This window comes from Cyprinodon tularosa, unplaced genomic scaffold, assembly GCF_016077235.1.
Source record: "Cyprinodon tularosa strain WSP-4 unplaced genomic scaffold, ASM1607723v1 ctg712, whole genome shotgun sequence".
Classification (NCBI taxonomy): domain Eukaryota; kingdom Metazoa; phylum Chordata; class Actinopteri; order Cyprinodontiformes; family Cyprinodontidae; genus Cyprinodon; species Cyprinodon tularosa.
This window is the reverse complement of record NW_024039466.1, coordinates 12,405-156,583: the sequence shown is the minus strand read 5'-3', so window position 1 is coordinate 156,583 and position 144,179 is coordinate 12,405. Positions and strand designations below refer to the sequence as shown.

At 38.4% G+C, this 144,179-nt stretch overlaps 1 protein-coding gene across 3 annotated transcripts; it reads left to right on the top strand.

Annotated features, from left to right (window-relative positions):
- Positions 1–32,020: 32,020 nt before the first annotated feature.
- Positions 32,021–133,511, top strand: LOC119772523 (tumor protein p53-inducible protein 11-like). 3 transcript variants are annotated; one of them, XM_038268970.1, is made up of 7 exons: positions 32,021–32,117; positions 106,430–106,567; positions 119,746–119,804; positions 119,885–119,933; positions 121,612–121,708; positions 126,675–126,776; positions 131,773–133,511. In XM_038268970.1, the coding sequence occupies exons 2-7, from the start codon at positions 106,439–106,441 to the stop codon at positions 131,904–131,906; spliced, it is 570 nt and encodes a 189-aa protein (XP_038124898.1). In that variant the 5' UTR covers positions 32,021–32,117; positions 106,430–106,438; the 3' UTR covers positions 131,907–133,511. The 3 variants fall into 3 exon arrangements, with proteins under 3 accessions (XP_038124898.1, XP_038124899.1, XP_038124900.1); XM_038268971.1 differs by lacking the exon at positions 32,021–32,117 and adding an exon at positions 32,227–32,343; XM_038268972.1 differs by lacking the exon at positions 32,021–32,117 and adding an exon at positions 106,215–106,342.
- Positions 133,512–144,179: the final 10,668 nt, after the last annotated feature.

Genomic DNA, 144,179 nt, shown 5'->3' with positions numbered 1-144,179 from the left:
CAAAGAAAAAAAAGAAAAGACTCTTTTCACAAGACACTTCATGCATGTGAAGTGATGTGAGTGAGAGAGTATAAGACGGTAGGAGAGGGAATTAAATGGGCATGAAATGATCACATCTGTCCAACGCAATCAGGCCTTTTTTGGTGCAGAAGCACTGGGTGTTCGATAAAATCACCCGGCAGTTTGCATTTCCTCCCAGTATTATTTCCAGCACTTTGAATAGTTTTCCTTTTCTGATGGAGGTTGGGGAGGGATTGCTATTTTGGAGGTAATTGTTGTGTTGCTGTATGCGCCTTGAGAGACAGAATTGCTCTGTACGCATCAACGTTGTTTATTCGTTGTTTAAATGAGGGCCAATATAAACAGCCTTGGATGTTTCAGTGGAGAGGCTCAGAGGTGTCATTTTTTAATGACTTGTCCCCCGTCTCTTTGTTGAGTAGGACATGATCTGTGGCGTTAGCAATAAAACAAAATCTTCAATATGTCTGAGCTATTTTTTTTTCTCCCCCCCCGCCCGCCTCCTAGCAGAAGCTTCCTTATGTAAATGAAATTCTTGACCTCCTAACAGTTTCTTTCTCCACTACGGAAGAGGATTAGGGCCACTGGAAAAAAAAATGTTAACTGATTTTTAGTATGGTAAAAAAGTCACAATTCTGACTTTTTTCTCAGAATTCTGACTTTAATCTCAGAATTCTGACTTTTTTATCAGAATTCTGACTTTTTTTATTGTCAGAATTCAGTCAGAATTCTGAGATTAAAGTCAGAATTCTGAGAAAAAAGTCAGAATTCTGAGATTAAAGTCAGAATTCTGAGAAAAAAAGTCAGAATTCTGACTTTAATCTCCCATGTTAAACTGAAATAAAATTAAAAAATCAGTTAACTTTTTTTTTTTTTTTTGTGGCCCTAATCCTCTTCCGTACTCCGCCCTGTGCTTGAACTTTGTTTTCTTTTTGCCCCTAATAAATTCTCTCAATCTATCCTCCGACTCTCCCTCTCACACTCTGCCATTTATCTCCTCGGAGCTTTTGCTGACTTGGGTGATTTATTCACATCTCAAATTTAGTTGGGTGGTGAAATGTGACTGGTGTCTAAGACCCTGGGGCGGCTGACTGGTTGCAGCTGAATACATTTTGAGCCCACGTTCCTCCATCCCAGCCTTTCATTTCAGACTGAATGAGAGCGGCCTCAGTGGATGCTTCACAACATCAACACTTCAGGGTGTGTTACAATTTAAACTAATTATGTTAGTCAATGTTTACAATTTACTAAAGTTTATTTTTTCTTTTGTCTAATAAAAAATGACAATCTTAAGTACCCAACAATAAAAGCTAAAAGAGTAAAAATAAATGTGTTGATTGTCATGCATGTTTGGATTTTAGGAAATCACACAGCACTTAGAAAGGAAACCCCACCTGTCAAATGTTCTGATGCCAGGCAGCCGATGTGCCTCCGGTACGTTAGCACTGTCTCAACCCAAGCTTGTGTTGTTGGTGTCCATAGCAACCAGTGGTTATCTTAGCCTGATGGTTCTACAGGTTGTTCCTGTCGATACCAGAGGGGCAGCTTATGCAGCAGGTTCACTGTAATAAGGATGAAAGGATGTTTGATAGATAGATAGATAGATAGATAGATAGATAGATAGATAGATAGATAGATAGATAGATAGATAGATAGATAGATAGATACATAGATACATACATACATACATACATACATACATACATACATACATACATACATACATACATACATACATACATACATACATACATACATACATACATACATACATACATACATACATACATACATACATACATACATACATACATACATACATACACTGGAAAAAATCTAAATCTAGTTAAGTAATTATTTCTTGAAATAAGTGCTTTTGTTCTTGGATTTATGAGTTCAAGAGACATTTTGCCAATGGATCCAGACAATTTACACTTAACCTCCTACACCCTCAGGGGGTATAAATAAATTTATGCCTTACAAAAACACACAAAAGTAAATCACTTATAGCCTCACAGCTATTAGATTTAAGAAGAAACTTTTGGTACGTCTGTAAAGGTAAGATGTCATAGAATGGTTTTCTGGTGTCAGCACCATTGTAGCTTTGACCCTGCCTGAAATATTAGGGACAAAATACAAAATATTTTGCATTTTTTGAACCTCGCCAAAATTTTCTTTGAAATAAACATTGCAAAACACTACCAAAATATTATTTATAGCACAAAAAAGTAGTACAGACTTTTAAATCTAAATGTTGTGTAAAAATATACCAAATTTGGACTCAATCAGATGAATCATATTTATTTTAGAATGGTATTAGTGAGACATTTCTTAGGCGGAGAGGCCATTTTGGCACATTTATCCAAAAATGTCACCAAACTGTGCCAAATGTGTTTTTTACATCAATACTGGGGGTTTGTTAAAATTACAAGGTCACGTAGCAGCTGGACCCGCCGATGGGTCCGTAGGGTTCTAGGGGTTAAAATAAGAAAACACAATTGCATTGTCTTATTTCAAGTGCATCGCTTCTAATTATCTTTTTTATAGAGTAAAAAAACTCATCCCTTTGGCAAACTATATCTTTTACCTACTCTAATTAAGGGTAAATACACTTAATTTAGGAGATTTTTACTTATTTGTAGATCGTTTTTCCAGTGTAGATCGATAGATAGATAGATAGATAGATAGATAGACGGACGGACGGACGGACGGACGGACAGACAGACAGACAGACAGACAGACAGACAGATAGATAGAAAGATGAGTCACCGAGGCACAATCTCAAATGATTTATTTTAAAAGTTAAATCTTTTAAAGTTAAAAACCTTCAAACTTCTTTTGACGACAATAGTCAGTCATAAGCTCCTTAGATTTTTCAAAAGAAAATAAACATTTGACTAATTGTTCGCAATTTTATCAAGGTTTTTCTTGCCTTTTGTTGCAAAACACTAATTAGATTTTGTTGCAATCTTCAGTATAGAGCAGCAATAGCTACAAAATTGAAATAAATTCATTCAAATGTTTTCCTTTTCAGCTTTTTATTTTCTGAGACTTGAGGTCCAGCAAACCTCCCTGGGTGACCTGATGGAAACTTGAAATACAAAACTACTAAAACTGTTGTTTTGTGACAAACTGGTTTTTATCTTTTGGAAAATTATTTCCTCTTATTATTTTGGAAACTGGAAACTAAAATATAATACAAACATTGAAGAATTGCTCATCCTGAAAGCTTCACAGGAGAGGTCTGACCTACAGATGGAGAACTGGACAGAGAAGAGGGAGGTGAGTTAAAATAGAAGTTGTCTGTCCTGTTCTATCCTTGGGAGCTGCTTGGGTTTTATATCACTTGCTGTCAAAGGATTGGTGGAGTGAGGCACAGTACTCCTAGTCCTCCCTGTCCTCATCAATATAGAGACTGAACTTTACAGCAGGCTGCAGGACAAATCAATGTGTGTCTTTGCTTGAAAACATCTTTGATAAAAAAGGACTGAAAAACATGAATCATTTAGAGGAGATGGCCTAAAAACACCTTTTTCATTCATCGCTTTTATTAACTGGGCAATTTGTTCATAGAAAGGTGCAAAAGGACAGATTTACTAGCAATAAAACTGAACGGAGTGTTTGTTTTAGAGAGCTGCAATAAAACAATGCTGCTCCATCTGCAGACACTGTGCTATAACTCTTCAAACCTGTTATTTTTCATCCCAGTCCAGGAGTTAATCTACACTCTGCTGCACACTTCCACGTCCTCCAGGTAGAACTTACTCAATAATACTATGGTAGTTTTTATTTACGCTATTTCTGGGAGAAATAAACTTGGACAAGTAGCATTATCTGCTTTCTTTCCTGTACAAAATAGATTTATTATTAAATGTAAAAATAAAAATACATTTAACAGATTTATTAGACATTATTAGACATTTTTGACATTTTAGGATTTTAATAAATATAATACAAAGGCAGCCAAGGAGAGAAAAGAAAAAAATTAAGAGAAATCTAAAGTGGCAGCTGGTTTGAAGACTTAACAAACCGGCATCCATGAATGGATTTATGAGCGCTCTGTAAAAGTCCTGGTCTGCTTGTATCTCACCATAGGGGTAGATGATCACTAGTGACAAAATTAAAGTAATTAGAAAAAATAAAAGCTATTCTGGCAGTATGTGAGGATGCCCTTTTATATCAACTTAGATGTAAGCAGTCAACCATGTCACCACAAGAGCAAATGACTCAACCACTGTAGTAGTTTTATCTAAAGCTCGGACCCACATGCAGAGAAACCAATTCAGAGAGACCAGGGGGAAAGGTTTAACAGGTTTTATTGAACGGTGCAGCATTGCTCTGAACTCTGCTCAGGCGGGACTGGAAGGTGAGGGAAAGACACAGCGATTAGTTCAGGCTCAGTGGGAAATTTCATTCGTGGATTTGGAGAAGAGGATCTGGTTGTTGACTCACGTTTCCAGAAAATTTGTAGACTCTTTGACTCCAATCTGTGTGCTGTATTCCAGCGTTAGTCTGATTCGGTGGAGGGCGGAACAGCGTTTACCCAGAACACGGTCGGTTGTAGGTGAACAGAGAAACTGACTGCCTCTCAGATTTCCTGCGGTACTTGAACGGGTCGTAGTGGAGATGATTCCCTTGCTCAGTGTGTAAACTCAACGTCCTCTCTGGGAGACTGGATTCAAACTTCCAGTTTGAATCCCCAGCTCAGTTTGAGGCTCAGTTGAACCCTCCAGGGAGAGAAGGTCCGAAAGATCCAGTTTTCAGGATGACTTCCTGCCGAGAGGCAAAGACAAAAAACAAAGTTTAAACTCAGGTTGACAAGAACTCAGTCTTACTCAGCAAAAACTCAGCTGGGCTAGAGCACCCAAAACTGGCAAACACTCTGGCGTCGAGGTAAAGGCAATCAGCAGCTTAAGAACACTCCGTTAATGAGGTAACCATCAGCAGGTGAGTGAGGAGGCGGACCAGAACCAGGCGCCTCCTGGTGGAGGAAGGGAGACAAACATAAAAAACAAACAGACAGACTGGAGCCCTGACAGTCACACTGTGATTGCTCAGCTATCGCTTTCCTCCGGGTTTTTAAATCGGTGTTTAAAAAGCTAAAACTTGACTTCAAAGTCTAAACTATCATTTGTATTTGGAGTGCATTACCAGTTATAGAATATTACAATTTTATCTCAATTTTGACTTTAATATTAGAAGAATTTGCTATGGACCTGAATTTCAGATGTCAAGTTTAGAAGCAAACTATTTCCCTGAATCAAACTGAAAGTCAACAGTTTTCCAAAGGAAAGAAAAAGCAAATAAGCTCTAGCTGCCCTTTTTGTATTGGCTGGAAAGAGTCTGAATTTGCACATTAGATGTGGAAGTTTTCATATTATAAAATCATATGATATTATCGTTGTTGCCTGTTGCATATAACTCTGATTCTTGGTATTAATGTAAAGTTAAAACTAACCTTTTAAAAATGAATGTGTGCATTTATATATGTGGAAACACGAGTGTACATGGATATGTATACATTTGTTTCCCTGTTTTTTGTGTCATGATCGGTTTAATGAATCTGACCCACATGCAGAGAAACCACTCAGAGAGCACGGAAAACGTTTAACAGGTTTATTAAGGGGGTTAAACAGGAGTTGGATCTGGAACTCAGTGAGCTGGTAACCTGGAACTGGAAGCGAGAAGGGAAGTTCAGTGAAGAATGGGACTCACGTAGAGGGGGGCCTTGTTAGTCCTTGAATCCAGACTGTGTGGTAAATCCAGAGAAAGGTGCACACGTTAGAGGGCGGACAGGTTGACTAGCGTTGGACCCGGAGGAGTAATGGAGCGGACTCTCATTCGGATTTCTGATGGGAACTTGAACAGAACATGTAGAGGTTTTCCCCTGCTTAGTGTAACTCGGTTTTTCCTTCCAGGGGAGAGAAGGTCCAGGAATCCAGTAACAGAAAAGTTTCCTGCCGAGCAGCAAAGACTTTTTAGACTCAGCTAAACTCAGCTTGGTTAGAGTACCCAAAACTGGCAAACACTCTGGCGTCGAGGTAGTGACAGCCCACTGCTCAAATACTCCTCCAGTTAATGATCCAATGAGCTGCAGGTGTGCAGAGATGGACAGCAAAGACGGGGCACCACCTGGTGGTGGAGAGAGAAAAACACACAAACTAGATTCCTAACATTTTGTTTTTGATTTGTTTGTTTCTTTGTATGGGTTTTTGTTTGATTGCTGGTTTGTTTATATTTTTTATTAGTTTAAGAATGGTGGGAGAATTGCAGAAGGGAAACTCGTAACAGTTGAGATTCAATATTAAGTTTATATGGCATTGTTATGAAAAACAAATAATGTTAAAAATATATTTTAAAAAAGTGGTAGTAGAACTAATAAAAGACTAACAGGTGGTAGTGTTGCAGTAGGACCTAACAAGAAATTAATTAGGTGTAAATACAATAAATACTGAACAGAGAAGAGATAAGGCTTATAAAGAAAACACAAACTGACACATGAATATTTTAAAGCAGCAGCAAAAAAAAAAAAAACAACAACCAAAAACTGCAGATTTAGAGAATCATCAAAGCCAGAAAGAAACTGTATATTTCTATAGAAATCAATTTTCTGGACCCTCAGCACTTACTAGTTTTTTCTTTAATAATTCAACCTGCTGGTGGTAGCAGAGGGATTTCCATCTTTGAAGAACCATAGCTGTATATTTGATAATATTGCAGAATAGCGTGATGGTTGGTTTTTGCTTCTTAGCAAGAAAAGTTCCTGGTCTGAATCCCACATGACTTAACCTTCAAGTTTTCCTGCCTGTGTTTTGGAGCCCATATTTTGATAATTTCTTCAACTTTAATCTTCTGGGATTTGACCTTAAATGCCCAAATACCCGAAATAACAACATATTATATTCAGAAATGTATTAATCCTCCTTTATTAGTATTTCCACAGACTCTTAACCCTTTAAAGCCCGATCCAAGAATAAAACAAATCAGAAAATTACTTTTTTTTGGGTCTGAAATCCTTATTTGGCCTTTTAACAAAATATGTAAAAAGAAAAAACAAAAATAAATTTTTAATATTAATAATTTATTACTATGCGATAAGTCAAAATTATTTTTTGTGTAGTCTTCTGCCCTCTGTTATCAGATATATCTGATTGTGTACTATAGGATTTTGAGCAAAGTTTTTACCATTAAATTATGCAAAAGGTGTCAGACGCAAAACATTTCAGAAACCGTATGTATCAAATATGATACATTTGGCATTATAGGGTTAAATGGTTTTAGGACAGACTAGGACAGACTGGTGACCTGTTCAGCACACATGTCATCTCAAGGCACTTTACAGTTCACCAGATTATCCAGTCAAATTGATTCAAAGTGTTCTTTTCAAGGAAAACCAGCTGATTGAATTGACTCATTGACTCTTTAGCAATCCCCTCACACTAAGCATGCTTGTAGCGACAGTGGAGAGGAAAAACTCCCTTTTAACAGGAAGAAACCTCCAGCAGAACCAGGCTTGGTGTGAGCGGCCATCTGCTGAGGCCGACTGGGGTTCAAGGAGACAGAAGCAAACACACAAAGCAAACCTGACGGGAATGTGGTAGAAGATGATGGATGGACTGTCCTTTAACTGCATCATGATTAAATAATATTATACAGTGATTTAAATAACCCATTGCAGCTCTCTCAGTGTATGCACTGTTGGGTCAGTTTTTTTCCACGGTGAGGCCAAACATTCACCCTAACCTTGAGTATTTTTCAGCCTCAGCAGGTTTCCTTCTAAAACTGCCTTTCCTTGCTTTGCTCCCATCTTCTCATCAAGCCTGACCTCTCCATCCAGAACAGGATTCCTACAGGATCATGCCACAACCAGAATGTTTCACGGGGGAAATGATGCATGGAGGCCAAAAATTCAGTGCCGTTCTCATCTGGCCAGAACACTTTTCTGCGTCCTTGACATGGCTTGGGGAAAGCAATAAATAAATCTTTATGTGGTATTCTTTGCCAAGGTTTTTTAACTCTGAATTCTTTTAAAAAGTGAGATTTGTGGAGATTCTATCAGATTTTCCTACTGTACCTCCTGGTTTAACTGGCTGAATGAAAAGAAATGCATTTAACTTTTGTTTTTCAATGTGACTAAATAATAAAGATTCAAATTTTGATGAATACCTTTTTGTTTAGTTTTTCCTGCAAACTGCTGTTTGTTTGTTCTCATTTCCTTTGTACAGGAGGGGGTTAAAAAAAAAGCCTACACATTATTCTAGCTTTCAATTTTTTTCTGTATTATTGATTAAATATAAAAGGAACATTGCAAGAAACCAAGGGGGAAAAGAGCATACATTTATTTTAGAGCATGGGAAGAGACTTGATCACTGTGAGAAATCCCTCCCTGCCCAAGGCAGATATTTCTGTGGTGCAAAACAAATAAACATTTGTGCTCCAGGAGTCGCTTTGATCAATTACTTTTACATTTTTTTGGCTTTCAAGCTTAAAGCAGCACTTTTTCCTCTTAATTTGTACATCTCAGTTGATGCACAGTTATGAACTATTATAGTTTGTTTTACAGTTAAAATAAAGAGGAGTGGATTTACCACTAGGCAAAACTAGGCAGTTGCCTAGGGCCCCAAGTTCCTGGAGGCCCCATAAAATTCCCTTTACATGTTTAGGTAATACAGCTATTACTTATTTGTGGACATTAATTATGTTTTTAATTAAAATTCTTTCGTTGAAAAAACAATCAGAATGCCTATAATATTGAGTGTGTCTCAGCCCCCCCTTCAGTGTCCACCATATTGGATCAGTTCATTTGCGGCACATGTTCAGAAAGGTCCAAACAGACAGCAGCAGAGCAGTTTTGCCAACTTAGCGCTTTAGTAGCTATATTTAGCTACTTTTCAGACCCCTCTAGGACTTTGATTTCAAAGAAGCGCCTTTTTCTGCTACTGGGGACTTTGGCAACATCATGCATTCTATTTACTGCACATGTAATTTCACATGTGAGTAATTTCACCGATTTAGCGATTTAGTCGCTATATTTAGCAACTTTTCAGACCCCTCTAGCACTTTGATTTCTAAAAAGCTCCTAGCGTCAAATCTAGCGACTTTTTTCTGCTACTGGAGACTTTGGAGACAACATCTAAAAGCAGCGAACTCTGCTCTCCAGAGCGAGTAGATTGGTAACCCCGCCTCCTGCTCTCCTCTATCTTGTCTGCTGTCATGATTCATGCAGCTATTATTTCATCCAAATGAAAAATGGAGAACAGATAAGCAGATCATGGCTTGTCTACAGTGAAAAGAAGGACTGGGTTATTTACTTTGGCCTTTTTGGAAACACAGGAAGGAGCAATCAGCTAAGTGAGCTTAGTGCTTGGAAAAAATCTTTCATTCCTTTAGAGACAGCATTGTAAGGCAGCTGTGCATATTGCCAATATGAAAAGAAAAAGGGAAAAAAAAAGAAAACATAGAGAGGAAAACAGCAAGAATTGGGATAAGAAGAGAGGGAATAAAGGAAGAACAAATAATGGATTTCTATTCTATAAAAAATTCTGTATCTGTATAATGGGTCTGTTTAATGTGTTGTCTTCTCAGTTCAAAGGGCCCAGTGCCAATCCTTGCCTAGGGCCCCAATTTAACTAAATCCGCCCCTGAAAACCAATGCAATGTAGTTATTGTACTTTAAAACTGGAATCAATTATATATATATATATTTTTTTTTTTTTTTTTTACTGTTTTAATTGCATCATTAACAGCAATTTTCCATCTTAGATCTGTTAGAACCTCAGAAAAAACAGATTTTTTTTCTCACTCAATCCCCCAGGGGGTATTTTTCAGGTTTTAAACCCATTATTTTACATACTTCATAAAAATATTACCCAATCTTCATTTCAACCTGCAATTAAACTAGAGGTTATGAGGTGAAAATCTTCAAGTCTCCAAGTTAGCTAAGATGTGTATCTATTTTTATCACTTCTACAGAAAATCTAGCATCCCAGTAGTTTTAAGCATAGCATTTAGGGAATGTAGTTTAATTTAAAAGTGGTGAGGGTATTGCTTCCATGAGTTTATGTGTTACATACAGTGGGGCAAAAAAGTATTTAGTCAGCCACCAATAGTGCAAGTTCTCCCACTTAAAAAGATGAGAGAGGCCGGTAATTTTCACCATAGATATACCTCAACTATGAGAGACAAAATGAGAAAAAAAATTTCCGAAAATCACATTGTCTGATTTTTAAAGAATTTATTTGCAAAATATGGCGGAAAATAAGTATTTGGTCAGTTACAAACAAGCAAGATTTCTGGCTCTCACAGACCTGTAACTTCTTCTGTAAGAGGCTCCTCTGTCCTCCACTCGTTACCTTCATTAATGGCACCTGTTTGAACCCGTTATCAGTATAAAAGACACCTGTCCACAACCTCAAACAGTCACACTCTAAACTCCACCATGGCCAAAACTAGAGAGCTGTCAAAGGACACCGGAAAACAAAATTATAGACCTGCACCGGGCTGGGAAGTCTGAATCTGCAATAGGTAAACAGCTTGGTGTGAAGAAATCAACTGTGGGATCAATTATTAGAAAATGGAAAACATACAAAACCACTGATAATCTTCCTCGATCTGGGGCTCCACGCAAGATCTCACCCCGTGGGGTCAAAATGATCACAAGAACGGTGAGTAAAAATCCCAGAATCACACGGGGGGACCTAGTGAATGACCTGCAGAGAGCTGGGACCAAAGTAACAAAGGCTACCATCAGTAACACACTACGCCGCCAGGGACTCAAATCCTGCAGTGCCAGACGTGTCCCCCTGCTTAAGCCAGTACATGTCAAGGCCCGTCTCAAGTTTGCTAGAGAGCATTTGGATGATCCAGACGATGACTGGGAGAATATCATATGGTCAGATGAAACCAAAATAGAACTTTTTGGTAAAAACTCTACTCGTCGTGTTTGGAGGAGAGAGAATGCTGAGTTGCATCCAAAGAACACCATACCTACAGTGAAGCATGGGGGTGGAAACATCATGCTTTGGGGCTGTTTTTCTGCTAAGGGACCAGGACGACTGATCCGTGTGAAGGAAAGAATGAATGGGGCCATGTATCGTCACATTTTGAGTGAAAACCTCCTTCCATCAGCAAGGGCATTGAAGATGAAACGTGGCTGGGTCTTTCAGCATGACAATGATCCCAAACACACCGCCCGGGTAACGAAGGAGTGGCTTCGTAACAAGCATTTCAAGGTCCTGGAGTGGCCTAGCCAGTCTCCAGATCTCAACCCCACAGAAAATCTTTGGAGGGAGTTGAAAGTCCGTGTTGCCCAGCGACAGCCCCAGAACATCACTGCTCTAGAGGAGATCTGCATGGAGGAATGGGCCAAAATACCAGCAACAGTGTGTGAAAACCTTGTGAAGACTTACAGAAAACGTTTGATCTCTGTCATTGCCAACAAAGGGTATATAACAAAGTATTGAGATGAACTTTTGTTATTGACCAAATACTTATTTTCCACCATATTTTGCAAATAAATTCTTTAAAAATCAGACAATGTGATTTTCTGGATTTTTTTTTCTCATTTTGTCTCTCATAGTTGAGGTATATCTATGATGAAAATTACCGGCCTCTCTCATCTTTTTAAGTGGGAGATCTTGCACTATGGTGGCTGACTAAATACTTTTTTGCCCCACTGTATGTAGCTGGATTCTTCATTCCCCTCTGCTTGAGCATCCTGTATTAGCATGGGCGGTTCTAGCCAGGGGCCAACGGAGGCCAGTGGCCCTGTAGGTCATGTCTTTGCCCCTGCTATGGCCCCTGTACTGAAGATACAACACTCAAAGAAATTCTAATGATTATCTGCCCTGGAACATACATGGTTACTGATTGGTCCTTTGGACCTTTTCCATTTTTTTCTTTACAATTTTTTTTTTATTAATTATTTAAAAACAATAAGGTGATAGCTTCAGTGGTTCTGAGATGGGATCCCAGTTTTAATCTGCTAAATGTTTTTTTTTTTTCAAAACAAAAAAAATATTCTGAATAATAATATAATATAAATAATACAGCTCAATTTATAAATTTTTCTTGAGTTCTAATTCAGATTTTATAGAAAAAGGAAATTTTAACTTAAATTAAGTTAAAAAAATATGTTAAATTCATAAATTATGAATGTATTTTATCCTAATAAGACATAGAATTTTAATTAAACCTAATTGATTATAAATCTCACGTCATACAGCTCTCTTAATATGTTAGAATGCCCTGGATTTTATTTCATGCTTTTCTGTGCCCCCATGGAAAAACACTGGCCCCCTCCTGGCCCCCTGGTACATGTTGTCTAGAACCGCCACTGCCTATTCGGTTATGCAAGGTTTTTACAATTATTAAAACAACTGATCTATTTTTAAGTAATTTACAAAAATATATTTAATCATCTGAAATACTATAAAATTATTTATTTTACAGATCACCTAAAAGAAAATATTGAATATTAATAAGGTTAAAGTTACTATTACTGGCCATGCTAATCTCTCAGTGGAAGTCAGGTCACTGAGGGAACACATGGACAAAGCAGAGGAGGAGAAATGAGGCCACGATCAGATCAGCCTTTGACTAATATCTGAACTTTGCCTTTTGAGCAACTGTTGAGCCTCATGGCAGATCGCCACTGGTAAACAGACGAACAAGAGGCACTGCTGATTGCTGTTTGTTGTGCACTCTCCAGCCCCCACTTTTCTCCTCGCCAACCCCCATGTTTGTGTTTACATTTGCCGGGAGCTGAGTTCACCAGGGCGGCTGTTCTTCCAACACAGTAAGCTACATGAATAACACCAAAATATTGTGACAAGATCTCCATACATCTTGAACTTTCTCTGACCTTTTCATGTTACAACTACAGACATCAGTGTAACTGGTAAAAATCTTAAGCTTTCAACTGACCATGGAATGGTGTGGCACATGGTAGTGGTAGCATTATGATATGGGATTTTTTTTTTTTTGGATATGGAAGCTGGTTTGAGTTACTTGAAACACATAACAACCTTGGCTGTAAAGAGGTCTTTGTAAAAATGGCTTCAGAGGCTATAAAACCTTCAGTTTGGTGAGAAGGTTCATCAGCAGGGCAACTGAAATCCTCAAGGACCATCCTGATCTCGCGAGCTTTCAAGGTTTCAATCGCAGATCAGTCTGGAGACTCTCCGTTAAAGAAAATTTGGAGCTGTTCACCAAACGAACGTCCAATCAGTGTTGGCTTTGAGGCGGGTTGAGGTGTGACGCAACGAGAAGCGCGACAGTTCAGTCTAAAGAACATAGCGGCTTCAGCCGATGAAACTAGCGTTAGCGTGGCTATCGAGCAAGTTTTATCGGAATTACAGAGTATTTCTTCACTGAAAGAAGAGCAAAACACTGCTCTGGAGGCATTTCTCAGAGGAAAAGATGTTTTTGCTCTTCTCCCGACTGGTTTCGGCAAGAGTAGCCTGGCTTGTGGTTGTGTTTTCGTCGTCGCTCTGTTAGTACGTCATATGCTTCGTTGATCTGATTGGTTTATTTGGCCCGTCTATCACCAACATAGGCCAATCAGCTAACCAGTATTTTCGCCCCTTCCCAAAATTACTTCAACGGAAGGTTTCCAGATGGATATGCGGAGCAAATCCATCTGGCGGAGTCAGGTTAGTATTCCTGCTCCAGTGTGCCTGAATCAACCTGCTAATCAACACTTTCGTTTATAAGTTTCTTGAAGAAGCAGAGACATCTACTAGTTGCAGGACACCAGAACCCTGACATATTAGAGTTAAAGGAGAAGTTGGGTCAGCAAGGAATATTCAATGGGTCATTATTTATACCTAAAACTAATATGTTTACAAGCAAAATCAATGGGAACTACTAGACACATCTGCAATCAACAACAATTATTGAAGATTTCCAGACGACTTCACCACTGAAATTCACCAGAGCTATAGTGAAACTGACATGCCATGGATGTTGGAATACAGTTAATAGTTATTTCATGGTTCCGATTCCTGATCCTGTCATGTCTTGGTTGTGGTTTAGAGGACCCAAATGCAGAGGCAGAGAGGCTGAGGTGATTTCTTGTAGTTTTAACGATAAAAACAGTTAACAAAGGCAGGAATCCAAGTATCCAACTAAAAATGTAACACAGACCAGAACCATGGAGACATCAAGGGAAAACACGTACAAGGAGCCAGGGAGAGACGAGGTGAGAAGACAACAGCAACGACAGGACCAGCAACAACAAGGAACCAACAAGGAGTGACTGCAGAGGGAGAGCATATATAGCTGACAGAGACAAAGGGAGGGCTAACGAGCTGAAAAGGAGCAGGTGTGAGAGGAGAAACGAGGGAGGCAAGAGGAAAGGAACACACACAAGAGGGCAACAGAGGAAAACAACAGAAAAACCTGAGAACTAACATAAATCTAGAAACTACAACAAAATAGGAATTAAACCAATAAAACTAGGAAACAAACAAACAAATTCTGGCCAGAGAAAAAACCCGTAATATGTAGCCAACATTTGGAAGAAGAATGTTTTCAAGATGACTTGGATAATAGCGCGTTGTGACAAACACCAGATACAGCACTGGGACTTGATCAACAGCCGATACCGCACCGTGACGTCACAAACCAGTAGGTGGCAGTAGTGTTCTTTGACAAACATGGATGCCTCCAGTAAAGCACATTCAAATGAAAATTACACTGAATTAAAAACACTTATTTATTGAACATTATGGAATAATTTCAAATTTAAAGTACTTTTAGAAGTTAGAATTAATAGTATGACCGGACTTTTCATTTAAACTCATTCATGGGTTTCAATGACCTAGTTAAAAACTGATGGTCTCAAAGTTTGCCACCCACTCCCATTAAACCTTAAAAAAATGGTATAAAATTCAGTCTTTAAACATATAAAAGCTGCTAGAACAATACACCACAACTTAACTTTAAATGCAGCTAAAAACGTCTTGGATAAACATTAATGCTGCATATTCTGCCACTGTTGAGGCAAATTAAATCCTAAGATCACTTTATATTTGAAGTTTTATCAAAGAAAATATATTTAAAAAAAGTTTATTGAGTAGGAATACATTTATGAGGCAATTGAGGTTACCTAGAAATGGAAAATATGGGTTAAAGACTTAAGGTTATTTCACCAGGGCTTATTAGCTCTGGTGAGTATTGGCTGATTATTGCTTTTTTCCAGAACATCCTTGTTGTTATTGATTTTCTTCCAGCTCTGCTGTTAGGATGTCTTCCCTCAAATTGAAATAAATCTCACATTTATTTCTGCTTTATCCCCCTGTGTTGCTGCAAATAAAGAGGGATATATTCAGCTTATAGATTTTAAGGGCTTTTTAAGCATTAGCTCATATTTTTAAAGAGATTAAAAATAAGGAATAAAAATAAAAACAGAAGAATTGAAAGCTGCTTGCTATGATTAGCTAAGGAGGTGGAATGTCTGGAGCTGATAACTGAGACCTTGGGCTTCAGAGGTGTTTAGTTAGAAAACTACTGACCCCAGATGCTCCTAAAGGCTCTGCTTGCCTTTCTTGTTTGTTCAGTTCTGTGCGTAACAAACAGCAAAGGACCGCCCTGCAGAGGCAGCATCTTGTTTTCAGATTAAATCGACTGCTAAGTGCCTCGATTCTCCTGACGTAAATGCTTTCAATATGGAAAAGATAAGTGATAACAAGCGCTTTTAAGGAAAGTAGACATCGTGCATTTTCTATTTGTGCTCTTCTTCTTGACTTACATAAGAAGAGAATTGCAAACCACAAAATGGGATTTGAAGCTTCCTGTCTTCAATCAAAGTGGAGACGTACCTTGTTCCAGACAGCCCCAATAGGATGGGAGGATGGCAGAAATTGGGTTTTGCAATACTTGCACCTGATTGGCTGCACCGTGATGGGGGTGGAAGAAGACTGTCGTCTGTTTGACACACTGAGAGTGGGTGAAAACAAAGCACACATGCCTCCCCCATACATTTGAGCCCCTCTCTTGGAGCCAATATCTATTTATTCTTTGCACAAATTTTACAAGGGATGTGCTAACAATGATATTCGGGTGAAACACAGAAAGAAAAACTGCAGTGCCTAAAAACATTACGTTATTTCCTTTCCTCTATAAACCTTTATCTTTTGTCATCTCAGGCAAGTTACTTATCCCCTGAAAGACCCCCATTATGTTGCAACATTGCCTACTTCCATCATAGCTTCAACTCAAATGTCACAATTTCCCATGAGCGGCCTGCAACTGGCAAACATCCGAGAGATGAATGTCATAATAATGCATGTGAGGAAACATGGTCTGTGTTAATGTTCGGCAGCCTCAATATTAACACAGAAAATTATAGATTAGCAGGAGGAATTTTGGGTGAAGTCAAAGTAGACGCTCAAAGACATTTTCAGCGTTTTCTTGAGGAATAACGATGTGGTTATCAGCAAACTCAGATTGTTTTCATTACTTCTCCAAATGCAGTGTGTTTCCGTTGTTTTAACTCAAATGTGGCTCAACTCAACAAAAAAAACAACACATCTAAAGTTTTAATAAGCAGTGCCTTGCAGAATTATTCAAACACCTTGAGCTTTCCCATTCTATTTATTTTATCGGGGGTTTAGGATATATTTTAATTTAAATTTGAGCATTTTTGTACAGTATAACAAAACTTTTACTGCAACTTAAGCACATGTAAAATTGTTTTAACATTTTTGTAATTAAGCTCTCAAAGCAGAAATTTTGATAAGAGGCGAGAAAGTCTGTCAAGTTGATTACCGTATTTTCACGACCATAAGGCGCACCGTACTAAAAGGCGCAGTCTCAGTTATGTGTGGCATTACTGTATTTAACACACACATAAGGCGCACCGGATTATAGGGCGCGGGTTTTATATACCGGTACATGTCCTCTACTACGTTTAAATACCTCTACTGCGTATTTAAAAATAGAGCAGGAGCAAAACTGAGTATGTTTGTGCTTTATTCATGTATTTATTAATCAAACCTGGGAGCTGGCCGTGAAAGACACATCGCTGATGATACAGAGCGCTGTGATCACTCCTCTGAAAGTTTATTGACGCATAAATTAAATTAAAAAGGAAAAATGCCGGCAGAATATGTTCGATTATAATAGATTATTTAGATGAAAAACACCAATCAGCTGCCGCGGTGAACCGCGAGGAGGCGACCCGGCCAGAGGCTGCTGTTGAAGGGGATTCCTACTGACAGTGCACCGCTGGTATGTGGGGGTTTGAGCGGCTCCGACAGAAATAATATTGGAAGGCAGGATGGTAATCTGGATGAAGTGACTGCAATGATTAAGTTTTCAGGTGGACTTTCTCACTTAAAAATGAATTAAAACTACTTTATTCCCACTGATCACAGCATATATAGCTGCAAGGCAGAGAGAGGATAGAGTAGCTCCGCCCAACGCGCGTCAGACCCACTTTTTCACTGCGCAGCCAGAGCAGCAAAGCTGCTTCAGCCGCGCGTCAGAACTAACTGCTACAAGCAGCAAAAATTAAGCCGCAGACGCGATTTTGCTGCCCTTGCTGCGTCCGGTGTGAACGTAGCATTACTTTGAACGGCCGGTTCACACCGATGTCGAGCGGTTGAAGTTTCTTTGTCAGACATCCCAGAATAACAGGAAGCACAGCGTTCATTTGTTTCACAATGTTTTTCACATCGGCTGTGAGATGGGCACGCATGGAGTCACAGATTAACAGCCATGGTGATGTGTGGAAAAAACCACCTGGTCTCCTTACATTCACCTCCATCAGCCACGCTTTCATCATCTCCTCAATGAGGAGATGATGAAAGCGTGGCTGATGCACATACCTGTGCTTTTATACACAATCCACGCCCACACTTCCCCCTTTAACGTTCTCATGGTGGTCTCAAACGTCCGCAGTAACAACACACATAGGGCACACCGCACTATAGGGCGCGCCTCATATTTTGAGGGAAAAAAAAGACCTTTATATGCGCCTTATAGTCGCGAAAATAAATAGTATTTCAATTTAGTTACTAAATGCAAAAACACTGGCACATTCTGACCACTAGATGGTGGCAAAGTGCCTCCAATATCATCCTTGGTGTGTTTGGAATATGCTCCAATAGGCGCTTTAAAGTCACCCAGAACAGAGAAATTAGATTTCTGACAAGAGTCTAAACCTGTGCTCCAATCCAAAATGGGGAACATGTCTTTCTCTTCAGGCCCCTTTACTTTGATACCCCTAAATCAGGCAAAACTCTACTTTCACAAAAATATCTCTCCCAAAATTTAAAATGCATGTAATTTTATTACATAAAAATTCCTATTTTACTGTTCTAGATGATTTTAACATAAACCTATTAAATAAACCTTACATGACACATATCATCTTTTATAATGATAATGATAATGATATAATTTTAAAGTAACTAAATAAAGTAAAACTGGTAACCCTGATTATCATGCAATTCAAATGGTAAACCTTATGAATTAAAAATAAATTTGCTCACCAGTGGTCATTTTTATCAAGTATACTTTATATATTTTAAATACATAAACCTGTAAATTATGTATTTTATATTGATAAAATATTTAAATAATGAATATCCGTAATATAAGATTTATTTAATAGATTTGTGTTAAAATTATCTAGAAAGTTAAATAGGAAGATGTTATGTAATAAAATCTTAATATTTTTGTGGGTGCAGAAATCACCCTTTCATGCCAGAATATAATAATATAATATAATGTATTGTAATGTAATACCATATCATATAATAATAGAATAGAATATTTGTGGAAAATATCAGGAAAACCAAGGAAAAGAACATAATGATAATGATGTATAGAAGTATACAACAGAGTTAAATTATAAGAAATTAATCCTTGAAACTGCCAAGAGGCCCAATGTAACTATGGATTAGCTGCTTAGATGAACAACATCAGTATGAGAATCTGTTGAGGGGAAAACTGATGCGGCGTTCACACGGAGCGCTTTCTGGGCCTCACAGCGTCTGATTTACATGCAGAGTCCATGGGGGACAGTGTTGAGAGGTCCAGAGGTGCGTCTAAGCGTCGGGAGCGGCGCATTGCAAGGTTCTGACATCAGAGTTAGGACTCCAGTCTGTGTGTTTGTGTGTTTGTCTTCCTTCCTCCACCAGGCGGCGCCTGGTTGTCATTCTCCTCCTCACACACCTGCAAGGGGTTACCTCGTTAACGGAGTGCTCTTAAGCTGCTGACTGCCACTACCTCGACGCCAGAGTGTTTGCCAGTTTTGGGTACTCTAGCCAAGCTGAGTTTTGCTGAGTCAAACTGAGTTTTTGTCAACCTGAGTCTTAATATTGTTTTTTGTCTTTGCCTCTCGGCAGGAAATCATCCTGCAAACTGGATTTTTCTGACCTTCTCTCCCTGGAAGGATCAACTGAGCTTCAAACTGAGCTGAGGAAACAAAGTGTTTGGATCCACTTTTCCCCGAGGAAACGTTTGAGCTTCACACTGAGCAAGGGATTCATCTGCACAGCAGTCCGTTCAAGTACCGCCGGAAATCTGAGTGGCAGTCAGTCTTTCTCTTTCTTGTTCATCTACAAGCAACCGCATTCTGGGTAACCCTGTCCGCCCTCCACCGTATTAGACAAACACCGGAACACATCCTCACCTACTGGAGTCTAAGAGTCAACCTAATCTCTGGAAACATGAGTCTGCCAACCTTTTCTCCTCCTCAAGTTCGAGAATCAATTCTCCCACTGAACCTGAACTAACCGCAGTGTCTTCCCCTCACCTTTCAGTTCCAGTTGAGCAGTGTTCAGAGCAACACTGGAATCTCCACCAAATTTCTCAATAAACCTGTTAAACTTTTTCCCTTGTCTCTCTTGACTGGTTTATCTGCATGTGGGTCTGAGCTCTTGATAAAATCATGACACCAGAGTGTCTAAGAGTTTAAGGCTGGAGTTCAGTAAATTGAACTTTTGCCGCTGGACGCCAGAGCGTCAACCAATCAAAAAAGCTGATCCAGGAGGGGAGACAGACGCTACCTGCAAGCTGCCATCGCTTCTGCAGACATTCTGCATATGAAATGAATAAATACCAATACAGTTAAACTCCAAAGGTTTAAAAAAAACTGAAGAAAAGACTGTTATGTAGAAGGAACAGAGAGCGAGCTCTGATCATTATTGCTGCAGAAAAAAAAATATATGAACTATGGTTAAACAGTTTATAAATACCGAAATTAACTACAAATGTTAAAAACTGCCAATGAAAAATATTGGATTGTATAATCTGGTACTTGCAGTTTTTACCACAAGCATCCCCCACAGGCTGGCTGCTGCAGAGAGCTTTCAGCGGGGATTTCCAGCGCTGCCTTCCGGCGGTATGCTGGAGGTCTGGCGCTCCGAACAAGAACCGCATATTCAAGTGCGATCATAATACTGATGAACTGATGAACAGAGGATGCTTGGAGGTGGAATTTCTCCATACAAAATCTGTTCCAACTCTACAAAATAAAAAAAGCCAAGCTGCTCTCTAGCGTGAAGCTACAGAACAAAGCAGATAAACAACCAGAGTGCATCCAGAGCATGGAAGTGTCAAAGAAAAGGGACCACAGTCTGATCCAGCGTCTGACCCAGCGTCCACATTTCTATTTGCGCCTTTGTGACGCTCATAACACCTTTGGAGTGGACGTAGCATTACAGCCACACACTTTCCTTTACAGGGAAACAGCAAAAGAGAGCTGTTTTTGAAAAAACGTTAAACTAAATGCTTTGCACCTACAAGCAAGAGAGGGAAACACCAAATATCACTTTGAACACATGATCCCCACAGGGGGACAAGGTAGAGGCAGCATCATGCTCTGGGGACCTTAATATTAAGTATGCTCATGTTGGCCGGAGCTGAAAGTATGATGGATGGAGCTAATATGAGGGCAATCCTTTTGGATATAACAGCAATATAATGCAGTTCAGCATGTTATTTGTTAGAGATTAAACTTAGAATTTGATACAAAACATGAACAATTCAGTTCAGTTTATTTATATAGCGCCAATTCATAACACAAGTCATCTTAAGGCACTTTACAGTTCAAGCAGATCATACAATCAAATTGATTCAAAGTTTTCTGTCTAAGGAAAACCAGTTGATTGCATCGACTCATTGACTCTTCAGCAATCCCTCACACTAAGCATTCTTGTAGCGACAGTGGAGAGGAAAAACTCCCTTCTAACAGGAAGAAACCTCCAGCAGAACCAGGCTCAGTGTGAGCGGCCATCTGCTGAGGCCGACTGGGGTTCAAGGAGGCAGAAGCAGAGATAGAAAAAGCAACTGTAAAAGGCGGCCCTGTCCAGGAAACACACAGCCAGGCAGCCGAGCTCCGAGCCATCTCCCATGTCAGAGGATGAAGAGAGCACATCCAGTTAGTCACAGTCAGAGAAACAGGACTACACTGGAAAACAGGCCAAGCTCCAACATCTAGAAACAAGGGTAACACTACACTGGAAAAATGATCTAGAAATAAGTAAAAATCTCCTAAATAAGTGTATTTACCCTTAATTTGAGCAGGTAAATGAGATAGTTTGCCAATGGAATTAGTATTTTTACTCTTAACATAAGATAATTAGATAATTTGCACTTGAAATAAGACAATCCAATTGTGTTTTCTTATTTTAAATGTCAATTATCTTGTTTCATTGGCAAAATGTCTCTTTTACCTCCTCAATCCAAGAACAAATGCACTTGCTTTAAGAAAAAAATGACTTATCTAGATTTTGATTTTTTCCAGTGATGTTCAAAACACTTCGCATACTATCCTGAGCTGCAGGAAGCTGGAATATGTTCAGATCTGAAGAGTCGACAAAATGTAGATGTTCTAAATGTGCAAAGCTCCTGGGGTTATACGACAGAAGCTGCAACAGTTTTAAAGAAAAAAAAATACACACCCTTTTTTTTCTGCGTTTTACTGTGGCTTTTTGGATAAATAGACACCATGGATCCCTTTCCTAGTGCTTTACAGTTGAGCGTATCGCACAAAATCCCAATAAAATACATAAAGTCTGACGTTATGGTGTGAAGAAATGTGATGAAGTTCAAAGAGCATGATTACTTCTGCACAGCGCTGTTAAATATTAACCAACAAAAATCAGTCCATTGAAGCTACTGTATCTTTTCACTGTAAAACAGCCAACTCAGGGTATTTTTAAATTCTTACCCTTTGCCCTCCTCAAATTTGGCTTCCTTCATCCTAAAATACATCGATATAACAGCTGAAACGTGTATTATTCTTCTGTACTTTTAGTTTTTCCCTGCATTATTCTAAAATGAACCATCTCCCTCTCTTTCTTGTACTGAAAGCCTTTGTTAAAAATATTGCCCAAATGGTTTTTTTGATAAATTAACATTCAGGCTCAGCCCACTCAGACACAACTAAGAAAAATTATTCTGCTTCTTCCTCTGAGGACCAACTTCCTTCATCATTACCAATGAAAAAAGGCTGAATGGAATCATGTCATGTCATGGCATAAATAAAACAAAAAAATGTCTGAAAATATATATATGCGCAAAAAATAAATAAAAAATTGCTTCCCACCTCCACCTGCAATTAAAAATATACAGAGATGTTAGAGCTGTTGCACCCAGAGAAATCTGTTTATGTTGCCATAGAGCTGTTCCATTTAATGTGAGCTGCTTTATCTTGCTGCCAACATCCAGCAAATCCTCAGTGGTATTTTCTCTAACAGTAAACCAGCACCTCTATGCAAAGCTGAGAAGCTTGTTTTATTTGCACCTGGATAAGGACTCTTGATGCTGTTACAAGCTCAGGAGATTACAGACAAATCGGCCTTCGTGTTTCCTTTCAAAACAGCTTTTCTTTGCTGCTTCAGTGCGTTCTGATATTCATAACCTTTAAACTTTAAAACATTTTGTCAGGTTAAAATCAAAAATGTAAATGACTTTCATCAACATTTTAAGTAATGGCTGAACTTAACCGGGATATTATCAAATGTTCTTTTTAATTGATTGATTGATTGATTGGTTGATCAGCTCAAATAGTCAAAGGAGAAAAAGGTGCATGGGATATATACAGTTTAAACAGAGCATCCACATATGACAGCTTTTTTTTTGTAGTATAATACATGGTAATTGCACTGGGTGTTTACATGTGTATTTATATAAATGGATATTTATATTTATATGTATATCGGTATTGCACTGGACGTCAAATGTATTTATATTTTTGACAGATATAAATATTAGGTGTGTTTGAAATGCTTGAAAAACCTTCTATGTTAAAGTTAAACATGGAACAGGTTTAATTAAGATTCAGGTAAGAGGATAACAAAACTAAATGCAACCAAAAATAACCATTAATCATCATGGATGATGTGTGTGAGAATGTACTATTCTTATTTATTAGTTGTTTTGTATCAGTTATTGTTATTTATTTCTTATATTGTGTGTAAATGTCCGGACGGTGATTTTTGATTTTGTTTTTAAGCATATGCACTGATCGATGGCACTTTTTAAAATTTCGTTGTTCTTGTGATAATGACAATAAAGATAAAGATAGAAGAAGATCTTTTATTCACTTTTTTAAAAGCTGCAAAAATCCCCTTTAAATAGATATTTTGATCAGCTGGAGGATTTTTAACATGTTTCATCTTGTTTAAAAAAAATAAAAAAATCTCTACGTGGACACAGCTTCTTCCTGGTCAGCATACGCAAAGTTTGTCAGACATTATGGCAGGTAAATATACTGAGAATTTCTTCTATATTTGCGAATATCAACGTTTTTGCTCTGTCTCTTTTCATCAACGTTCTCTGTTTGGTTAATTTTTGGCTCTTCTAAACAACGTTTATACAGTTGATGATAAAATAACAAAAAAATAACAATTAATAAGGAAAGTTACCTCTTTTTGTTCGCTTGCATACCCCTTACAAATGGAGTCCCTCCGTTCCTCAGTGAGGTCTAGAAGCACAAGATCTATATCCAGCCATTCAGCAAAGATCCTGCCACATCTTATTTTGGAATTTGACCAATTAGATGAGCCCTTGAATGATATATTACCTACTCTAAATTAAGTTGAGACAAAAAAAAGTTAAGTCAAGAAAAAAAGGTAAAAAGCTAATTGAAAAGTTAAAACTAAAGTTAAAAAGTTTTTAAGCCTAGTTAACAATGATATTTAGGGTTATAAACTAAAAAAATGTCAGTATCATCATTAATGCCTCTAAGGTTATGTTGGACCAAAAAATAAAAAATAATTTGTTTCTTTCACTCTTAATTTCTTAAAGAATCACTTTTGTTATTTTTCTTGATATATTTGGCCAAGTTGGCTTTTCTTGTTATTAAATTGATATTAGTTTTTGCCATTAAAATATCCATATTTTTTATGTCTTTCTTGAAATCCAATGACACTATTGACTTGACATTTTGACTTTTTGAGTATTTCACTGAGTTCACTACAAAAGGTTAATATGACTTCGGTTACAGTTTGTTTTCTGCTCATCTGTTAATGGAAAACCAGAGTAATGCATTGTAACATGACTGAAGATTCATAAGCCTTACAGTGCTATAGAGAGCTCAGAATGATGGTTTTCTGGTGCAAATGCTAATTAGCCTTAATGTTTCATAAGGCGTATACAATGTCCGAACTTCAAAACACATCAATTATTATTATTATTATTTTTTTTTACAGTGAGTTGCTAGTGGCCTTGCAGCAAGAAAGTTCTATACTGAAACGCCTGCATTGGGTGGCTCTTTCTATGCATGCATGCTCCTGCTTTCTTTCACAGTCCAGAAACATCACTCAGTCTGTTGATTACTCTAAATTGCTTCCATTAGGTATGAGCAAACAGGGGCGAATTTAGAGGGTGGTGGTGAGGAGGGTGAAGATGCAATCATTGGCCACAGGGGAGACCAGTGATTGGCTACCCCTACCAGGTGATTTGCTGTTCCCATGTGGATCAAATTCACTGCCTTTGGAGCAAGCAGTTCTCTTCTAAACCAGAGGGTGGCAGCAGTGATACCAACATGATGAATGTCCTACTCTGACACTTTCATTTCAGTATATTAAAGGAATAGTACACCCAAAACATGATTAGCCTTCATTTTCTACTCACCCCCATGCTGAACAACACTCTGGAGTACTTTTTTGATATCTCAGATGCATCTGGAGATCTGGGAGGCTTCTTGCTGTCTGCTGACATTCAAATAATGGAGGTCTATGGTGCCCGAGACAGAAAGGTCCATAAAAGTCCACAAAAAACGTGTCAATATTCCTCCATACTGCTCGTCCAATGTATTCCAAGTGTCCTGAGTGGGTAGCATCCAGAATTTACTCGAAACGAAGTCATTTAGAATGTTTTTAGAGCATAAACAGTAGTGTATAGGATTTCCTGAAAGCGCGCGCCCGCACGTTCACGACGCTACGGAAGCCGGCAGACCAAACCAGATGAAAGTGCACATTCAGCGTCTGCTCTGCCGATAATGCAAGCGTAGAAGAAGAAATGTGCTGTTTACCTGTGCAAAGAAAGAAACAACGAAAGAAAAATGTCTGAGGACTTTAGTGTTGAGGAAGAGCATGAGTTCTTTGCCGAGCTGAATGCGCACTTTCATCTGGTTTGGTCTGCCGCGGTTTCCGTAGCGTCGTGAGCTCGCAGGCGCGCGCTTTCAGGAAATCCTATACACTACTGTTTATGCTCTAAAAACCTTCTAAATTACTTCGTTTCGAGTAAATTATGGATGCTACCCACTCAGGACACTTGGAATACATTGGACGAGCAGTATGGAGGAATATTGACACGTTTTTTGTGGACTTTTATGGACCTTTCTGTCTCGGGCGCCATAGGCCTCCATTATTTGAATGTCAGCAGACAGCAAGAAGCCTCCCAGATCTCCAGATGCATTTGAGATATCAAAAAAGTACTCCAGAGTGTTGTTCAGCATGGGGGTGAGTAGAAAATGAAGGCTAATCATGTTTTGGGTGTACTATTCCTTTAAACAACATTGATTAAAAAAGTATATATTTTCAACAACATACTACAAATAAAGAGAACTAATACTGAACTCTATCTTTTACGAAATACTTTTTAGGTTTTTAAAGAATAACCACTCAACCCATTTAATGTATACATCATTTAGAACCATAAATTAATTGAAATAGCACCAATGTAAAAATATGTGTGTAGTTTTATTAGCAAGGCCCTTGGGAAAATCTAGTCCTTCAGGGATTTATGTGGAAAATATTTTGTGCGCATTGATTTCCTGTTGTGATCAGTATATATGGACCTTAAAATATTTTTTCCCCTTGCTAGTTTTCGGCCAGCCCTTATTGCACACTGGTCCTCGCTTGGCCACCCTTACAGTAGAAGCCATTCTAAATTTCCCAACTTTCCTTGACTGGTTCCCTACAATTCCTTTTTAAACATCAATCTTTGTACTAAAATATTCTTTCTGTCATGATTTGTGGACATTAAGATCTAAAGAGAAGCTTCATCTCCTGGTCAGACCTTGAAATTTAGTGAATAGTTGGAGTCAGATTAAAAAAATATGGCCGCCCAGGAGAAGGCCAGTGGCTGGAAGTTGGATGCCCTTCGGCTGGCATTTGACTTGGAAATGGCCATTTTGAACGGCTGCTACTGTATGAAGGTATATCTAGATCCCCGGCTGTCTGTATGATCTCTGACTTTCCCAGTGTTGGACGCACAAAATATGAAAATAATTTTCCATCCTTCTGTTTGGGAAATTTGGGAGTTAATTTACGATTGTCGCAATTTGTTTCACTACTTACCGTAGTTTTTTCATAACATCACAGTAAAAATGTGTGAAACAAATGCTCATCAACAGTGGCAAGTTCTAGATCAAATTTACCAGTGTTGTTTTTTTTTTTTGTGGGGGCACAAAAAAAACGGGTCAAAAGTTCATTGCCACATTTGCCACAGTAAGTTAACCAAAGAGCTATTTGCAACCCTGGAAACCTCACACCAGGTAAATGAAAACTGCCATCCTCTCTACATACGACTGAAGCTAAAGAACAACTTAATTTAAAACAAATATAAAAATATATAAATACAAAGCAATAAATTGGTCCAAATTACCTATTAACTGTGGTTTCTGTTCAAGCACATATCACTATCTATTTATCATACATTTATTTTTCATTATGTCTTTGGTACAGGGGCCATAAAAGGGGACAGAACTAGTTCTTCAGGCCTGTCAGGTCTAAGCACCTAAAACATCATACATACATACAGGGAAAGAAAGAAGGCACACAGACAATTAATTTAGTTACTCGCAAGGAGAGTAGGAAGAGACTGCAGAGTTTACAATCTCCACCCCACTCTGCAGTCTTCAGCTTTCTCCTCGCTATTTATTGAAGAAAAGGGGAAGTCCCTAATTACACCAGCTGAGGTTTAACTAAGGGGAAGGGAAACAAAAGGATCTTACTTTAAACCTCAGAACATATGTTAAAACCAAGCATGTTGTTGTTTTACAATTGAATTGTTTCAAGAACACATGTTTAGAAGAAACATGTGATAGAGGCTGTTCAGGCCTCTTTTACAACCCAGCATGTGATAGAGGCTGTTCAGGCCTCTTTCACAACCCGTCCGTTGCATTACCTTTATGTGGAACGATCTTAAGCAAGAGTTAATAAAAGATGAATCACACATTATACATCATAATAGTTCATTAGAACACAACCCATTAAACATAAACAAAGTAGGAGTATAAATAAAATATTTCTAACAAGGCCCCTGTTGGCCCCTGTCTAGAACCGCCCATGCCACAATTCATTTCCGGAATTCAGAAAATTATATATAAGAAAATCCACAAAATTAAGACAACAGTTATTCCATGTCACAATTAAAAAGGAATCCATACATTAGGTAGTGGTGATTGTGGGGTCAAGTGTCTATACGCAGGCAAAAAGTAGGTTTAATATCCAGTCTTGATGATGGTTCTGGATGGTTTATTTTCTATTTTTGCCAACAATTACAGAGTTTTTCTTTTGTCCTATAAAAACCATAGGCCCCAAACCCAATATGCCTGCTTGGTCCTTTCCCAGACCCCTACACTTATACAAAATGAACTGATCCACATCACTTCCTGTCATACCTCAGAACAAAAATAAATAAAATAGATAAGAAAAATAATAAAACAAATAAATAGAATCAACAATTATTAACCTGCAAATAAACTCTATAAATAATACAAAAGATATAAATTTAGGAATTAACACATTTCAGATGGATAAAGAAATAAAGAATACATATTTTCAACACATTAAACAGAATATAGTTGAAAAATGTATGTGTACACTTTTTCTTTTTCTTTTCTTTTATTTATTTATTTTAATTAGGACAATGCACATTCATCAACATGTCAGCATAAAGCATCAATGTAAATATGCCAGAATTAGCACAACAGCTAATTTGCGTCCGCTGTCCTAAGGCAGGTAAAAACAGGGAACATTAAACAAGACGCTACAGGAGAGAACAGAGTCAACACAAACAGATAAGATGCCAATAACATAAAATCACAATAAAATTAGGTTAACAATAAAATGAGGTTAACTGGTCCATGGAAACAGATCAATTTAACTGTGAACACATGTCTGGTTAGTTTTCAACCAATGTTTCAAAGAGAATTTCAAACGTATGTAGGTTACGCAGCCCCTAAAATGAGCTGGCAGTGTGTTCCATAACTGTGCTCCTCTGATGGATGCAACCATTTGGCCAAATTTGGTCCTACGCCGCTGAACATTACAGTCTCTTCTGGTTAAAGCTCTAGTGTTTATTCTAGTAATGTTTTTTTTTTTTTTTTTTTTTTGCTTATAAAATCTGTTAGAGGAGGAGGAGCAAGTCCATTTAAAACTTTAAAAACAAGGCATGCATCCAGGAACATCTGCTGACGTTCAAAGTCTAAAATGTTGTACTTACTTAAAATGTTACAATTATGATAATGTACAGGTTTTTTTTATCAAGAACTTTCAGAGTTGTCTGAAAGAGAGACTGTAGGGGTTTCAGAATGGCCTTTGAAGTGTGAGACCATGTGGTATGGCAGCAGTTTATATGGCTAAATATCATGGCATGAGTATAGGTTTTTGCTGATTCAAAAGTCAGAGAGGGTCTTAGATATGGAGGATAAAAAGTGCCAAAATTAAATAAATAAATACAGCATTAAATAAATAATTAAATGTGTCAATAATTAATTAAATAAATAAATGTGTCATTCATTAATTAAAACCACGTCACTAATATAAAGTGCCACAATTAAATAAATAAATACTGCGATAAACAATTAATTAGATGTGTGATTCATTAAATAAATAAGGAATTAAATATATAAATGTGTCATTAATTTAATAAAATACATCTTCATTTTATTAAAAAAATATATATAAGTATTTCATGGTCCTGTGTCGCAGTGCATCGAAACCATTAAAAGAATCTGTCAAACTCGCCCATCAAAGTTAGGGGGCGGTTATCTAACACCTGATTGGTCACCCTGCACATTAAGGCGAAGCAAATCGATTACAGAGACTCGATTCGCGTTAAACCCCGCCCCCTAACTTTGATGGGTGAGTTTGACAGATTCTTTTAATGGTTTCGATGCACTGCGACACAGGACCATGAAATAATTAAATGCACACTGAAATAATTATATATATTTTTTTAATAAAATGAAGACTTATTTTATTAAATTAATGACACATTTATATTTTTAATTCCTTATTTATTTAATGAATTACACATTTAATTAATTGTTTATCGCTGTATTTATTTATTTAATTGTGGCACTTTATATTAGTGACGTGGTTTTAATTAATGAATGACACATTTATTAATTTAATTCCACATTTAATTAATTATTGACACATTTAATTATTTATTTAATGCTGTATTTATTTATTTAATTTTGGCACTTTTTATCCTCCATAACTCTTGGCAGCTTGTGTCCTATAGTAGTTCCCAGGGGTGGACAGTAATGAATTACATTTACTCAAGTTACTGTAATTGAGTACTTTTTATGAGTAATTTGTAATTTTCTGTTTAGTTTTTGAAATGTGTAATTTTTACTTTTACCCTAGTCAATTTTAACCTAAGTAGTTTTACTTTGCTACATTTAAAATCCCCTCACGTTACTTAGTAAAAAAATAAATACTGATGGTGAAAAAATTAAATGTGGCCCTGCCTTGCATTTACCCTTTGTATCGTCTCATAATCCAGTGCTGCGCTTCGGAAGATGGCAGTTCATTAACTACTTTAATGAACACATTCATTTATTTAATTCCACATTTAATTAATTATTGACACTTTTAATTATTTATTTAATGCTGTATTTATTTATTTAATTTTGCCACTTTTTATCCTCCATACTTATATGTTTAAAGTTTGAAAGATAAAACCTAATTATGTTTGAGATTTTTTTTATTTTTTTAGACTGTTGTGCGTACTTGTCCTGATATTACGGGAGTAACGGGCAGGCGTCCCTCCTCGCGCTCCCTGCTACTGTGTATTACGGTAATGTATTGTTTGCTGCCTCTGGCTCGGTGAGGCACAGAGCGGCTCGAGGATTGCATGTGGATGGTCGTTTGGTGCATGGCGCGTGTTTTGAAGCTGCTTATGGAGAAATGTCTTGGGCCGTGAGTAGTGAGGAAACAGGAAGCGATTCTTGTGGGACGGAAGAGGGAAATAGTGACAATGAAGGTTGGAAGATAGCAACATCAAAAAATGAGAAAAAGCGGAAAAAACAGAGATCAGTTCAAGGGGAATCTAGTTCAGAACAATCCAGTGATGATCATTCCATACATTCCACAGCACAACAAAATGAATTCAAAGTCATATTCAAAGTCGTTAATCAGGCAGACTCTTTTACAAATTGGAATCCGGTTCACTTAACAAAAACCATCAATAAACTTGTCGGAGAAGTCAGAGGTGCCAGAATTCTGTACAGTGGAGACCTGCTAATTAACTGCAGAGACAGCGCCCAGCAAGGCAAAGCAATACGGATCAACAAAATTGACGGGATAAGAGTTCAGTGCAGCCTAATGGAGAACAAAAAGATCAGCAGGGGAGTCATTGGAGGAGTTCCTCTAAAAATTTCTGAAAAAGAGATTCTGGAAAACATAAGCGGTGCAAAAGTAAAAGAAGTAAAACGGTTAAAAACAACAAGAAACGGAGAAAGATCTGACAGTTTATCAGTGCTAATTAAATTTGAGGAAGAGCAATTACCAAGCAAAGTATTCATCGGTTACATAAGCTATAATGTCAAAATCTACAATCCTCCACCATTGAGATGTTTCAAATGCCAAAAATTCGGTCACATTGCAGCAGTTTGTAAAGGGAAACAGAGGTGTGGAAGGTGTGCAGGAGAACATGAGTACGGAAAATGTGGAAAAGAAGCTATAATAAAATGCTGTAATTGTGGTGGAGAACATACTGCTGCCTATCGCGGCTGTGAAGCAAGCAAAAGGTCTGAGGAAATTAAAAAAATGAAATTTGAGCTCGGAATAACCTACGCTGAAGCTGCAAAAAGGATCCCATCTCAGTCAGAAAAACCCAAACCTACAGTTCAACACACGGCAAATTCCAAACCTCTAGAGAATCAAAAAATTGATGAAGACTCACTTATTGTTAAAAAGACAAATTTTGTTCTTTTCATGGTAGAAGTAATTAATTGTACTGCACAGACAACAAAAAAAACGGAAAAAAATCAAAATAATAGTGAAGGCTGCAGAAAAATACCTGGACATTAAAGATTTGAACTGGGAGATGGTTGGAAGTATGATGGGAGGACCGATGGGACCATCAGAAACTGGCAGAGTTAAGATGACCTAGAGTAAATTAAAATTATATGGGCAAATGTGATTTAGTATTATGTTGGTTTAAGTTACACAGGTTTTTTTTTTTTTTTTTTGGGTGAATCGTTTTCTGTTTTCTTGCTTTACTCCATATCAGTTGGTGGCGGTAATGCACAATTCACAAGCCTGCCAACCGCCATAAAACCCCATAAGAAGAAGAAGAAGAAGAGGCACAGAGCGGCTCCGCGAGCTTCCCACTAACCGCTCACCGCGCTGCCAGTGAGCACAGCCTGCGCTCCCCTCAAGCAAACTCTGCTCCCCGCTGTAAGTTACCTTTAAAACCGCTTTCTTTCTTTAAAACTTATTTATCACTCTCTTTTACACCAAAGCGCACTTTTAATTTGCGATGCTTCACGCTTTGTTTTCGCGTCCGTCTTTCTGGGGTTAAATATTAAACTGGAAGCTTAAAATGTAACTAATATCGGATCTTCGTTGGTTGGAAACTCGCCTAAAGGAGGTTTTATGTGTATCGAGTGAAGAAGTTGTTCAGGTTGGTTTATTTATTTATTTATTTTATGGGGTTCCTAAACATTTAGTTGTGGAAAGTATCCCCCGGTATGACAGCAGGGTGATGGAACTCAGCCTCGGTTTGATTCCCTGAATATCCTGCATGCAGCAGATTACCGGTTTGGACAGCGAAAAACAACACGCACCGTGTTTCTCTCTGCGCTTCTAGTTTTACAGCTTTGCTCTGAATAAACGCCCCCCCACCCAACAAGTGTGAAGTTATAACGCAGCCCAGGCAAAAATGTTAGTTTATTTTTTATTTTTTATCCTTTCCTTTAATTACATCAACCAAATTTGCTTTAAAAAATCTGGAAAACACATTGCCTGTTTTAAAAAGTATGTTATTTTATGTTTAAAAATAACAAATTATTCAATATTTTAACCATTTATCTGCTTCATGGTGACCAATTAGCGCAGCTGCATCTGAAGCTCTTTAAAAGGAGGAGGAGGAGCAGGAGGAGGAGGAGGAGGGGAGCTGTTCTTATCTATGTGCTGCAGTGTTTATGTTAAAATGTTATGATCCGTGTGTTCCTGTCACTCTGAATGCTCATCTCCCTCTTAAACTTTGCTAAAGACCCTCCTTAAAACATCCAGGCTGATAGAAATGCTGCTATGGGAGTTTGGGAGATCAGGTTGTGTTTTTGTTTTTTTAATAGTTTCCTGTAAAGCTTTTGGTGTGTCAGGACATGTTCACTGGTGTCATCAGGGAAGATCTCAGATCTGTTTCTCTCAGGGCTTTTTCTCAGTCGATGCTTGAACTTCAGGTTTCTCCTCTCCCAGCTCCTGAATTTGTTGGATGTTAATTGTTTTGCGTTTCTCTTTCTCAACACCCCGTTAAACACGTGTGCTTTGACATGTTCATGCTTAAATACATAGAAAATAAATAATTGATCTCACATTGGAGAAATTTACCTCTGCATTTAACCCAGTTGGCTGCCATTGCGTGGCACCTGGTGAGCAGTGTGGGGTTGAGGGTCTTGCTCAGGGACCCAGAGTGGAAGCTGTGGGGACCGAACTGGGTGCTTGCAACTTTCTCAGAGCAAAAGCACATGGCCAGGGGGGGTTCTAGACAGGAGCCAACGGGGGCCAGTGCCCCTGTAGATCATGCCCTGGCCCCTGTTATGTACGGTGGCCCTGAAGTGCAAACTGCAACTACAAATCTAAAAGCGCAACTACATTAAGGAAATCGCAACTACATAAAGTAAAGCGCAACTACATTAAAGGAATAGTACACCCAAAACATGATTAGCCTTCATTTTCTACTCACCCCCATGCTGAACAACACTCTGGAGTACTTTTTTGATATCTCAAACGCATCTGGAGATCTGGGAGACTTCTTGCTGTCTGCTGACATTCAAATAATGGAGGTCTATGGCGCCCGAGGCAGAAAGGTCCATAAAAGTCTGAGCGGCTCCGACAGAAATAATATTGGAAGGTGGGATGGTAATCTGGAAGAACTGACTGCATTGATTACGTTTTCAGGTGGATTTTTCTCACTTAAAAACATATTAAAACTACTTTATTCCCACTGACCACAGCAAATATAGCTGCAAGGCAGAGAAAGGATAGAGTAGCTCCGCCCAACGAGCTTCAAAGCAAAGCTGCTTCAGCCGCGCGTCAGAACTAACTGGTACAAGCAGCAAAAATGAAGCAGCAGACGCAATTTTGCTGCTCTTGCTGCGTCCGGTGTGAACGTAGCATAATTCGTCTTATCAAAGCAGCTGCTGTAATGTCTCTTGTCTCATAGTCCAAAGGGTATACAAAGGCAGTCATCAGGTCGGACCTATGCGAAAAGCATAGATCAGGATTGGCCAGGAAAGGTTTGATTGGTGCACCTTTAGTAACACGCTTTACATGATCGCTGATAGTGCATGAAGTGAGCAAACCAGCTTTATTTTATGACTTGTGCTTAACTGAATTAGGGTTCTGCAACCTAAATGTCCCCTTCTTTGGGTTCCAGAGCTCACCCACCAGTTTATGCAGTTATTAGTAACGCACCTTTGATCATGTTTACTGCTTAGAGGTGGAAGTAATGGTTTTCTTACCTCTCGCTCTTCCTGGATGAAGAAGAGGAACAAAAATTACGTCACATCTTCACCTTTTCTGTCTGATTGTGTTTCCTTCATTTCATAACTTATGTCTTGTCCTCATGGTAGCAGCAACTCTTTGTTCCTCCAATGAGAAATCAGTGATCCAGGCTTTGCGGGCGGGCAGGGGTTTCTAATTGGCAGAAGAAACAGCAGCAAGGAAACGGGGGCTACCATCCCCGTCTTTCCGTTTGCAAAATCCTAGCTCTGAGCTTTGTAAAACCACCAACAAGTCGTCGTAGAGCAAACTGCAGAGGGTGTCTGCTCCTGTTACGGTTGCTGTGTTGATGTAGCCATGTCTCTGGCTGGGATATTTCAAAAGCTTCTCTGTCCTTCTAACCATTTTGAGTTTACACTGCGCACAAAGTGGTGCTCTATTTTGTGAATGGGAGCAGTAAAAGGTCTGGTATTGGTATTAGATAGGACTTAGTGAGGACATTTTTGACTTATTTTCTCTCCTGGGACGGCTTATTAAAGGTACATTTTGTCACCTTCAGAAACCCTTCATAGAACCTCTCAGCTTTGATCCCAAGTTTCCCCCTAATGTGGAACAAGCCAGCGCTACCCAGGAGGGCTAGACAAATGGAAATATATCATGACCTCACATTTGCTGCACAAAATATTGCAGCGGGCATTGAACCACTCTGGATTGAGGGCTGTGAGGCAGAAGTAGTCATCAGAGAGTTACAGCAGCCCGGATAGATGCTTATGTGTCTCTGTTTAGTTTAGTCAGAAGCCACTGAGGCGGCATTTAGGGGCAGAATGCAGCCTCTGGGGGTCCCAGGGGTCTTTCACACACACTGTTTGCTATGTGCTGGATGACTAAAGCAGTCTGTAACCTTATTTTAAATATAACACCTTTTGAATTAACAGAATCCACTGGTGACTCAACAAACTACTATAGTACAATTTTAATTCACACCCTAAAATTCAGCATATATGCATTTGCAGCCATTGTATATAAAGTATTTTTTTAATTTTTTTTCACATGCTGACTATTGTTCTCAGACCTAATGTGCAACTCAGTCAAGTCATGATCGGCATAATTTTTTATATGTTAATTTATGACTTTTTCATGCATTTCTATTTAAATAATGAAAAAAAATGAGTGCTATAATGAGTTTTCTGTTCCCCACAGATTCAACATTAGGCTCAAATACAAACAGTCTCAGCTGTATGGTAGGAAAACTGATACTTTTTAAGGCCTCTGTTAAAATCCTGGCAATCCATACACAGCTCGTACTCCTGTGGGTGTGAGCGGCTGAGACGATAAAAAAAAAAAAAAAAAAAAAAAGTTGGTTGTGTTATCAGACTGGTTTTCACTGGTTCCCGACACATTTTCCAGATGACTGTGGTTTGTTTTTGGTCCGACTTGCCATGACCGAAATACTGCCAGACTGCCGAACTACAAAAACCCTTCTTTGAAACAATTTCCTCCGCCTCTCCTTGCTGCACAGCTTCATGCGCTCTGTGTTGTGGTTTGAGAGGGCGGCGCTTGGTGACGGCGTGCCTGGGTCCGCGATTGTGTTTGTTTGGGAGGAAGTAGTGACTAGCATAAACCTACATGCTAGGCTACAATGAGAAGGAAAACTACGTTTCTTTTTTATCGAACTTTTATCGACACTCTTTTTTTCTATTGCGCCACACGTCTATCGATCGATATATATCGTTATTGAATTATCACCCAGCCCTACTCTCCGTTAAAGAAAATTTGGAGCCGTTCACCAAACGAACGTCCAATTAGCGTTGGCTTTGAGGCGGGTTGAGGTGTGACGCAACGAGAAGCGCAACAGTTCAGTCTAAAGAACATGGTGGCTTCAGCCGATGAAACTAGCGTTAGCGTGGCTATCCAGCAAGTTTTATCGGAATTACAGAGTATTTCTTCACTGAAAGAAGAGCAAAACACTGCTCTGGAGGCATTTCTCAGAGGAAAAGATGTTTTTGCTCTTCTCCCGACTGGTTTCGGCAAGAGTAGCCTGGCTTGTGGTTTGTACTTTCATCGTCGCTCTGTTAGTACGTCATATGCTTCGTTGATCTGATTGGTTTATTTGGCCCGTCTATCACCAACATAGGCCAATCAGCTAACCAGTATTTTCGCCCCTTCCCAAAATTACTTCAACGGAAGGTTTCCAGATGGATATGCGCAGCAAATCCATCTGGCGGAGTCAGGTTACTTTCTCGGTAGACTTGGCTACGACGGTAAAGATGCCATCCAAAGATATATTTCTTTGTTGTCCAGTTGAATCACCCTTCTGTGTGTTTAGGGTTTAACCACCTGAACCAAAGTGTTACCGTCCAATAGACGGACGGCTTTCAACCCTGAGCCTGGTAACAGTTGTCAGACATGCTAGTGGCATCATGGTATGCATCTCTTTTGCTGGTAGTGGGATTGGTGAATTGCATGAAGTGGGAGAATAAATACAAATACTGAAAAATCAAAATCTAATTTTCTGGAAAAAAGTGTATTTTATCTTGAAAATTCACTTATTCCAGAATTTCTTCTTGATTTAAACTGTTATGTTTGTCAGTCACCATCCTGCAGAATAATAGCAGCTGTGCTGCTGCCATCAACACCTGTGTTTATAGATGTTGGAGATCAGCCTGTTTTTCAGTGTAGTCCTGTTTCTCTGACTGTGACTAAGTGGATGTGCTTTCTTCATCCTCTGATATGGGAGCTGGCTCAGAGCTCGTCTGCCTGCACTGGAAAAAAATCAAAATTTAGATAAGTTTTTTCTTAAAATAAGTGCATTTGTTCTTGGATTGAGGAGGTAAAGGAGACATTTTGCCAATGGAAAAAGACAATTTGCACTTAAAATTAGAAAACACAATTGCATTGTCTTGTTTCAAGTGCATATTATCCAATTATCTTATTTTAAGAGTAAAATTGCATATTGCGTTGGCAAACCATCTCATTTACCTGCCCAAATTAAGGGTAAATACACTTAATTTAAGACTTTTTTTTACAAATTTTTAGATAGCTTTTGAAGTGTGGCTGTGTGTTTCCTTGACGGGGCCGACTATTACAGTTGCTTTTTTTATCTCTGCTTCTGTCTCCTTGAACCCCAGTCGGCCTCAACAGATGGCCGCTCACACTGAGCCTGGTTCTCCTGGAGGTTTCTTCCTGTTAAAAGGGAGTTTTTCCTCTCCACTGTCGTTACAAACTTGCTTAATCGGAAGGATTTCCTTTGAGTCAATGAATCAACGCAATCAGCTGATTTTTCCTTAGAAAACAGTTTGACTGGATGGCATGTGTTGTAATTTGGCGCCATAGAAATAAACTGAATTGAAATGAACTGACTTCGACAACATAGTCCTAGAGCTAATATAACATATAGCTCTAGGATGGGTAATCTTATTGTAAGTGCATGATATAAAATTGTCTTATTTTAGGGTAAAAATACTAATTCAAATAGCAGATTATTTTATTAACCTGCTCAAATTAAGGACAAATGCACTGATTTTCATAAGTTTTTACTGTTTTTGAACTCTCTCCAAAAATATCTTTATTTTCACTGCAAACTAATCAACAATTAAATGGTTGAAACATGGAGCTAGTTGGTTGTTTTGTTTGGATAATGATGCCCAAACTGCCTTTGGAAGGATTTTTTTGACAGTTTAAAAGTCAGGTCTGTATCCTGTGACAGGAAGAGTGGTCAGAAATGAGTCGGCACTTTGTTCCAATATGACACTAAAAGCCAAAATCAACATAGCCTTCAAATCCTTGAATAGTCATGAGTCGCCGTTTGCCTTCTCCTCTTTTTCTCTTCCTCATTTATTATTTTTTTTTAACTGCAGCTTTCAGTAGGAATCAGATTCCATTTTTTTGCTTTAAATTTCTCCTCTGCCTGTTTTGATGGATTTTTATAGCTTCAAATAGGAGGCATTTCCGTACCTTGGGTTACCTCTGCATGTCTGCACTGCAAGGAGCAGGAAATCATTTAAACTTCTGTTAAAAAAAAAGACTTTATCTTGTTAGACATCAAGTCTTTTGAATTTTACTTTAATTGTTTTTCAGTAATTGTTAATGTAGTTCTGAGGCACCTTATTTTTCTTTTTAAAAAATGTAATCTAAATTAATTTGAGATATGCTAAAGGTAGAGTGTTATATTTCATTTTCTGCATAAACACTGACTTCTAGTCTTTGTCTGCTGTGCAGCAGTAATGTTCTCCTTTTTCTCTCCTTGCTCCCCAGCTATGCTGCATGCTCCTTATAAAGGAGAGGGTTTTTTTCTCTGCAGGAGAGAAAGAACGATGACTAATTTATGCTTACATTTTGCAGATAATTTATCTCAGTCAGCGCAGCTGTCTTTTAAAACTATTAAAATCTCATTTTGGATTCATTGTGTTTCTTCACATTCAATCATAATATTCAAAGCATGCAGCTTTTTTAATTTTGTTTGGCTCTCATCCTCTTTTTAGAGCTATCTACGATTTATTTAGTAATTACTAATTTTATTGTGTTTCAGTGTAGAAAGAAATTATTTAAAGAAAGGGGTTTTAAAAGTCATTTTAAAACGAGTTGTATGCAGGCAGAGTAGGGAGGCTCTGTTTTGCAGACCGCTGGGGCTGTTATGACTCTGTTTTCATACTTGCAGTGAGTTATTGTTATTGTTTTGACTGCTCTTGTGTTTGACCCTGACAGACCCTGGGTCTTTGTTGGTATTCATTTAACTGCCTTGAAGGATACTTTTTTTTTTTTAGTTCTTAAGAATGGAGAAAAAATTGTGTATGTATAAATATTTGTGTAATGAATATATCCAGTCATATTCAGAATACAAACTTCTGAAAGTACTTATTAGTAGGAAATTATGACTTAATATTCAATAAATAAGTGTTTTTAATTCAGAGTAATTTTAATGTGAATGTGCTTTACTGGAGGCATCCATGTTTGTCAAAGAACACTACTGCCACCTACTGGTTTGTGACGTCACGGTGCGGTATCGACTGTTGATCAAGTCCCAGTGCTGTATCTGCTGTTTGTCACAATGCGCTATTATCCAAGTCATCTTGAAAACATTCTTCTTCCAAATGTTGGCTACATATTACGGCTTTTTAGATTATTAGAAGTTCGATGGCAAATCCTCCCTCTTCAAGTTGGCGATCCAACGACCAACCCGTCCGTGGAGGATCAGGAATCAGAAAGGTGGAATAACTCTTTTTTTTTTTTTTTTTTCCCCCCACTTTTACCCGATGTATTCCAGCATCCAGCTGCCATGCACGTGGGCATTGTCACTAGGGCTGTGGGAAATAATCGTTTTAGCGATATATTGTGATATTCGGCTGCCCAATATAATATCAATTTTTCACTTCTTAGTATCGAAAAAAAAAAAAAAAGGTTACATAAAACATTGATGGGAAAATGGGCTACCTCTGCACGAAAACTCTGGCAGAAAGCGCTGTGGAGCCCTTTAACTGTGCGTGCAGCACCAAATCTGTATTTGAGGCAGTCACAGTGGAAGAAAACCCCAAACAACATGGATAATAATACCTAATCAATATTTTCTGATGAAAATATACAGCACTTGCTGTTTTATCTCAACATTTGATTTTGATAGCTGGGGAAAATATGGCAATATATAGTGATACTGCAATATCGTGATAATATCGTATCGTGACCCAAGTATCGCAACATGTATCGAATCGCAACACTTATGCTCACCTCTAATTGTCAGTTTCACTATAGCTCTGGTGAATTTCAATGGTGAAGTCCTCTGGAAATCTTCAATAATTGTTGTTGATTGCAGATGTGTCTAGTAGTTCCCATTGATTTAGCTTGTAAAGCGGGGAGAATGGCGCTAGGCTTACCGCACCGTGACGTCACTGATGGAAGATGGCAGGAGGGAGGGGTTACTATATTTGGGCAAAAATGGCCGCTCCCAGACTCTGTGATCGTGAACAATTTTTTTTTACTGATTAACGCTAAATTCATTAAATCACTGTGTACATTTTAGTTTTAGTTGAAGATGATGAACAAGTGATCATTTGTTGCTGGCTGGACTTTTCCTTTAAGCAAAGTTAAACTTAATTAATACAATTTACATGGAAATCTAATTTTAAGCCTGCTGAAGTCATACAACTTTTTCTTCCTTGCTCTTAAAATGGGAGAATTCTCCTATAGTTGATGTTTTCTTCTCTTGGTCTTTTAGATTGTGTTTTTTTTTTCTGAAGGCTGGACCCCCCCTCCCCTGTGACTCTGGGGTCTAATGCATCACTTCAGCCAGCGTTTTGAAGTCAGGGAACATTCCTCCCAGGATAGAAGTTATCAAGAGTCTGATTGGGAGGGAAACCCCCCCCCCCCCGACTTCTGAAATGACTTTCCTCAGCAGGAGGAAATCAGATTGTATGCGCTCCCTTAGCACTGAGGGTGGGGTAGTGATCACAGTCCTACCGGTTGGAACAAATTTAAGATCTTCTGCTGGCATCAAATAATGAGAGGCATCAAAAATGATATGAAGGTTGGTGAAAATGCACTTTCCCTGATTCTGCATGTTGCAAATATTTCATCACACTTGCAACAAAGTCTGTAGATTCAGTTGAAAAACCTGAACTTCTACCTTAAGGAAACCTTGAAACTCTGAAAATATTACTAATTTAATAAGAATCTAAAGATTTATTAGTTAATTATTTTTATTTATTCGTAAAACCCTTTGCAATCAGTTTACCCTCAAAAGCTGCTGAAACACACCAAAGAGTTTAAAGACAGAGAAGTTTAAAAAAGGGTTTTAATCTAACATTCTGAGCTTCATGTGTTTCAAAAAGCAGCATTTACTTCATTATCAATAACTAAAGGAGTGCCCCAAGGGTCCGTTTCGGGGTCTCTACTATTTACACTGCAAAAACGATCTAGAAATAAGTAAAACTTTCTTAAATTAAGTGTATTCACCCTTAATTAGAGTAGGTAAATGAGAGAGTTTGTCAATGGAATGAGTAATTTTACTCTTAAAATAAAATAATTAGACAATATGTACTTGAAATAAGACAATTTAATTGTGTTTTCTTATTTTAAGTGTAAATTGTCTTGTTCCATTGGCAAAATGTCTCTTTTATCTCCTCAATTCAAGAACAAATGCACTTTTAAGAAAAAATGACTTATCTAGATTTAGATATTTTCCAATGTACTATCTACACTGCAAAAATCATCTAGAAATAAGTGCAACATTTCCTAAAATAAGTGTATTTACCCTTAATTTTAGTAGGTATTTGCCAATGGAATCAGTATTTCTACTCCTAAAATAAGACAATTAGATAACATTCACTTGAAATAATACAAAGCAATTGTTTTTTTTCTTATTTTAAATATAAATTGTCTTGTTCTATTGGCAAGGTGTCTCACTTATCTCCTCAATTTAAGACAAAATTCACTCAATTTAAGCAAATATAACTCATACAGATTTCCATTTTTTGCAGTGTATGTGAACAATGTTGGCCAGGATCTTAAAGACACTAACTACCATTTTTATGCTGATGACATGTTTTTTTACAGTTTTGGAAAAAACCCTATTGCTTTTAATTCGGTTCAGTACAGGCTTTTAAAACTAGATCTTTCTTTAAATCCAAATAAAACTAAAATGATGTTATTTTTAAAAACAAAGACAAAATTGCAAAATAGCTATCCTTTTGCCGCTGTCTTGGCCAGGACTCCCTTGAAAAAGAGATTGTTAATCTGAATGGGACTTTTTTCTGGTTAAATGAAGGAATAAATAGGGCTGGGTATTGTTAAAAAAATTTCGGTTCCGGTACCAATACCGATACCTTCACTTCGATACCGGTTCCTGAACGATACTTTTTTCGATACCAGTTTTATAATATCAATTCGAAAAAAAAGAAAATTACACAACATAAAAAAGTACAAATCTTGAGTTTTATTTTAAGCTCTGTTTTTCCATTTACATTTTTCCTCTTACATAAAAAAATAAATAATTCAGTGTCTAATATTCACTGTTACATTGTGAGGACCTTTTTACTTAGCAGTTTTCCTTTAGAAAAATTACCATGTCTGACAAACAAGCCCGTTGAATGGGATCCTACTGACAGCGCACCGCTGGTATGGGGGGGGTCTGAGCGGCTCCGACAGAAATATTGAAGGCAGGATGAACTGACTGCACTGATTACGTTTTCAGGTGGATTTTCCCACTTAAAAACATAATAAAACTACTTTATTCCCACTGATCACAGCAAATATAGCTGCAAGGCAAATAAAGGATAGAGTAGCTCCGCCCAACGCGCGTCTGACCCACTTTGCGACCGCGCAGCCAGAGCAGCAAAGCTTCTTCAGCAGCGCGTCAGAAGCTGGTACAAGCAGCAAAAATGAAGCAGCAGACGAGATTTTGCTGCTCTTGCTGCGTCCAGTTTGAAAGCAGCATGATTCACTCCGCTCTGGCTTTGCTCTGCCCACGGGCTGCTGAGAGGAGGATGGTCGCGCTGGCTGTGGTCCGCTCTTCTTGCAGTCAAACACAGAGCGACTTTCTGCTCTTAAATTATTTCCGTGCACGATGTATTGCATTGTGCACTATTAGCATCAGTCTTAATAAAGTGAAGCCGCACTTTTGACCTGGGGGGCATTTTAAAGGGGTTCCGCGACGCTGCAACCAGTTCACAAAAGATACACATGAACCCTGGCTGTAGGCGTGACCACCTGTGTATTTTTCCTGGATGACGCAATCACCTTAAGTGTTCCAGCCAATCACCGAAACTTGGTACCGAAAGACGAGGCATGTTTCGATACTCTGTAGAACCGAAGCATTTCGGTCGGTACTAGGGGTGTAAATCACATCCATCATGGCGATTCGATTCAGTATCGATTTCCTGATCCAACGATTCGATTATTTTCGATACTTAAGAATACACCTCGATTCGATTCGATTAATCGATTAATCGGTTAATTTTTTTTTTATTATTTATTTTTATTTTTTTTTACACCTTACAGGCTAAACAAAGTTTCAAGTTTGAAATAAATCAATGAAAGCTGTAATATCATTATGCATTTTCTTTAGAAACAACAGCAAATAACAGAAGTAGAAAAGTTGCATCAAAAATACTGCAAAAATACTGCACAATATCAGTGTAATGAGTTCAATGCAATACCTCGGCTCCAGAGAAACTGTCCAACATATTTTTTTAGAATGTAATAAATATATTCAGGAAAGAGAGATATTGTGTAGAGAGTTAGACAGGAATAAAAATAAACTACATATAAGGGAATTGTTTCAAAGGTCATCTGGGGATGTAGTTTTTGGGGGTATTTTTAATTTTCTAAGAAGAACGGGTATTTTAGGGAGAATATAATAGTTTGTCTGGTCCATACTCCATTCTGGAAGGTGGCGGTAATGCAGCTATAAGTTGTTTGCCAACCGCCATTAAAAAAAAGAAGAAGAAGAAGGCTCCAGAGTGTTGACGTCACCGCCCCTTGAGAGACGCTCCGCTGCACCTCTCCCAGATTGTAGCTCACCGCAAACAGTGCACCAGACAGGAGGCCGGCTAGTTTTGTTTTTATGACCGAAATTGCGGAAAACAACTCGTGAAGTTTGACCCGCTAGAAGAGAGAGGTGCGCGAGAACGCTGGGAGCCTTTTTCCAGCTGAATCTCCGCTCTTTTTGCCCCATTGTCCCTCCGTCGTCGGACTAAACTCGCCCCCACTTCCTCATCGCCTCGGCCGTATCTAGACCCACAGCGTGTAGCCCAGACCACGCTTCAATACTGAGCATAATTTAAAAATGTCTGTGTGAAGCTTGCTGCAACAAACTGCTGTAAGAGTATAACCAGGAAGCGCGGTAGGAGGGGAAAATAGGTTTAGCGCCACCGCAGCAGGAGGAAGAATTACGCCCAGGAGCAAATGGATAAAAATAGACCGGAGGGAAAAAAAAAAACATTAATCGATTATCTTGCGGACGTGTCGATGCATCGGATCGTCGGCTTTTGGATCGATGCATCGATACAAAACGATTATTATTTACACCCCTAGTCGGTACCATAAAAGTACCGAAGTTCGGTACCCAGCCCTAGGAATAAATAATAAAATGATCAGACAGTAGAAAGAGGATGACGCCACAGCCGACCTACCAAGGCATGGCAGTTCACCTCAAGTATCTCTGGAGGTCAAAGGAACTACAGATATCCATTAATCAGTCCCTTTTTTGAGACTTGCAATCATGTGGAAAACACCCGGAGAATTTCCCCCCCTCCAGGTCGGACGTTGGAGACCACATCCAGCTGTTAGGATTAGGCTTGGAGTCGCATAAAATTCTTACAGTATGATAACCTGAGGGAAAAATGGGGTAGTGTTATAATTACAGCTCTATTTCTTAAATGTCTGAACTAAAATATCAAAGAATAAAAAGCCTGTAGGTGATCTTCAGCATATTCGCTACAGTCAAAGTTAAATTGTCGGTGGAAACTCTTTTTAGATCAGCTTTTTTTTCAAAGGTTTCACCTATTTTTTATCCTTCTGTGATCCCTTCACTACCCTTGCATAAACTACAGCTTTCTAGACATTTACTTATACGCTTTATTAGCTGACTTCTGGGTTTAGCTAAGGCTTTCCGACAAATGCACCAAAAGAAACCATTTTGTCAAATTATTGAAATTATCATCAACTAATTTAGTAATCGATTATTGGTTAACTGGTGTATAGACACTGTAAAACAAGCCTTTAACTGACAGTGACCCACTTAGAGCAAGAATTATATCAAAATTGTAAAAACAAATATGTAAATATTTTGCATTTAAGATAAAAAAAAATCTTTCTCGTCTGTCAAATTGCTCTATCCAGAACTCCTCAGGTGGAAAAGTTTTAGTTTCTCCTGATTCAATTTTGTAAAAAGTCTTCTTTAACGAACCTTTTGCTCTCTTATTACTGATTGCTTAAATAAAAAAAAATAATCAACAGATTCATCAATTTGCAAAATAATCCTTAGATGCAGCCCTAAATTTCAGAGAGCTGGTTTCTCTTTTAGGGAGAGCTTCTCCATGAGTTCAGGGACATGTAGCTGAAATTTTTGTGTTTTTTCACAAATGTAGTTTTTGAAAAGATAGATGTTCCTGCTTTCAGTGCTTTTGTTTAAACATTTCGTTAGCATTGAACACACAACTTTACGTGCTTGATCACCTAAAATCTGTTTTTAATTTAATGTTTCTCTTAATTTGTTTCCCTCTAATTGAGCTTCAGTGCTACAGATCTAAGTTGGAAAGTAATAAAAGCCTCTGGTGTGTTCAATATGTGAGCCTGATCTAATCTGCCCTTGCTCTACACAAACTTTAGATGTTCTAGATTTTTTTTGGATGAGGTTTTTCCCTAAAGTCAAGAGTGAGGGAGGTCTTACTTTTTTAATCCAGATTACATCCAACTGCCAACTGTAGCAGCAACAACCAAACCCCTTAAAACCAGGGTTCCCGCCGGTCCTTAAAAAGTCTTAAAAGGCATTGAATTGTTCAAAATTCAAAAGGCCTTAATTGGTATTAAAATGTCTTAAATCAGTCTTTCGTAGGTCTTAATTTATTTAAAAAAAATAACAGCTCGCCATTATTGGTTCCGTCCCAATAGCGGAACCAATAAAAGCGTTGTTGCGGCCGGGACATTTGGGAGATGCACCATTAACTTTTTGTCTGGAAAATATGAGCAAGTGTAAATGTAACCAAAATTGTCTCCAGCCAAGAGTTTTCTCCATGGCTAAAACCAGGGAACATACATGAGGCTCAGTGGATTTAGTGCAAGAAGTCATTCAAGCTCAGAACGATGGGAATTAAGGCAGTGGAGTCGCACATGCGAAGCGCGAAACACAAAGCGTCAAATTGGAGTTACAGAGAAACAGCCGGTATTTCGCAGTTTAGTTCCACCCTTGTCTCTGCAACGCCTCCACTTATCACCAAATCAAACATACTAAGAAAACCATACAAAGAAAAATAGCTGCAAAAAAGACTTAGCACTGGTTATGTTGTGGCTTTAAAACTGATTTGTTTTGTTCCCTGCTAAAACAAAGTTTGTGAATTCAGTTAAATAATTGTTAAAATATATCTGTCATTTGTGTGTTTTTAGCTTTCTTCCTGTATGGGAAGCTTTTCAAAATTTGAAACATTAGTGCAGTGGTTTATGTTAAAGCTACAGTGTGTAATAATTACAGGCATATAAATTCAGAAATTTAATATATTATACATAACTATGTTATTTATCATCACCTATGAGCTCAGCCTTTTAACCATAACATTTGCGTTGCCTTAGAATTCGTTATTTATAATTACATAGGAGCGGGTCTCGCAGCCATGGAGGCTGACATCTTTGCGCTACGGCAGCGCAGAGGCAACAAACTAGCGATTGCGAGATCTCCCATGACGCTCGAAAATAACTACGGCAAGTTGAGAGAGATGAACTGAGACGGTACTGAACAGTAGATGGCAGTATTATGCCTGAGAAGCGTTTAGTCTGCCTGAAACCAAAGAAGAAGAAGAAGCAGGTATACTGCGCCTCGGTAACAAGAAAGGTAAACAAGGCGGCAGGCGTGAGTGACTTTGCAAACTGTTTGGCACTGTGTGGCCAAACATCAGACGAATGGAGGATCATGCCTACTCTGTATCACAACGAAAAGCGGCGGACACCGAACCCCCGTCATCTAAGAAGCGGAAACACGACGAGAATAAACGCAAGAGTGACAAGAAACGACAAAAAACACGGATCAACATTGGCACGGCATTTACACGATGGAAGTCACTGATGGAGGAAAAAGGTTTTCAAAGTGACGCTCAAGTTGCCAGTTTTCTCTTGGACAGGTAATTAATCCTATACACACAATTGTCTAATATCACTGCAGTTTTTGGAGTACAGGATGCTCAGACCTGTCTAAAACAATAACATGCTGCGTGATGATGCTGTTACTCTCCAGTATACTTATTCAGCAACGTCCCTGACGTTTCACAGGTAATGATTCAGTAATTTTCTGTAAAATAATTTTCTGGATATATACCTCGGTTACTTCTCTCCGGCTCCTTTGGAGATCTTCAAGCCTTTCCTCCTCTGCTCTCACCCCGCTGGCTCCCCTCTCTCGCCTGGCCCCAGCTGCACGCTCACCCCGGCCTCTCTGCCCTCTTCCTTTCCCTCTTCCTTGCCTTGTAACCCCCGTGCCACAAACAAGACTTGGACTCTGTAAACGGGGAATATATATTCTTCCAGCGAACACAATCTCGCTGTTAAACTAATGACTACAATTACTTCGTCTGTTTATATCACCATGCAAAGCAGCTCACCAAAACGTCACAACGACGTAGAAAAAATAACGGGTATATTTATTATCTTAAGTCTACATGAAATCTATACCCTACACAGACTAATGAAATACTATCTGTAAAATTATCTATGTAAACAAACCTCATCACTTGAGAAGGTAGGTGATGCGGACGTCGTGGAAGACATTTTGTCCCGTAACGCTCGCCGTACTGTTGGGGGGGAGAAGCTGTGGGGGGGAGACGTTCATGTTGCTGCAGTCTGCAGTCTGACCGCTAGATGTCGCTGAAAATTACACACTGTAGCTTTAAAATGAACCTTTGGGTTAAGTTGTCACAAGCAGGTTTTTCTTGTGTTTCTTGTGAATTTAGTCATAAATTTTTATTTCAAGTGGCATTAAAAAGTCTTAAAAAGTCTTGAATTTAACTTGCCTTATGCTGTAGGAACCCTGAAAAACTGTAAATTAGCGAACTAACTGTGAGAGTCAGATTAGTAATAGAAATAAGCAAGGCCCAAATTATAACAAAACAATTAGATTACTGGATTGTAATTCATCAAACTGACACAATTATGCAATTAAAAGATAGTTGGGCTAATGCTATTTGTGTAAAGATGAAAAACGTGGCAAAGCTTGTTTTCTTACATGAGATTATTTTTACCTTTGAAAAATTGTGCTGGTGAAGATTCTCAGTCATCCAGGTCATAGTCATTCCTACAAAGTTAAAAACCAATCCACTGGACTTAGAAAACATGCAATTGTTGTACATGTACAATTTGCATGTTTTCATGCGGCTTTGTTGGGCTGCTGTATAAAACCTGGAACTCAACGCGGTTTCTGACAGTTTGAATTGAAAACTTCCTGGAAATCAAAGTCCAGTAAATTGTTTTCTTTTTTCTTTTTTGGAATTTGAAAAAATGAGAGCGACAAAGTCTAAATAACTTTGTGTGCTGGTTCAACTTTTATGTTCCAGAATAATGCATGAGCACTGTCTCTACTCTCAGCACAAAGTGGAGCTTGTTCCTCCTCTGGGTAGATTTCAACCAGCGCTGCTTTTTGTCGTAGACGGTTTGTGGTTTATTTGGACAGGATCTTAAGGCCACAAGCGTGTTCATCAAAGCGGAGTAACAAAGAAAATCAGATCTTACCTGCCTTGGATCTAAGGTAAAAGTCAGCTTGGCAAATCTGAGAATGACCCTTAATTACAGCTGAAGGCTGGTTCACATGCAAATTGCTAAGTGATATGCCACACATGGCAATAAACAACAAAACATCAGTGATAAAACAGTTTTGGTCGTACATTATGTTCTCTTCAGCCACATGACAAGCGAACTACATCACACTGGAGCCGATTTAACTCAGAACGTTTAGCTGTAGGATGGGAAATCTTTCCAAACCTCTAAAGATGAATTTAATGATGAATATATATTCATATATTGATAAGTTTACACTATTTTAGCAACTAAAGTGTCTGTGTACAGATTAGAGTCCTGCACTATGTCTAGTATGGCAGAAAGGTTAAACTTTTAAAATAAAAAATATTTTACAGGCATAAAAAAAAAGCAGCAAAGAGTTATGGTATGAATGAAGGTTATTTTATATATTTTTTCTAAATATTTAGCGTGAGTACATTCTAGTATAAATGGATAATGGCTATTCCTTTAAGCATGGAACAAGGGAGCCTACACTGAATTGAAGACACCAAAGGAGATGTTTGGATGTTTTCCTCTGACAAAAATTATTTATAAATGTTCCCAGATGTGGCACAAAATGTGGCTGCCAGCCCGGCATCAACCACATCCACTAAAAGAGACTTTTCATCTGCTTAGTTTGTGATTCAGGGGGAAAAAAGGAGAGTTGAGCTTCACACGGTCATTGATTTTTAACAATATTCGTTATCTGCACAGCAGAGTGAGTAAAAACATTGTGTTTGATCAAATAAACAGTGATATTGGAAAAAGTTAAGTTGAGCTCTTAGATACAACATTTTTAAGTGTATTTTTATGCTATTTTTGCCAAAAAACGGCATAAGAATCAGGACCTGACGGAATGCTATGATAACCCTCCCCTTAAGCTTTTATTGAGTGTTCAGATCTGTACGCCGTATCGGCGAGTACTAAAATATCAGTACTTGTATTTAGGTTGGAAAAATATGGAATGTGTGATAGAGAAGAAGATTTATTGGCGTCTTTAACATGTTTGTCTGGTCTGTCCTGTTGATTTATCGTTCCATCTGCATTCCATCCCTCAGTGATGATCATGAGATATAGATCCTGCCTAAGAGTGGCTAAGATGAGCTTCATCTGTAAGATGGTCTGGGTCAACCTTGGAGAGAAAGTGGGAGGTTAGGTCTTCCAGTAAAACATTAGAGCAGAGCTGCCACTATTGCTGGTTTTTCAGTAGCCTCCCATTGAGGCACAGCCAATGGTTTCTAGAGAAACTACATCTTCTTTCTAACACCCAGTTATGCAACAGATTGATGGATAGGATGCAGAAACAAACTGCTGGTGATGTCACCTCAGCAGCTGGATTTCAAATGAGCTGTAGATGATGGTTGAGCTTCCAAAAAGGTTATGTTGTTAAAGTCGTAGGGGAAATCATATTTAATTTTCAAATAATTCTGGCTTTAAACATGTATATAAATGTTCTCTTTATCACTCTATATTGTCCCAAAAGTCAGAAAATGTCTGTTTAAAAAAAATTTCTGTCTTAAAATCTGTTTTTTTTCCTGTTATCCTCTGCAGGCCGGTTAGGTCTACGTCAGCCTGAACACCTAAATTCAGCCAATCATATATCAACGGTCATCTGTCAATCAATTTTTTTCAGTCATAGCATCTTGATTCATATGTCGCAGCTAATATACACAACGGTTGAAATCAGAATCATTTCCTTTCCCATTGAGTTCCGTCCCAGTGTTCACGGGGATGGACGTCTGTGTCTTCGGCAGGCGTAGAGCTAACAGAACTGGCAGCGTTGCGAGGCAAGGGCTCAAACATGTACGGCTGGAAGCCTTCTACACCAAACCAAGCTTCTGCCGCCCTGGCGTCCTCTTCCACAACATCTTCGTCCCCGCTTTCCTCCTCTAAATAAAAAATGGATGACGGAAGAGACTCATCCACGACCTCCGACACTAAACTCTCCTCGTCTTGCATGTTTCCTCTGTCCATAGCGTTCCTTGACAGTGTCGTTTCGAAGTCACCAATTTAGTGCTACTTGGTCCCAATGGAATTTCCCATTGGGAACCTACTAGCACTAAGTTGCTAACTGGTTAGCAAGATGTTTTCGAGAAACTGGCCATAATCAAACTGCGTACCTTCCGCTACAAAAATCCCGCCCCCTTGATAATCGACCAATCACATTCACTTTTTTCACTCGTGTAAAGTTGGGCACCACTCGGGAGAATTCGGAAATTCACGACATTTTCTACTGATTACATCACATAAAAGTTATTGCAGTATTTACAGGAGTAATACTCTAATGTTTTTGATGAAAAAGAAGTAAAAAGATAGACATGTGAAGAACTAAATGTATATTTCAATATGGAACACACCATCTTTCTGGGTTTTTATCCAGTCTTTTGTTTACCAGCTTCACATGCATGAACACCCATGTGAATAGCAGGGTTACCCCCCTTGTCCAGAAAAAGCAGAGTAGTTTGGAGTAAAATGGTCAAGGCACATCCAATGGATGTAAACATTCAACTGAAGATGATCGTTTTCCGAGAATTTCTGTGTTTCTTTCAAAATTGTAAAGTTAGGAGTTGTTTACTTCCTCATTTGACATGTTCCTTTGATAGGTGATGTTTTTTTGCTGTATATTGAACCTTTTAAATGTATAACTATGAGGTGATGGTTGAGAAGAAGGGCGTCATGGTATGTGGAGTAAGGCCCCGTCCACACGAAGAGGCACAAATTTTTCACCAAACCAGCCTCTCATCCACACGAAGCCGGCGTTTCGGGGGTCTGTAAACGATCTTTTTTTAATTCAGCCTTCAGAGTGGGAAGATTCTGAAACGCAGTTTTCGCGCTTCCATCTTTACGCTCTAACCGCATATTTTTTTTTACACGCATGCGTCATAGCGTCGCCTCTAAACACGCATGCGCGACCAGTATCACAACAACATGGCGCCGTTGCTGCTAATGCTACTCACCCTGCTGCCGGGCTTACAACAGAATCTTCTTCTTCTGGAATATCTCCAGGAAGAACAGAGCAATATCGACGACATAGTTTAGCACCTGAATTTGACTTAACCACGAAAATGGACCCGCAGGGCAACCATGTATAAATATTAGTGCGCATGCCCAACATTTCGTCGCTTATTTTTGCTTTGGCACCACAGCGCCACTTACAGGCCTGGCATACATTTTGCAGCGTTTTCATGCATTCGTGTGGACGATCACATTTATTTTACGTCTCCGTCTTTACGGCAAACGTTTTGGAAAATATCAGCGTTTCGTGTTCGTTTTGACTTCGTGTGGACGGGGCCTAAAGGTAGAGATAGGCGTCACTTGTCACACATCTTGTTTTGGTCTACAGGCAGTGCTAAACAGCCCACCTTTGCAGTGAAATGTTGCTTATTACTTCTTTAAGTATTAAGCCATTTAAATGTTTTACTTTTGTTAATATAAGAGTCTGTTACTGAGGTTTTGTTATCTTTTTTTAAAACAAACATTTGACAAAATACTTCTTAAGCAGTTGTTTTTCTTTTTGTATGTAGGAGCAGAATATTTGTGATCTACAATTAGTTTTTCTCTTCCTGAGCCTTGCATTATTTTAACTGTTTGCAGAACGTAACCTGTGACTTGCATTTCTTTAATGTAAAAGGGTCAGGGTTTTTTATGTGCTGTATATTTTAGAATATGAAGGTTCTGACTGTCTTCATATAAGCTGCACCGTAAAGCAGAAAAATACAGACGAATAAATACAGCAATCTTGAAAATGTCAAAAACGGAAATATTTGAGGAGAAAACCAAGGAAATTCACAAGTAGCACATTAGGGATGGAACGGTTTATGAAAACCGTCCGAACCGTTCGGTTCGACTGTCTCGGTTCAGTTCGCGTGTTTCGTTCGGTTCATGCGCTGCTCCTTTTTCTCATAGGCGAAGCGTTTACACTCCAGAGCAGAAGGTGGCGGTACTGCGACCAAAGCCAACCACCAGTAGTAAACAAGAAGAAGAAGAAGCAAAGCAGCGTAGCCGGGTGTAGCAGAAAAAAATCAGTTGTTGTGGAGAATTGTGTGGGTATGGCGAGTGGGAAAGAACAGGAGTTGGAAGACGCGCCAGCAGCACTTTATAGGTCTGCTGTATGGGACCACTTTGCATTTAGAGTGACCTACGATGACGGCAGAAAGAAAGCTGTGGATAAAAGTGCAACAGTGTGCAAGCATTGTGCAACACGTTTTGTTTATGCTAACAGCGACATGACCAACATGTCGGGCTAACCCCGAAATCCCACATACTCCGTCAGCGCTCCGCCCCGCTGCGCTCCAGACCGGCTGCACAAAGCAAAGCCTACAGCCTCCACTGTGGCTCCCTTGGAGATCGTGGAGGGCATGCGCCAGATGATTAAATTCAAAGCAGAAATGATCCAGGGTTTCCGCGGATCATTAAAAATAATTACAACTCATTAATTTTTTGGGGATTTTTTCATTAATTTATTATGGGATTTCTTATTAACAATCAACATATCCAGAACCGAACTGAACCGAACCGTTGATTTTGTAAACCGTTCTACCCCTATTGCACATAGTTCATTATCCAGCAAAATCATGTTAATTTATAATGATTCGGAACTAAATTAAAATATTTTATAGCTGGAGTTGGAGCTGTCTATTGATCAGTGCTGATTGCATATTTTTTTTGTGTATTTTGATGTAGTGATGGACTGCCATAGTCTTTTTTTTTATCATTTCATTACTGCAATTGTTCTCTCTTAAAGCCATTGTTTCTATGTTTCTCCTTGTCTGGCTGTAACTGTCAATCCAGGATGGATTATATTACTATCCTGTCGGGTATGTAAGAGCCTAAATTCAGTTTAAGTTAAGATAAAAGGAATCATTAATAAGTTACAGTGTGTATGTACTGTATATATATATATACATACATAAGAAAGGCAAAGGTTCTCATATGTTCATATTCATCCATCCTTCCATTTTTCTTTTCCCTTATTCATGCTGGGGTGGCAAGGGGTGCTGGTTCCATCGCAGAGCAACACAAAGACAAACAACCATTCACACACACACTCACCTAAGGAGAATTTAGAGAAGCCAATTAACCTAACAGTCATGTTTTTGGACTGTGGGAGGAAGCTGGAGTACCTGGAGAGAACCCACGCATGCTCAGGGAGAACATGCAAACTCCATGCAGAAAGACCCCGGGCCGGGAATTGAACCTGATAGCTTCTTGCTTTAAGGCAGCAGCTGAGCAGCCCTTTAAGGATAATCCATATTTCTAATTGTACTGAGGTTCTTTAGCAAATGTGCTCGGTTTGTTTGTGGATGTCTGGGGAGTGACCTCTGCTTCGGCGTTAGTCAGGTAATTGGAGTGAAGCCACACAGTTTTATTATCTCATTTACATTCCTCCTTATCTTCTTTTATTTTATTTTTTATGGAAATGTAATACATGTATTGCTTTTATTTCTGAAGTAAACTGTTGAACCTAACAGAGAGGATCCCATTTGTTTTGTTGAGGGAAGAAGAGCGTCATTACTTAGGAAACTACAGGGTATAAATGTTTACATGAACCCCATAGATTCATTAAATTTAAGCACAGTTAGGGAATGAGCAGATTGACTTTCTTATCAATATACAGACAGATTGTAGGTAATATTTACAGTCATGCAACATTTTCTCTTTATAAACGAGCGTCTAACCAGATAAAAGATAATTTTGTGAAAATAACTCTAATAGCAACACATAGCAACTTGACTCCTGTGTTGCGTGCTGGTGTTTAATGGATTATATTTTAAGGGATTCACAAAGAAACGGTGGGAATCCGATTCCAAACTTGCATTTGCCTGCAGTGCTTTGATCCATCAACACGCCCGCCCAGATTTGCTATTGATCGAATCGAAAGCTACTTTTTGATTGCATCTTTTCACCAGAAAAGTCGTTTCGTTCTCTCTTTTAGTTTTACCAGCATTAAGCTGTTTTTTTATTCAATTTCTAATATGATATTTCTTTATTATTGTATTAGCTTTTCTTGTTCTTTTTACAGGGGACAGTATCTACTAAATGTTACGTTTTTTGTTGTCGTCTACTTTTCATATTATTGGTGTAATGTTGTAGACCAAATATACCAGGGGGCCAGGAGGGGGCCTAGCATTGATTTCATGGGGGCACAGAAAAGCATAAAAAAAAACAGGGAAAGGGATTCAAATATATTAATATAGCTGCATGAAGTGAAATCTATTAGGTTTAATTAAAATTCTATGTCTTAGGTCATTAATAATTTAGGAATTTTACATATTTTTAACTTAAGTTAAAATGACAGTTTCCTATAGTCTGAACTCAAGAAAAACTGATAAATTCACCTGTAAAAATTACAGTATTTTTTTTTTTATTATTTTGAAAAAAACATTTACCAGATGAAAACTTGGATCCTATCTCAATACCACTGAAAATATCATCTTATTGGTTTTAAATAGTAAAACAGAAGTTATAAGAAAACAAATGAAGTAGATCCAAAGAACCAGTGCGTAGCATCAGTAGAATTTAGTTTTAGGGATGCACGATATAATCGGCCCCCTATCGGTATCGGCCTTAAAACTGAATATCAGCCACCCCACTAATATCCAATATTTAACCCGTTATTTGATCAGCTTCTGAGTTTCTAAAGTCTAAAAAAAAAAAAATACTACTTCTTCTTCTTCCTCAAAAACTTCTTTTTTACAGACTTAAAAACTTCTAAAGACGAGGGAAAAAATATTGATACATTAAAATATCCCAATATCTTCATATGCTGATATATTGCCATTTAAAAACACCATATCAATCTCTTTTACTAATGAAATATTGCTATATGTCATCGTTATGCTACGAAATCCCCCGAAAATTCGCCATATTTTTATATGTTGATATATTGATGCGGTATCGATCTATTTTACTAACAAAATCGCACAAGAATTTGCAAAATATCACGAGATTTTGAAAGTAAAATAGATCGATACCGCGTCTTTAAAAATCAATTTGATATCAGCATATGAAAATATATTTGAGTATATTATTTTCAAAGTGTCAGAAATGGATAACAAAACTGCTATTTTCAATGACTACTTATTTTTGTCCAGCTTTAACATCGGTATCAATATCGGTTATCGGCTACATGAGTTTTAAAATATCGGCATATCGGATATCGGCCAAAATTCCAATATCGTGCATCCCTAATTATTTTTATTAGGTCTTCATTACAGGGGCCAGGACATGATCTAGAGGGGCACTGGCCCCCGTTGGCCCCTGTCTAGAACCGCCCATGGTCCCCTGTTAAAGCAAGATTCCTAATATTTACCTAATATTTACCTTGGAAATGTTGGAGGATCTTTAAAGGAGACTTTGTGGCAGCCCAGTATCCAAGCAGTTGTGTGCACAAATAATCATGTGATCACATGAGTTTGTTTAGACCAGCGTGATTCTCCCGCTGTGCATGAATGTCTGCTAGAAGTTCATCACAGGATCCTTTGGTACAATTTCCCACCCCAAAGGCAGTCTGTGTGTTACGGCTTTAGGCTGATGATGAGCTACATCTGTGGTTTTTATGGTCGTTATGATGTTATTATGATATGTTGTGGGAGAATGCTGTCATTATTAGTTTAGTACACGGTTCCTAAGCGTGAATTTACTTTTTCTCCAGCATTCAAATAGTAAATATGCAGGATATTCTTTTTCTCCAACTAGAGCTAATCAGACAATAATATAAGTTCTACATGCTTTCTTGTAACTTGCTATTTTATGGTGATGAAGAAGATCAAGCATTGTGTTGCTTTTAAGAGTCTGACGCCTAAAGGGAATAAATGAGCAGGAAAAATGCATTTAGGAGAGCCAAGAAATGAGGATGCAACCTTTTTCCTGATTAACTATAAACTACGTGGGGCTTCAGCTCCAGCCAACCTGTTCAGGCATTGATTTGCCACTGGCTAAGGTAGATTGCCTCATTTGTTTCTGTGTAAACTCTGCATGGCGTTTGTGCTTCTTGGTAAAAACCTGATTAGCAAGCTCTCGTCTAGCAAGAAGTTTCCCAGGAATGTCTGAAGGTACGTTTGCTGAATCATTTGTGATCAGAGACGTGGTAAAGCGCTGAAGGCGTTGTTTTTTTTAATCCCATTAGGAGCACAGGGACAATATGATCTGCATTATTCCTACCAGTACAGAACCGCGTTACTTTGACTGCAATGACCCACATAAGAAAAACAACCAACCACAGCGGCTTGGCCTTCACATGTCGCTCAGAGCCTTGCAGTAATACAGTAGAGCAGACGGAGATCTGCACACATATCAGGAGGTGGGCTGTCGGGTCAAGCCTTTGGTTTGACTGAAAAGCAAAAAAAGAAGAAACTAAAGGGGCCAATCCTTTTTCACAACCATGTTTATGTTGAATGTTTAAAGAATCGTAGTAAAGAATAGTATAAGCGGCCCTTTATGTCATAATATTATTTTATTCCATAAGTTTATAAAGCCTTGCTCTTTTAACCAGTCGGCTCAAACTGAGCCTGGTTCTGATGGAGGTTTCTTCCTGTTGAAAGGAAGTTTTTCCTCTCCACTGTCGCTACAAGCATGCTTAGTTAGTTAGTTATTTGCTTTTCCATTTGGGTATGCAAAAAAGGCGAGAATTTCCCAAAATAAGGTGGATGTTGAGAGGTTAAAAACTGCTTGGAATTAATGTTGGAAATGGTGTCATATGAGCAAACGCTGGCGAGGCTAAATAATGACATAGAACATTTTGAGAAATCCTGGAATAATTTCCTCTCCTGCAATGTTGGGATAAAGTAATGCCTTTGATGAAATGCTGGTTTGGAAAGTATGGATGAGTGATTATTTCTGTCTTTTGTGGTTGTTTTTGCTAAGTTCTAGGATATTTATATATGCTAATTATTTGTCATCCTTTTATTGTTGTTTTTTTCCTGGTTTTGTGTGTATTTTTTTTTTGTTCTGTGGGAGGATAAGGAAGGTTGTACACAAATATGTTATAAAGATAATGAAAACTTTCTTAACAAAAACAAAAAAACGTAGTTTTCCCCTTGTTGAAGCCATTCAATTAGCCTCGGTCTTGACTGCCTGTCTGGGTCATAGGCTACTGAGCAGAAGTCTCAGCACAATTACACTAAGTGGCTGTTCTTTTCTGACACCTTATTAAGGCTTGAATGCACTGGGACATTCTTGCATTAAAGGCGTCACACATGCACAAACTTCAGAGAAAGACTTCTAGGAGAGCTGTTGAGGTTTGGATGTCTGGGTGGGTCTTTTGCTGCAAGTTATATGCAGCTCAAGGACCCTTTGACCAACAAAGCATTCATTTATGCTTGAAAACCCACCAGAAAAGGGGCCTTTGTCTCTCACCCCTGGAAAGCTGTAGACTGTGTTCATGTAGACATACGGGAGCAACAGAAATGAATGCGGCGCTGCTACAAATGGGGGTTGCTAACACCAAGTTCATACTAGGTTGACATGGCGTTTAACTGTGCTGCCATGCACATGTTAGGGGAAAAAGACTTAATTGTGTTTTTTCTACAGAAGCGGGCAGAAAGAGTTCAGCAGATTATAACATGTATGGTTCAGAGTATTGATTTTCTGTCACATAGAATCATTTTTATCTGCTCTCTGTCAGTTGTGCAGATCGGTGGAGGACAAAGCACTCGATTTAAATAGCAGTTAGCGGGAGCATGCTGACATGGATGGAGCTGCTGTGTTTGGATTATGCAGTTCATGGAAAGCTCATTGAAAATGTATTGTTATTGGATCCGGATTGCTGTTCTAAGAAAGCTTTTTTTTTCATGTAGTAGATTATTAAATAAAGCTCAAAGTCACATCCATCATGGAAACAGTTTAAATCCAGCATGAGTAGTTCAGGGTCAAGTATCTCCACATGCAGTCTGTGACTCAGTAAAAATACAAAAGCCCTTGACATTTTTGAGATGATGTTCGATGTATGTGGTAAGATTATTTTTAATGGAAAGACACTGAAAAAGCATTTAAATTCTAAGGAAAAAGCAATAATTTGGGGCATATTGACTAGTATTTTAATTTCTTTCCACAAAGGCTAAAGCAATTATTGGGATTGATCATAACTTAACGACAATATCAATGAATCAGTTAAGCATTAACTGGAGTTTACAATTTAAATCATGTGATTTGCTGAAGACCTAGAAGTTCAGAGCAGGAATTTAGTACAAAATGCACAAAATATGTAAATATTTGGTATTTTAGATGGTTAGTAAATTTCCTCTAACCTTATCTCCTGAATTGGCAAATATTTAGTTCCAATTGATTCAAATTATGCAAGAAGTCCTCTATAAGCACCTTTTGCTTTATGATTATTAAATGAAAGTTTATTTGACGAAATTGTACAGCAATGCTTTTTCAATAAACTAATGCCTTCTCCATTAGCTTTAGACTGTGAGGAGACGGGTAGCCTGGCTGGATCAGAGCCTAGCAGCTCCCGTTCCGTGCCTTCTGTTTTCGCCGAGGTAGGCAGAAATGGAATGTCCCAGGCGAAGGTAGATGAATGTCACCGTGCACTTACCAAGTTCACTGCTTCACAGAATCGATAAGGGAATCGATAAGGAATCGAATCATTTCACAGGATCGATAAGGGAATCGATAAGAAATCGAATCGTTTCACAGAATCGATAAGGGAATCGATAAGGAATCGAATCATTTCACAGAATCGATAAGGGAATCGATAAGAAATCGAATCGTTTCACAGAATCGATAAGGAATCGAATTGTTCACAGAATTGCTAAGAGAATCGATAAGGAATCAAATCGTTTTAGAGAATCGAATCGTTTCACAGAATCGATTAGAGAATCGATAAGGAATCGAATCATTTCACAGAATCGATAAGGGAATCGATAAGGAATCGAATCATTTCACAGAATCGATAAGGGAATCGATAAGAAATCGAATCGTTTCACAGAATCGATAAGGAATTGAATTGTTCACAGAATTGCTAAGAGAATCGATAAGGAATCAAATCGTTTTTGGAGAATCGAATCGTTTCACAGAATCGATAAGGGAATCAATAAGGAATCGAATCGTTTCACAGAATCGATAAGGGAATCGAAATCCTGAAAATCTTATCAATTCCCAACCCTATTTATGGCAACTAGACCAGCCCAGTTCTGATCTTTTCTCCCAAAAAATACAAATGGTGCCTCTTTCATACGTTGGACTAAATTATAATGTTGGCTGCCATTGCAGAGAAGCAGACATCCTTTAGTTCCGTAAACACTGGGCAGCTGTGTGACGTCTACACTGTCCTTCTCTGCATGTGGGTGCGATGGCTCCGTAGACCGTTCACACTGGAGTGTGATGGTGGCCATGATTCAGTTGTTGTCTGAACAACCATGCAAAAAAACTGATTTTGGATCCAGACCTGCAGTGTGAACGTAGCCTAAGAGGAAACTCTTCTGCCAAACCAGCTGGAATGTGTGACAGCCTTTGCTCAAAAAAAAAAAATCCACAATCAACTTTTGCTTTCATCTAGTTTCTTACTTTAAGACTGAGACGGACACAGACATGCCTCTTTTCCCCTTTTCATCCGTTAAGCATCTGCTGCATCTGAGCGAAGTACTAATTCGCTCAGATTTTATTGGCTCTGCTCTGCGAGATCCGCAGAAGCACTGGGCATGCATTCAATCAAATCTCATTCAAATCAAATCAAATGAGGAGTCAATGCACTGTGCACTCAGGCTGAGTAAGGACATCGGACGAGCTGAGTAAGGACATCGGACGAGCATTAGAACTGCAAATGACTGTAGTAAAACCAATCGCTGCCATAAGCAGTAAAATCCTTTGTAGGAAGCTACATCCTTTTTACAGAACTGAAGTAGCGATGTGTTAAATATGCATGGATAAAGAATGGGTTAGCTAAGGTTTCATGTTATTATTAACATTTAACTGATGCATCAATTATAGTATTAAATTAAGCTGTATAACTACCCCAAACTAAAAATACCACAAGTTTTTTTTAATGCTCATTTTGAATTTAAGAGTTTAAAATGTTTTTTTTATTTCAATTTAGGCGAATGAGAACTGAAACTTAGTGTTACCAGTAATTATAATTCTATTTTCCAATAGCCCTTACGGTAAGCTTAAGTCATGGTGGAAAGATTTTATTCAGTTAGAGATGCTTATAAATTAGATCAAGACTTCAAGCACTGGAAGCTGCGTCTGAAGGTGCAAATTTGATTCAAAAAGGTCTTTATAAGAATAATATTGTCAAGTCAGTATGTCAGTATGATTGTTTGGATTTCCTTTTCGTAATCACATCCATAGACTGCAGAAAGTAGACAGAAACGAAGCTCACAGGTTCACACTAGATTAAATATGAACAATAATTGAATTTGTATGACTTTGCATTTAGCATAGTCAGGGTTTTTCTCCATTGTCCATCGAAGTAGTAGACATGAACTAGACATTTCTGTGCAATATGCTGACTGTGCAATATATGTGAATAGAATAGTCATACCGCTACCACACCGTTGCTCCTCACCTACTACACTTTAATGTAAAAGTCAATCCACCTGAATATAAGCCATCCTGATTGTACATATGACACCTCAAATCTCTGCTACTCCCTTGTATTTTTTATTTTTTTTTATTTCTTATTTTTATTTTGTTTTTCATTGTGTGTGATACATGTACACTTGTACCTTAATCCTTATTTTTCTTGATATACTGTTTATATATATATATATATATATATATATATATATATATATATATATATATATATATATATATATATATATATATATATATTGTTTATTCTTCTTAATGCACCTTTTTCCTCCTTGTTTGCACCTTCTTTGACTTCTATGCCAATATGTGACGAGTGAATTTCTCCGCTGTGAGATCAATAAAGCTCATCTAATCTACAGGTGCTGGTCATAAAATTAGAATATCATGAAAAAGTAGATTGATTTCAGTAATTCCATTTAAAAAGTGAAACTTGTATATTATATTCATACATTACATACAAACTCATATATTTCAGATGTTTATTTTGTTTAATTTTGATGATTACAAATGACAACAAATGAAAATCTCAAATTCATCATATCAGAAAATTAGAATATTGTGAAAAGGTTCAAAATTGATGGCCCCTGGTGCCACACTCTAATCAGCTAATTAACTCAAACCACCTGCAAAAGCCTTTAAATGGTCTTTCAGTCTAGTTCTATAGGCTACACAATCATGGGGAAGACTGCTGACTTGACAGTTGTCCAAAAGACGACCATCGACACCTTGCACAAGGAGGGCAAGACACAAAAGGTCATCGCTAAAGAGGCTGGCTGTTCACAGAGCTCAGTGTCCAAGCACATTAATAGAGAGGCGAAGGGAAGGAAAAGATGTGGTCGAAAAAAGTGTACAAGCAAGAGAGATAACCGCACCCTGGAGAGGATTGTGAAACAAAACCCCTTCAAAAATGTGGGGGAGATTCACAAAGAGTGGACTGCAGCTGGAGTGAGTGCTTCAAGAACCACCACACACAGACATATGAAAGACATGGGTTTCTGCTGTCGCATTCCTTGTGTCAAGCCACTCTTGAACCACAGACAGCGTCAGAAGCGTCTTGCCTGGGCTAAAGAGAAACAGGACTGGAATGCTGGTGAGTGGTCCAAAGTCATGTTCTCTGATGAAAGTAAATTTTGCATTTCCTTTGGAAATCAAGGTCCCAGAGTCTGGAGGAAAAGAAGAGAGGCACTTCATCCACGTTGCTTGAAGTCCAGTGTAAAGTTTCCACAGTCAGTGATGGTTTGGGGTGCCATGTCATCTGCTGGTGTTGGTCCATTGTGTTTTCTGAGGTCCAGGGTCAACGCAGCCACATACCAGGAAGTTTTAGAGCACTTCATGCTTCCTGCAGCTGACCAACTTTTTGGAGATGCAGATTTCATTTTCCAACAGGACTTGGCACCTGCACACAGTGCCAAAGCTACCAGTACCTGGTTGAAGGACCATGGTATCCCTGTTCTTAATTGGCCAGCAAACTCTCCTGACCTTAACCCCATAGAAAATCTATGGGGTATTGTGAAGAAGAAGATGCAATACACCAGACCCAACAATTCAGAAGAGCTAAAAGCCACTATTAGAGCAACCTGGGCTATCATAACACCTGAGCAGTGCCACAGACTGATCGACTCCATGCCACGCCGCATTGCTGCAGTAATACAGGCCAAAGGAGGCCCAACTAAATACTGAGTGCTGTACATGCTCATACTTTTCATGTTCATACTTTTCAGTTGGCCAACATTTCTATAAATCCTTTGTTTTTATTGGTCTTCAGTAATATTCTAATTTTCTGATATGATGAATTTGAGATTTTCATTTGTTGTCATTTGTAATCATCAAAATTAAACAAAATAAACATCTGAAATATATGAGTTTGTATGTAATGTATGAATATAATATACAAGTTTCACTTTTTAAATGGAATTACTGAAATCAATCTACTTTTTCATGATATTCTAATTTTATGACCAGCACCTGTAATCTAATCTAATCTAATCTAATCTAGAACTGCCTGTTAAGGGTTATTGTTCATAAATATAACTGATCCGCTGTAATCAACTAAATAGTATTGTTGTTTTGCTTTATACCAGAGGTCACAGGTGAGTCCGGACCGGGGTCCCGATCCGGACTCACCTGCTGGCTAATCCGGACCCAACCTGATTTAAAACTAGGGTTGTCACGATACTAAACTTTTCAACTCGATACCGATACTAAGTAAAATATTCGATACTCGATTCCCTTTTCGATACCACAAGAATAAAAACAAAGACTCTAAAATTCAACAGAAATATTTTCATTACTAAAAAAATACAAGAAATAAATAAAAAAAATTATAAGAATAATATTTTGAGGTTGTATGCTGTGCACAATATTAAGCAAGCTTGATAAAAAACTTACAAAATTAAAATTAAGTGTTCCTTCCTTGGCTATGCTTTGCAGACATAACAATGACACTAGCCAAACCAGTTAAACAAAAATAATTCTCAGCAGCTGCACCTGTTACAAAAAATAGGAGGATTCTCCACCATGAACAGAATCAAAAATAAATCTGGATCCAGGCTCAAAATGAGCACTTTGATATGTGCTTGAGAATGGCTTAGTCTCCATTTAAACCCAGGTTTAAAGCCTTGCAGGGCAGCCTAAAGCCCACTGCCAACATTAAGACAGAAAAAAGTGAGACAGGAAGTTGTCTATATAGCAATCTGGGAGATTGTTGCTCTCTACTTCAAAAACAATTTCGATTTAAAAATTGAAAAACTTTCCAATTTTTAATATTTTTTTATTTAAAAATTCAATGTATAATATGGATGCGTAAATGCCAGCATTTTATTTCAGTGTTAAATGCTGATTAAAGTAACAGATTATGATTGAAAGTGTCTCCGGACCTTTACAGGTTGATGATTTTCTTTACCCTTTTCTTTTCTTTCACCGCTGTAAAACAATAAAAGGCAAATTTTTTAAATGTTTTTTCTTTTAAAGCAGAGAAACAACCAAAAATCAAACGGTTTGCACATTTACTGAATCCACATTGCTTTAATTTCCTTTCTTTTTTTGCATGCCATGTATGAAAAGGAATCTTGGCTGATTTACTTTTGATCAGAGAACATCAAGGTGTTAAATATCTGATCTTTCCTCAGTTTTTTCCCCCTAATCTACGTCACTATTTCTGTGCTCTGAGGTTCTGAGCAGTCATCTGTTAGAGTGATTTCCTGTCGGATGCCTTGCCAATAAATTCAAATCTAGATGGAATGACTTACTGAACACATTTTGAGGAAAAAGAGTCAAAATGTGCCTCAAATCAAAGTGATAACATCGTCTGCGTTATTCTGACAGGAGCATGCCTTGTGTTTGAGGAACACTGTTATTTTCATTTCCGTCCTCATGTTAGGAGATTAGCGCCTCCATGCTGGCTCCATGTTAGCTGCGCCTCAGCTGCGACTCGAGCTGTGTTACAGCACCATGCTCCGCGCCGTCCAGCCTTTCATTCTGAGGCTTGTTTTTCAGAGACGAAAGCGTCAACATGTTAAGATGGGAATGAAATGTATTCAACATTAGACAATGTCATCACTGGGCTCCGTGGGGTTAGAAATATGTACCCACTATGATTACGGTGTAATTTAAATTTTTTAACTGTGTGACTGGCCTCAAATGAACAACCTCTCCACTTTTCAAATAATAATACGCATTAATTACATGCATTTTGTGATATTTTAATGTTTTGAATGGATAATTATTGTAAAAATGTAGTGCTACAGGGTAGCCTTTGTTTGCAGTGCTGCAAATAAAGGCTAAAAAGTACTTTGAGGCACAATTGGATGCAGTTCTGAAAAAAGATTGTAGGAAAGCGCATCCACAGCGGGTCTAAATGCAGCAAGCCATTCAAAACTATTGGTGGCATGTCGGTTTATAAGGATCTTTTGGCCCAGAAGAAAAAAGAGCGACAATAACTACCGATAACTATGTTCTTCTCTCCAAAAAACACAACTGCACCGCAGGCTGTGGAAGAAAAAAACGCCACAGAGCAGAATCAGGATGCAGCGGCTCCGTCAGAACAGCAGTTAAATACTGTACGGTACACGTCAGTCACTATTTGTCCTACTGTACTTTGTATTTTTTTTCATAGTCATTTTTCAATTTCTCCCGTTCCAATCCGTCACGGCGGGGCGGTGCTGATCCCCGCAATATTAACCCTTCATTTCATATTGATGATTAAAATTATTATTTATTTATTTATAACTATATTATTTTACAGTACAGTACAGCAGTTATTTGTACGTTTAGTATCCCATTATATTGAGTTACCATCCCATTATATTGCGATATTATTTTTCCTTCTTTTTTTACAGAGTGGCAGAAATGTATGGAGAGCCATTTCAGCCAAAATTAAATAAATAAATAAATAAATGAGTGAAATAAATAAAAAATGAGTAAAATAAATAAAAAAATGAAGAAAATGGGTGAAATAAATAAAAAAATTGTTAAATAAATAATTTAGCTTTTACATTAAACCAATTTTTAATTTATGTATTTTTCATATTATGAATTTCCCAATTTCTCTTTTTCATTTATCTATTTGTCATTTATCCCTTTATCCATTTACCCATTTTTCATTAATCTAATTTTTATTTAACCACTTTTCAATTTCCCTTTTTCATTAAGCCAATTTTTTTATTTTTTTGTTTTTCAGATTATCTATTTCTCAATTTCCGTTTTATCTATTTTTCATTTATCTATTTTTCATTTGTCCATTTTTCATTTATCCCTTTATTTATTTACCCCTTTTTCATTAATCTATTTTTTAATTTAACCATTTTTCAATTTCCTTTTTCCATTAACCCGATTTTCTATTTCCCGGTTTCATTAATCAATTTCTCATATATTCCATTTTTTATTTACCAATTTTTCTTGTATCTATTTTTCATTTACCATTTGTTTGAAAAAATTTTAATTTTCCAATTTCCCTTATTCATTAAGTATTTCCTTATTTTTTAATTTATCACATTCTATTTTCCCCTCTTCGCTTCTGCTTTAATATGATAATGAGGGGCGGGGTCTTCAGGCTACAGTGGCAGCCTATTGGTTGGTTAGATGCAACTGCAGCAGTCGAAGTTGAAGCTGTTTTTTCGAAAGTAAAAGTTAAACAAAACTCAAAGGACCATAAAACATGTCGGTTATTAAACTTACAGCGTTCTAGTTCATCTATTCGATCGGCAGCTTCCCTAAGAAGAACCGATACAGAACGTGCTGCACCCTCTGTGTTCGCCATTTCTAGACTGCTTTTCGGAGGGAAAGTCCACAGGAACGACTGCAGCAGTTGCATCTAATTTAACAAATTTTTTTATTTATTTCACTCATTTTCTTCATTTTTTGATTTATTTTACTCATTTTTTTTTATTTCACCCATTTATTTATTTATTTATTTAATTTTGGCTGAAATGGCTCTCCATAGAAACAGGCTTCCATAGGCAGCCAAAAATCTTGATATATTGCCAAAAAAGATTTTTTTTCCCACACCCCTATTTATACAGTTTGTTAGGGGAAAAAAGTTGATTTTGAGGCGATTAGTCCTTTAATAGGTTCAAACAGATTGCATAATTTTCGTAGTCAATCTACTTTGTTACTGTAATATCAGATCATGAACTTCAGCTTGAAAATTTTTATGCAGGCCTTTGTTATGTATATGTTGTCATGTTCTGTTTCACATGTGAAACCAAGCAGAAAGCAGCAGCAGAAGCTGTGTGCTACATCTGTAAGTCTTCAGGGCTAATAATATAACACCAACCTGGGCCATTTACACATCACGCTGTTCGCTGTGGCCGTCACAACCGTCGTCGGCTCATTTAAATTCAATAGACAATAGAAGTGGGTTTGTTGCTCGTGTGTGTCCATTATCATCACTGTGCCAGGAATTACAAACACGGGGAGAAATTCTCCCGCACCTTCAGGAGGAGAAAATGAGACGACACAGCACAGTGCGATTGGGTGACATTTCATGAGATAAACTACATGTTGCTGAATGGCAGAGTAACAAGAACAAATAACAGCAACAACCCGGTGGTTATTTTAAGGGTTTCATTTTGACATTTTCCAAGCAATTAATTCTAGCAAGCGGTGACATAAGCCGAGCCCTAAGTGAGCCCACTCCATTATCGAGCTTGGCTGCTTAGCAACCAGGTGAGTGTTTCAGTACGGAAGATAACCTGAGAAGTGAGGGATCAAGTTAAAGGCTAGTCATAAATGTCCTCTGTGGGCTTCCAGCCAGTTCAGTTTAATTAGCTTCCTCGTTTACATAAAAAAAATTGACCCTTTAGGTTGTGTTACATGAGGATGCATATAATACAGGGACAGAGCCTCTGAATGCATCATACTTACCTCAGCTACTTTCACAATATCCATCCCTCGATCCATTTTCTCCCTTCTAGTCTTAGTCAGGGTCACGGGGGGGCTGGTGCCTATCTCTTGCAGTCTATGGGCGAGAGGCGGGGTCCACCCTGGACAGTTTGCCAGCCGGTCGCAGGGCAACACAGAGACACACAAAGCCATACACACACACACACACACACACACACACACACACTCACACACACTCAAACCTAACGATAATCTAGAGAACTTAATTAACCTAACAGTCATGTTTTTGGACTGTGGGAGGAAGCCGGAGTACCCGGAGAGAACCCACGCATGCACAGGGAGAACATGCAAACTCCTTGCAGAAAGACCCCGGGCCGGGAATCGACCAGCTGACCAATCAAACTAAGTTATCATACCAGTATATTGTTATAAATGCGAACAACAAAAGACATTATTTAATTCAATTCAGTTTATTTCTATAGCGCCAATTCACAACACATGTCATCTCAAGGCACTTTCCAGTTCACCAGATCATCCAGTCAAATTGTTTCAAAGTTTTCTATCTAAGGAAAACCAGGTGATTGCATCGACTCATTGACTCTTCAGCAATCCCTCACACTAAGCATGCTTGTTGCGACAGTGGAGAGGAAAAACTCCCTTTTAACAGGAAGAAACCTCCAGCAGAAACAGGCTCAGTGTGAGCGGCCGTTATAAAAACAAAACATTAATTAATGTACAGGTTTACTTATTGTACATAAATCTTGCCCTTCTGAGGCTTTATGAAGGTAAATCTGTGTTTTGCATCGTCCAATATTGTCACAATCCTAAAAAAGTAATGTAACACTGTATTAATGGAGAAGCTATTAGTCAGCTTTTTATTTTTTTAATGTATAAAAACTATTTTCTGAGAATGTGTTAATTTAAGAGCAACTATTTAAATTAAGATACATCTAGAAATAGGTACATATGTGTTATTTTCCATGTGAATCCCAGATTGTTCATAATTTTCCTTTTCTAAAAAGTGCTTTAAATCAGACCTAGCTGTCTTTATCCACGCTGGGTCAGATCCTGACGTTTGAAAAAGGAGGCAGGGAAAGCAGGATAAAGCCTTAGCCTCGCTGCATGCAGTTAGCCAAGGCTTATAGCTAAACCAGGTCCTGGAAAACGACGTTTCTTGTGCCATTTCTCTCTCTTTGTCACTCACTTACTCAAGTCACCAATCTGACAAAAAAGGGAATGATGCTTTACTAGTAATTAAAGATAACATATTTTTTGCACATCTATATTTTTCGAAATATTTAAGTGTAAAAAAAAAGAAAAAAAAAAGATTTTTTTTATGTTTTAATCAGGGTCATTGGGCAGGTGGGGCAGCACCCTAGCGCCCTCTATTGGCCAGCGTGGTAATATTCAGATTACATTTAGTAAGTTTTGCTATGCTGTCAGTGCTGTTATTATCAAGTGGAAGTGATTGAAAATGACATGAACTTAGTCAGAAAGTGAAAATGATGGAGCAGTGGGAGAGAATGCTGTTGTAGCGTACAGATGTCGTAAGCTTTTGGCCAATTCCATCGCTCCAGAGATGGAGGTACAGGGATGGAGTCAAGACCGGTCCTTCCAAGACAAAAGCAAAATTTTTAAATTTTCAACAAGACAGTTACTGGCACTCAGATTGACGGAATAACGGTTATTAGATGGATTAAATGTGTGTCTATGGCCGAACAGCTGCACAGAGGCCAATGCATCACCCAGTGCCATGCAAAGCATTGGATGAGGTGATGTAAAGCACACCACCCACGACTGTTGAGCAGTAGAGGTTTGCTATTTGGAGGGCCTTGTCACACTTTATCTGGAAATCTGAGAAATCACCCTGAGTTTGGTGGTTCCCTAGAGATTAGTACTTGTCTGACTAAGGCCCCGTCCACACGAAGTCGAAACGAACATGAAACGCTAATATTTTCCCGAACGTTTGTTGTAAAGACGGAGACGTAAAATACATGTGATCGTCCACACAAATGCATGAAAGCGCTGCAAAATGTATGCCAGGCCTGTAAGTGGCGCTGTGGTGCCAAAGCAAAAATAGGCGACGAAATGTTGGGCATGCGCACTACTATTTATACATGGTTGCCCTGCGGGTCCATTTTCGTGGTTCAGCCAAATTCAGGTGCTGAACTACAGGTGCTGGTCATAAAATTAGAATATCATGAAAAAGTAGATTGATTTCAGTAATTCCATTTAAAAAGTGAAACTTGTATATTATATTCATACATTACATACAAACTCATATATTTCAGATGTTTATTTTGTTTAATTTTGATGATTACAAATGACAACAAATGAAAATCTCAAATTCATCATATCAGAAAATTAGAATATTGTGAAAAGGTTCAAAATTGATGGCCCCTGGTGCCACACTCTAATCAGCTAATTAACTCAAACCACCTGCAAAAGCCTTTAAATGGTCTTTCAGTCTAGTTCTATAGGCTACACAATCATGGGGAAGACTGCTGACTTGACAGTTGTCCAAAAGACGACCATCGACACCTTGCACAAGGAGGGCAAGACACAAAAGGTCATCGCTAAAGAGGCTGGCTGTTCACAGAGCTCAGTGTCCAAGCACATTAATAGAGAGGCGAAGGGAAGGAAAAGATGTGGTCGAAAAAAGTGTACAAGCAAGAGAGATAACCACACCCTGGAGAGGATTGTGAAACAAAACCCCTTCAAAAATGTGGGGGAGATTCACAAAGAGTGGACTGCAGCTGGAGTGAGTGCTTCAAGAACCACCACACACAGACGTATGAAAGACATGGGTTTCTGCTGTCGCATTCCTTGTGTCAAGCCACTCTTGAACCACAGACAGCGTCAGAAGCATCTTGCCTGGGCTAAAGAGAAACAGGACTGGACTGCTGGTGAGTGGTCCAAAGTCATGTTCTCTGATGAAAGTAAATTTTGCATTTCCTTTGGAAATCAAGGTCCCAGAGTCTGGAGGAAAAGAAGAGAGGCACTTCATCCACGTTGCTTGAAGTCCAGTGTAAAGTTTCCACAGTCAGTGATGGTTTGGGGTGCCATGTCATCTGCTGGTGTTGGTCCATTGTGTTTTCTGAGGTCCAGGGTCAACGCAGCCACATACCAGGAAGTTTTAGAGCACTTCATGCTTCCTGCAGCTGACCAACTTTTTGGAGATGCAGATTTCATTTTCCAACAGGACTTGGCACCTGCACACAGTGCCAAAGCTACCAGTACCTGGTTGAAGGACCATGGTATCCCTGTTCTTAATTGGCCAGCAAACTCTCCTGACCTTAACCCCATAGAAAATCTATGGGGTATTGTGAAGAAGAAGATGCAATACACCAGACCCAACAATTCAGAAGAGCTGAAAGCCACTATTAGAGCAACCTGGGCTATCATAACACCTGAGCAGTGCCACAGACTGATCGACTCCATGCCACGCCGCATTGCTGCAGTAATACAGGCCAAAGGAGGCCCAACTAAATACTGAGTGCTGTACATGCTCATACTTTTCATGTTCATACTTTTCAGTTGGCCAACATTTCTATAAATCCTTTGTTTTTATTGGTCTTCAGTAATATTCTAATTTTCTGATATGATGAATTTGAGATTTTCATTTGTTGTCATTTGTAATCACCAAAATTAAACAAAATAAACATCTGAAATATATGAGTTTGTATGTAATGTATGAATATAATATACAAGTTTCACTTTTTAAATGGAATTACTGAAATCAATCTACTTTTTCATGATATTCTAATTTTATGACCAGCACCTGTATGTGGTCGATATTGCTCTGTTCTTCCTGGAGATATTCCAGAAGAAGATTCTGTTGTAAGCCCGACAGCAGGGTGAGTAGCATGAGCAGCAACCATTCAACACAGTACGGCGCCATTGTTGTTGTGATACCGTGTCGCGCATGCGTGTTTAGAGGCAACGCTATGACGCATGCGTGTAAAAAAAAATAAAAAATGCGGTTAGAGCTTAAAGATGGAAACGCGAAAACGGCGTTTCAAAATCTTCCCACTCTGAAGGCTTAATAAAAAAAAGATCGTTTACAGACCCCCAAAACACCGGCTTCGTATGGATGAGAGGCTGGTTTGGTGAAAAATTTGTGCGTTTAGGCCAGGGTTTGACTTCGTGTGGACGGGGCCTAAATCAGTCCAAGTTTGAATGAATTACAGCAGAGACTGAGAGCAAAGCCTTCTCCTCCAACATCACTGTAAGACCCCATAAAAAAAACTCTTAAACCTTGTGGAGAGCCTTCGATTGCCTGTTCCTTAGGTTCACACACATGTCAAGGTGAATATGATTGGCAATATAGAGCATCCAGCACAAAAATCAGCATATATGTATGAAGAAATGATCATGACAATGTTTTTAAAGTGCAGCACAGTATTTTAAAAGCTGTTATTCAGATGAAGGATATAGATTCATCAGAACAATTTGCTAACTGCATGATTTGTAAAGGTAGAGTCTTGTCACTTAAATTTTACACTTTGAACATGATTGTTCGTGATATTGTTTAAAATTTATGAAGAAAACATGCATTATTTTTTCAGGCAATACCTATAGCTTATTTCATGTTTATCTCACAGTAGAAGCCTGTACTTTAAAGGACAACTCACCCCAGAATCAACTTTTATTTGCTAATAAACATTATAAATGGACGTCTTGTAGTGCTGTTTACATGTTCTGGGCATTATTCTTACATGTTTTGGGTCTACAACCGCCTGTCTGGCTCCTTCCTCAGGTTTGGATAGATGTACTCTATCTGATATTGATTGAATATTAGCATCGGCTTCTATCTTACTGCAACATCAACCAGAAAATGGTGCCATCAGTGGTTCCATCTTTACTCTCCTCTAAAACCAACCTACCAACCACTCAGAAACGGTCCCTGTTCTATGGTTGGATGTTGCACCAGTGGCTTTGGGAATCTTTATACCTACTGGTGTAGTACAGCCCAGTGTTGCTGGTCTCCCCATTCCCCCCAATTTCCTCTGTTTCTGGTGAAAAGCCTCCACTTTATACAACCTCTCTGTCACTAAACTACCATCACTGTGATCCCTTTCCATCGTTGTGTTGCTGTCGCTGCAAATTGCCGCTGCAAATCCATCCTGTCAATCAAGACTGAAACCCCTGCATGTTTCTTGGTGCATTGGGCAACATATCTGGAACGTGCATTTTTTAAACTTTAGATATGGGCAAGGTGAGGCTCTGGAATGGTTTTGAGCTGTCCTCTAAATATATGGAGCCCTTGTAGCTTTAGATTGGGTGCAAATAAATGGATTATGTTGGTATTTTCCTACATCAAACGTGTCTATTACAGTAACTTTGTTAGATTTTTCGATTTTTTTGTTTCTTTTCTTCTAGATTAATTAATTCTTCAACAGATTGGCTGGTTCTGTTTTTTCTTTTTTCTTTTTAAAAGGACTGACTTGCTGATTTTTGTCATCGAATGACAGCTGCACAATATCTCAAATCACAATGATTTTTTTCACTCCAACATTTCTAACCCATTTATTTTAATATGTTGTTTAACATAGTTTTAAAGTAGAATAAAATGCTAAATTGCTTTGTTTGTTTGAATTTGTTACCAGTTGTTCCATTAGAGGCCAGTGAAAAATGAAACATGCCTTTTTTTCCTTTTCAGCAAGATGGAGAAAGTTTACATTCTGTTGTTTATAGACTTGTTTTCCAGAACAATAACAAAGATGCAAATGCATCCATAGTGCAATTACATAACAATAATGATTTTTCTTTCCAACTAATCTATCTGGCAGCACTTTAAAAAGGCTCAGGGCTAAAAAAACAAAAAACACACCATTTGACATTGTAGAAATTTTGTTTTCCTCAAACTAAAATCAAATTATGCAGCAACTTGTATCTTTTTCTTGTGATGACATTTGTGCTGTAAATGGTTCGCAACTGCTGAAAATCATGTGCCGTATGCCAGCATAAAGGAACGTAATTGGATGTGCAGAATTTTATTGACTAATAATAACCATTTGTTGTGCGTCATTAAAGCCTGCTTCATTCGATTATTTAATTAGCCCTCGCTCAGTTGTTACCCTCGACAGTTGGCTCTGACTTGTTAAGCTACTTCTTGGTGTGCTACTCCATCAGGGCGATCACATCTGTTGGCACAAGATTTGCAACATGTTGGGATCAGCTTTCATGTCAAACTCAGGTCATCCTGTGGAGGCCTGTTAGCTCCAGGGCTACCCACAATATATTAGTTATTCCTGGCAGATTACATGGAATATATCATCCCTGTGGCACGGTGCTGGCAGCATTATGCTTAGGGATAGGCTTTTGCTCCTCTGGAAAGTGTTGATGGTAGAGTGTACGTAATTAGCTCGTCTGCCTGGCTGTGTGTTTCCTGGATGGGGCCGCCTTTTACAGCTGCTTTTTGCATCTCTGCTTCTGTCTCCTTGAACCCCAGTCGGCCTCAGCAGATGGCCGCTCACACTGAGCCTGGTTCTGCTGGAGGTTTCTTCCTGTTTAAAGGGAGTTTTTCCTCTCCACTGTCGCTACAAGCATGCTTGGTGTGAGGCATTGCTGAAGAGTCAATGAGTCGATGCAATCAGCTGGTTTTCCGTAGAGAGAAAACTTTGAATCAATCTGACTGGATGTTCTGGTGAACCGTAAAGTGCCTTGAGATGTCATGTGTTCTTAATTGGCGCTATAGAAATAAACTGAATTGAATTATGGAAAGGAGAAATGTTGGAGGCTCAGTTTAAGAAGTCTAATTTAGTACATGCACGCTGGACTTCTTGTTTGTTTGAAAAAAGGAATAAAAATAAGTAAAACATTTTTCATTAATCCCATATTCCACTACTCTGTAGTAGTTTCTTAAATATAATTCATATAAGATGCAAAAATATGTTGTTAAAGGGAAAATCCGCTCATATTCAGAATTCAAACTTCTGAAAGTACTTCAAGTATTAAATTATGACATACTTTTCTATAAATGATCAGTGTTTTTAATTCAGAGTAATTTCCATGTGAATGTGCTTTACTGGAGGCATCCATGTTTGTCAAAGAACACTACTGCCACCTACTGGTTTGTGACGTCACGGTGCGGTATCGGCTGTTGATCAAGTCCCAGTGCTGTATGTGGTGTTTGTCACAACGCGCTATTATCCAAGTCATCTTGAAAACATTCTTCTTCCAAATGTTGGCTACATATTACGGGTTTTTTCTCTGGCCAGAAGTTCGATGACAAATCCTCCCTCTTCATGTTGGCGATCCAACGACCAACCCGTCCGTGGAGGATCAGGAATCAGAAAGGTGGAATAACTCTTTTTTTTTTTTTTTCACTTTTACCCGATGTATTCCAGCATCCAGCTGCCGTGCACGTGGGCATTGTCAGTTTCACTATAGCTCTGGTGAATTTCAATGGTGAAGTCCTCTGGAAATCTTCAATAATTGTTGTTGATTGCAGATGTGTCTAGTAGTTCCCATTGATTTAGCTTGTAAAGCGGGGAGAATGGCGCTAGGCTTACCGCACCGTGACGTCACTGCTGGAAGATGGCAGGAGGGAGGGGCTACTATATTTGGGCAAAAATGGCCGCTCCCAGACTCAGTGATCGCAACAAAAATGATTGTTTTTCTATTTTTACTGATCAATGCTAAATTAATTAAATCACTGCGAACATATTAGGTTTAGATATAAATAATGATCCATTGATTATTCCTTGCTGACTGGACTTTTCCTTTAAAACGTCTGAAGAAGTAAATGTTTATGCATTTTTTCTTCATTCTTAGTTTTTTTTTAAAGCTCTACGTAGAAACTTACTGTGTAATTACAGGTGCTGGTCATAAAATTAGAATATCATGAAAAAGTAGATTGATTTCAGTAATTCCATTTAAAAAGTGAAACTTGTATATTATATTCATACATTACATACAAACTCATATATTTCAGATGTTTATTTTGTTTAATTTTGATGATTACAAATGACAACAAATGAAAATCTCAAATTCATCATATCAGAAAATTAGAATATTGTGAAAAGGTTCAAAATTGATGGCCCCTGGTGCCACACTCTAATCAGCTAATTAACTCAAACCACCTGCAAAAGCCTTTAAATGGTCTTTCAGTCTAGTTCTATAGGCTACACAATCATGGGGAAGACTGCTGACTTGACAGTTGTCCAAAAGACGACCATCGACACCTTGCACAAGGAGGGCAAGACACAAAAGGTCATCGCTAAAGAGGCTGGCTGTTCACAGAGCTCAGTGTCCAAGCACATTAATAGAGAGGCGAAGGGAAGGAAAAGATGTGGTCGAAAAAAGTGTACAAGCAAGAGAGATAACCGCACCCTGGAGAGGATTGTGAAACAAAACCCATTCAAAAATGTGGGGGAGATTCACAAAGAGTGGACTGCAGCTGGAGTGAGTGCTTCAAGAACCACCACACACAGACGTATGAAAGACATGGGTTTCTGCTGTCGCATTCCTTGTGTCAAGCCACTCTTGAACCACAGACAGCGTCAGAAGCGTCTTGCCTGGGCTAAAGAGAAACAGGACTGGACTGCTGGTGAGTGGTCCAAAGTCATGTTCTCTGATGAAAGTAAATTTTGCATTTCCTTTGGAAATCAAGGTCCCAGAGTCTGGAGGAAAAGAAGAGAGGCACTTCATCCACGTTGCTTGAAGTCCAGTGTAAAGTTTCCACAGTCAGTGATGGTTTGGGGTGCCATGTCATCTGCTGGTGTTGGTCCATTGTGTTTTCTGAGGTCTAGGGTCAACGCAGCCACATACCAGGAAGTTTTAGAGCACTTCATGCTTCCTGCAGCTGACCAACTTTTTGGAGATGCAGATTTCATTTTCCAACAGGACTTGGCACCTGCACACAGTGCCAAAGCTACCAGTACCTGGTTGAAGGACCATGGTATCCCTGTTCTTAATTGGCCAGCAAACTCTCCTGACCTTAACCCCATAGAAAATCTATGGGGTATTGTGAAGAAGAAGATGCAATACACCAGACCCAACAATTCAGAAGAGCTAAAAGCCACTATTAGAGCAACCTGGGCTATCATAACACCTGAGCAGTGCCACAGACTGATCGACTCCATGCCACGCCGCATTGCTGCAGTAATACAGGCCAAAGGAGGCCCAACTAAATACTGAGTGCTGTACATGCTCATACTTTTCATGTTCATACTTTTCAGTTGGCCAACATTTCTATAAATCCTTTGTTTTTATTGGTCTTCAGTAATATTCTAATTTTCTGATATGATGAATTTGAGATTTTCATTTGTTGTCATTTGTAATCACCAAAATTAAACAAAATAAACATCTGAAATATATGAGTTTGTATGTAATGTATGAATATAATATACAAGTTTCACTTTTTAAATGGAATTACTGAAATCAATCTACTTTTTCATGATATTCTAATTTTATGACCAGCACCTGTATACCAGAAGAAAATACGGCTCATATTCAAGTTTACATATTTAAGGATACTGGGTTGATTTTTCACAACATGAGACTTATTTGCAGGAGCCTCAGAGGTTTGCAGAGTTTTTTCTTTTGGTTTCATTCTTTACAAGCCTTCCATTCAAAGGTTGAAACACAGTTTTCCACTTTGATAAATCCCTGCTGAATTCCTGTTGTTACTCTCCTTAAAACAGATAATTAATGAACCAGCTGCATGTCTGCACCATGTGCCAGTTTTTCTTTACCTCACTCATCTCTGCTGCTCTAACGTAGGCGTCACAGTGAGCCTGCTGCTTCAGGATGTTTTCTGGGACAGAAACATGAAACAGCGCCTGGCAGGCTTCTCTGACTTCATACCGGTAGAGCTGCTCCCTCTGCATCCCATCCTCCACATGGGCTCACTACAACAGATGGCAAAAATAAACTAAGCTTTGTACGAAATAGCAACCTCCCCCAACACCTTATACCTTAATGTCAAACATATATTTTTGTAAAACTACATGTGGGACATGAACATAGAACATTAAGTAGTCTTTAAAAAGAAATAGCTTTTTGTTTGTGTGTCTCACTAGTGCTGTTTTTGAGTTAATAGAACTTTCTTTGATGCCTCCTGAAATAATCTAAAGCTAATTTTTATCTACTTCTACTTCTACTTTTTTTTTCTAATGCACTGGTTACTTGGCTTGTATTGAATCTATTCTTGTTTTGTCTGGTATTTCTGACTGCAGTCCGTACTATGATTATTTCCTCCTCAGGCTTAAGTTGGAGAGATTTTCATTTCATGAGATTTTCAAGTTTTCTTCCCAGAATATGCTTCTGCTCGCAGCATTGTTAAAGTTGTATTTTATCTTTAGCTTCTTTTTTTCCAGAGGCGTCAATTTTCTAACCTGACTCCGCCAGATGGATATGCGGAGCAAATCCATCTGGAAACCTTCCGTGAAGTAATTTTGGGAAGGGGCGAAAATACTGGTTAGCTGATTGGCCTATGTTGGTGATAGACGGGCCAAATAAACCAATCAGATCAACGAAGCATATGACGTACTAACAGAGCGACGACGAAGAGGAGCCAATTGATAGATCAAACTCTTGCCGAAACCAGTCTGGAGAAGAGCAAAAACATCTTTTCCTCTGAGAAAAGCCTCCAGAGCAGTGTTTTGCTCTTCTTTCAGTGAAAAAATACTCTGTAATTCCGATAAAACTTGCTCGATAGCCACGCTAACGCTAGTTTCATCGGCTGAAGCCGCCATGTTCTTTAGACTGAACTGTCGTGCTTCTCGTTACGTCACACCTCAACCCGCCTCAAAGCCAACGCTGATTGGACGTTCGTTTGGTGAACGGCTCCAAATTTTCTTTAACGGAGAGTCTCCAGACTGATCTGCGAGTGAAACCTTGAAAGCTCGCGAGATAAGGATGGTCTCACAAGGCTATCAAGTTTCTACTTTTGAAGACTCATCCTATAAGGTCACTAATGTCCAAGTGTTGCTTATCATGAAAAGACCAGGACCTTTTGAAGTCATCTTTAGTTTTCCTAAACAATCCTATAGGATAATCTTCCACAGGCTAGATACAAATGAAATGAACATAAATGTTCTTTTGCACTATTTCCCCTTTTTCTCACATTATCATGATTTTCACACTGCCTCCATAGACACTTCTATCTGACCTTTTTTGAAACCTGTTGAAAAGCCATATTTTAACCCAAAGGATCATTGCGCAAGACCTACGTAAAATTTAACATCTGCTTAGTTATGCAAATATTGGTTCATTGCCTGCTCTTTCTTTTAATTAAAAAAGCTCAGTGGTAAGAGAGTATGAGAATAAACAAGATTTAAAGTTAAAGGGTCTGAATATTTTTGAGTTTAGCATTCTTCTTCAGTTTTGAGTGAAGGACTTGGTCAATCGCTGTGGGATTTCAAACTGGGATGGCATTCCAGATGGCTGGACCAGAGTGTTCAGCTATCAAGATAACATGTGTTAGCCATTGGAAAGCTTAGTCCAGTGTGTTTAAGGAAAATTCCGCTCATATTTAGAATTCAAACTTCTGAAAGTACTTTTAAGTATGAAATTATGACTTACTATTCAATAAATAAGTGTTTTTAATTCAGAGTAATTTTCATGTGAATGTGCTTTACTGGAGGCATCCAAGTTTGTCAAAGAACACTACTGCCACCTACTGGTTTGTGACGGTGCGGTATCGGCTGTTGATAGAGATGGGAAGTAATGAAGTACAAATACTTCGTTACTGTACTCAAGTGGATTTTTCTGATATTTTTACTTTACTACTTATTTTTATGGCGACTTTTTACATCTACTCCTTACATTTAAAAAAATTGGCTCGTTACTTTAGTTTTGAATCATTTCAATGGAGTTACCGTTATTATTTTTCACGTCATCAATACCAAATTCAATATAATTGGATGGGAATCTACGTTGCATTTGACGCACCACTACAAGATGAATCGACAGATTCGGCGGTATTCATTGGCGGCAAATCATTGCAGCTTGGTGGCGGTGGCGTTAGCATAGTAGTATGGACGACGAGATGATTGAAAATGAACACAACGGAGATCTAGTCCTATTGGCAGACATCCATTTAAAATGTAGGCAACGGCATGAAAAAAGTGGTTTCTACTTTTACTTTTATACTTTAAATAAATTTACAAGCCTGTACTTTGTTACTTTTACTTGAGTAAAGAAGTTTAATCAGTACTTCCACTTTTACCAGAGTATTTTTTAACACAAGTATCTGTACTTTTACTCAAGTACGGAAAGTGAGTACTTTTGCCATCTCTGGCTGTTGATCAAGTCCCAGTGCTGTATCTGGTGTTTGTCACAACGCGCTATTATCCAAGTCATCTTGAAAACATTCTTCTTCCAAATGTTGGCTACATATTACGGGTTTTTTCTCTAGCCAGAAGTTCGATGGCAAATCCTCCCTCTTCAAGTTGGCGATCCAACGACCAACCCGTCCGTGGAGGATCAGGAATCAGAAAGGTGGAATAACTCTTTTTTTTTTTTCACTTTTACCCGATGTATTCCAGCATCCAGCTGCCATGCATGTGGGCATTGTCAGTTTCACTATACAGGTGCTGGTCATAAAATTAGAATATCATGAAAAAGTAGATTGATTTCAGTAATTCCATTTAAAAAGTGAAACTTGTATATTATATTCATACATTACATACAAACTCATATATTTCAGATGTTTATTTCGTTTAATTTTGATGATTACAAATGACAACAAATGAAAATCTCAAATTCATCATATCAGAAAATTAGAATATTGTGAAAAGGTTCAAAATTGATGGCCCCTGGTGCCACACTCTAATCAGCTAATTAACTCAAACCACCTGCAAAAGCCTTTAAATGGTCTTTCAGTCTAGTTCTATAGGCTACACAATCATGGGGAAGACTGCTGACTTGACAGTTGTCCAAAAGACGACCATGGACACCTTGCACAAGGAGGGCAAGACACAAAAGGTCATCGCTAAAGAGGCTGGCTGTTCACAGAGCTCAGTGTCCAAGCACATTAATAGAGAGGCGAAGGGAAGGAAAAGATGTGGTCGAAAAAAGTGTACAAGCAAGAGAGATAACCGCACCCTGGAGAGGATTGTGAAACAAAACCCATTCAAAAATGTGGGGGAGATTCACAAAGAGTGGACTGCAGCTGGAGTGAGTGCTTCAAGAACCACCACACACAGACGTATGAAAGACATGGGTTTCTGCTGCCGCATTCCTTGTGTCAAGCCACTCTTGAACCACAGACAGCGTCAGAAGCGTCTTGCCTGGGCTAAAGAGAAACAGGACTGGACTGCTGGTGAGTGGTCCAAAGTCATGTTCTCTGATGAAAGTAAATTTTGCATTTCCTTTGGAAATCAAGGTCCCAGAGTCTGGAGGAAAAGAAGAGAGGCACTTCATCCACGTTGCTTGAAGTCCAGTGTAAAGTTTCCACAGTCAGTGATGGTTTGGGGTGCCATGTCATCTGCTGGTGTTGGTCCATTGTGTTTTCTGAGGTCCAGGGTCAACGCAGCCACATACCAGGAAGTTTTAGAGCACTTCATGCTTCCTGCAGCTGACCAACTTTTTGGAGATGCAGATTTCATTTTCCAACAGGACTTGGCACCTGCACACAGTGCCAAAGCTACCAGTACCTGGTTGAAGGACCATGGTATCCCTGTTCTTAATTGGCCAGCAAACTCTCCTGACCTTAACCCCATAGAAAATCTATGGGGTATTGTGAAGAAGAAGATGCAATACACCAGACCCAACAATTCAGAAGAGCTAAAAGCCACTATTAGAGCAACCTGGGCTATCATAACACCTGAGCAGTGCCACAGACTGATCGACTCCATGCCACACTGCATTGCTGCAGTAATACAGGCCAAAGGAGGCCCAACTAAATACTGAGTGCTGTACATGCTCATACTTTTCATGTTCATACTTTTCAGTTGGCCAACATTTCTATAAATCCTTTGTTTTTATTGGTCTTCAGTAATATTCTAATTTTCTGATATGATGAATTTGAGATTTTCATTTGTTGTCATTTGTAATCATCAAAATTAAACAAAATAAACATCTGAAATATATGAGTTTGTATGTAATGTATGAATATAATATACAAGTTTCACTTTTTAAATGGAATTACTGAAATCAATCTACTTTTTCATGATATTCTAATTTTATGACCAGCACCTGTAGCTCTGGTGAATTTCAATGGTGAAGTCCTCTGAAAATCTTCAATAATTGTTGTTGATTGCAGATGTGTCTAGTAGTTCCCATTGATTTAGCTTGTAAAGTGGGGAGAATGGCGCTAGGCTTACCGCACCGTGACGTCACTGCTGGAAGATGGCAGGAGGGAGGGGTTACTATATTTGGGCAAAAATGGCCGCTCCCAGACTCAGTGATTGCGACAAAAAATATTGTTTTTATTTTTATTTTTACTGATTAATGATAAATTCATTAAATTACTGTGAACGTATTAGTTTTAGGTATAAATAATGATCCATTGATTATTCATTGCTGACCGAACTTTTCCTTTAAAGTTGAGCACCTGACCAATTTTCAAACTTTGGATTCAGGAGACTTGAAATGGCTTCTATTCTCACCTTCACACAGCGGCTCGATCTGAATACAGCAAATCTGAGCCTCTAGCTTCTTTTCTTTCACCTCTCTTGGGTTCAAAAGTAAAAACTCTGTCGGTAGGAAAAGAAGTCGCAGCCTTCAGCCTTCCTGATGTCATTATAGGATTGAAACGGTCGTGGATGTTACTGGAGAATATTGGACTCAATCCTTCCTAAAAAGAATTAGTTCATTTCCTGAATCACCTGTGACCCGGCTTATGATTAATGATGGAACATGGATACACTTATGCTAAATACAAGTATCCTACTTTAACTTGTATTAAACCTTATTCTATGATTAATGTGATGTTTTAAATAGACCATTTTGTCTTGAACTTTAAAATTCCAAACGATCATTTTCTCATCGGTTGCCCAGATTTTCCCATGCCTTTCTACTCTCTGCTATAAATTGCAGATGCAGTAGAAGGCAGTTTTATGTCCCTTGCTTACATGTGCTGGGATGCAGCTATTTTTCTTGCAGCTTCCATACTTAACCAAGCTAAAAACTAGACTGTATACATGACTTTCATAGCCTGTTTAGACAGGTTTATTTGCTGAGGAAAGTAATTCCTGCTGAGACTGGTTTATTTTATTTTTCATGTTAAGCTCTGGGTTTTGCCAGTCTTATATGAATTTCTTTCCTTTATGGTTTTCACAGTTCATAACAGATCAGAATATGACACTGAGATAATATAACAGGAATATTTTTGTGCATTTAGTTGTTTTTGCAAAGTTGGTAAAAGCACTATACTGGAAAAATGATCTAGAAATAAGTAAACATTTCTTAAATTTACTGCTTTTACTAAGGATGCACGATATTGGGATTTTGGCCGATATGCCGATATTTTAAAACTCATGTAGCCGATAACCGATATCGATACCGATGTTAAAGCTGGACAAAAATAAGTAGTCATTGAAAATAGCAGTTTTGTTATCCATTTCTGACATAAAAAAAAATTAAAAAATAATATACTCAAATATATTTTCATATGCTGATATCAAATAGATTTTTAAAAACGCGGTATCGATCTATTTTACTTTCAAAATCTCGTGAAATTTCATCGTTCTGTCACAAACTCTCGTGATATTTTGCAAATTCTTGTGAGATTTTGTTAGTAAAATAGATTGATACCACGTCAATATATCAACATATAAAAATATGGCAACATTTGGTGAATTTTCGGGGGATTTCGTAGTATAATGATGGGATTAGTATTAGCATTAGTAAAAGAGATTGATATGGTGTTTTTAAATGGCAATATATCAGCATATGAAGATATTGGGATATTTAATGTATCAATATTTTTTCCCTCGTCTTTAGAAGTTTTTAAGTCTGTAAAAAAGAAGTTTTTGAGGAAGAAGAAGAAGTAGTATTTTTATTTTTTTTTTTTAGACTTTAGAAACTCAGAAGTTGATCAAATATCGGGTTAAATATCGGTGGGGTGGCCGATGTCCGATATTCAGTTTTAAGACCAATACCGATAGGGGGCCGATTATATCGTGCATCCCTAGCTTTTACCCTTTATTTAGGTAGGCAGATGAGATAGTTTGCCAATGGAATGAGTATTTTTACTCTTAAAATAAGATAATTAGATAAAATGCACTTGAAATAAGAGAATAAAATTGTTTTCTCCTATTTTAAATGTAAATTGTCTTGTTCCATTGGCAAGATGTCTCTTTTACCTCCTCAATCCAAGATCAAATGCACTTATTTTAAGAAAAAATAACTTATCTATATTTCGATTTTTTTCAGTGTACTTTAAAGGAGAATTCCGGTTTTTAACACTTTTAGCCCATTTTCTGTAGTGTCCAGGATGAAATCGAATGACCGACACCAAAATTTTGACAATTGGTCCTGTCTCGGCTATTTGGCTCATGCAGAATCCCCCCCTGGCTGCTTTAGAATGGCTTCCATAGTGCATGTCCGATAATGTCCTTAAAACAACCTTAAACGTTCTTTTTTTAAAATATGCTACTCACCGGGTCGTCAGCGCTGTTCAATGACGTTCCAAAAAAAGTTTCGTAAAGAAAAAACGTTCCTGTAGTTTTTTATTTAGCATTTTGTAAATCCCATTGAGTTCTGTTGGAATAGTCAATATCCCTCCGCCACCGGAAACGGAAATGGGGCCTGTTTACACAGTTGTAGTCTTTTCGCAAGGCCCAAGTGTTTCTGCTTCACTCTGTGTACTCCGACGTCGAGGTGCTAACGTCTCTGTTAAACACTTTAAAAAACTCTGAAAATGGAATACGAAAGGTGGATTCTTGAGGAGGACATATTGGACTTTGAGTTTGACGGTAGAGGATACCGTCGCCAACTAGTGGTCTGGAGTGTGCAACGCTTCAGATTCGAACCGGAAGCGGAAGTTTGTAAGCGGTTGTGATGTATCGGAAAAAATAGTTCTGGGATTTACAAAATGCTAAATAAAACAAGACCGGAACGGTTTTTCTTCACGAAACTTTTTTTGGAACGTCATTGAACAGCGCTGACGACCCGGTGAGTAGCATATTTTAAAAAAAGAATGTTTAAGGTTGTTTTAAGGACATTATCGGACATGCACTATGGAAGCCATTCTGAAGCAGCCAGGGGGGGATTCTGCATGAGCCAAAAAGCAGAGACAGGACCAATTGTCAAAATTTTGGTGTCGATCATTCGATTTCATCCTGGACACTACAGAAAATGGGCTAAAAGTGTTAAAAACCGGAATTATCCTTTAATACGTGGAGCTGGGTTGCAGCACTGTCTGCACTAGAGGAGATCTGCAGGGAGTCAGCAGAGACCCAGCTGGATAATAGCACTGTAATCTTCCTGATTATCCACAGTCCCAACAGCTGAGATCATAGGATAGTGCCTGAAATTGTTATTTGGAAGCAAACTATACTGTTTTGATGGCAGGAATTTGGGGACTTTTCAGCAGAATTACTACTGAGAACTGCGATTTATTTGACTGTTAGTTGTTGGTGAGTTACCAAACTTTCCGTTGTGTCTGCATAAAGCTCTTAAGAAAAAATAAAGTGATTATTTGGCTTTAGTCAGAATAGGGGAGTAAAATCCCTCGCTGTGATGTAACAACTGGAGATTAGAGGGAAATCCAACAATCATTGCAGCAACTGACCACGATGATCTAACTGTATTATCTGTTTGGCTCAGAATAGTAATCTGTTGACAGTAAGCGAGAGGAACTTTTGTTTATTGCAGCTTTCTTTACAGACCTTCTTTGTGTTTCCACAAAGAAGATCCCATAATATGCTTTTATTGGGCTCCTTTAACTCGTTACTTCGTTAATCACCTGGTATCACAGGTACCGTTTTCCATATTCCTCTGTTTTTTTCGCCTTACCTTGGGCAACAACACTGATCTATAATTCACACTACAACACAGCCAGCATCTGTCATGCAGGAAACTCTTGCCTGGGGTGACTGGGTGAAGTCTGAGTTAAAGCGTCCCTCGGCAGCTGCAGACACTTCGAAGATCAATCCTTCTGTTCACACAATATAATGTCTTTCTCTGTTCTGTTCAGCTGCTCGTTTGGGCCTCGGTGACGTCACAATAAGGCATAAGCGGGGGCGGAGAAGAGGCTTTATTTTATTAAAGGTTTTGCATTCTCATGTCTCAAATTCCATTTTGCATAAAATACGGGGCAAAGGTCCAGAGTGTAATCGTTCTCTAATGATTATTTATCTTAGTATATATATATATATATATATATATATATATATATATATACACTATATTGCCAAAAGTATTTGCTCACCCATCCAAATTATTGGAATCAGGTGTTCCAATCACTTCCATGGCCACAGGTGTATAAATTCAAGCACCTAGGCATGCAGACTGTTTTTACAAACATTTGTGAAAGAATGGGTCGCTCTCAGGAGCTCAGTGAATTCCAGCGTGGAACTGTGATAGGATGCCACCTGTGCAACAAATCCAGTCGTGAAATTTCCTCGCTCCTAAATATTCCACAGTCAACTGTCAGCTGTATTATAAGAAAATGGAAGTGTTTGGGAACGACAGCAACTCAGCCACGAAGTGGTAGGCCACGTAAACTGACGGAGCGGGGTCAGCGGATGCTGACGCGCATAGTGCGAAGAGGTCGCCAACTTTCTGCAGAGTCAATCACTACAGACCTCCAAACTTCATGTGGCCTTCAGATTAGCTCAAGAACAGTGCGCAGAGAGCTTCATGGAATGGGTTTCCATGGTCGAGCAGCTGCATCCAAGCCATACATCACCAAGTGCAATGCAAAGCGTCGGATGCGGTGGTGTAAAGCACGCCGCCACTGGACTCTAGAGCAGTGGAGACGCGTTCTCTGGAGTGACGAATCGCGCTTCTCCATCTGGCAATCTGATGGACGGGTCTGGGTTTGGCGGTTGCCAGGAGAACGGTACTTGTCTGACTGCATTGTGCCAAGTGTAAAGTTTGGTGGAGGGGGGATTATGGTGTGGGGTTGTTTTTCAGGAGCTGGGCTTGGCCCCTTAGTTCCAGTGAAAGGAACTCTGAATGCTTCAGCATACCAAGACATTTTGGACAATTCCATGCTCCCAACTTTGTGGGAACAGTTTGGAGCTGGCCCCTTCCTCTTCCAACATGACTGTGCACCAGTGCACAAAGCAAGGTCCATAAAGACATGGATGACAGAGTCTGGTGTGGATGAACTTGACTGGCCTGCACAGAGTCCTGACCTCAACCCGATAGAACACCTTTGGGATGAATTAGAGCGGAGACTGAGAGCCAGGCCTTCTCGTCCAACATCAGTGTGCGACCTCACAAATGCGCTTCTGGAAGAATGGTCAAAAATTCCCATAAACACACTCCTAAACCTTGTGGACAGCCTTCCCAGAAGAGTTGAAGCTGTTCTAGCTGCAAAGGGTGGACCGACGTCATATTGAACCCTATGGATTAGGAACGGGATGTCACTTAAGCTCATATGTGAGTCAAGGCAGGTGAGCAAATACTTTTGGCAATATAGTGTATATATATATATATATATATATATATCCCTTCTGCTGTCCTGCAGATGATGAAGGTGAATCAAAAAAAAAATCTTTAATACAACCAATTAAAGGAATCCTGAAAGTGCAACCTTCATAAATTATGAATGGGAGTAAAAGTCACCATAAGCAGTTTTAGTTTCAGTTTTATGGAGAATTGGAAAGCTTGTGTTGCGAAAAGATCATACGGTTACGTCAGAGACTAAACCAGTGTTTTTGAACCAATGCATTACATCTCGCAAAGTGTTGTCTCGGGATTGCATCATGGTGGACTTGTCTTATTCGTTTTCTGCACACCCTATGAGTCATATGTTAAGATCATGTCTAGATGAATGTCTTTGTATGCGTGTACTAACAGTTCTGACCAGTCTGTAGTGAAGCTTTTCAAGTCAAGTCAGCTTTTATTGTCACTTTCTTCATATGTAAAAGACATACAAGGGAAATTAAATTACGTTTACTCTTTACAATATACAAATATACAAGAAATATACAAGACTGACATTTAAAAACTGACATAAAGTGCGGGACATGACAGGTAACAGTGATAAGATAAATATAATATAAATATATATACTTTTGTGGTGCAGCTGATGATGTACGGAAGAGGATTAGGGCCACTGAAAAAAAAATAAAAAGTTAACTGATTTTTAAATTTTATTTCAGTTTAACATGGGAAAAAAATCAGAATTCTGACTTTAATCTCAGAATTCTGACTGAATTCTGACAATAAAAAAAGACAGAATTCTGAGAAAAAATTCAGAATTCTGAGATTAAAGTCAGAATTCTGAGATTAAAGCCAGAATTCTGAGATTAAAGTCAGAACTCTGAGATTAAAGTCAGAATTCTGAGATTAAAGCCAGAATTCTGAGATTAAAGTCAGAATTATGAGATTAAAGTCAGAATTCTGAGATTAAAGTCAGAATTATGAGATTAAAGTCAGAATTCTGAGAAAAAAGCCAGAATTATGAGATTAAAGTCAGAATTATGAGATTAAAGTCAGAATTATGAGATTAAAGTCAGAATTCTGAGATTAAAGTCAGAATTCTGAGATTAAAGTCAGAATTCTGAGATTAAAGTCAGAATTCTGAGATTAAAGTCAGAATACTATATTATACTGAAATAAAATAACAATAAAATCTGTTAACTTTTTTTTTTTTCAGTGGCCCTAATCCTCTTCTGTAAATGATGAGTATCTTCAGTGTGGCGAGTATTTTAAATGAGCAGTTTTTCTTATTACAGAATGAGTCTAAGTCGTAGCTTACTAGGCAGTTATTAGACATCCAGATAAATATCAAATTACTTTGCAAATCTTAACGAGATAAAGATAAGAATGTTGATTTATTTTTATTTTATTTTTTTTTTTCAATTACAACTTTTTTTTAATTTTCATTACTGATATTAAATCTTAATTCTTACTGCAAGAAATCTAGTCAAGTGAAATAAACTATAACCTATAATTTTTCTTGTTTTGAATCTATTCACTCAGATTTAGTATTATTTGGTTTAGATCTTTTAGCACACTGCAAAAATTGAAATCTTAGTTCCTTTTTCTTGAAATAAGCAGCTAAGTCAGACACTTGCCAATCTGCCAATGGAATAAGATAATAAACATTTCATTTTAAAAAAGAGAGAATTTTCATAGTTTTCTAATATCTAATTATCTTATTTTAAGGGTGAAAATATTCCACAGGCAGATTATTAACCTACTCAAATTAAGAATACACCTATTTTAAGAAATGTTACTTATTTTTAGATTGTTTTTGCAGTGCCGTCTAAAATCACTATACCTATGAGAATGAACACTTCCAGTTCCAAAAAATAAAAACAGAACAAACCACTGGACTTTGTTATCCAAGTTTGAAGAAATGTTCTCAATTCAAAATGTCTGGTTTAATGTTGAGTTCCAGGCTTTATAGAGCGGCCCAAACAAAACCTTGTTCTGGCTTAGAAAACATGCATATTGAACCGAAAGAACAGGTCCACCTCTTAGTAATGGGGACTCGTTGAGGTCTTTGTTGGTCTGCAGTACCGATACTGGTCTATGCCTCTGGAAAAGGGAGTTGTTAGGGTCACTGTTGGCCTCGCTGAGCAGGTGAGATGTTTAGGTCCCCTGCATAGCGATGTCAGTTGGGATGATGGCGGGAAGAAATTCCTTCAATTGCATGTTTTCTAAACCATAACAAGGCTTTGTTGTGCTACTCTATAAAGCTTGGAACTCAACGCTATAATTGCCATAATTTTGGTGTGTGTGGTTGGACAAGTCAGCTGCATTATAAGTTTGCAGATGCAATTGTTTTTTGTTTATTTTGAAAGAGCAATAAAACAAACTAGGTGTTTTAGATCTATATATTTTTGCATGTTGACACCCTGTAGTTGGGTATAAAACTAGTATGAAGCTAAAAAACAATGCTATTTAAGCAATTTAACAAAAATATACTTTTTATCAGTAAATTAACAGGGATTACCCCATTACAGGAACAAAAACAACAACAATTCTATTGTATATACTGTGTCTAAACATCCTCTATTTTCTTGTATGTGCAATTTTTCCTGCTACTGGAAAGACAATTTCCCGAAGGGAGTAATCCCAAGGGATTAATAAAGTCAAGTCTAAGTCTAACAAACTTAGCAGGACTGTATAATCTCTGAATATCGGTGTTGGAAATTGCAATTTAATATACACCAGGAAGTTTAATTATAAAATAGAAGCTTATTGATAGTAATGAATAAATTGAATGATTAATTAAAAGCACAATTTAAAACAATATATACTGATCTGCACAATTTTGGTGCAGGTGGTTGGACAAGTGAGCTGCAATATAATTTTGTAGATTCGGTTGTTTTGTTTCGCAAGTGCATTTAAGCAAACTAGATGTTTTAGATCTATATGTTTTGCACATAACAGCCTTTAGTTAGCTAGAAAGGAAGTATGAAGCTACTAAAAACAATGCTTTTTAAACAATTTCACAAAAATAAAGCATACTTTACATCAGTTAATAAACAAGTATTACCCCATTACAGGAAGAAAAAAACACTTTGCAGGACTGTATAGTGTTTGTATATCAGTGTTGGGGGGGGAACTAAACCATGCGATATAATTCAGTGTAAGACTGAGAAGAAGATGTGGGCTGCCAGCTGTCAGTCAGTGTTGATGATGTGAGGAGCCTCTTTAGATTAGAGATGCTTCTAACCGATGCATATATAAAGTCATGCTTAACATATCACAGGAACATGCAGCCCTTTCCTTAGGAACGCTGTAATTGAATCAGTGGCTCTGCTCCATCGTCTCTCCTCTTAGGCTGTGTTGAAGGCAGCCTGAGGACCCCTTCACATCGCAGCTCCTCCGACCAGAGAGGTCACGTATGCGTCTCAGCTCCCTTCTTGTTCCTGCTGTAAAAAATTCTTCCTACAGCAGAGAGAGTCTGAAAAAGTCACCTTGATCAGATGGGTTGTAGCAACACACTAACCTTTTGCTTGGATTTGCTCCGCATATCCATCTGGAAACCTTCCGTTGAAGTAATTTTTGGAAGCGGTGAAAATACTGGTTAGCCGATTGGCCTATGTTGGTGATAGACGGGCCAAATAAACCAATCAGATCAACGAAGCATATGACGTACTAACAGAGCGACGACGAAAACACAACCACAAGCCAGGCTACTCTTGCCGAAACCAGTCGGGAGAAGAGCAAAAACATCTTTTCCTCTGAGAAAAGCCTCCAGAGCAGTGTTTTGCTCTTCTTTCAGTGAAGAAATACTCTGTAATTCCGATAAAACTTGCTCGATAGCCACGCTAACGCTAGTTTCATCGGCTGAAGCCGCCATGTTCTTTAGACTGAACTGTCGCGCTTCTCGTTGCGTCACACCTCAACCCGCCTCAAAGCCAACGCTGATTGGACGTTCGCTTGGTGAACGGCTCCAAACTTTCTTTAACAGAAAGTAGCCAGACTGATTAGCGAGTGAAACCTTGAAAGCTTGCGAGATCAGGATGGTCTCACGAGGTTAGCAACACACTGCATTATACTGCAGGTAACGTAATGGAGATATCAATATGTGAAAAATAATTAGAGCATTTTTCAATGAAAAACTCGCAGTTGCTAGCATTGGTTTTACCTAACGTTACTCCAAGACTTTATTTCTCCACCTGCTCCAACCTCCTAGACATATAACATTTTCTCTTTTCCATATTCGCCATTGCTCTGGACTCTCAAACTTAAAGGTATACTATGCAACCGGTGTTGATTTTCCAGCGAGGCTCCCCCCAGAGGGCGAAAGTAAAAGTGCACTGTCGTAAATATGCTCAGCTGTTCTCCTGGTTTCTCCGTCAAGCCAGGCGCGGTTGTTTTGAGCTTAGCAGACAGGCAAACGCGACGAATCACCATGTCTACTGCGGAAAGTGACTATTTTGTTCCGATTTTCGAGTTTGAAAATTCTCGCTGGTTCCGCCATGATAACTGCACAAATATTGCCACTGCGCTAGAAACGAGCATGCCTTTCACTGGGGGCGTGTAGCAGTTCTCGCCGTAAAACAAGACCGACTCTCGCGATGCACGAGACTTCTGAGCCTGTGGGTGCGGGCCGAGGGCTCCTGCAATTGCAAGTATGGTATTTCCCCTACAGACCACCAGGGCGGCCGAGAAAACCTTTGTTCGACCTGAAATGACTCATTTAATCATCCAAAACGTTATGGAACACATTAATTAACTGAAAAATGTTGCATAGTGTGCCTTTAAGTAGCCTGTTTATTTAAGCCACTTTAAACAATTCTTAGGTGAATTTTCATCGTTGCAGACAGAGAATCTGCATAACATAACAAGAGATTAAGTAGGATAATTCATTACTAGAGCTACAGTTCAGTAGCAGATGCATGCTCATCAGCAGTGAAGCATATGTGCTACATATATGTTGTCTTTAAATGACAATACTCATACTGCAATTTTAAAGATTATAGACCTGTGGACACAATTGTTAGTACCTCTTTTAATAAAAAAATTTTAATTAAAAGAGATAAATGATAAATAAATACAAAAAAATCAATAAAAATTGACAAATAGTGTCAAATGAAATATATATAAATATACCCATAACTGAATATTTTGTTTTCATATTTATATTATTATTGTATATTGTTTTTTATCCAACTATTCATGATGAAACTGCTCCAGTTGTTTCAGGTTTGAAGGCTGCTTTTTTCAGATGGCAGCTCCTTCAAAAGATGCTTAATAAGATTTACAGGCCACTTCAGAATAGTCCAATGTTTTCTCTCTTAGCCATACTTGGTTGTTCTTAGCTGTGTTTTGGGTCATTATCCTGTTTTTAGACCCATGACCTGCAACAGAGACCAAGCTTTCTGACACTGGGCATCCCTGAGATTTTATTTGCAGAGATTTAGGACATCCTGTGCCCAGAGCATAACAGAGCCTCCTCCGTGTTTCACAGCAGGGACAGTGTTCTTTTCTGGATATACTTCATTTTTCCATCTGTGAACCTAGAGCTGATCTACCTTGTTAAACGGGTACTAATTCTCTAAGTATCTTAAGGGGTCTTACACAATTTCCAACTAAACATCTTTTGGGACAAACCCCCCCATTTTCAGATCCCTATTTTATTGTAGCCAGAACTAGGGGTGTAAATCACATCCATCATGACGATTTGATTCAGTATCGATTTCCTGACCCAACGATTCGATTATTTTCGATACTCAAGACTACACCACGATACGATTCGATTAATTGGTTCTTTTTTTTTTCTTTTTTTTTTTTATACCTAACAGGCTAGACAATGTTTCAAAGTTGAAATAAATCAATGAAAGCTATAATATCGTTATGCATTTTTTGGAGAAACAGCAAATAACAGAAGTAGAAAAGTTGCACTCCACCTATTCCTATTAAAACCTCATTCACTGAAAAATAATAATAATCCCCATGCGTTATAGATTCTGAAAGGCCTTGCATAAAAAAATATTGCACATAATCAGTGCAATGAGTGCAATGCAATACCTTGGCTCCAGACGTCCAGCCCCCTCCACAGACGCTCTGCTGCACCTCTCCCAAATTGTAGTTGACCGCTGACAGGAGGCCGGCCTGTTTAGTTTTTATGACCGAAATTGCGGAATATAACTCGTGAAGTTTGACCCACTAGAAGAGCGAGGTGCGCGAGAACGCTGGGACCCTTTTTCCACCTGGATCTCCGCTGTTTTTGGCCCTCATGTCCCTCCGTCGTCGGACTAAACTCGCCCCCACTTCCTCGCCGCCTCGGCCGTATCTAGACCCACAGCGTGTAGCACAGACCACGCTTCAATATTGAGCATAAATCAAAAATGTCTGCATCAAGCTCACTGCAACACACTGATGTAAGAGTATAACCAGGAAGCGAGGCAGGAGGGCAAAATAGGTTTAGTGCCACCGCAGCACGGGAGGGAGAATTACACCCAGGAGCAAATGGATAAAAATAGACCGGAGGAAAAAAAAATTACATGCATCGATTCTCTTGCGGACGTATCGATGCATCGGATCGTCGGCTGTTGGATCGATGCATCGATACAAAACGATTATTATTTACACCCCTATTTAAACAAGTTCATTTTTAATTAGTCCTCATATAAAACTAATAAACATTTTCAATGCACAAGTGGACAAAATGGTGCAATAACATGAAGTGAAAGGTAATTTTTAAAAACACTTTACACCAGTATGACACCCACCCCTGTACTTTTTATACATTTGTAAAAATAATTACAATTGTTTAGAACCACTTGATAATATTTGTACAGAATGTTTTGAACCAAGGGTTATGCATCAGTAGGTCGAGGTTAAATTTGCATGTCAGTGGAAATTGTAACCTTGTCATAAAGCATCACGGCAGTAGGATTAGCAGACTTGGAAAAAGCAAAGTATGTCTCTTTCAAATTTGTGATTTAGGACTAGAACAAACAACTGTGGTGAGGAGTAAAAATGAGCACTGAGAGTAAGGAAGAAAAAGTTTTTATTTTTCTCTGCAGAGGAGAACCACACGAGACAAACCCTCTAACATCGCTCCTGTTTCTCGTTATTGAATAAAGGTCAAAGATGCTTGATTTGATCCAACAAGGACAGAGCAGATCCTCTTATGTTCAGCTAAAAGTCTCTGTTCATTCCTCACAGTAACATGGCTATTTGCTTCGATAATTAAGCTGTTTTACTTAAAAAGATCATTAAATGTCACCTTAATTATGATTTATCACTCTGACTTGGTAGAAGAAATGGACGTATAAAAGTGGGCATGAAAGGGCTTGTTTCGGTCATAAGGTGCAGTTTAATATTGTTGTTATTGGGAGGATTTACTGGCTTTTCCTGTTGTTTATGGGGCAGAAAGAGTGAGTAACAAGGACACAGATTGTTTTTCTTATTTCAAGCAGCACGTTTGATCACAGTTGTTCTCCGACACCCACACGGAGCTTTGTTCCTAAGATACAATCATTTTGTAGAGCATCTTCTGAGTTGCTAGCCGACGATGTCTCAGGGTGTTCACACCTTTCCCACCGTACCTTCCTTATGCTTTTAACAGATTTTCTTCTGCAAAGCACAGGCTTTGTCACAAAGTTGTAAAAGGAACAAAGGCAATATCGTCTGATCATATTATTTCTGGCATTTTCATTGAACTTCTGAGACACTTTTAAGATATCCGGGGGTTCACAGTCTCTCCTTTAAAGTTTTTTTTTATTAAAAGAAATCATAATCTCTTCTTAAATTCTCCAGAAACTAAGTTTCTAGAAAATTTAGCCTTTAGTTGGTTTTCTTTTATCAATCCAAGAATGTCAACCAGAATGTCCTGGGGTCATTGCTGGCTCTTCACATGGACACACCTTTGTCAAAGGTGGTTTCCATCATGAAAGGGCTTGCAGTTCAGAAGAGACTATTGGTGCTTCGGCAGTTGCTAGGCAACTGTATCGGCTTTATCCTTGCGAGTCAAGAAGCACTGTTGGGGACACTGAGCCGGAGAGACATGTAAGGGTATTTTCAAATGCGTAGGCAATGTTGGCTTTTAACACTAAAAGTAGCGTCCTTTTTTTTTTGGCTTCTTTTTAGATATTTAAGGGTAATCAGAAAAGTCTGTCCTGACATTTTTTAAGATTTCTGTGAATGAAAGCAACCCATAACCCTGAGATAAGTCCTTTGATATGGTGATGAAAGAGGAAATGATTTCCTTTTTTTACCTGTGAACAGGGTACAGCTGGTGATTTCTACAACATCAAAAGAGGTTTTCAAGCAGAGAATCAACAACCTGTTTATTCAGCGGACGTTTGGCTATTCATTCCCGCTGAATTATCAGTTTCAAGAACACAATAAAGTGTAATAGAAGCAAGTGGGGGGAGGTCATCTGTGCTTCAGATTATTTGTTTGGGAGAAATCTGCACCAAATTGATCTTTATTTAGTTTCCCCGTAGTATTACTAAGAGCCTTCTATTTCAGGAGTCTCAGAATAATTGGGTAAATCATTATTTTTAACAAAAGCGTTTTTATTTTTTTCCCCCCACAAATTATTTCCTCTGCTTTGCATTATACATCACCCTCTAGTTGGGCCTGAGGATTTTTTAACAGGGTTCCTACAGCATAAGGCAAGTTAAATTCAAGACTTTTTAAGACTTTTTAATGCCACTTGAATTAAAAATTTAAGACCAAATTCACAAGAAACACAAGAAAAACCTGCTTGCGACAACTTAACCCAAAGGTTTATTTTAACATAAACCACTGCACTAATGTTTCAAATGTTGAAAAGCTTCCCATACAGGAAGAAAGCTAAAAACACAAATATGACAGATATATTTGAACAATTATTTAACTGAATTCACAAACTTTGTTTTAGCAGGGAACAAAACAAATCAGTTTTAAAGCCCCAACATAACCAGTGCTAAGTCTTTTTTGCAGCTATTTTTCTTTCTATGGTTTTCTTAGTATGTTTGATTTGGTGATAAGTGGAGGCGTTGCAAAGACAAGGGTGGAACTAAACTGAGAAATACCGGCTGTTTCTCTGTAACTCCATTTTGACGCTTTGTGTTTCGTGCTTCGCATGTGCGACTCCACTGCCTTAATTCCCATCGTTCTGAGCTTGAATGACTTCTTGCACTAAATCCACTGAGCCTCATGTATGTTCCCTGGTTTTAGCCATGGAGAAAACTCTTGGCTGGAGACAATTTTGGTTACATTTACACTTGCTCATATTTTCCAGACAAAAAGTTAATGGTGCATCTCCCAAATGTCCCGGCCGCAACAACGCTTTATTGGTTCCGCTATCGGGACGGAACCAATAATGGCGAGCCGTTATTTTTTTTAAATAAAAACAAAAGGGTCAATTTTAATGTTTTATTTAGATTACAAAAATAAATCATAATAAAAATTATCCTATTTATTAGGGGTGTGGGAAATAATCGTTTTGGCGATATATCGTGATATTCGGCTGCCCAATATAATATCAATCTTTCACTTCTTAGTATCGATTTTCAAAAAAAAATGGTTACATAAAACATTGATGGGAAAATGGGCTACCTCTGCACCACCACTCTGGCAGAAAGCGCTGTGGAGCCCTTTAACTGTGCGTGCAGCACCAAATCTGTATTTTAAGGCAGTCACAGTGGAAGAAAACCCCAAACAACATGGATAATAATACCTAATCAATATTTTCTGATGAAAATATACAGCACTTGCTGTTTTATCTCATCATTTGATTTTAATTACTTGGGAAAATATGGCAATATATAGTGATACTGCAATATCATGATAATATCGTATCGTGACCCAAGTATCGCGACATGTATCGAATCGCAACACTCATGCCAATACTCACCTCTACTATTTATGATGTTTTAAAAATTAAGACCTACGAAAGACTGATTTAAGACATTTTAATACCAATTAAGGCCTTGGTTTTATTTTGAAGAATTCAATGCCTTTTAAGACTTTTTAAGGACCCGCGGGAACCCTGTTTGAAAGACCCGCCCTCTCCACTTAAAAAAAAAAATGCCTATGGCGACAGTGGGCCGCTCTGACAGTAAATCTCTCCATGCAAAGCATTCTGGGATATATCTGCCTCTTCTGAGGCCTTTCTTTTCTTCTCATTCACTTCGTAGACACTTTTTCTCTTGCGACCATCGGCCATTTTCAAACAACCGCCGTGAGAAAAGTGAACTTCAGTGACTGCCTGAAACCGTAGCTCACCAGAGATATACGCCTGAAAATGCGCATGTGCAGAAAAAGTTAGCTAACGGGACGAGCAGGACGGCCTTTTGTAAACATATCGCCAAAATGATTGACAATTAGGAGGACCACTTATTGAGATGATCCACCCAGAAATAAAAAATCATCCTCTATACCTTTAATAAACGCTATTTTGATGATTTAATTGGCAACACAGTTTGTGCTTTTAAATGAAAACAAACATAAACCCTTAATTATTACCAGTCATTTCAGCTGTTGGAAAAATAAAAATAAAATTCTCCATTTCTACTGCTACAGGGTTTTTTTAAGTATTAGTTGCTTCTGGTTTCTCTTTGCTGTTATTATCTAATAGCAGTTTCCTTAGAACTTTCCTCCTCCTACCTTCTTTTTCTATAATCTTTTTATTTTTGCTGTAAATACTAGATTTTCCCAGTTGTCGGACAACAAAAGAATTTTCTATTCTATTGTATTCTTTTCTTTTATTGTATTCTTCTATGCTGTTCTATTCTATTCTATTTTTTCTTCTATTGTATTCATCTATTCTCTTCTATTCTTTTTTCTAGGGATGCACGATATTGGGATTTTGGCCGATATCCGATATGCTGATATTTTAAAACTCATGTAGCCGATAACGGACAGGGCCGGCGATTGCTATAGGCGAGCTAGGCAATTGCCTAGGGCGACAAATGTGACAAATGCCCTTAGGCTTACTTCCCATTAATCATAGAATTAGAAAAAAAAGCAGATTAAACCGGTTATGAAGCGTCCGTAAGTTTGACTTAACCTTACGTATATATAAATAGCAAAATATGAACAAATAAATATACCACCGTTTTTTTATTTATTTTTTCACATTTAAGAGAAAATTGGAAAAGATTCTGATCACTTTTCAAGCGCCCTCCAACCCGGAAGTCGTGACGTCAATCACTGCAGCATGTACACCAATATTTTGGAATGAAATTGTAAGCAAACAGATATTAAAAGTAAAACAAGTGAAGTCTGGCACTTAATTTTTCCTCCTCCTCCTGCCGCCGCAGTCGGCCCGTCTTAATCATCCACTCAGAGTACCACTGGTAAGCGCACACAGACTTTGTAGCTTGTCCGGTCAGTTAAAAATAGTAATTGTGAAATCCGTCTTGTAATCGGAAGCATACAAGCTAGTTAGCTTGAAAAGTAAATAAAGTTTCAGACGTGCTGCGTGATGATGTGTTCAGATTGGCTCAGTAAAACGACAATTAGGTTATCATGATGCGTTCAAGTGTAACGTAAAGAAAACGGGAAATTTTGTTTTTGGCGAGAAACATGAGTAATACAGTTGCATATTGCTCTATATATAATTAAACTACTGATGCCAACATTTATTAAAAATTACATTTAATTTAGAATACAATTATTTATTTGTTAAATATTTTCCTAATCACTAAAAACATGATGAAAAGTGACAGTAGACAATACATTAACCAACAATTGTGAAAATATATTCTAGTTAGTTTTATGTCATTTCGAAGTGGCCTATTACATTAGCCAGGGTTATTGAAGGCTAGAAACCTTTTTGTTATGCTCACTTGTTAAGCAATAGAAGCAATACCAATCTCGCCTAGGGCAACCAAAGGGCTAGAACCGGCCCTGATAATGGATATCGATACTGATGTTAAAGCTGGGCAAAAATAAGTAGTCATTGAAAATAGCAGTTTTGTTATCCAATTCTAACACTTTGAAAAAAAAATAATATACTCAAATATATTTTCATATGCTGATATCAAATAGATTTTTAAAAACGCGGTATCGATCTATTTTACTTTCAAAATCTCATGAAATTTCATCGTTCTGTTACAAACTCTCATGATATTTTGCAAATTCTTGTGAGATTTTGTTAGTAAAATAGATCGATTCCGCGTCAATATATCAACATATAAAAATATGGCAAAACTTCGTGAATTTTCGGGGGATTTCGTAGCATAACGATGACATATAGCAATATTTCATTAGTAAAAGAGATTGATATGGTGTTTTTAAATGGCAATATATCAGCATATGAAGATATTGGGATATTTTAATGGATCAATATTTTTTCCCTCGTCTGTAGAAGTTTTTAAGTCTGTAAAAAAGAAGTTTTTGAGGAAGAAGAAGAAGTAGTATTTTTTATTTTTTTTAGACTTTAGAAACTCAGAAGCTGATCAAATATCGGGTTAAATATCAGTGGGGTGGCCGATGTCCGATATTCAGTTTTAAGGCCGATACCGATAGGGGGCAGATTATATCGTGCATCCCTACTTTTTTCTATTGTATTCATCTATTCTCTTCTCTTCTATTCTTTTCTTCTATTGTATTCATCTGTTCTATTCTATTCTATTATTTTCTTCTATTGTATTCATCTATTCTCTTCTATTCTTTTCTTCTATTGTATTCTTCTATTCTGTTCTATTCTATTCTTTTCTTCTATTGTATTCTTCTATTCTGTTCTATTCTATTCTTTTCTTCTATTGTATTCTTCTATTCTGTTCTATTCTATTCTTTTCTTCTATTGTATTCATCTATTCTATTCTGTTCTATTCCATTCTTTCCTTCTATTGTATTCTTCTATTCTATTCTATTCTATTCTTTTCTTCTATTGTATTCATCTATTCTCTTCTATTCTTTTCTTCTATTGTATTCTTCTATTCTGTTCTGTTCCATTCTTTCCTTCTATTGTATTCTTCTATTCTATTCTATTCTTTTCTTCTATTGTATTCATCTATTCTCTTCTATTCTTTTCTTCTATTGTATTCTTCTATTCTGTTCTATTCTATTCTTTTCTTCTATTGTATTCTTCTATTCTATTCTATTCTTTTCTTCTATTGTATTCTTCTATTCTGTTCTGTTCTATTCCATTCTTTCCTTCTATTGTATTCTTCTATTCTATTCTTTTCTTCTATTGTATTCTTCTATTCTGTTCTGTTCTATTCCATTCTTTCCTTCTATTGTATTCTTCTATTCTATTCTTTTCTTCTATTGTATTCTTCTATTCTGTTCTATTCTATTCAAGTTTTACCTAATATATAACGAGATGTAGAGTTTGAGTGATATATTGTTTATTAACTGGATGATTTTTTTTTGTCAGACTGTGGTTAATATAATCTTTACTGGTATGGGCTTCAAAGGAATCTCTCTAGCCTGAATGCATTTCACTTAAATAATTTAATGCACTGTTGTTCTAATGTACACCAATATTAGCAGTTATAGTGGTTAAGTTAGGTCATGGTTAGGTTGCAAAATGTATGTGCCTTAAAATAATCACAAATAACAGCCTAGATAGCATTTTTATCGGATGGAGCACAGTCACAGCTCTACTGTAGATCATCAATGGAAACTGAGGGAGAATTTAAACTCTGAATTTCAAGGTGTTATTTTTTCTTATAAAAATATTGTATTTACTCCTGTACAACAACAAGGTTAAATTAAATTATAGATAAGACAGATTTTTCCAAGCACCGTGAAAGCATTCTACAAAGATTAGAGTTAGGTTTCAAACTGCATTGCTCTTAGGTTTTGAGTGTCTGTGTATCTGTAGGGTCGTGTATTTATTAGGGATGGAACGGTTTATGAAAACCGTCCGAACCGTTTGTTCATCTGTCTCGGTTCGCGTGTGTTGCGTTCGGTTCATGCGCTGCTCCTTTTTCTCATAGGCGAAGCGATTACACTCCAGAGCAGAAGGTGGCGGTACTGCGACCAAAGCTAACCACCAGTAGTAAACAAGAAGAAGAAAAAGCAGAGCAGCGTAGCCGGGTGTAGCAGAAAAAAATCAGTTGTTGTGGAGAATTGTGTGGGTATGGCGAGTGGGAAAGAACAGGAGTTGGAAGACGCGCCAGCAGCACTTTATTAGCCTCGTGAGACCATCCTGATCTCGCGAGCTTTCAAGGTTTCACTCGCAGATCAGTCTGGAGACTCTCCGTTAAAGAAAATTTGGAGCCGTTCAGCAAACGAACGTCCAATCAGCGTTGGCTTTGAGGCGGGTTGAGGTGTGACGCAACGAGAAGCGCGACAGTTCAGTCTAAAGAACATGGCGGCTTCAGCCGATGAAACTAGCGTTAGCGTGGCGATCGAGCAAGTTTTATCGGAATTACAGAGTATTTCTTCACTGAAAGAAGAGCAAAACACTGCTCTGGAGGCTTTTCTCAGAGGAAAAGATGTTTTCGCTCTTCTCCCGACTGGTTTCGGCAAGAGTAGCCTGGCTTGTGATTGTGTTTTCGTTGTCGCTCTGTTAGTACGTCATATGCTTCGTTGATCTGATTGGTTTATTTGGCCCGTCTATCACCAACATAGGCCAATCAGCTAACCAGTATTTTCGCCCCTTCCCAAAATTACTTCAACGGAAGGTTTCCAGATGGATATGCGGAGCAAATCCATCTGGCGGAGTCAGGTTAACAACTGTGGGCATTAAGCACTATTTATTGTAGAAGTTGAGTGCAATTTTAATAGAAGAAATGTGCTTATTCTTAATTGTTCTCGACCTTTGACCTCATCTAGCAATTAAATTTCTAATCTTGAAAAAGTAGAACCTCCAATCTATGGCTTTGTTGGAATGAATAGAGGCATTTCTGACTGAAGTGCTCCAGGCTTGGAAATCTGTTCTAGTAATTTTGACTTCTCCGTTTAAAATGGACGTTTCTTCTGAGGGTCATGTGACGAATCAAACATTGTGTAACACTCACAGCCATCTCTGGGGTCCATTATTAAAACTGAGTCATTATGCCCTTTCAAATAAAGCTGACATTGAAAAGTACTTGAGCTGTCATAGTTTGGAAATGTGAATGTGGTCACAGCCAGCAGGGATGGAGAACAAAGTCTCAGATGAAACCTGATTATGTCCAGCCTGCTTATAAGATTTTCTGCCTGTTTTTTCCTTCATCGTGGGTATTGCAGCTGTAGCAAGTTTTCCACTTTCAATTGTAATTGATTCAAATATTTTATTGAGAATTGAAGCTCCTCATTAAACTGTTTTATATCTGTTCTTTCCTGAGGTGAAAACTCTGACATTCTCTTTATCCCTGGATGTAAAGTTCAATAACTGCCCTTGTTTTTCTACTCCACACCACTACCCTGTGGCGTAGTCATAAATTTTTGGCTGCCCCTTTGTGTGCTTCAGTGCACTCATGTTGGCACATGCCTTTTAGCCTTCCCTTTAATTATGCAGCTTATTGAGTCAGCAGGGATCTCTCTTGGGGAAACTATTGCTTGAACCTGCTAAATCCAAGGCACTGTTTATGCTTCTCAAAGGTGCCATGGTGGTTATAGTGAAACAAACATCCAAGAAATTATCTATTAAATTAAACTAAATAAAGAACCCAAACTACTCAAATGGGTTTTTGCAGCACAGAACTCAAAAGCAATAAACTTTGTTGTTGTGAATTGGAGCTTCTGAGCTGAGATTTAATCTGTTTAGTTCCAGCAACATGTTGGCATGAGGATAACAAGAGGCTGAGATACAGCAAATGATGGAAGTCAGGGCTCGATGTTAACCATCGCCCGGGGCAAGTAGTTTTTATTGTCGGGAGAGTACAAATTTTATGGCATTTGCCCGCCGGGCAAGTGCAATGTTTCAAAAAAACAATTATTTATCACTCAAAATTACTTTAAAATCACCGACATTCGCTGAAAACGACCCATAAGCGTTGCCGGCGCCATTTTTGTTGTTTTGTACACATTCTCGCATGATTTGAAAAAGCCGAGTGATTTTCCGCTAGATGGCGTCATTCAGCTCTTGGGGAGAGAATTCTGCAGAGCAGCAGCTGGATGATGAATTTAATCTGTACTATAATACACGCTAGATTAAAAATGATCAGTCAGGGATTAGGAAAATAATAATAATAATTGTATGCGCACAGTGTAAATATTTCTATCATATGGCAGTTTTCTGTTAGCCTCGTGAGACCATCCTGATCTCGCGAGCTTTCAAGGTTTCACTCGCAGATCAGTCTGGAGACTCCGTTAAAGAAAATTTGGAGCCGTTCAGCAAACGAACGTCCAATCAGCGTTGGCTTTGAGGCGGGTTGAGGTGTGACGCAACGAGAAGCGGGACAGTTCAGTCTAAAGAACATGGCGGCTTCAGCCGACGAAACTAGCGTTAGCGTGGCTATCGAGCAAGTTTTATTGGAATTACAGAGTATTTCTTCACTGAAAGAAGAGCAAAACACTGCTCTGGAGGCTTTTCTCAGAGGAAAAGATGTTTTTGCTCTTCTCCCGACTGGTTTTGGCAAGAGTAGCCTGGCTTGTGATTGTGTTTTCGTCGTCGCTCTGTTAGTACGTCATATGCTTCGTAGACCTGATTGGTTTATTTGGCCCGTCTATCACCAACATAGGCCAATCAGCTAACCAGTATTTTCGCCCCGTCCCAAAATTACTTCAACGGAAGGTTTCCAGATGGATATGCGGCGCAAATCCATCTGGCGGAGTCAGGTTACTCTTCTGTACAGTGGTCATACATTAAAAAATGTTCATTAATTTTTTTTCTCTTAGACATTGGAGTGGTGCATTTAAATGTTATAGAGCTAAACAGGTTAAATTGGTGAGTAGTAGTAGTGTAAGTTTCTAACCTGTCAAGTTTTTTTTTTTTAGATCTTTAACATTACAATTTATATTTTTCCTAGCACACAACAGTTTAAAGCAAAGTGTAGTTTGAAAAGAATGTGCAGGAAGGATTGAAAAGCATGTTAACACGGTAATGTAGGCTTGAGTTCATTATCTGACGCATGCAGATACACACCAGGAACCTGGAAAGTTAAAAAATACTGAATTACAAAAAACATAAAAAAAAAAAAACTTGTTTCATTGATATATATATATATATATATAAAAAAAAAATGAATATTAGGAACTTTATTTATCAAACATTAAACTGGGTAAGTAAAAATTGTTTCTGGGCAAATGAAATGTGAAAGTCACTTGCCCAAAGGGCAAGTGGTAAAAATCCTTAGCGTCAAACCCTGGAAGTATTGCTCAAATGATGACACAATGCTTATTCCAGAGTGTAAGTATATATATAAAATATGCAAGACATTTGAGGCCAAAATTAAACCACTATTCAAATTAAGGGTGTGCAAAATAATCGTCATGACGATGCATCTCGATTCTAATTTTTGTGATCTACTGCATCGATTCTTGAAGGCAAGAATGAATTATAAAAAAAAAAAAGAACAAATAAAATACATGAATGGTCGGCACACATCAGCCGAACCAAGTGGAATACAACTTCCAGTCCAGCAGATGTCGCTGCGGATGTGTTGACGCCCGCTGCTTTGTGTCACAATCATGTCCGGCCGCGGGATACTGCGACGAGTCATATGAAATAAAACATGGAGGACACTATGAACATTCGCCCCGCGGCTCCATCACATTTCTAGTCAGATGCTTGGATGCATTTTTAACTTTAAAAACAAAAAAGGTAAAAATGAAATTGATATGATGCAAGTAATTTGCAAAAGGGGAAATATACATTTGAATGTTTTCGTTTCATTGGTTTAAAGGCATAGTATGCAACATTTTTCAGTTAATTAATGTGTTCCATAACGTTTTGGATGATTAAATGATTCATTTCAGGTCGAACAAAGGTTTTCTCGGCCGCCCTGGTGGTCTGTAGGGTGGTCCGTACTTGCAATTGCAGGAGCCCTCGGCCCGCACCCACAGGCTCAGAAGTCTCGTGCATCGCGAGAGTCGGTCTTGCTTTAGAACTGCTACACGCCCCCAGTGAAAGGCATGCTCGTTGCTAGCGCAGTGGCGATATTTGTGCAGTTATCATGGTAGAACCAGCGAGAATTTTCAAACTCGAAAATTGGAACAAAATAGTCACTTACCGCAGTAGACATGGTGATTAGTTGCGTTCGCCTGTCTGCTAAGCTCAAAACAACCGCGCCTGGCTTGACGGAGAAACCAGGAGAACAGCTGAGCATATTTACGACAGTGCACTTTTACTTTCGCCCTCTGGGGGGAGCCTCACTGGAAAATCAACACCGGTTGCATAGTATACCTTTAAAGGACCACTGAGGCCATGTAAATGGCACTGATTATCCTTATTTTGTTATTTTAAGTTTTATGAATCCTAAGATCTTTTTGTCAGTGTGTCCACGCCAGTAATAGTAATATTTCTGTCCAGTATTTGTTTTCATGGCAACACCTCCAAAAGTCGTTTCAATAAATACAGCTATGTATGAATTCAGTTGCTTTCAGTTATGTATCAATTGAAGACACGATCCAGATCACACACACTGGTAAGGGCTGTATGTTTTTCTTACAGTGTTCAGGGAAAATATCGCAATATTTCAAGTATCATGATGCATCGTGATTCGAATTGAATCGTGACTTCTTTGCCAATACCCACCCCTAATTCAAATGCAAATTGATCTCAGAATTGTATGTTCAAAAGTCAATTTCATAATTTCAAATTTGATTTTTTTTTTCTGAAAGAGGGTCCAAATGATCTCTGTTGGTTTTGCACCGTTTTCTGCACACTTCCTTACTTAACATGCCAAAACACCAATCTATATAAAGCCAGTTTCTTTGGCAGTGCCTTTGTGTGCCCCTCCCCCACGTGTGCCAGCATCTGTCTGCTGGACAGTTGTTGAGTCAGCAGCCTTCCCCATCACTGTGGAGGTCATAACATGGACATGATGTAACCTTTCTGCATGACCAATGGTTTTTATTCATGTATGTATTTATGTGAGTGTGCGTGACCGCATCATATCCGTTTTCTCTGTGCATACAGAGTAAGAGGACATCAGGCACCTGCTTCTTCCTTGTTTTCGGAGGGTTTCCCAGATTGATCATATTTGTATTATATAATTCTATCAAATCAGATTATCAAGGGCTTCACTTCTAGATCGGTATTCTAGTTCCTTCCTAAGCCATCTCCTCCCTTTTTATCCTCCAACTGTGCTAACCTTTTGCACGTTCTTTCTGTTTTGTTTCAGGTGAGTACCATGGCCTCCAAATCTCATCCTCCCCTAATGAAGAAGCACAGTCAGACGGACCTGATAAGCCGTCTAAAGAGCCGGAAGATACTTGGAGTTGGAGGCGAGGACGACGATGGAGAAGTGCACCGCTCAAAGGTCGGCATGCAACACACCGAGCCTCTTTTTAGAAGTTCGCAACAAAAATGCAGGAGTTGGGGCAACAAACAACTGTTATGAATGAAATCAATTTAGTTAAACTATCATTAGTCCAACAGTGCATAAAGAAAAACGCCAGATGCAGTTATTAACCCACAGAGGAGTTATAGATTCCTTTTAAAAGCACAGTGGGCTGTTAATTGGCTCATCTCTCTGTCGTGGGCTTTTGCCTCTCATGCTTCAGGGAATCTGGATCACGTAATGCACTAAGCTCATGCAGTTGTACTGAGATCCGACTGGCTCCCCTGGGAAGCCGCCAGCCCTTTTCGTGTTAGATTACTTCCTCACACAGATATGACCCAAACGTATGGACAATGCATACCAAAGCATCACTCACATGCATGTTTGTTTAAAGAGAGGCTTCTGCCGAGCTCACATATCATAAATTTCAGTCTCCATTTTTCTTTTTTTTTTAAAGCAAGATTTCATGGCAATGTGCAGAGCCCACAGAAGACGGTTCTGCTCTGAAATATTAATCAGGAGAGCGAGCGCCGGGAACAGAAGGGAGCAGGCATACGGTGGCGGCTGATAGCTTGTGAGGAGATGTCAGCCCCCTTTTCTCAGGCCTCCTGAGTGTTTGTTTTCTCTCTCAATGTTTTAGCACGGAGCCTAACCCAGACATCTGTCACATAAATCTCTTTCAGCGATTGTAGTCATGAAAACAGACGCATATAAAAGGAAATCCTTTATAACAGCTATATATCTCTACGTATCTCTCTGTATTTGATTAGAGAAGGATTCTTTAGTAATGACTGATGGATAGATAGATAGATTTTTTTTAGGTGTAAGAGGTCAGAACAGCAGGCTAGATATGACATTGAGATGAATATAGATTTTAATTGCAGTGTTTTCTTTCACTGTTGGGTCGTTACTATTATTCTTCTCATCCTGCCTCAGGATTGTGCAGAGAACAGGCTTGTTGGCTCAATATAAAAATAATCCCTGCCTGCTTAAGTTTGACTAAAGGAAATGGTTGAATTAAACCTTGTGGGTATATAAACAAAGGAGGGAAGTGTAGTCTGCTGACAGTCTCTTCCTGACTCTTGCTGATAAGAGGAATGTTCCTACAACAGATACTATAACAAAGACAAGCAGAGGAACAGTTGAATCTATTCTGTCTTATATTGGTGCAAATATACCAGATGATGTTTGTCTGATCTATTGTTACCAAGAACTTCATTGACCCAAATAATGTACCGCTGCAGCGCTATAGGGATGTCGCAACAAACAAACCTTGACTCAAACCCTCATAACACATCACACCATCAATGTTTAGTGTTCGTTCTTTCGCCTTGGGGGTTTGGCATCGACACATAACCTAGTCTTTGCAATCTACCTGCTGCATGTAAGAAAGGTTTCTGTCGTATTAAAAGGTTTTATTCATTATTTATAAGACAAACACAAGTATGACCAGTTTCCCTTAGATTGCCCCTCTGTGCTAATCTGTTAAAATGCCTTTTACTCTAGTTTTGGCTGCAGGTTCTTTGATTATGTTTCTGTTAACATTGCATTTAAAAAACAAAACCAACCAGGTGAAGCCCCACCAGATAGAAAAGAGCATAATGTAAACTAGGGATGCACGATATTGGGATTTTGGCCGATATGCCGATATTTTAAAACTCATGTAGCCGATAACCGATATCGATACTGACGTTAAAGCTGGACAAAAATAAGTAGTCATTGAAAATAGCAGTTTTGTTATCCATTTCTGACACTTTGAAAAATAATATACTCAAATATATTTTCATATGCTGATATCAAATAGATTTTTAAAAACGCGGTATTGATCTATTTTACTTTCGAAATCTCATGAAATTTCATCGTTCTGTTACAAACTCTTGTGATATTTTGCAAATTCTTGTGAGATTTTGTTAGTAAAATAGATCGATACCGCGTCAATATATCAACATATAAAAATATGGATAAATTTCGTGAATTTTCGAGGGATTTCGTAGCATAACGATGACATATAGCAATATTTCATTAGTAAAAGAGATTGATATGGTGTTTTTGCACCATTAACTTTTTGTTTGTAAAATATGAGCAAGTGTAACTGTAACCAAAATTGTCTCCAGCCAAGAGTTTTCTCCATGGCTAAAACAAGGGAACATACATGAGGCTCAGTGGATTTAGTGCAAGAAGTCATTCAAGCTCAGAACGATGGGAATTAAGGCAGTGGAGTCAAACAGCCGGTATTTCTCAGTTTAGTTCCACCCTTGTCTCTGCAACGCCTCCACTTATCACCAAATCAAACATACTAAGAAAACCATACAAAGAAAAATAGCTGCAAAAAAGACTTAGCACTGGTTATGTTGTGGCTTTAAAACTGATTTGTTTTGTTCCCTGCTAAAACAAAGTTTGTGAATTCAGTTAAATAATTGTTCAAATATATCTGTCATTTGTGTGTTTTTAGCTTTCTTCCTGTATGGGAAGCTTTTCAAAATTTGAAACATTAGTGCAGTGGTTTAAGTTAAAATAAACCTTTGGGTTAAGTTGTCGCAAGCAGGTTTTTCTTGTGAATTTTGTCTTAAATTTTTATTTCAAGTGGCATTAAAAAGTCTTAAATTTAACTTGCCTTATGCTGTAGGAACCCTGAAAAAGTAACCATTTTTTTGCTCCATCCATCTTCCTTATCAACTCTGCGTAGCTTCCCTATCTCTGCTGTAGGAAAGCATCCCCTCACCAGCATGTTTTCTTCATGGTGACGTGCAGCTTTGCATGGCGATCGGAACATTCCTCTCTGCTCTCAGCTTCTCTGTTTACTAAAGAAAATCCTCCTGATGTCACCAACGTGTTTTGAGGTGTGGTTGGGATATCCTGCTCAGGGTGAGATGCGCTGTTATTTTTCCAACACTCACAGCGTTTTGCATGTCAGCCTGTTAGATTATGTGGGAGCTTTATTTACAGGGAATCAAATTACACAAAGATTTACTCTTTAAGTATGATTAAGAAGATTGGGGAGTGTTGGCCTAGTGCAGGGGTAACCAAATATAAAACCAGTGAGGTCTGAATAAAGAAAATCACCATCTAGTAAAGGGATTTTTGATTCTGTTCATGGTGGAGAATCCTGCTTCACAGCAGCAGGTTGAGCCAAACATCCTCTAAATGTGCAGGGTCATCTTTGAGCACGCCATTTCACTTTTCTTTCACCAGTTCACCGCAGTTCTTCCAGCAGTCCAAACTTTCTCTGCTCTCTTTTTCTGATGGTCTTCTCCTTCTTTCCCATCGCCCGGCTTGCCACAGGTTTGCCTGCTGTGTCTAAAAGTAGCAGCAGCAGCAACTCAGACTGACAGCTCATTGGCTCATTTGGATCACGTGCAGCCTGGAGCCGGACGCTCCCCAGGGCTTTACCGTATTAAAGGCATACTATGCAACATTATTCAGTTAATTAATGTGTTCCATAACGTTTTGGATATTTAAATGAGTCATTTCAGGTCGAACAAAGGTTTTCTCGGCCGCCCTGGTGGTCTGTAGGGGAAATACCGCACTTGCAATTGCAGGAGCCCTCGGCCCGCACCCACAGGCTCAGAAGTCTCGTGCATCGCGAGAGTCGGTCTTCCTTTACGGCGAGAACTGCTACACGCCCCCAGTGAAAGGCATGCTCGTTGCTAGCGCAGTGGCGATATTTGTGCAGTTATCATGGCGCAGTAGACCTGGTGATTCGTTGCGTTCGCCTGTCTGCTAAGCTCAAAACAACCGCGCCTGGCTTGACGGAGAAACCAGGAGAACAGCTGAGCATATTTACGACAGTGCACTTTTACTTTCGGCCTCTGGGGGGAGCCTCGCTGGAAAATAAACACCGGTTGCATAGTATACCTTTAACAGGAGAAGACGCGCAAGTTAAGTTAGACACTGTCTTTGGATAATGTGCAGTAATTTATAAATGTTTCAAATCAGGTTGGGCCCAGATTAGCCAGCAGGTGGGTCCGGATCCGGACCGCGCTCTGCTAATCCGTGACCTCTGACCTAGTGGTCAGAGCAGTGCGTTTGTGCTCTGAGAAGGTTGCAAGTATCCGGTCCGATCCCCACAGCTTCCACTCTGGCTCCCTGAGCCAAACCCTTATACCCCCACACTGCTCCCCAGGCGCCACACAGTGGCAGCCCACCGCTCCCCAAGGGGATGGGTTAAATGCAGAGAGTTAATTTCCCCCACTGTGGGACAATATAAACATTTTCCATAAGGAATTGAAAACGTCTTTGTCTTCTCTGAAGAATTTTTTTATTATTATTTTTTTTAAAGCCACTGTTGTACAGGATTTTATACACATGTGCAATCAGTTTATTATTTGTCAGAACACATGTGAAAGATGGTGGCTGGTGGAGTTTTCTCCAGGGGCGGCTATAAATTCAAAATAGATGTATGACAACAACCAATCAAACATATACTAAGTTATCACGTCAGTATATTTATATGAATGCCAAAAACTGTATATTGGTTATTTATTCTCCTGGTGCAAAGTATTTATATTATCAAAATAATTTTACAGTACAGAATGTTATTTGTTTATTTATTGTTTTACCTTTCTACGATTATGTTATTTTTATATACTTGTCCAAGGTCAACATTTGTGTTACCACTTTTTTTTTTATATCTTTCTTTTGCTGTAACACTAGAATTTTCCCCATTATGGGACAATAAAGGGATTTTCTATTCTATTTTATTCTATTCTATTCTAGGTTTACTTTTTTACGCCCGAACCAACTCCTGCAAAAACTCCTATTGTAGACTTTATTTTTTTCCTTAGTCTGCTGGTTGATGATAAGGTCAGGCTTGTCTGGTCCCAACTCTTTAACCAGGATTTTCTCCTCCATTGTTCTTCTGGCAAACGGGTAGATAAATAAGAATCTCACCGAATTCGGTGGAAGCTGCATCTCGCTCGTTACGTTCGCCATCGTCCCTCTAATTGTCTGCACCTGCGCATTGGGTGCAGAAGCCTGTTAAAGGGCAGTATTTTCAGCGCCCCAAGACCATAAAATTCTGAGACGCTGATTGGCCATTAAATTATTAAATTGACCTAGCAATAGTACATGATTGGCAGATTCTCTGCACATGTGGGGCAGTCTGATCAGCGCCCCAAGACTGAGACGGTAGGAGTCTGTCTGTGGAAATCCACAAATAAATGACAGTAGGTAGGGAAATGTAGTTTATATAATTAGTTTTGCTTATAGGTACACACTCTAGAGAGTAAAACTGACATTTATGAGTTAATTTCTAAAAATATATTTTACGTTTCTCTCTTATCAGGGAGGGCGGTGCCCCAGCGCCCCCAATGGGCCGGCCGCCACTCGTTAAAGATGTGTGTTATTATTCATCCAAGTCAGTTTGTATTTGATAAAATCCCAAAAAGAATGCACTCCTGTTTGCAGTCAAAAGGAGAAAATATTAAACGTTGGGAAATACTTCATAAAGAACAGAAATTATTCGATGACATTCGTTACTCAGTGCATTGCTGGACTATAAATAAGCCACATTTTTCCTTTTTTATTTTATGTCACCGACTGACTGACGTGAACGCGAGCTGCAATTAGGCCTGCTTGGATCTCTTTACTTTTTTTTCCTGTCACACCTCCAGCCAACCAATGTGCCATCAGTTAACTCTCAGCTCCCTTTGAGTATTTGTCATGAATATTTATGTGTTCCTGTCAAAAACAGCCTGTGGAACGGCGGCGGAGGAAGGCTGATTCACCTGGTCATGTGTTCACAGCTGGTGCACAGGGATCCATAAACAGATGCGTCAGCTGCAGAGCAAGGAAGGATGTAATGGTTTCATCTCCGTCATTTTAAGGTTTTGGCTCCAAGGTATTCGTCTTAAACCTCCTGCTATGTGTTCAAAGATGGCAGCAAATGTTTGGAAATAAACCAGAGGATAAAACTTCTTATCAGCATGCTTTTAAAATCTATATAGTTTCTATTTATGGATTAATTTTTAAACCTTTTTTGTATAAATGATGAAAAGATAAACATAAAATCCAATTAAAAGGTCATAATAAATATGGTTAAAACCCCTTTTAAAATATATATTGTTTTCTTTTACTTTCTTTAATTCTCTCTTCACAACATTGTCAAAGAGAAAATTAGTTTCCTATTGATGGCAAGTTCCCTGTAAGCACTTAAAGCCAGAAAATGATTCATCCTTTCTCTCCCATTGCGATCTTTATGTATTTTTAGTTTCAGTAACGCCGTCTGACTCCAAAGTTGCACCCCGTTTTAGAAAAGTGACATTTCAGGATGAAGGGATCTGACAATGTTAGATATTGGAGATAGAAACCTGTTTTGCTTTGTGGTGTTTGAGCTTCTGTCTGGTATGATACGATATCAAATTTGCATGTTTTTCCCTAACTGTGGTTGTAAAAGTAAAAAAAAAACCAAAACTGCAATTGTATTCCAGAAAAGTTATCAGTATTTATTTATTTTATTATTTCTGACTTTTAGTGAGCTTTTTTTATAGGGAAGTTTATTTACCCCTTGCCCTTATGTTTCTTAGGCTGAAAAGAGAGTCTAAATTTATCAGTGGATTTCTGAGAACATATTTTTCAGTTGCATAAGGATGGAGTTTGTGTTCTTAAGACCAGAACTAGTTGTAACTTAACTCTACTAAACAGAACATTTAACATACAGGATGTTGAATGAACACTGGCAGTGCTCCATCTTTATGTAGGATAAAAAGTGCCAAAATTAAATAAATAAATACAGCATTAAATAAATAATTAAATGTGTCAATAATTAATTAAACGTGGAATTAAATAAATAAATGAGTCATTCATTAATTAAAACCACGTCACTAATATAAAGTGCCACAATTAAATGAATAAATACAGCGATAAACAATTAATTAAATGTGTAATTCATTAAATAAATACGGAATTAAATATATAAATGTGTAATTAATTTAATAAAATACGTCTTCGTTTTATAAAAAAAAATAATATATATAATTATTTCATGGTCCTGTGTCACAGTGCATCGAAACCATTAAAAGAATCTGTCAAACTCACCCATCAAAGTTAGGGGGCGGGGTTAACGCGAATCGAGTCTCTGTAATCGATTTGCTTCGCCTTAATGTGCAGGGCGACCAATCAGGTGTTAGATAACCGCCCCCTAACTTTGATGGGTGAGTTTGACAGATTCTTTTAATGGTTTTGATGCACTGCGACACAGGACCATGAAATAATTAAATGCACACTGAAATAATTATATAATATTTTTTTAATAAAATGAAGATGTATTTTATTAAATTAATGACACATTTATATATTTAATTCCTTATTTATTTAATGAATTACACATTTAATTAATTGTTTATCGCTGTATTTATTTATTTAATTGTGGCACTTTATATTAGTGACGTGGTTTTAATTAATAAATGACACATTTATTTATTTAATTCCACATTTAATTAATTATTGACACATTTAATTATTTATTTAATGCTGTATTTATTTATTTACTTTTGGCACTTTTTATCCTCCATACATCTTGAGATTGGTTACATTTTTTCATATTCTGTTCTGTCAGACATGAAAATCTTTTACCTTTCAAGTAAATTTGCCGTTTTGAATCCCACATCGCTAATCTACGTGAATATTTTAGATCAGATGAAGGGAAAAAAATTTCTGAGTTGAGAATGTGTCTGCACATGTGAAAGAAAACTGGATTTTAAGAAAAATTAAATCATTTGTTAGGATTAAGCAAGATTATTAGCAAATAAAAGTGCTGCAGGATTGGATTGTGCTGATCATCGCACAAGTTGCAAGCCGACATGAGTGCAAACAAAAGTTGGACCAGTGATTTGGATGCTTGGACTTGGGCAGATGTTGAGGGAATCAGCTTGAGAAGGTTCGAGTGAAAATAAGTCTGTGAACCACTGAAGTAATCTTGTTTACCCAAAATTTTTTGAGCCACTGTATTTTTTACTGTATCCTTTTGAGCCACCTTCTTCAGCATACAGCTGCCAAATATACAGTGATATCAGTTTGCATTACAATCTAATGCATGCTCGTCCAATAAAGGTCTGGCACATGCTAAACTCTGACAAACTCTACTGGTGTGTGCGTTGCGCCTTGTCTGAAAAGCCCGTTAACATCAGCTTTAAGTTTAGCTAGCTCTGCGCTCACTACTTGATGAATAGTATATGATCGAACTACGCCAGCAGTAGGGTTCCCTTAAAAAACGGAATCGTATTCAGAAATAGAAGTATCTGTCCCCGTATTTAGTGGAAAAGGAACGCACTTTGTCCCGTATTATTGTGAGTGTAAAAAAAAAAATAGGGATGCACAATATAATCGGCCCCCTATCGGTATCGGCCTTAAAACTGAATATCGGACATCGGCCACCCCACCGATATTTAACCCGATATTTGATCAGCTTCTGAGTTTCTAAAGTCTAAAAAAAAAAAAAAAATACTACTTCTTCTTCTTCCTCAAAAACTTCTTTTTTACAGACTTAAAAACTTCTAAAGACGAGGGAAAAAATATTGATACATTAAAATATCCCAATATCTTCATATGCTGATATATTGCCATTTAAAAACACCATATCAATCTCTTTTACTAATGAAATATTGCTATATGTCATCGTTATGCTACGAAATCCCCCGAAAACTCACGAAATGTTGCCACATTTTTATATGTTGATATATTGACGCGGTATCGATCTACTTTACTAACAAAATCTCACAAGAATTTGCAAAACATCACGAGAGTTTGTAACAGAACGATGAAATTTCACGAGATTTTGAAAGTAAAATAGATCGATACCGCGTTTTTAAAAATCAATTTGATATCAGCATATGAAAATATATTTGAGTTTATTATTTTTCAAAGTGTCAGAAATGGATAACAAAACTGCTATTTTCATTGACTACTTATTTTTGTCCAGCTTTAACATCGGCATCGATATCGGTTATCGGCTACATGAGTTTTAAAATATCGGCATATCGGATATCGGCCAAAATCCCAATATCGTGCATCCCTAAAAAAAAAAAGTAAAAAGCTAATGGAAAATGAAGAACCAGGGCACGTTGGATACTAAACTTATGGTAAACTTGTTCCTGGGCCTTGTCCTGCGTTTTCACTGAGCTGACAACATATATGTAAAGATCCAGGATCCCTTCAAGTGTTGCTCACAGAGAAGATAGCGGCAGACAACAGAGTAGCAGCACTTAAAGACAAACAACTCCTCACTGCTGCAAGAGCTATGAGGAAATACAAGTGGAAAAAGTAGGTTATTGCCGCATAATGTGGCATTGAGCTAATGATTTTTGTTTTTCCATTTTGCAACTGTAGCCTACAGTCATTAGCCTGGGTGCCAGTCCGAACTTAGTCCCGCCCACAAGGTTTGAGTTCGGGGAAGTTCGGTCTGGCACTGCTCCATAGTAGCGCGAGTATGATCGCCCACTGTCAGGCGATCCAATCAAATTGTCAGGGCGGGCTTTATATGATGATGAACAGATGATCAACAGTAACGTAATCAACCATGTGACCAAAGCGCGCTTGGGTGACAACAACAATGGCTGCCGCTGGAGAGTTGGGGTGAGTAGATTCTGCTATTAGGTCTGTTCTAGAAGATATCGACAGCAAATTAATTTTAAAAGAGGAGCAGAGAAACGCGATCAAGGCTCATCTTCTTATTCTAGGCGCGCAACTGCACGCTTTGATTTTTGTTGACAACAACTATGCGTCGCTTAACATACGTCACGCACTCCGTTGCTCTTATTGGTTGTAGGTCCATCCAATTTAGTGCAGAGGCATTTTTTTTCCTGGTTCGTTCGAAACACGCCTCATAATCACAGCTCTATGGAGCAGCATCAGACTCAGATTCTGACTAGAATTGAGTAGGACTACGTCAGGCTATACAGTCATTGCATTTAAAGCACGAATATGTTTACAAGTTTGCACAAGTTCTCTGTTCCACCAAAAATGTGCACTATTTATACATTTTTTCATATTCATTTTTACAGTTTGGAGTTAAGCGGGACAGGCTTAAGTTTGTTCATTTGTATTAAAGTGAATTGCTGGATAATAATTTGTTTTTCATGTCACTCACAAATATTCATCTAAATTAATGCAGAGTTGAGTCAAATAGTTAAAGGCGATCGGGTCACATGTCTCTCTTTTTTTTTTTTTTTTCAGGTTATAAGGACCAGTACTCAAGTAGAAGGGGGGGATGAAGGGGATGTCATCCCCCTTCTTAAAAAATCTTGAAAATCATCATCCTCCTTCTTAAATGATCATCTCCCATACCATCCCCTGTGATATTTTATTACTGATTGTGTAAAATTTCTAATATATAATAACAGTAATAGCAATAATATTACCCTTTCAACATTTGGTGGACTGTGGGTTTACGAGGAGCCTGAGCAAAATAAATCAAATCAAATTAGTGGCCTACATGTGACTCTGTTAATTAGACTCACATGTCTGTACAAAACTTTTGCATTCTGGAAACTTCTTACAGCTTGCTTGCGGAGCCTCCCTGCATCGAGAAACCTTCCCTCAGTAACCAACGTCCACACCAAAGGTTGTTGTTGCGTAGCCTGTTTGCAGAACGTATGGTGTTTCCATTTTGCATAAATATTATTTATTTAACTTTATTATAGCAGGAGATTAAATTGGTAGAGTAGCAGCCAAATCCAAATGACCCTTCCCAGTCAAAATCCAGCCGAATGGCTCCAAAATCCCCTCCAACTTCCGGCCACTGGCCTTCTAATGGTTGTGCACATTTTTTTACTCTAACCCTTTCCCTGAATTAAAAGGATTTCTTTGCGAGGTTTAAGGTTTCAAACATTTGTTGTGTTCCTTAACTGAATTTTGGATCGTGGTTTGATAGCATAAAACTAAGATCTTCTAAAGGGGGTCCGTGACCCCTAGAGGGTCCACAGAGGTACTACATGTGGGTTGTGAAAGTTTTGGTTGATCAGACTTTTTTTTTTTTATATTCCCCCCTGCAATTTTTTTCCACTAATTGAAATGTCTTTAAATCCACATTAACATTAAAGACACTGTGTTAAACAGACAAATGGAGGCAGAAGACGTCTTTCAGTCACATTCAGCGACACACAGGAGCTCTTTCAAGCTGGGCACCGTTTCATTCACAACACCTGTCCCATCAACCAGGAATCAGAAATACTTTAATAATCCCAGGGAGGGATTACTTTAGTTACATTACTCCATCTGTAATAGAGTGACTATAGGACCAGTTTGATTTAACACAATTTCATACAATATATATAATTAGGGGGTCCCCGCTCCATCTAGCCATCAGTTTGGGGGTCCTTGGCCTGAAAAACTTTGAAGACCCCGGCTCTAAAACATAAAACCAGCAGAATGATGTGTTAGTCACCCTGCACTGGTTACCCCACTCCCTCTTGTAACTGGTGAGGCAGAGAGATTTGTGCTGTGGGGCCTTCTTAAAGACATGAAAGGAAATGCTTTCCCCAGCGTTGATAACCTTTGGCTGGTCTTTCTTAGTGGTGGAGCTTAACAGCCTTATTTATAAGCAACAACATTTTTGTTGATAGTGTTTATCCAATCTTTGTAAGATAATCGGTGCTGCTGGGGCAGTTATTTGGGTTCTCTCATAGTGTTTCATGAGTGGCTACAGGCTTCCAGGAATTATGTGTCTTGTTTCGTACCCCTTGAATGTTTAAACATTACAAGCACAAACCTATCTGATAGACTTGCACAAAGTAGTGCATAAGTGAGAAGGGAAAGGGAAATTGCTTTTGGTGTGATTTATTTTACAAATGTAAATCTGAAAAAATGGGCATGCATTGCTCCAACCTACTTTAGCATTTTTTTGTTTTTAAATAGCTAAAGTTCAGCCAGAATAAACAGAGAGTCTGTCTGAGCATCAGTTCTCCAGTCTTGGGACAAATTCTCAATTAGATTTAGGTTTGCACTTTGACAGGGCAGTTCTATCACTTGATTGTAGCTCTGGCTGTTTGTTTAGGGTCTTGCTAAGAAGGGAGCCTCTGCACCAATAATGGGTTTTCCTTTAGGATTGCCCTGTATGAAGCAAATTTCATCTTCCTTCCTGTTTCCATTGCTAAACTCCCCCCTCATCCTGGTTCTTAATCCAGCATTTATACCGTACCGCCGTCTAGTAATGAGGTAAAGTAGTTTGTTTTACTAGATTTTATTAGGGAATGTTAAAGGTGAGATGAATTCAGCACATCAGTCATGATTTTTGTTTGTACATAAGCAATAAAGCCATATCTTCTTTTTTGTTCTACTTGACAGTTTAGCACCAGTTTCTATGGAAGAGGATTAGGGCCACTGAAAAAAAAAAAGTTTATTTTATTTCAGTTTAACATGGGAAAAAAGTCAGAATTCTGACTTTAATCTCAAAATTCTGACTTTTTTTCTCAGAATTCTGACTTTAATCTCAGAATTCTGACTTTTTTCTCAGAATTCTGACTTTTTTTATTGTCAGAATTCAGTCAGAATTCTGAGATAAAAGACATTAAAGTCAGAATTCTGACTTTTTTCTCAGAATTCTGACTTTAATCTCAGAATTTTGACTTTTTTATTGTCAGAATTCAGAGAAAAAAGTCAGAATAAAATGTAAAAATCAGTTAACTTTTTTTTTTTCCACTGGCCCTAATCCTCTTCCATAAGTTTCTGTCAGATTCCAATAAAATTACATTAAAAAGCAGTTTGTGCTGTTATTATTTGAACACATTTTCTCTCTATTCATAACAGACTCTTAGAAATAGCAGTTTCTCTTTGTTTATGTTTCAAGGTTTAATTTTATTTTTGCAAATCTTTTTTTTTTTTTTTTTTTATAGCTACAGCACTTTATTTTCCATTAAGAAGGCGCTGAGAGACGTTGTTATGACAAACGGGTCATTAAGGAGGTGTGGGCTTTCAAAATCTCTAATCAACATGATTATCTGTTCTTACTCCCCCCCCCCCCCCCCCCCCCCCCAAGGTTTATTCTGAAGAGCGTCTTTTTAAAAAGTGTGCAGCATTAAGTATAGCTACAGGGTAATTTTCCCCCTTGCTTGTTCAGAGTTATCAGATAAATATCTGGTGAGATGACAGGTTGTGGTAAGGTTTCTCCACTCATTACTCATTTCCCTTTTTTTTTTTTTCTCTGTTACCCTGTTTGTTCACAGATTAGTCAGATGCTTGGAAATGAGCTGAAGTTCGCCGTCCGGGAGCCGATTGGGCTGAGGTGAGACCTAAAAACCTCTTTGACTTCAAATCTTGTGTTAATTTTGGGATGGATCTGTAATGGGATGTTTTTCCTCTTAGGGTGTGGATACTCATCTCTGCTGTGGGTTTCACAGTAATGGCTGTAACAGTAAGTAATTGTTTCATTAGGGGAATCATATTTAAATGTAAAATCATTTAGGCTTAAACATGTATATAAATGTACTCTTTATCAGACAATATTATCCCAAAATTTAGGAAATTTTTAGGGATGCACGATATAATCGGCCCCCTATCGGTATCGGCCTTAAAACTCAATATCGGACATCGGCCACCCCACCCATATTTAACCCGATATTTGATCAGCTTCTGAGTTTCTAAAGTCTAAAAAAAATAAAATAAAAAACTATTTCTTCTTCTTCCTCAAAAACTTCTTTTTTACAGACTTAAAAACTTCTAAAGACGAGGGAAAAATATTGATACATTAAAATATCACAATATCTTCATATGCTGATATATTGCCATTTAAAAACACCATATCAATCTCTTTTACTAATGAAATATTGCTATATGTCATCGTTATGCTACGAAATCCCCTGAAAATTCACGAAATTTTGCCATATTTTTATATGTTGATATATTGATGCGGTATCGATCTATTTTACTAACAAAATCTCACAAGAATTTGCAAAATATCACAAGAGTTTGTAACAAAACGATGAAATTTCACGAGATTTTAAAATTAAAATAGATCGATACCGCGTTTTTAAAAATCAATTTGATATCAGCATATGAAAATATATTTGAGTATATTATTTTTCAAAGTGTCAGAAATGGATAACAAAACTGCTATTTTCAATGACTACTTATTTTTGTCCAGCTTTAACATCGGCATCGATATCGGTTATCAGCTACATGAGTTTTAAAATATCGGCATATCGGATATCGGCCAAAATCCCAATATCGTGCATCCCTAGAAATTTCTATTTAAAAAAAATGAAAATCTGTGTTTTTTTCGTTATCTTCTGCAGGCCAGTTAGTTCTACGTCAGCCTGAACACCTAAATTCGGCCAATCATATATCAACGGTCATCTGTCAATCAATTTTTTTCGGTCATAGCATCTTGATTCATATGTTGCAGCTAATATACGCAACGGTTGAAATCAGAATCCTTTCCTTTCCCATTGAGTTGCGTCCCAGTGTTCACTGGGATGGACGTCTGTGTCTTCGGCAGGCGTAGAGCTAACAGAACTGGCAGCGTTGCGAGGCAAGGGCTCAAACATGTACGGCTGGAAGCCTTCTACACCAAACCAAGCTTCTGCCGCCCTGGCGTCCTCTTCCACAACATCTTCGTCCCCGCTTTCCTCCTCTAAATAAAAAATGGATGACGGAGGAGACTCATCCACGACCTCCGACACTAAACTCTCCTCCTCTTGCATGTTTCCACTGTCCATAGCGTTCCTTGACAGCGTCGTTTCTAAGTCACCAATTTAAATTTCACCGTTGGAACAGCCAATTCCCTACAACTTTAAGTGTTTAAAAGTTTGAATTAAAATATAAACAAAAAGGAGGCTTTAGTCCCAAAGTTTTGGGAAAAAAATGCATCATTTTGAAATCTATCTATCTGCAGATTCATTTCCGCTCTATAACTGAGCATTATGTGGACACATAACTCCCTCTTGTCAGCCTTTCTATCATATCTCAATATCCTCACTGTTCTGGCCCTGAACAGTGACACTGACTCATGAACTAAGAGGCTGTTGGAAGCACAAAATGCTACTGTGTTGACATGACAGAGCTGTGTTCTGCTTTTCTTTTTCCCCACACAGGCTCTGGTGTTTCCCAACCAGCTCTATGAGGTTGTTTTTGAGGAGGAGCTTTCCACAACAAGCATCTCCGTCCGCCTGTACGGAGCAGCTTTGCTCAGTAAGTTAAAAAATTTCCCAAATCTCACAAAGGCACCCGACAGGCAGCCGAGGTCCCGTCATGCACAGCGAGACATGAATGCTTTCATGTTACTGGAACACGGCGTTTTAACATTTATTTATAAAAATGCTAAAAATATGCACTGCTCAACTGCTTTTTGCAATAATGCATTCATTAGAAGTGGCACACACTCTTCTTTCAGATATGACTTAAAGAGCTTTCTTTCTGCAGGAAAAATCTCTCCTTCAGGCTCTGAACAGATGCGGTTTTAATCTGATTCAGTTCAGTTCTCCATGAAGGTACGCTGGAGGCAAGGAGGGCAATTCTCTGGAATACTAACCTAATGCTTCACTTGCCTCTTGTTACCGTGGCTTCATATGTCAAGTTTAAATCTGGGGGGAATTTGGTGGGAGATGCGAAAGGTTTGGAAGCTCAGACAGAAAGGAAATGTACTCTGCTCCGTTTCATTTTTGCAGCTCGTTTACTCTCAGCTCTGTAAATTGAGGTCTATTTATTTTTATATTCCGGGTGTTTTGTACCTTGGTCCTTGACAGGCGACAGACATTGATTATAAATAAGCCAGGTAATTATGCTGTTTGCGCTTTGCTCTGCTCTTAGGCTGAATGTGTTTTATAGATAGGCAGCAATCATTTTAATGGGCCTTTTTTTGAGACGGGGGGCCGTCAGTCAGGCGATTAAAAGGCTGTGATGGTAGAGAGGAGCTTATAATGATTAAAGGCCAGGTAGGGCGAGAGGGAGATAGAAAGAGATGTGTGCAACCAAAGACTGTGCATATTTCACAGCAAAGTTGTAAACCCATTGAGAGTGAAGCTGAACATTTGTCAGAATTCCAGCACTTTAACCCTATAATGCCAAATATATCATATTTGATTCATACGGTTTCTGAAATATTTTGCGTCTGACACCTTTTGCATAATTTAATGGTAAAAACTTTGCTCAAAATTCTATTGTACACAATCAGATATACTTGATAACAGAGGGCAGAAGACTACACAAAAATTAATCTTGACTTATCGCATAGTAATAAATTATTAATATCAAAAATGTATTTCTATTTTTTCTTTTTACATATTTTGTTAAAAGGCCAAATAAGGACTTCAAACCAAAAAAAAAGTAATTTTCTGCTTTGTTTTATTCTTGGATCGGGCTTTAAAGGGTTAATAACTTTGTCCGACTTCTACGCTAAAGCAAAAAACAATCCACTGGACTTTGTTTCCATTTTTGAAGACGTTTCTTTTCCCATCCAGGAAGATTTTTCAATTCAAATTGTCAGAAATAGCGTTGAGTTGCAGGTTTTATACAGCAGCCCAACAAAGCCTTGTTTTTGTTTAGACAACATGCAAATTGGAACGGACGAACGGGTCCCCCCCTTTGGAATGGGGGTCGTTTTACTTATTTTTTTTTTCTGCAAAGCCCCATACCTGTCTGTCAACAGTCTGTCAACAGTGTCCTGTCTGGCAATGTGGCAATAAGAATAATTGTATTGATGCCAAAAAGAGCCCAACAGATTTTAGTTTCACAAGTTGAGCAGTACAGCTATCGCCAGTGTTCCGCTTGTTTCATGCATATAAATTGCTTTATTATAATTATGCAGGGAGTTTTACAGATTATATGGGCACTGCAATAAAAATGGAATCGAATAGGAAAAAATGGAGAAAAGAGGAGAGAAAGAGGAGATAGAAAGGAGATAATGATATAACAACTGTCTATGTCTCTTAAAAGGGGGTTGTTTGCCTGGCTGAATGGGCGAGGTCTTTTGTTCCCCTTTAAAGGGATTGGGGTTGCGATGATAGTGGGAAGGGATCAACTCAGAAATAAGAGATTCACCTGTAAGACTTTTCTCTCTAGGTTCCAGTCTCTGGTCATTAAGCTTTGACTTGTAGATAACAATTTTTCCGGATTTAAATTTCTGTAGTATTTACATTAGGAGCAGAGAGACATCATGCTGGATTACGTTAAAGCAGACATAACTGTTCAGCAGAATGCCAAGACAGGGTTCCTGCAGGTCTTTAAAAAGTCTTAAAAGGCATTGAATTCTTCAAAATAAAACTAAGGCCTTAATTAGAATTAAAATGTCTTAAATCTTTCATAGTCTTTCGTAGGTCTTAACTTTTAAAACATCATAAGTAGGATTATTTTTATTACAATTTATCTTTGTAATCTAAATAAAACGTAAAATTGACAATTTCTTTGGTTCCGTCCCGATAGCGGAACCAATAAAGGAATAGTACACCCAAAACATGATTAGCCTTCATTTTCCACTCACCCCCATGCTGAACAACACTCTGGAGTACTTTTTTGATATCTCAAATGCATCTGGAGATCTGGGAGGCTTCTTGCTGTCTGCTGACATTCAAATAATGGAGGTCTATGGCGCCCGAGGCAGAAAGGTCCATAAAAGTCCACAAAAAACGTGTCAATATTCCTCCATACTGCTCGTCCAATGTATTCCAAGTGTCCTGAGTGGGTAGCATCCAGAATTTACTCGAAACGAAGTAATTTAGTATGTTTTTGGAGCATAAACAGTAGTGTATAGGATTTCCTAAAAGCGCGTTCACGAGTCTACGGAAACCGCGGCAGACCAAACCAGATGAAAGTGCGCATTCAGCTCGGCAAAGAACTCATGCTCTTCCTCAACACTGAAGTCCTCAGACATTTTTCTTTCGTTGTTTCTTTCTTTGCACAGGTAAACAGCACATTTCTTCTTCTACGCTTGCATTATCGGCAGAGCAGACGCTGAATGCGCACTTTCATCTGGTTTGGTCTGCCGTGGTTTCCGTAGCGTCCTGAGCGCGCAGGCGCGCGCTTTTAGGAAATCCTATACACTACTGTTTATGCTCTAAAAACATTCTAAATGACTTCGTTTCGAGTAAATTATGGACGCTACCCACTCAGGACACTTGGAATACATTGGACGAGCAGTATGGAGGAATATTGACACGTTTTTCGTGGACTTTTATGGACCTTTCTGCCTCGGGCACCATAGACCTCCATTATTTGAATGTCAGCAGACAGCAAGAAGCCTCCCAGATCTCCAGATGCATTTGAGATATCAAAAAAGTACTCCAGAGTGTTGTTCAGCATGGGGGTGAGTAGAAAATGAAGGCTAATCATGTTTTGGGTGTACTATTCCTTTAAAGCATTGTTGCGGCCGGGACATTTGGGAGATGCACCATAAAATTTTTGTCTGGAAAATATGAGCAAGTGTAAATGTAACCAAGATTGTCTCCAGCCAAGAGTTTCCTCCATGGCTAAAACCAGGGAACATACATGAGGCTCAGTGGATTTAGTGCAAGAAGTCATTCAAGCTCAGAACGATGGGAATTAAGGCAGTGGAGTCGCACATGCGAAGCACGAAACACAAAGCGTCAAAATGGAGTGACCGAGAAACAGCCGGTATTTCTCAGTTTAGTTCCACCCTTGTCTCTGCAACGCCTCCACTTATCCCCAAATCAAACATACTAAGAAAACCATACAAAGAAAAATAGCTGCAAAAAAGACTTAGCACTGGTTATGTTGGGGCTTTAAAACTGATTTGTTTTGTTCCCTGCTAAAACAAAGTTTGTGAATTCAGTTAAATAATTGTTAAAATATATCTGTCATTTGTGTGTTTTTAGCTTTCTTCCTGTATGGGAAGCTTTTCAAAATGTGAAACGTTAGTGCAGTGGTTTATGTTAAAATAAACCTTTGGGTTAAGTTGTCGCAAGCAGGTTTTTCTTGCGTTTCTTGGTCTTAAATTTTTATTTCAAGTGGCATTAAAAAGTCTTAAAAGGTCTTGAATTTAACTCGCCTTATGCTGTAGGAACCCTGCAAGAACAAAGTTTGTCCCTTGAAAGACTCAGCATACAAAGGGATAGAACAGAGAATAAGCCTTCTTGTTATCTGCTGAAAGTCTTGGTCTCTCTTACAGACCGAATTAATCAGATCTTATCGACTGACATGGGGGAAAAAAAAAAAAAAACTTCAACAACTTCATGCAGAAGAAATACTTTTACCAGTTTGTTTTTCCTCCTTTTTCTCCTTATAGTGAGAACTGTAAGCTAGGAAAGGCCAAAGAACTTCCACTACCGGTTACAGTATGTTTACCTGATCTTGGAATAGTTCAAATAACTCACAGAAGACATATTTTTCATACATTTTACTCTAGTAGGAGTAGCGATACTTTCTAAGAATATTAACTCAAGTAAAACTAGGAAATACGACACAGTAAAACTGCTCCCAAAAGTGGATTTTCTTTCAAAGTTTTACTGAAGTAAATGGAACTGAGTTTATGCTATTTACTTTCCCAAATGGAAAAGCCTTGTCAGCTCAGCTTCACAACTTGTATTATGATTTTGCTAATCATGTTTTCCTGTATTTCTGTTTGAAAAGGAAAATAAAAACATCCAAAATGTACCGCTGCTGTTTTGCTTTCAGTAAGAAAAAGCTATAAATGCAGCACTTTGAGGCAACATGTGAATCTACCGGCTTTGACCTCCATAAGGCCGGCAAGAGCCTAGATTCATTATAATAAATGTCAGCAGAGCTTCAGGGATTAGCAGAGAGGGAGGGGAATGTCTTGCAAGACGAGGTGCAGCAGTAGGGGTGAAGGATGGAGACTCATCTGCCACACAGATGGATCCTGGCAGGGAGAGGATGTCGTCCATCAGCCCTCCCACCTCGCTGCCCACCCCTCCTCCTTCCTATAGCATGCTAGCCTGTTGGTGGAAGGGAACGGAAAGGAACGTGGAATTCAACATGACAATTAAAGCAGAGGCTCTAAGAAGACCTAAATCTAATAAATGATGAACCATCATCCTTTGTACGCGTTAAAGATTATCAAGCAGCTTTAGCAGAACTGCTTTTTTCTGCTTAATGAAACGCAATTCCTCTTTGCTTTAGTTTTTATTCCCAAACCTCTAAACAATTAACCTATAAATTCTCTTTGCTTATATCTTTTTTCTAGGCTTGGCTCTCATTATGTGGAATGGTCTCTACACAGCAGAAAAGGTCATCATCCAGTGGACGCTGCTCAGTGAAGCCTGCTACTTTGCTGTCCAGTTTCTGGGTAATTAACACGTTCCACGGGTTAACGTGTGAATTCTTCTGTCACTATCAGACACGCTACTGCAAACCATTCCTTTTATTTTGCTTTGATAGACATTAGTACAAACCCCGTTCAGTGGGGTTTATCAGTTTTGGATATGCAGACAGTGCCCTCTGGTGTTAAACTTGGAGAATCACAGCTTTGAATCATTTTTTTTGAAGTCAGGTTTGATTTAAAGTTTGGTAACGCTTTCTTTCATGAGGGCAGCTGTACATCAGTAACCATGTAATAAGATGGTAATAATAAATAATAAATAACCATCATTAAATGTAATATTCAATTATTCATCTTAAAACATGTTTTTAAAATGCTTGTTACAAAATGTAATGTCATATTAAATAATAAAAATGGCATTTATTAAATTATTAAATGTCATAGAGGGAAATTACTATATGTATTTTTATCAATCTCCAGTTTGTGTTATTTTTATGTTCAGAAATGTTTGGATCCAGTGATGTAGAACATTGTAAAATCTCAGATAATCTCTGCTGTAATACGCTGGTAACAGCAGAAACAGGCTAATAAAGAAGGGCGGCTCTGTTTCAGGGAACTTCTCTAGAATCACTGGAGATGATTTAACAAAGGAAAGATATTTATAATGTAAGAAACATTATGGGCGGCCCAGAGCATCCTCTTTAGAGGACTGATACCACAACAGAGGCTCTTCAGTGAGGGGCTTCTCTAGAAGCAGTGGGTGAGAGGCAGGACATCCTTCCTGGCTGCCGCCTTTTAGACTCTACAACAATTCACTGAAGAAAATCCCTACAAGATTTTAGAATTTATTTTCCCTTCAGGATTTCTAAATTATTTTTAAATGAATTGAATTAATTTGAAATAACAGAGTAAAGTTGTGGAGCAGTTCAAGTCTAATGTGTTTATAAAGCTAATTTAAGAGCAATAAAACGCAAAAGCAGAGATTAAAAGTACATGAAGCCAATCCACTTAAGAACATCATCAACGGCTTGTCATGATTTTATCTAAAGCTCTGACCCACTAGCCTCGTGAGACCATCCTGATCTCGCGAGCTTTCAAGGTTTCACTCGCAGGTCAGTCTGGAGACTCTCCGTTAAAGAAAATTTGGAGCCGTTCACCAAACGAACGTCCAATCAGCGTTGGCTTTGAGGCGGGTTGAGGTGTGACGCAACGAGAAGCGCGACAGTTCAGTCTAAAGAACATGGCGGCTTCAGCCGATGAAACTAGCGTTAGCGTGGCTATCGAGCAAGTTTTATCGGAATTACAGAGTATTTTTTCACTGGAAGAAGAGCAAAACACTGCTCTGGAGGCTTTTCTCAGAGGAAAAGATGTTTTTGCTCTTCTCCCGACTGGTTTCGGCAAGAGTAGCCTGGCTTGTGTTTTCGTCGTCGCTCTGTTAGTACGTCATATGCTTCGTTGATCTGATTGGTTTATTTGGCCCGTCTATCACCAACATAGGCCAATCAGCTAACCAGTATTTTCGCCCCTTCCCAAAATTACTTCAACGGAAGGTTTCCAGATGGATATGCGGAGCAAATCCATCTGGCGGAGTCGGGTTAGTGACCCACATGCAGAAGAGAAAAAAGAGAGACCAGGGAAAGTTTAACAGGTTTTATTGAGAGTAGGTTGAGAGGAGTCCAGTGCTGCTCTGAACACTGTCGAACTGGGACTGAAAAGCGAAGGGGAAGATTCTGCGGTTAGTTCAGGCTCAGTGGGAAATTTGTGTCTTCGATTTGAAGAAGGGAATTAAGGCAACAGGACTCACATTTCCAGAAAAAGGTGTCTCTTGTTGAATCCAGTCGGTGTGGGTTGTTCCAGTGAATGACTTGCTCCTTGGAGGGAAGACAAACAAAAGCGCAACCCACACAAACTGGATTCCTAACACGGCTAAAAACTGTGCAGTTCAACATTTAATATTATTAAATAAACAAAACAACTACACATTAACCTAAACATGTCGTATCCTCTGCAGGAGCAGCACAGATGCATAGATAATGTGACAATCTGTTAAATGGAAAACTTTAGTTCAGTGCTGCAAAAATCTGCTCTTTATGAAAAGAAAGAATTTAGCCGCTGATGTTTAGATTTTAAAGTTTGTCACATGCTGCGTAGAAGATTCAGCTCAAAAAAGGACAAAAAACAGAACGTTGTGAACATCTTTGAAGACGCTCTGTTCCATCCTGAAAACATGCCAAGTTTGGGAGTCTTTTCTTCAGGGGGGAGAGAAGCTGGTCAAAGATGGAGGAAAGATTAAAGCTAAACTAAAGATAACTTTTAAGAAAACCACTTAGATGCTAATAATAGACTTAAGCTGGGCAGAGGTGCATATACTGCAGGGAAAACCGTAAACATGCAGTGAGGGTTACTGTAGGATAGATTAGATCAAAGCACAATGACGCGTTACAGTGATCCAAAAAAGGTTTAGATCTAAATTCAGTTGTAAAATCAGTTGTATGACTTTGAAATTGTTACTCAGAGTCAAGAGGAGGCCGTAACAATAACCTGGATCAAAGACCACCTGACAAACAATAATCAGTAAAGTTTAAAAAAAAAAAAATATTTTATTTCATAAAATAGCATTTTTTCTAAAAAAACAAAACAAAAATGAGTAAAACTTCCAATCTCTAGATGCACAATGCTGGAGGGACACACTGCAAAAAAAGATACTGTTGCTTTGATGGTTTTAATAAAATAGAGGTTTTTGGTTTGGATGTGACAAAAAAAACAAATGGATTATTAAACCATACAAGATATTGTGTTGCTATTGGAAGAGGAAAGGAAAGAAATATTTATATTGTCTAATTGCTATGGTTTTTTTTATTTATTTATTTCTTTATTTTCTTATCTGGTAAAAAAAAAAAAAAAAGGAATTTAAAGCTATTTTGGAGGATTTTCTCAAATAAAAGAATAAAAAAACACTTGTGCGAGAGCATGCAGGAGCCCAATATTCCTCGTGCACACTGTTTAAAAGTTGTTCTCATAGTTCATACAAGCTTACTGTGTCCAAACATCCGCGCTAACCCCTAAATCTCTCAATCACTATATAGAGCGGGGGATCCATCACTATATAGCAAACTCATTCAACTTACCGTTCGGACAGATGATCACTTCACTGTTGGTCCACTGCACGGTGCCTGCACCATCTTTGTTACTGTATTTTCGCGACTATAAGGCGCATATAAACGTATTTTTTTCCCTCAAAATGTGCGGCGCGCCCTATGTGTGTTGTTACTGCGGATGTTGTTGAGACCGCCATGAGAACGTTAAAGGGGGAAGTGTGGGCGTGGATGGACAGAAACTGCCACCTATGGTGATTTTTAAGAGAAAGACTTTTCCTAAACAGACTTTTCCAGCTGGAGTCGTTATTAAGGCAAATGAAAATGGCTGGATGGAGGAGGAGATGATGAAAGAGTGGCTGAGGGAGGTGTTTGTAAGGAGACCAGGTGGTTTTTTTCCACGCATCACCATCGCTGTTAATCTGTGACTCCATGCGTGCCCATCTCACAGCCGATGTGAAAAACATGGTGAAACAAATGAACGCTGTGCTCGCTGTTATTCCGGGAGGTCTGACAAAGGAACTTCAATTCGACATCGGTGTGAAGCGGCCGTTTAAAGAAAGGCTGCGAGCGGCGTGGGAGCAATGGATAACCGGCGGAGACCACAGTTTCAGGATAAGTGGAAGGCAGCGCCGGGCAAGTTACGCCACAGTTTGCGGATGGATTGTTGATGCTTGGACTAACGTGTCTGCTGGCTCTGTTGTTCGAGCTTTCGCAAAAGCCGGCATTATTTCCGAGGAGCCGCACAGCACGGAAAGTGACTCTGACAGCGAAGAAGGGGAAATTGGCATGTCTGATTTAGCGCAGCTGTTTAATTCAGAAACAGAGGATGATGACTTTGATGGGTTTGATTAATACTTTGTAATAAATACATGAATAAAGCACAATCATACTCAGTTTTGCGCCCGCTGTATTTTTAAATATGCAGTAGAGGTATTTAAACGAAGTAGAGGATATGTACCGGTATATAAAACCCGCGCCCTATAATCCGGTGCGCCTTATGTGTGTGTTAAATACAGAAATGGCACACTGAGACTGCGCCTTTTAGTACGGTGTGCCTTATGGTTGTGAAAATACGGTATTAGTCGCCGTTGTCGGTTGGCAGCAGCCTATAGCGACATTAGACCACTGTGACAGTATATCCCGTAATACTTTGTGAGGAGAGCTCTCCGTGCAAAGCATTCTGGGATATATCTGCCTCTTCTGAGGCCTTTCTCTTCTTCTCATACTCTTCGTAGACACTTTTTCTCTTATGACCCCTCGGCATTTTTCAAAGAACTGTGGTGAGAAAGGTGAGCTTCAATGACTGTCTGAAATCGTAGCTCACCACAGATATACGCCTGAAAGTGCGCATGAACAGAAAAAGATAGCTAACGGGACGAGCACTTAGGACTGTCTTACGTAAATGTATCACCAGAATGATTGACACTTAGGAGGTCCACTTATTCAGATGATCCACCTGGAAATAAAAGATCATCCTCTATACCTTTAAGGTGTAGAAAAACACTTTTTGGCAAAAAAACCCCCCAAAAAAACTGGATAAGATAAATTCACTCCTGAAAAAGACTTTTTGGATCTAATATTACCATAAAATAAATAAATAGAAATGGATTTAAAGAGGCATGAATAAGATGGAAAGTTAAATGGAATTTTCAAGATTAACTAAATAAACCAAACAGGAAAGTGTCCATTAAAGCAAAGCTAGATGGGGTTTTTTTTATGTATATGGAACAAGTTAGCAGACTGATCAATGTGTTTTAATCGATTTACACTTTATCCCTCTGGAATAAATCATTATTAAATAAACAATCCTTTATGGGAAGGGGTAGATATTTATTTAATCTGTGTGCCGTGCATTATAACCTTTATCTGTGTGTTTTGGTCAGTTAAATCATCATGCATGATTAAAATGTTTTCCCTTCTTCCAGTGACGTGCATCACCCTGATGGAGATCGGCATTCTGCCCAACGCCGCCATGCTCCTGCTCCTCAGTCGAGTTCTCTTCTTCGTGGTCACCATTGCTTACTATTACCACCTGGGCCGTAAACCAAAGAAGATGTGAGCCCACCTATGTGACACTTATGATGGGGGGGGGATGAGCTCAAATCACAGCTGAGATTTGGATGAGGGTCTAATTACTTTGTAAGCAAATGCCCTCATACCCCCTTTCTATGGGACCAAGCTTCCTGTAACCCCCCACCCAGGTGATATGAAGCTGATGAGCAGCGTCACATTTCTACCCTCACAAGAAGAAGAACCGTCGCCATGACACCGAGCTGCTCTTTAAACTGGCCTGTGAGGTCACATTCCTCCTCTGCATAGCTCCGAGCGCCGTTGTTACAAAGCAGGACCTTAGCAGTATGCTTGTAAGCAGCCACCTAGATGTATAATTTTTAAATGTACAGACTGCTTTATACCACCTGCTGATATTTCTGTACAGCTATATGATGTCCAGATGAAGTATTTCATGTTTTTTTATTCATCTAAATACTGTTTCCTTCCTCAAGCTCAAGAGTTTCTGCTACAACTAGCCTTAGCTTTATCTGCTAGAAGCCTGATAAACCGCCTGATTCTTATTGGATAATTACTGGGTGACTGACAGCGAACCTCATCATGACCTGCTGAAGACTTTCCTGTCCAGCAGCATGATGCGACCTTCATCTTCCTCGCTGTTCCTTTCAGTCAAGGCCAATTAATCGCATTACTATTAAGACAAAAAAAAAAAATACGTATTAGTTTCTAATTCTGTTATTTCTCAGGCTTTCTGCCTCAAGTTTTTCGAAGCACAACTAGATAATTGTCATGTTATGTGTAGTAAAAGAGAGACCGAACTGGTGTCTTTGCAGACTGTAAGGGTTGACTTTAACATGCGTGAAAATCTAACCTTTAATTTATAATTAGCGGGTCAAATCAACCCTGTTATGATCTCTTAGTAATGTAGCATAGTTTTAAATATTAATAACCATCACCATATCCATAGTTTTGCCTTAAAACAACTTTTTAGAACAGTGGTCAGCACTGCGCTCTACTCCTTGTATATATATGTAAATACCTATTTACTATTATGTGACGTTCTTGTGAACCAAACAGGGAACTTGTTCAGTATTAGTCAATGATACGGTTAATTCTGTTCTTAATTTATCTCACTTTTGTACCTATGTAAATGACGTTTTGTTATCTTTGCATGTGCTAAACAGTCATTTGCATCCCTGGTAAAGATTTATATAAAAGTTTGTCCTTTTTCAATTAAGCTCATTATGAAATCAAACATGTTTTAATAGGAAAAAAGTTCAGAATAAAAAAGGCGTAAATATAATAAAACTTCTGCACAAAACAAAGCTTTGAATTTATTATGTTTAAGACCAAAAACTAGAATCTGAAAGTTGAGATAAAAACCGATTTTCTTAATAATGCTAAACTTTTTTTAAGCAGATTTTTAACAGTGAGGCCCAAAAATATTCATAATGCAGGTTAAGATTTAAAATTATTTTCATTTTATCAAGAAGTTGTTTTCACCTGAATGATAACTTTTTAAAAAATGACAGAAAAGGAGTGTAGATTAAACAAATATTTTTACAATTTATTATTAAACATCTTTGCCTCCTTTTCATCATGAAAATGTTTAGCTCCTCCCTCAGATTCTTCATAATTAACCTCATGCTAGATCGGAATTTATAGAAAACTTTTTATACATCTTTACCAGGGATTGTATGCATATAGAAAAATGCTGTAAATCCCCCTAAAAAAATGTCTAACAGCCTGAGTAGCAGACCTGTAAGCCTAATTTATAGCAAAAGATCAACACAGACAGTCAAAGTACATGTGCCTAAACCAGATATAAATATTTATACATATTTCTACCTCTAAATTCTTGGCCAGGATGTTGGAAAGAAAACCTTGCTGAGGTTTTAGAAATGTGCTGAAAGCTCTTATTTGTCAACTCTGTCAAAGTCCATCAGACGGATGAGAAACGAAATGTTTGATAAGTTTAAATCCTCAAACATGAAAAAGGCGTTCAGAAAAGAAACGCGCTGAAGTCGTTCGGAGGTGGTCCACCATGTTTGCAGCGACCACAGAAGGGAGACGTCCGGAGGGGTTTTTGGTCAGCAGCTGCAGATTCAGCACTGAAGGAAATGTTCACCTTCCTCCCCCCCCCCCCCCACCCCCCCCCCCCCCATGTTCCAGCTCAGATAGGGAAGCTGAAACATGGGTGAGGTCTCCTGTACCCTTAAAAGGCAGCAATTATCTTTTTTTTCCTCAATGTTTAATTAGAAACTGCGCAACCGAGTAACATTGTGTTGGGCTAACCTAACACGGCTCACGCAGACTAGCATGATAATTAGGGAGTCGGATAAAAGTCCGTTTCCATCAGCGCTGTAGGCCTCAAGTGATCGGCCCTGCGAAACGTTTAAAGGTCTGTAAGGCAGGTTTATTTTTGGAGGGAACAGCAATTTTCCAAAAGGGAGGCAGCAGAGCAACTCTTTCATCTTAACTGGTGTTGCAAATTAGAGAAATGAAATTAGAAACTAGTCGTCTTAAAGTTTAAAAATAGTCACTCGATTCCCTCGTTCAGCATATTGTGTTACAGCATGTTCGGCATATCTGTTCAAACTGTAGCAAAGTGTTTCTTTATGTATATATGTGGGATATTGTACATGATAAATGAATTGTGATTGAATTCTGATTATTAGTTTGAAATAATAAAATACACGTTTATTACTGGAAGTTCTGAAAATGAAGTGGTTTTGTTACTTTCCCTGTCTGTCCAGTGGATGTACAGCAACAGCTCTGATGAAAAATTTTATCCCTCAAAAAAAATATGATATTCTGGTCTTTGTGAAACATTTCACTGGTTCTGTGAAGAAGAAATAAAACGAATATAGATCCAAAAAAGAAAGCTTCAATGAGGGAGGGTCTTTGGAAAGAATATAGTTTGTTTCGTTCTGAGTACAACCTCTATTGGTCCATGAAAGCATATCTCAACTCATCCAGCTCACATTTTCTAGTAAACTTATACAAAATTGTCAATTTCCTTGAGATGAAAATCAGAAACTTTCTTATTAACTTCCCAGAGCCCAACTACTGTAGTAGCCATTCAAAATGTCCCAACTTTCCTTGATGAACCTTCCTACAATTCCTTTATAAGCATCAATCTTTGTACTAAAATATTCTTTCTGTCAGGATTTGTGGACATTAAGATCTAAAGGGAAGCTTCATCTCCTGGTCAGACCCTGTAATTCAGTGAAGGATGGAGTCGGAGTAAAAAAACAGGGTTTCCGCTGGTCATTAAAAATCATTAAAAGTCATTAAATTATTTTTTTTTAAATGAAGCCCTTAATTGGGATTAAAATTCATTAAATGTGATTATCGTGGCATTTAAAATGCTTTATAAAAAAAATGTAAACGTTTATAAAAACAATTTTTCATCGGATATATCGCAATATATTTGCGCTTAACGGCTTCTGGTTGATCATAAAGTCGTATGATCGGAAAAGAAGCTCGAGGCGAGGCGGAAAAAGAGCTAGAGAAATGCAAATTAGAACCAAAGTGGTAGCTCGAAAACAAGGAAATCAAGACATGGCTGCAGCCTGTCGACAGTAGAGATGACATATATCCATCCATCCATCTTCCTCCGCTTATCCGGGGTCGGGTCGCGGGGGCAGCTGCTTAAGACGGGAGGCCCAGACTTCCCTCTCCCCAGCCACTTCTTCTAGCCCCTCAGGAGGAACCCCAAGGCGTTCCCAGGCCAGCCGAGAAACATAGTCTCTCCAGCGTGTCCTGGGTCTCCCCCGGGGCCTCCCCCCGGTGGGACGTGCCCGGAACACCTCACCAGGGAGACGTCCAGGAGGCATCCTAACTAGATGCCCGAGCCACCTCAACTGGCTCCTCTCGACGTGGAGGAGCAGCGGCTCTACTCCGAGTCCCTCCCGGATGACTGAGCTTCTCACCCTATCTCTTAGGGAGAGCCCAGCCACCCTACGGAGGAAACCCATTTCGGCCGCTTGTATCCGGGATCTCGTTCTTTCGGTCATGACCCAGAGTTCATGACCATAGATGAGGGTAGGAACGTAGATCGACTGGTAAATCGAGAGCTTCGTTTTTTGACTCGGCCCTCTCTTCACCACGACAGACCGGTACAGCGCCCGCTTCACGGCAGACGCTGCGCCAATCCGCCTGTCGATCTCCCGCTCCCTTCTTCCCTCATTCGTGAACAAGATCCAGAGATACTTAAACTCTTCGAGGAGGAGATTACATTTATATAGAGTCATTGGTACTTGTTAGCATTAAAAATAGTTACTCATTCCTGTTTAAACCCTGAAAATAAAAAAAGCACGGCCAGGAGAAGGCGGGGGTCACTCCAGTGGCTGGAAGTTGGCTGGCGTTTAACTGGGAAGGGCCATTTTGAAATGCTGCTACTGTAATGCTTCACTCTGACATCACTGCCCATATATGGTAGCAGTAAAAATTTCTTTTATTCCTAGCTCATAATCTAAGAGCAAATTTTGACAAATTAATAATGAAAAAAATAAACTCGGTGTCCTGAATCTACATCTGTTGATTTATAAAGAATTAAATTTAAACAATGTTAAACAGTTAACCAAATTGCTCATAACGGAAACCAAATTCCCTTCAACATGTGAGAACAAGCAGATGAGCTGTTTTGTAAGCTTTTCTTTAGTTTTTTGTTTTCAGGTTGTGAAACATGTTTAAACTGGCATATCTACTATCTAACCCCTCTAACCGTTTCTTTATTTTTTTACCTATCCTAACCGTCTGCGTTCCATGTCCACAGATGCTGGTGTTGGTTTATAAAAGGGCATGATACGACCAATGAGATGAGTATGTGTGCTCTGGGTTGTTTATGTCCTCAAAGCGCGGCTGTATCTGCGTGTGTGTAAGCATTCTCAAACTTTCCACGCCATGAACTGGGTCCTGGTTTATTTCATTGGGTCATGGAAGTAAACACCACAGCTGAAGCTCTCAAAACAGTTCATGAGCAACAAAATAGCCCTGAAATGCGTTTATGATTTAAGAACATGGTCAGATATATTATTTTGGTCCCATTTAATACTTTCAAATGATGTTATATCACAGTAGCCTATTATAGGTAATTTAATATACATTAGATAAGTTATGCTTTTGGTTAAATACACATTTTTAGGAGCTTTTCTTATCAGCTAAAATTCCAGATATTACAGCAAGTATAGCTAAATTTAATATATTCAGATATGGATTCACTTTTTTGTGTTTTTATACTTTTATTTTTAAGTAAAATAATGTGAAACTTGAACAAAATGAGTGTCCTCATTCCAAAAGTTAAAAAAATAAATAAAAAATCCACTGGACTTTTTTTGTCAAGTTTGAAGACATTTCGCTTCCATCCAGGAAGCTTTTTCAATTAAAAATTCATTCTTCAATTCATTTTGAATTGAAGAATCTTCCTGGATGGGAAGTAAAACGTCTTCAAACTTGGAAACAAAATCCAGTGGATTGTTTTTTTTTAAGTTTTTTTGGATTAACTATGACCTGGATGACTGGGAATCCTCACCAGCAGAGTTTCCTCATTCTTCATAATGTTATTAAATATGTAAAAACCTTTTATTTAGTTTTATTCATAGATGTGTGTATGAATAGTAGCTTTGCCTCGTCTGTTCCTGTTTGGCTGTGACTCCATCCTGGAGAGAAATATCAGCTGTGCTGCTTCCATCAACACCCTTGTTTATAGATGCTGGAGATCGGCCTGTTTTCCAGTGTGGTCCTGTTTCTCTGACCGTGACTAACTGGATGTGCTCTCTTCGTTCTCTGACATGGGAGCTGGCTCGGAGCTCGTCTGCCTGGCTGGGTGTCTCCTGGACGGGGCCGCCTTTTGCAGCTGCCTATTGTATTTATGCTTCTTTTTCTATGCCTGCTTCTGTCTCCTTGTCTCGCCTGGTTCTGCTGGAGGTTTCTTCCTGTTAAAAGGGAGTTTTTCCTCTCCACTGTTGCTACAAGCATGCTTAGTGTGAGGGATTGCATTTGAGTCAATGAGTCGATGCAATCAACTGGTTTTCCTTAGATAGAAAACTTTGAATCAGTTTGACTATATGATCTGGTTGAACTGTAAAGTGCCTTGAGATGACTTGTGTTGTAAATTTGGCGCTATATAAATAAACTGAATTGAATTGAATTGTATATTAAATTATAGTACAAGTTCATTTTGGATAATCTGAAACTAAGTAAAGTTCTTTCTTTTTATGTGGCAAAATAAAAGAAAATCCAGTCCCTTTGCAATTCTTCAGTAGTCAGAAATTATTGGGTTTATAAACTTTAATTAATTGGCATTTGGAATAATTTATTTTATTCAGATACATTTAAATTCATGTTCTTTTGGAGAACTTAAGCAGTTCCCTGATGCGTTGTGGCAGGAAAGGGTTAACAGGAATAGATGACGTCTTCCCCCGCATGGTGGGGGTGTGATCTCTCCGTTCACTCACTCACACACTCACCCTCTCTCTCTCACACACACTCACCCTCTCTCTCTCACACACACTCACCCTCTCTCTCTCACACACACTCACCATCTCTCTCTCACACACACTCACCCCAGAAAAAACAAGCGGCGCAGACAAACATCCAGTTTGTTCCCTTTACGCGGCGCGGTGTGAGCGCGCGGAGCAGCAGAGGACCAGTGAGTATTTCTCTTCGTTTTAGGAAAGCTTTGCTTTTATTATGAGACAAAACGTTTGAATTTAGTCAAAGCTGCGAGTTTATTCTCTCAATAGAACATAAATTGAATCTATAGTTGATATTTTTCGAGTAGACTTTAATCCGCCGCTTTGAAACCTTAAAAACTGCGCACCGAGATCCCGCCTGTTTAGATCTATAACGCATCATAAACTGCATCAATTTCCACATTTGTTATTAAATACATAACAAATGAAAGTATTCAGTCATACATACTTTGTTATTTAACGCTGTCTGTGAAGTTTTGAACATGTTTATAGTTAAAAGGATCAGGATTGTAACCAGTTGTTGGACTTTATCTCCAGTTTGCGCACCGTGTGGCAGGTTTTAGAATGCTGAAATGTTAAAATGTATAAAATAAAATATATCTTTTGTGAGTTTGATCACAAGTAAATCGCGCTTTATCTGAGCCTATGAGACATACTTTATTATAAAGCCAGTGCACAAAGGTTAGTTAGAAAAAAGTGATGTCATCTATTTGATTTTAAGCTTGAAATGCAATATTTAGTATTACTGCTGCTGTAACAATATATTCAATTCAATTCAGTTTATTTCTATAGTGCCAATTTTTCATCTTAACATCATTCAGTCAGATTGATTCAAAGTTTACTATCTAAGGAAAACCAGTTGATTGCATCAACTCCTTTACTGGAAGGCAATCCCTCACACTAAGCATGCTTGTAGCGACAGTGGAGAGGAAAAACTCCCAATGAAGAGGAAGAAGTCCTGATATCATGTAGCCCTTGTCAAATTGTATCATCACAGACAGAATGCTTAGCAAAGTACGTCAGACTCAAAATGAAATCAAGGTACAAACGGATTTAAAAACTATATCACTAGAACTAGTAATGTTGGAACACTAGTTAATCAAAAATGGGTAAAAAGTTTAGTTTGTTGAAAATTTTGTTTGTGATAAGACTCCTGTGGAATGGTCTACAGTTGCTTTTTGTATCTCTGCCTCTGTCTCCTTGAACCCCAGTGGGCCTCAGCAGATGGCCGCTCACACTGAGCCTGGTTCTGCTGGAGGTTTCTTCCTGTTCAAAGAGAGTTTTTCCTCTCCACTGTCGCTACAAGCATGCTCAGTGTGAGTGATTGCCTTTGAGTCAATGAGTCAATGCAATCAGCTGGTTTTCCTTGGATAGAAAACTTTGAATCAATCTGACTGGATGATCTGGTGAACTGGAAAGTGCCTTGAGATGACGTGTGTTGTGAATTGGCGCTATAGAAATAAACTGGATTGAATTCAATTTATATTAACTAATTTTGAAAGAGATATGATACGTCATTTTTTAATTAAAGCACTACCGTTCAGGTTTTTCTTTTCTTAAAAAAGGACACACAAACACTCTTGCTAGCATGAAGTCTGTCTGCAGAACTACCTTTAGATTTAGCGAGCTGCCCAAAACATTTCAGTGACTTTGATTTATATTGGAATTAGAAGTAGCCTCGTGAGACCATCCTGATCTCGCGAGCTTTCAAGGTTTCACTCGCAGATCAGTCTGGAGACTCTCCGTTAAAGAAAATTTGGAGCCGTTCACCAAACGAACGTCCAATCAGCGTTGGCTTTGAGGCGGGTTGAGGTGTGACGCAACGAGAAGCGCGACAGTTCAGTCTAAAGAACATGGCGGCTTCAGCCGATGAAACTAGCGTTAGCGTGGCTATCGAGCAAGTTTTATCGGAATTACAGAGTATTTCTTCACTGAAAGAAGAGCAAAACACTGCTCTGGAGGCTTTTCTCAGAGGAAAAGATGTTTTTGCTCTTCTCCCGACTGGTTTCGGCAAGAGTTTGATCTATCAATTGGCTCCTCTTCGTCGTCGCTCTGTCAGTACGTCATATGCTTCGTTGTTGTTTATTTTTTTTTTTTTTTTTTTTTTTTTTAGATGATATTTTGTTTTTTGTCCACACAGCTGCTGATCACTGCTTATGTTTCTGTTTTTCTGGATTATTCCTCAGGAGTCTCATCACAAACAACATTTTCAACACCTAAACTCGTTACTTATTTTTGATGAACTAGTTTTCCAACATTACTTGTTCTAGTTATTTATTTTTTACATCCGTCTATACCTTTGATTTTTTTCATTTTCAATCTGATATTTTGGGTTAAACACTTTGTATGCGGTGATACAATTTGTCAAGGGCTACATGATATCAGGACATATCTGTGACACTACTGTGGAGTCAGCATTTACGAACCCATTGCTTTTCTCCCAGTTTAATGTTTCTAACTCCGTTCTGTTCTAAAATAAATGTCCCGACCCTTCTTTTGGGGCTTCTCTTCCAAATCTGCTTTCCATTGGGTAGTTTTCTTAATCAGCAAATAGCTGCAGTAGCAGAACCTTTATTTTCATTGCACTGTAGGAGTGAAATACACAAATGAGGCATTTTGGGGAGGGGAGGCACCTCATAAACACAGATTAGAAGGTATCTTTTAATTTAAGTTTTAGTCAGGACAAGTTTTAGAGTTGGTCTATTTTTTAATTTACAATGTTAATTTTGTTAAGTTAATATGTTTGATTAGAAAATGGTTTTCTTCAATTCTCTACCTGAATTGCAAACTTCCAGTTCCTCACTGCTCTTAACAGTCATTCTGAAAGAAATGTTTAACAAATTGTTATGCAAAAAAAGTTCTAGCTTTTAGTTCTTTGCATGAAAGCATAAACATTTCTCCTGAATAAGGGAAGTTACCTGGTGGGCAACCTCAGAGGGGATTTCACACAATGTTGTCATCAAATGCCAAAAAGGAAAGTCCCCTCCTCCAATTCAGATTTACCAAATGTCAGACAAAATAAAAAGTTGTCTGGCCCATAAAGAAGCATCACCTACGGAAGAGGATTAGGGCCACTGAAAAGAAAAAGAAAAAAGTTAACTGATTTTTAAATTTTATTTCAGTTTAATATGGGGAAAAAGTCAGAATTTTGACTTTTTCCTCAGAATTCTGAGATTAAAGTCAGAATTCTGATTTTTTTTTCTCAGAATTCCGACTTTTTTCTCAGAATTCCGACTTTTTTCTCAGCATTCTGACTTTAATCTCAGAATTCTGACTTTTTTCTCAGAATTCCGACTTTTTTCTCAGAATTCTGACTTTAATCTCAGAATTCTGACATTAAAGTCGGAATTCTGAGATTAAAGTCAGAATTCTGACTTTAATCTCAGAATTTCCCATTCTGTACTGTAATGTAATTAAAAAAATCAGTTAACTTTTTTTTTCAGTGGCCCTAATCCTTTTCTGTAATCACCAGACTGTAAAATTAGTATCTAAAAAAAAAATATATATATATATAAATTATCTGATTACAGGCTGCAGCATTTATTTAGTGAATATTAAACAATATTGCATCTGTTTAAACAGAACTCTTCAGTAGCATTAAATGATTGGATCCAGAATAATATAGGCAGCATTTTCTTTTCTTAAATTTATCTTGTATCAATACTAGCAGTATTCAGTGGATAAAGGTTGCATCTTTGCCTGCATTTTACTCTTTAACTTTCCTGTATTGCATTAAATCTATATTGGTTAGCAGGGATTTTTTTTTTGTATATGTCCCTGATGCTGCCTTCATCTCAGACCCGGTTATCTGCCTGTTTCAGCTAAATTATTGTTATATAATTTTCCTAAGGCTGTGCTGGTTCTTGGCAGTTACCCTTTAAACTAAACCACACAGAGAGGAAATTTAAGCAGCAGAAGGAAAAATGTATGTCAGCGAGGTCCTAGAGTTTGAAAAGTTCTGGTAACTCGTTCATAGTTTTTTATACTAAGTCATTTCGGTGCTGCTTGCACACTCAGTGCTGTCCTAGATCATGGGGATAGACTTCTCCTCAGCCTTTTAACTTCAGCAGCATTACACATACATACAGTAGTTCTTACTCAAGTTGAATTTTGGTTCTGCTTTCAATTTCACTTCAGAGGATTTTTACTGTGAGCTTTGAAGACGTCTGAGACTCATCCAGAGAGCTTCAGGCTGTTTCTGGCAGTTAGGTTTTTTTATTTTTTACATTTGGGCCTCTGGTGAGAGCGAATGAGACTAGATGAGACTTTAGAAAAATATTTTTATTGAAAAAAAGATTTATTTTCCTTTTTTCTTATTTTACTATTTTTAATGAAAAAGGCTGAACTAATTTGGTCTTAATACATCTGTAATAGATCAGATTTGAGTCTTTGAGGTTTTTTTTATTCCAGCTCTTATGCTAAAAATCAAAAATGTCATTTTTTTATGTTTTCATAAAAAATTCAAAGGTTTAAATGTGTTTTAGTTCCTTTAAAGAATGACAAATTCTGCATTTCGGGTTTGATCAAAGTAGCACAGAGTTTTAACGACAGGTGCTGAAATTAGCGCTTCAGTTTTACATTGTTAAGAAACAAATTTTGAATTTTTTAGCAGTTAGCTGTTAACAAGTATTCTTTTAATTCATAAAGATCATTTTTTAACCGTGTGATTTCATTATGCCCTACATATCATCTCACGTTTTGCCTTGCAGGCAATTTAAAAAAAAGTTAAAAGCACTTTTCTCCATTTTCAAAGTGTAAAATCTTTACTTTTTATTACTGTCAGCTTAGCAGGTGACCTTAAAAATGACTTCTATTCTTAAAAAAAGATTAAACCAGAAAAAGAAAAAAAAATGAACTGATTTTTAAATTTTATTTAAAGTCGTAGGGAAGTCATATTTAAATGTCAAATCATTCTGGCTTAAACATGTATATAAATGTTCCCTTTATCACTCTATATTGTCCCAAAAGTCAGAAAATATCTGTTTAAAAAAAAAATCTTGTCTTATAATCTGTGTTTTTTTTCCGTTATCTTCTGCAGGCCAGTTAGTTCTACGTCAGCCTGAACACCTAAATTCGGCCAATCATATATCAACGCTCATCTGTCAATCAAATTTTTTCGGTCATAGCATCTTGAATCAGATGTCGCAGCTAATATACGCAATGGTTGAAATCAGAATCCTTTCCTTTCCCATTGAGTTGCGTCCCAGTGTTCACGGGGATGGACGTCTGTGTCTTCGGCAGGCGTAGAGCTAACAGAACTGGCAGCGTTGCGAGGCAAGGGCTCAAACATGGACGGCTGGAAGCCTTCTACACCAAACCAAGCTTCTGCCGCCCTGGCGTCCTCTTCCACAACATCTTCGTCCCCGCTTTCCTCCTCTAAATAAAAAATGGTTGACGGAGGAGACTCATCCACGACCTCCGACACTAAACTCTCCTCCTCTTGCATGTTTCCGCTGTCCATAGCGTTCCTTGACAGCGTCGTTTCTAAGTCACCAATTTAGTGCTACTTGGTCCCAATGGAATTTCCCATTGGGAACCTGCTAGCGCTAAGTTGCTAACTGGTTAGCAAGATGCTTCCGACAAACCGGCTACAACCAAACTTGCTTGCGAGCCTTATGCCACAACAATGCCGCCCGCTTGATAAACGACCAATCACATTCACTTCATTCACTCGTGTAAAGTTGGGCACCACTCGAAAATTCAAAAATGCAACGATTGGAACAGCTGTTTGCCTACGACTTTAAGTTTTTAAAACAATGGGATTAAAGTCAGAATTCTCAGATTAAAGTCAGATCTGACTTCTTTCCATATTAAATTGAAATAAAATGTAAAAATTACCAAAT

Coding starts and splice junctions, on each gene's coding strand:
- LOC119772523 (XM_038268970.1), top strand. CDS start 106,439: ATGGCCTCCAAATCTCATCCTCCCCTAATGAAGAAGCACAGTCAGACG. Junction 106,568..119,745: donor GAGAAGTGCACCGCTCAAAG/GTCGGCATGCAA, acceptor GTTTGTTCACAG/ATTAGTCAGATGCTTGGAAA. Junction 126,777..131,772: donor CTTTGCTGTCCAGTTTCTGG/GTAATTAACACG, acceptor CCCTTCTTCCAG/TGACGTGCATCACCCTGATG.